We start from the raw sequence: 144,179 nt of genomic DNA on the forward strand, positions 1-144,179 counted from the left end.
GGTGTGTCCAAACTTTTGGTCTGTACTGTATATAGAGGCTGCACAGTAGCTCTGTTGCCTTACAGCAAGAAGGTCCTGGGTTCGATTCCCGGCCCGGGGTCTTACTGCATGGAGTTTGCATGTTCTCCCTGTGCATGGTGGGTTCTCTCCGGGTACTCTGGCTTCCTCCCACAGTCCAAAAACATCACTGTCAGGTAAATTGGTCTCTCTAAATTCTCCCTAGGTGTGAGTGTGTGTGAATGGTTGTAATGTCTGTCTCTGTGTTGCCATGCGACAGACTGGCGACCTGTCCAGGGTGACCCCGCCTCTCGCCCGGAACCTTACCTGGAGATAGACACCAGCACCTCCCGACCCAACTAGGGACAAGGGTGTAAGAAAATGGATGGATGGATGTTTTAAAAGCGGACAGGGAAGGAGACGTAACAAGGAAATTATTCAAATCTGCAGCAAAGATTAGTTTAAATCATATTGTTGCATTAGTCTAAGTCTCAGACCTGAATAGAGTGAGGAATCTTGATCGAGTCTGACTGAGCTGGAGCTCTTTTTTAAGAAAATAGGCAGAAATTTCAGCCTGTAGATGAAAGCTGGTCAGAAATGACTTTCACCTCCAAATGAGAAACGTGTCGTTCAGAGGAGCTGGATAGAAATTAAAAGGCTGGGATTATGTATTTTCCAGGCATATAGAAAAAATTTATAGTACCATCAAGTAACTATGTTAACTTCAGTTGTTATAAAAATGCCAAATATGTGAAGCATGGCTTAAAAGAAATTTTACTTTGTAATTTAACACCTAGAAATTGGGCCTCTGTCTCTTTTAGAAGTTCCTGCTTTTCTCTGAAACGCCACCTTCAGAAAGTCATCACAACATGGCTCCTCTATTAACCCTTTATCAAAGTTTTTCTTTACCAGCTTCACTCTGAGAAGTAGCTCTTACAATGAGCTCACCAGGTGTTTGCTAATTGTTGCTGGCTGGTCTGAAGGAGCTGAATGGGAGGAAGGCTGATCTGTGAGGCGGAAGATTGGAAACTGCAGCTCAGAGGAGGAGCTCCGTCATCAAAGGCGGAGCTAGGTCCTTTCAGGCCTCTTGCACAACTCAATGGTTGCCATGGAGATTAAACAATTTCTCCAACATGCGTGAAAGAATCAAAGCAACACTCCAGGTGGGTTTCTAATGAAGGAATAACATAACATGATGTAAAGCTAAAAAAAATATATAATTTTCCATAACACTGCCCCTTTAATTTCTCACATTTCATTTGGAAAAAAATGTTGTGTTGAACAACACGTAAAATGAATAAAGTTTGTGGCTGTGTTGAAGCAAAACAACAGGACTAGGAGTGCTAATTCTTGCACAAAGACCTGTGAAGAATTTCTTCTCTTGTGCCTTTCTTCCTCTCTCTCCTGAGCGATGCAGAAAAATATGCAGCCGTAAATATGGTTTTCTGAATTGACTTATTGGCTAACTGTGTTCAGGGACTCGTGTCTGATCTGAAGGTGTGACTTCAAGGACAGTGTGGAGATGTGCTGTTTATCAGAAGGGGACGGATGAGGCTGCAGCCAGCCCAGCGGCGGCGGCGGCGGCGGCGTTCCTGGGCCATTTGTTTTCATTACGCAGCCAGAGCGAAGCCACCGCCTGGGCACGGTGCTCACACACAATATGGAGCATCATTTGGCGAAGTCCCCCCACCCCAAAAAAAACCCCGGAGAAAAACAATGCGACTGCCAGAGTTCTGTCCACATTTTTTGTTCCATTTTTTTTATTTTTTTTATTTGCTGCTTGCTGATTCATGTGAACACAATGCCTGAGAGATTCAGTCCTAAATCACTTGTTTCTATGCTCAAACGTAGAAGAAGAATGAATGAATGAAGGACAGATCTCCAGGCCCGCTCCACTCGCAGACAGTCGAGCTTAAAGCAGCTTTTTAATTCCCCAGCTGTCAAGGTTTCTTCAGTTGCTCTGAGACAGCTCGAAGTTAGCAGCGAGCCACCGTCTCTCACCTTGGAGAAATGCAGTTTTTCTCTCTGTGGACAGAGAGACCATGGGGTGGGATTCTTTTTCTTATCCTGAGGCAGAGAACATAAAAAAAACCCCCAAAAAACACATGCTCCATATAAAATGATCCTATTTTTGAAACCCTTTTCACTGAGTTGTATAGGAAGATGTTTTGTTTTGTATTTTTGCTCCGTAGGGAGGAGTTCTTGGATTGAAATGGTGAGTGTGACATACTTTTTCTCCTGCCTGCTCCAAAACACGCCTGGCGTGAGATTAAATGCTGAGACTCCTCGTCAAAGTCGAGTCTGTCTCACATTTCGAACTATGTTACCTTCAGTTGTTACAAAATGCTGCATAAATATGTGTCAAATATGACGTAAAATAAATTGTACTTCCAGAGGCCTTGAAATTGGGCCTCTGTCTCTTTAAAAACTCCTGTTCCCTCTGAAACTCTGCCTTCAGGAAGTCATCCCACCACTCCTGTATTAACCCTTTAGCAACAATCTTAAGCGGCGGGAACTGAGAAGTTCCACCAGGTGTTTGCTAATTGCTGCTGGCTAGTTTGAAGGAGCTGAGTGGGGGAGCTGCTGCTCTGTGAGGGCGATGCTCAGAGGAGGAGCTTCGTCCTTGAAGGCGGAGCTAGGTCCACCCAGGCATTTTGAACAGCGGAATGGTTGCCATAGCGACTGAAGGATTTCTCAAACATTCATGAAGGAGTCAAAGCAACACTCCAGGTTTGTTTTTGCGGCGGGAGCAACATTTTAACATGATGTAAAGCTCAGAAAAGTCAACCTTACATAATACTGCCCCTTTAATTAAATGAGTCACAATGACATTTAATTCCCTTTGGGATCAATAAAGTATTTTTGAACTGAACTGACCACACCCTCATTTGAAAAATTCCGAATTTTTCCCCTTCAATGAATCCATCTGAAGTAACGGCTCAGTCGTCCAGTACAGTAGATTTATTCCCTTGATACACTTGGCCCACATCCTCAAATGGACTCATGAGAATCTTAATATTATCACGACTGGAATAAGAATTAAAGCCAGAGGCTTAACGTGTCGGCCATGCCGTTACGCAGAACCACTGCTGCTGTAGATGTGACTGATCGACTCGGTCTTACCCTTTCAAGTGTCTGAGTGCTTGTGAATCTCCAATATTTGCTCGATTTCATGGATAACCGTTGCTCTGGCTCCACGTCACGCTCACTCCTCTCTTCCTCTTGAGTTGAGCTAGCGCAGCGCCAAAGAACCTCAAGGAGCTGTTGACGAAATTTGATGAAAGAGCAACAAAGAGTTAGTCACACTGCTCCGCATGGGACATGTGGGAAAGTTGATGTGTTCCCCACCCTCGCCCATCTCCCCCTCAGCTCATGCTGTTGGGGTGTGCGTGTGTGTGTGTGAGAGACCCCCCAGATGTCTCATTAGCTATATCATTAGGGAGACAGCTGGAAGGGGCCACAGACAGCTGACATAGGCCTGTAGTGGCAGGATTAGCCACGACTTTAGGACGGCTGAGTGTTTGGAGTCCAGATCCCATGTCCAGTCTTTAAGCGTCTAGAGTCGCCACAAAACTTTTAGTTCAACATGGTTGTTGGACTTTTTAGTTCTTTAAGCGCCAGACATGGAGCATAAGAACATTTTCAGGTAGCACACACATCTCTTCAGAATGGCTCCATGTCCCTTTGCCACGCTGTCATCTTGTCCCCGCCTTCTTCCACTTTGAGAAATTGTAGGTAGAAGCACTTGCTTATTATACCTTCAATTTTTTATATACATACAGCATCAGCAAAATCAACACAGAACAATATTTCCTGTGTATTTTTATATACAAACCAGTACACTACCAGTTTATTTCTGCTTTGAGTTAAGTGTTTACATAAATGATCAACATAGCTGGTCATAATAATATTTAGACATTATCGAACACAGTATTTTTTCTAAAACTGTATATTACAACTCGCCTGGCCCTTCCTCTTGATTCTCATCTCCCTTCTGTCCTCCAGCTGGGACTTCTCCCATTGAGCTGGATTTCTCCGGCTGAATTTCATCTTGGCCAATCAGTGAACAGAAGGAGGAATTGTGAACGATGATGTTGATTTTCAGCAACGGCAGCGGAGGAAGTAGACGAAGGCGCAGAGTCCACGTCGGACACTTTTTAAAATATTGAGCAATTAAAGTTGGAGGAAGAATAACGTTCAGGACATTTTATTGCTAGGAAAGATGTTGTAGACCTATTCCTCATAGGATTATTTACGCAACTGCCAGTAAGCTTCATCAAACTTTCACAATATGTCATGGCCAAACGCTAGCGGTTGGGTAAAATCAGATCGAAATCGTTTCAAACTTCAACAGAGGCCACGCCTCCAGGAAGCAACTGTTTCCTAATATCCAAGGGTCCAGACAAAGATAGCAGACTAAGACTCCCGATGAAACCAAAATGACTATCGGCCATTGTTCTTTCCTCATTGTGTAATCTGTTTTGCAAAGTGCACCAGTCCCTCCTGCAGCACCCACATCATGATGCAGCCTCAGCCTTTTCCCTCCACATGTAAAGCCTTTCTGTGCATTGACAAATTGCAGTCTGGCGTTTGTGTTGCTTTTGGAGCGATGGCTTCCAGCCAGTGTAAGTGCAGAAACTGTGTTGCTGTATATAATGACAGTTTCTTATCAGATTGAGTCAAGCCTTTACAAGGTCTTTCGCTTTAGTTCAGGGGTTTGTACACACACTTTGAGCTGAAACACATCCATCACCGGGACGCAGTCCGGCTCCTTCCAGTAATAACTGGACATTCCCATGACTTTCGTAAATTGCTCGAACATGTGAGCAGCTTCCAACTCCTGGAGCTCGGATGTTTAATACCAGGCAGTGAGGAAAAAAGGGATTACCTGTCTTATTTTACACAATGCATATAAATATCTGGTTTCAGCTGAATTTACCTCTTAACTAATCAATTTCTTAGCGTTTCACAGATCAATAAATCAGTGTGTCTAAGCCTAAACCTGTTCTCTTGTTCACAATGAGAAAGATTATAATCGTTTGAATGTACAACAATACATCAGACTAGACATGAATATTCTTAACAGAGAATTGAACAGTTTTTGGTATTTTTTGTTAGGAGAACCTGAAAATGATACCACACAAAATACATTAGTAATGTGCATAAACTACACCAGTTACACCAGTTAGGTTAGAATACTACATCACACCAATACAAAACTACTTTTAATGAAAAGAATGCTTAATACCTGCTTAACGGTTTATTTCAAAAAGGAACTTTTAATCTGACAAAACAAATTTAACAGGAAGTACCTTCTAATTTATTGAACATAAACCCGGCAATGTCTGGATGCTAGTAGCTAGCATCCAGACAGCTAAGTTTTTCTTTTTAAACTGTTGATTCATTTAGAGAATCAACAGTTGGTTTTCAAGACAAAAAAAAAACAAACAAAAATCTCTTCAAAAAGGATTGTTAAATTTCTATAATATTTATTGGAATTCCTACTTTTCTTCTTTTTCTTTTTTTTTTTTGCAAAAGGTTAGATACATATTTCCAATATCTAAAGGCCATCTGGTAACATAAATTAGAGATTCATTCGTGATGCAGACAAAACATCAGCTTTACGAGTCTAACAAAGAAGAGGAGGAAGAAGAAGACATCATGTTTCATGAGATGATTCGACCAACTTTAAGTTTCTCCTCAGCAACTCCAGAAGAAAAGCCTGTGTGTCATTAAATACTCTAGGAGACACGTTTAATGCTGGCTCTGTATGAGGGGGGCTGCATCTTGCTTTTACTCACGGCCCCCTCCCCCCAGCTCACTCCCCTCCATCGCCGCCGATGTCGTGCCCCATCGGGGGCCGCAACCCGTAGCGGCCGCAGCGGCTGACAGCTGCCACACTGGAAAAACAACGGCTGCCATTTTACTCCATGTGAACTCGTGGAGTAATTCCAGGAATGGCGGTGATTCAACCGTGGCCCTATAATGTTACATAACGAGTGCGCTTCATAAACATAATCTCTGCTTCCCTTTTCCTTCCTCTTCCCCTCAGTGGCACCTTCTCATCTTCAGCCCGGTGTCAGGCCCGCTCCCTGGCCGAGCCGGATCCGTTTCCCACCCCTCTCGGTCTTTTACATATTTCACGTTATGCATTTAGAAGCACGCAGCTGGGCTTCCCACAGCTGCTGCTTAACTGGAGAGGAGTTTTACGTCTGCACACGGCGCTGACTGTTTGTTTTATTCCAACCTCGTTGCACTAGCAAAATAAATAAATAAATTCCACAGGGCCAGTCAGAAGTTTACATCCACTCTACCAAACGTTTTTTTTGATTGCATAATTTATCCATGCTAAAACCAATTTTGACGTGTTTCTGATCACTGTCCTGCTGCAAACTCTAAATATGTCCATGTTTCAGTCATCTGCCTGTTGATGTGGGGTAAAATTAAAGGTCCCATTTTAGTCCCACTTTGTAGCACAATGAAGTCACAATGTTTCCTACAGTTGTTGAAAAATGAGCTGCATATATCAGAAATGGCTTAAAAGATATTGGACTTTTCATCACAGTTGTATCTGACGCCTTGAAATTGGCCTCTGTCTCTTTAAGAAACTCCTAACCTTTCTGACACTCCGCCTTCCCAGGAGATTCAAGGATTTCTCAAACATGCATGAAAGAATCAAAGCAATACTCCAGGTATGATTTGGATGAAAGAATCACATAACAGGATACAAAGCTAAAAAAAAAAAGAGTTAATTTTGTGTAATACCCTCCTCCCCCATTTAAAATACTTTATGTAAGTTACAGATTTGCTCACTTGTCTAACTGGCAGTTTCTTAGCCAGGCATGTTTTATTCTCCGTCTCAAACAAGTCAATTTTGATCTTTAAAGAACTTCCAGGTTGTCCAACCTCATCATTGCTCTTGCTTGATTGCCAAACGGTTCAATCTTTCGTTCGACCGTAAAGCTTCGCTGCAGAAGCATGTGGCTCGTCCATGTAGGCAGCTGCAAATTTCACACATGCTTGAAGGTGTTGACTTTGGAGCGGTGACTTACTTCTTGTTTGGCATCCACTGAGCCTGAGTTTCAGAGACTGGGTCGCTCATGGTCACGTTGGCCAATCTCGTTTCATTCAAGGTGACAGTTTGGGTATTTGGACACAGTTGAATGTTTCAACATGATAATGACTTAAACACATGTCAAAACATTTTGAATTTGAGGATTACACTGCTTATTTTATGAAATCAGTTTGCAACACTGTTGCAGCCTGTTTAGTCCACTTTAATCAAACTATAGTTTGTTTGTCTAGAAAGTCCGGTTTGTTTAGGGGAGGTGTGAACTCATAATTGAACTCTAAAGCAGACCAAATACCAAACTCTGGTCCGTCTACAAACTAGACCTTGGTTTGGTTGAAGTGACGTTCAAACGAATGTGTGAAAGCAAGCGGACCACAGACCGCTCCAAAAGCAGGAAGTGGACTATTGTGCACAGAATTCTGGGTAAATACGACCAAAACACGTGGTCTTTAGCCAAAGTCGAAGGAGAAACCCTACAACTGCTAAAATCTGACATCTTCTTCTTGGGAGCAAACCACGAAGAAGAAGACAACAGAAAGTAGTCGAAGGATGATGTCGCTCTATTTTTGTTTACATTTTGTTAAGAAGGAAGTCACGTTCTGTGTCTTCTTCAAAAGTTTTCATATTGTTTCCTTCAGTGGTTCTTGGTGCAGCGCCACCACAGGCAGAGGGGAGGAACAGGATGCTAAAAAGGTTTCACTTGTTTGAGACAGTGCAGTGTGAAAGTGAACTGAAACAGCTCAAAATGTAAAAGTAGTTGCGTTTCCATTGACCACATAGTTGCACAATTTGACATTGAGAAACAGCAATTTCGAAAATAATTTTTTTTTTCAATAAAAGGTTTGAGCTCCAAGATGAGGTGTTTTTTTTTTTTTTTGGCTGTATCAAAATTGATTTATTTCACAAAACTACGAGAGAAGGACTTTTTTTTGCATCACAACAGTCACGTGATCAACAACGGGATGTGGCCACTGACACAAACCACGGAGAAGAAGACAACCGGAAGTAGTTGGAGTACAATGGCGTGTGTTTTATTATCTTATGTGAACAAACTTATTCACGCGTGATTTTAATAGGAGATATCACAACTGTGAAATTGTGTGGTTGTTTTTTTTCAACGTTAGCAGAATGCTGACAGTTGCAACATTTGTAATGGAAATGCAAATGTTGCAACTTTGGTCTCCTATCGAACCGAGTCTACTGGACTACCAAGTGCGAAAACACACTTACTTTAAAATAACAAGTGCGTAACCGGAGGAACCAGCTGTACAAACGTCTTCCACAGAAGAGAGAAATACAGTTTGTGGAAGCACATCAGCTTCCACCTGCCGGGTTGTGTTTACAGTGCACCTGTACTTATCTTTGGCAGGCTCCTTTCCATTGTCTTTGTTTTTTGGGCAGCTGTGCTTCTTGTCAGCTGCGCCCACTCGGCCCCCCGACTGTCCACCTCACAGCGGAAACGTGTGGAACGGCACCAGCGTCTACTGTACGTCTCCAACTAGAAGAGTTTTTCAGTCCTCTCAGGGTGACGCAAGAGTCGGTGAATCCGTGTGAGGCAGCTTGAACCCCTAAAAATACACTTTGACAACTTCCGACTGCTGCTAAGAAATTCCCAAGTAGTCTGAGTGTGATGTAATCTGTGATGAATGTTAATCAGCGGATCAAAAATAAAAAGCTGCCTTCCACATCAGACAGATTAAGCACGATTTAATCCCACCCTGACTTTCTCACCCTGGATGCATTTTGTCACTCGTCCTGCTTTACCCTTGAGATACCCCCACACCCCCCTCACCCTCCCCACCTTCTTTCTTCAGGCTGGAGCAGCAGATGAAAGGAAGTCAGAGTGAGCATTAAAGGCCGTGTCTTGGCAGTCAAGTTGACCTCCAGGCTTCGCTCCTCTGCTGCATTTTAATCCACCTCCTCCGACTACTTACCTGTAAAACCCTCCATGTCTGCCCAACCCGCCGGGTGGAACAGAACAACTTTAAAGGAAGTGTCATCATTCCCTTTTTTGCTGCTCAATACAGACCTTCTTTTGTTTTTCTTTTTTATATATATATTTTGAAATTTTACTTGAAATCTTTTATTATTCTCATAAAAAATGCTGTGCTTTGCGTTCTGTGGCAGTAGCTGATTTCCTTAGCATCGGCGCATGAAAAGGTCAGGGAACGGTAGCTGGAAGGTCGGAGGCTTTTCGGGCTTCACTTGACTTCAAAGGACAGCATGCTGCGTTTAACCATAAAGCTGCACAAATTGAAATTACAAAAAATAAATTTGCTTAACGGAACCATATCCATTTCCGAAAAAACTCGATAAGTTTTTGTGCAATACTGAGGTGTTTTTTTTCACAGCATTGAAATAGATGTACTTTGTAAAAAAAAAAAAAAAAAAAAGAAACACTGAAGAAAAGAACAGGAAGTAGTTGGAGTTTGTTTTTTAGTTTTTCAAAGTGCAGCTGGATCCACCAGAGCTCTCACAGCTTCACACAGTTCATGAAAAGTTGTGTCATTCCAGCATGTTGGATCCACAGCTCCTCTGTAAAATGGCAGACTACAATTTCCCCAAAAGTCTCCATAGCTAGCCGCTCACAATTAGCCGGTGCTACTGAATTAGCCGCCGACATCTCTGATGGCTGGTAGATGATGACCGCAAGCGCTATGACTGAATTGTGAATTTATCTCATGTAACTATTCACATCTGTCGCTGCCATGATTTTTTAATGACTTATCGCGTAAACAAGCTTATTCACGTGATTTTAATTCATTTCTTATTTAACGGAAACACAATTGTGAAATCGTGTTTTTTGGGGTTTTTTTTTGAGTCTTTTCTTCGTTTGTACCTTCAGACCCGGCTCCTTTAACAGGTTAAAGAGGCTCCTTTAACCTCTCAAAAACACGCGCGTTATCGCGTTAATTCGCCGTCAGCGTGAGGAGGTCAGGGGTAAATACATGTTTGCTATTTGTCTCCCGGCCAAGACGCGCAGACAGCTTTCAGGAGTGGAACAAAGATGTCGCTGTACGAGAGCAGCAGATGCCCTTACATGTGTCGGAACAGAAGAACAAGAACAACTGGATGAACTCAACATCTCTTCAAAGCACCTGTCGGGCTCCGCTAGTTGCTAGGCAACAGCTCCCCCCTCCTTCGTCCCACTTCGTTCTCGTAGTTCGTCTTTTCGCTCGTGCTGTGTACGGAGATAAACGCGGGTTTCTGCTGAGTGGAGAGGTTCTTCTCGTCCTCGGGGCGGGCATCATTTCATCACGGTGCGCCTGCTGTTGAGGTGTGGACAGCTTCTGCGCCGGGGCTAACTAGGTGAACTACGTCTGTTGTTGTTTTTTTTTGCCTCCACCCCTCGGTTTTTCTCCCTCCTCTCCTAATGATGAACAGCGAGGCGCTAACAGCCGTAAGAATCCAGGCATGGGATTATTCAAAAAGCAATTTAGTCCCAACAGTGGGAAAGAAATGGAGCCGGTCTGTGACTGAACTGGGGCGCCGGTGGAAAACGCAGAGCTCAGTGATTTTTTTTTTCCTTCAGATCAGATCACACTATTACTGAGTTCACATAAATAAATCAGAATCAACAAACAGAAGGTTATTTAAGTTACTTTAGCTTTTACTTTGTATCTTGACAGTAGTTTTATGTGCTGCTCTGCTGGAATGTCACATTTTTGTGAATTTTTTCCCCTTCTGTTAATGTTTAATTCAATCAATAAAGCTTATCTGTAAAGCACATTTCAGCAACAAGGCAGGTCAAAGGGTTTACATCATAAAAATACAAAGCTGCACAACAAAATAGAAATTGTGTTACTATGACTTTTGTCCGGGCTTGTTTAATTAGTTCAGTTTTTTAAATGATTCTGTTGAGCAATACGTCACAAGCAATGTCCGATTTTCATTGGTTAATATTTAGTAAATGTTTATTTATTATTACTTTTGTCAGTTTCAGGTTATTTCAGAGATTATTTGGGGCTGTTTGGTCATTAACAGAGTGGTGGCAACAATTTTGTCCATTAGTCCAAATCCGTCACAGAACTTGTGAGAAACTAAACTTCTTATGAGATTTTTTAAAATCGTGGCTTTCTTCTTCCTTCTCTTTCATAAGGAATTATGAAAGCATTTGCACGGTGCATAAATAATAACAGTCTTGACAACAGATTCTCCCACCCAGGCTGAGGATATCTGCAGAAGCTCCAGATTTACCAAGTGTTGATTGTTGCTCTTTATGCCCAGCTGGTCTGGTGTTTTATAACGTCCCCCACAGCTTTATTCTTGACTGAAACGTTGACTAAAATGAAACCTTTGTACAGATTGGTTGTGCCAAAACCGGTGTCCAACTTTTTCCTGTCGTCAGCTGGCTGTTTTTAACATTCTCAAATGTTTTGTTGTCTGCTGTAGCCAGGAATCAATCAGAACCCAAGGAATGTTGTTTCTTTTTACGACACGTTGCACACAGAGGCACATTCTTTCAGTAGCAACAGAGGATGACGGGAACACAGGAAAATAACCTTTAAGCAGTTCTCGGTCTTGCTAAATTAGCGTGAGGGTAAGCAGTGGGAAGAAAAGAAAAACTCACGCTGGATGTTAGAGATTATTACCCAGAGTGTTCCTGCTCCGCGTTGAAGTTCCAGATGCTCCGTTAACGCTGAACCCGGTCGTCTCCGGTCAGATGAGGGGTTGAGCAGGTGCTTGTTGATGCAGGAGCGACAAAGTCGGGAAGAATGTTCCACATGTGAAAATTGTTCACAGTCGAACAGGGAGTGGGGGGAGTGATGGAAAGGGAGACAAAATAAATAAATAAATAAAAAGATCAGAAAGGAAACCATAGAATATTCTTCTCTGCGCTCACAGCAGAGAGCAAGGGAGTTGAATTTTGTTTGAAACAGGGATAGAATGTGTGTGTGTGTGTGTGTTCCAGATAGTTACAACCCCCTCCAAATCATCAACATTCTCATCACATTCTTTAGTCATTTATCCTCATTTTCCTTTTAATCTCCTGTAGAAACCTTAACAATAAAATACTAATTATTTGTTTGTTTTTTTCAAATTAAAATCTGTACATTTGGGCAGAAACTGCAGAACCATTTTCAATGCAGTCACAGGTGTTTTATGTCTCTACCAGCTTTGCACAGCCACAGATCATGACTCTGCCACTACCATGTCTTACTTTGGTGTGTAAACGGTGATGTGTTGTGTTTACTTCCTGTACTTTGTCTGTAGGCAAAAAAGTTACTATATCTTGTGTGATCAATTGGACATTATTCCTTTTGCTCCTCACAAGAAACCTATTCAAAATTGTTGTTAAAGCAACTTGAATTATGGAAAACTTACTTTTTTTTCAGCTTTAAATCATGTTATAATGTTGTTCCCTCATCAAAAACTGGAGTGTTGCTTTGATTCTTTCATGCACGAGAAACCACTGAATCTCCCATGGCAACCATTAAGCCATGCCTAAACACTTCCTCTTACAAAGCTCCGCCTATTTACCCAAATCTCCACTTTAGAGCTTCAGTCTCCAGCCAAGCAGCTCCTTCAGACTAGACACCAGCAATTAGCAAACACCTGGTGGAACTGCACGTCTGCTGAGCTTAAAATACGAGCTACTTTTCAGTCCAGCACTCTTCAGAATGGCTGTAAACGGCATAATGGAGAAGTGTTGTTGTGGAGACATGTTGAAGGCGGAGTTTAGGAAAGAGCAGGAGCTTCTTAAAGAGAGACGGGCCCAATTTCAAGGCATCAGATACAGCTAGGTGACGTCAGAATTTCTTTTAAATTATGTTTGAGACATATATAGCATTTTCAGAACAACTGAACATAACACTACTTGATTATGCTATAAAATCGCACCATGGGCCTTGAAAATACATAACACCACCTCTTTAAGATGAGAACCAGTTCAGGGTGTATGAATACTTTTGCAATGGTACTAAAAGTAGTAAAGCATGTTTTATGTTTTACCACTTTACAATCCACTCCATAAGCATGCTGTGTAAACAGATTTTACAAAGCTAGGAGCTAAAGAAGCTGTTTACGTAACACTCCAGTACCACACCACATCATTTACCAGACATGGTTAAAGCAAAAAGATCCCATCAGTTTTCTGTGTGTGTTTATTCTGATAGTGAACATGTGTATGAGTGATTCCTGGTCAACATTAACATAACATCGTGAGGGTGTTCGTGTTAACATTTGTCCTTCAAACTGCTTCAGAGTTAAAGTGCTTTTAACTTCTTTGCTGCTTTTTTGCTCTTGCATAACGTTACATGCCTTTGTATCATCCTTGTCCATCTTTTCTTGTTCCTCCTCCTATTTTCTCTGCTGATCTTTCTACTTTGAATTCTCCTTGTCCAGTTTCTCTCTGAATTTCCTTCCTTCATTTTTCTCATTTTGTCCCATTGACATCTCTCCTCCATGTCTTCCTCTCCCTCTCATCCCATCCTTTCTCGTCTCCTCTGTCATTCCTTCTTCCCCCCTTGCCTCCAGGAAGTGTTTTATCAATGGAAACCATTCAGTTTGTGGGACTTTGGCCCAGTAAGGCCCTTCTGGCTTGTCAACAGTTGTCTTGGAGAAGCAATGCACTCGCCAGGGCTGGCCGTCCTCCCACTGTGCTTCTTTGACCCGCCCCGCCCCGGCCCGTTGCTGCTGGGCTGCTTCTTCTGGCCCGAATCGGTCCGTCCAGAGCCAGCTCTGCCGCTTATAGGGTTGTGGGTTTTTGCGTGTGCTCGGGTTTGTGTTAGATGGTCAGTTTGCTGGCTTGGTCACTGCACCTTAGCCGTCTGATGTCACTGATCTGATGTCAAAAAATAAAAAAGTAGGAAAATATAAGACTGTAGAAACATTGCATATTGTTTACATCCGGGAAATTTTGCGAATCTGCACAAAGCTGGAAAGCAAACAGACGACTATTTTGCTTTCCATCCATAGCCTTGCTGCCACAATAGAGCAATCCCGGTATCAAAAGGAAACCCAGAAATGTATGTATTACAAATTTAGTGAACAGGAAAGGAAATAATAATGCAGGAAAACAGTTGAACAACTAAAAACTACTTCTTCTTTTTTTTTTACCCCTCCAGGGGGTCTTTTGTGGGCTCTAGTGTCCCTTATATGAAAGTAGGCTGACAGAAAAGGGGGAAGACACGTGGCAAATATCGTCGAACCCACGACGGCCGCGTCGAGGACTCAAGGCTCCAAACGTAGGTCACACTGTCCCCTACGCCACCATAGCACGCCCCAAAACTACTCATTTTCTTCCTTCTTCTCGCTCTCTGTGTTGGCTACGCCACACACAGACTTGTTGCCTTAGCAACTGACTGACAGCAGCTCCACTAGTGTATCAGGATGCAACACCAAAATACACAAAGATATTTTCCACACAAAAAAAACAGAACATGCAGTCTGTTTATTTGCGATTATTAAGTGATTTCCTGAACACAGCTGCGATTGATTAGCTAATTTAAACACCTGCTCTACTTATGATTCAAAAATACTTTCTTGATCACAAAGGGAACGATCTGACAGCCTGTGGGGCAGCTTTTTTTTCTTTCTTACTGAACTGAAAAACACCAAATTCTGCAGCATGTCTCTGTTAATTGAATGTCATTTGGAGTTAAGTGCTTTGCCCAGGAATACATGAAGAAAACGGGAGAAAGCTGAAATCAACCACTCAACTTTTGGATTTGATGAACCTCTGCTGGTTTTATTGTAACTCTGGCTGAATGTTCAGGGTTGAAGGTTTAACCTCTGCCCTGGTCTTAAGTGCTTTCCTGCCTCAAACCAGGTTGTTGTTTTTTTCCAGTACTATCCAGGTTTCAGCCCAATTAATCTTTAACCAGCTTCCTGCTCTCTGTTACCCACATCATGCTGCTGCTGCTCTGCTACATAAACTCCCAATAAAACTGAAACGTATGGTTACTGATATTTTTTTTCTCAGCCCGTTTAACGTGTAATGTAAATAAAAATGCATAGAAAGCTGCAATCGTCTGAACACCCCTGACTTCTGTACACCTTCCCTCTGTGAATCGGGTGAGGTTGAAAAGACCTCGGTGTATGGATATCATATAATTATGAGCCGCGGCGCATGTTTATAAAAAGAGTACAGTCTGAAATCTGGGACTCGTGTAATTACACATTTGCTTCCAGACAGCTGGGTATCTCTGGTTAGATGCTGGAAATGCTATAGATACTCTAATGTAAGCCACATTTGGTGCCTATGTTGTGGGACTTTTATTTTCTCCGCAAAGGCACAATGGAGGGAAACATTATGCAATTAAATGTGTTCATTCAATACTATATTTATACAATGTGCATGTATAACTGCACTGTAAACTCAGTGTGGTTTTGGTTGAAAAGAGAGCTTGTTGTTGCGAAAAGAGACAAAGATGTAATCTTAGCTGTTAATGGGAATGGAATTGCTTCAGTCTGAGCAGGTCACATATAGCATTGGTGCCTGGTAACACTTAACTGCTACATATATATGTATTTATGCAAAGAGGTCATGGCACAGATCACGCCACCAAGGTTCTCTCAAAGATAAGTAGACCAAACTGGTAACGATGTAGAGCTATCTGGTTTCCACGCGGTTAAACGCCGAGACTGGATGTCAGTTTGTGTTGAATCAGAACCTTCATGCCTCCTTATCCTTCAAGAAGATTCCAAAATAAGATTGCTGGAGGGGAAAATGTCAGGGGGGCTGTGAGAAAGAGAATCACAGGTGTTCTAAAAACAGAACACTATTAGGCATGTCCCAATACCAGACAGAGTTAACGGACACTCGTACTTGGCTTAGGTATTTTGTCAGGGGAAAAAAAGGTACTTGACAATTCCAAATCCCGATATAGAGTAGTTAATAAGTTGGTATTTAGCTAGCCTGGTAAAAACCAGCCCCTTGTTCTAAACTTCACTTCCTACAGAGTGTCTGGACTCTCAGCTACTGAGAAGCGATTGGTTTCTGGAGGCGTAGACGCTGTTGAAGTTTTAAATGTTACTCACTTGCTAAGGTTTGTCTGTGACGTATGCAATGCGCCAGTTCAAAGCTACGAAGCTTACCGGAAATTATGTGCGCTTCAAACAACCATGCTCCACTGTGGAGAGAGAAGAGCCAAACTGAACAAGATGGCTTTTAATGGTAATTGAAGGAATGGCGAAATACTCTTCATTTCCTCTAATGCCATTGCTAAAACTACAGCCAGACTACAGCGCTAAAACAGTGCAGAAAATCAACGTCATCTTTCACAACCTCTCCTTCTGTTCGCCGATTGGCCCAAAATAAATTCTTGTGGAGAAATCCAAGTCAATGAGAGTAAACCCAGACTGAGCAGTAAGCGAGAATTAAATCTAGCAAAATAGCATTGGAAGGCAACGTAGTGCATGTGCAAACAAACCAATAAATGCAAGAACTTTCACATGCTAGTCTTGGAACTTCCATGGGATTGTTTTACATTTCTGCAGGTCAGTTCATTATTGATACTTCTAAAGTTTTGAGAAAGGGTGAATGGCATATTTTTGTATGTACTCACATCAAGGCCCAAACAGTACGCATGGACAGTAACCGGTTTGATTCGCAAGCTGCTGACTCATCTAAAATCTAATCTAAATCACCAGGAGAAATTAGAGGTTGAACTAGAAGTAGAGAAACCGTTCAGTCAGAAAGCCAGCAATTACCATCAGCTGATCGGGTTTAAAAGGAATCCTGCATTTTTTCAGCATGTTGTGTGAACACTTTACACTACATTGCAGGGATGACCTTTTGTGTGTGGGTATGATCACACACTTTGGTCATGCAAACCCTCAATGCTGTCCCCATTAATCTATTTTTCAACGCTTCCAAGAGATGATCTCCATCAGTGTTATGATGTTCTCCACCGCATCCTGGCTTTGTTTTTGTCAGTAATTATAAAAGGCACAAAAAATCTGTCAAACTCCACGATATACAGTACAGACCAAAAGTTTGGACACACCTTTTAATTCAATGAGTTTCCTTTATTTTCATGACTATTGACATTGTAGATTCACACTGAAGGCATCAAAACTATGAATAACACATGTGGAAATATGCACTAAACAAAAAAGTGTAAAACAACTGAAAATAGCCCTTATATTCTAGTTTCTTCAAAGTAGCAACCTTTTGCTGTGATTACTGCTTTGCACACACTGCATTTTCTTGATGAGCTTCTAGAGGTCGTCACCTGAAATGGTTTTCACTTCATAGGTGTGCCCTGTCAGGTTAATAAGTGGGATTTCTTGCCTTATAAATAGTCATGAAAATAAAGAAAACCCATTTTAATTAGAAGGTGTGTCCAAACTTTTGGTCTGTACTGTATACTGATGAGGCATAACATTATGATTACCAGACTAATGGTGTGTTGATCCAGCCATTGCTGCCAAAAAAAAAGTTGGACCTGGTCTCCAACAACTCTCCAGTAGTGGATACATAGGGGTGTGTCAAAAAGAAATTGATAAAGAATCATGATTCTCATTTACTGCGAATCAGAAATGACATAAAATGTCCCAAAATCAACTTTTAAAAATAAATAAAGTCCTCAGGCTGTTGGCCTCCATTTTGTTACCGTGCGGAACGTCCTGGACAAGGTGGAAACGACACCCTCGAAATGCTTTCGAGGGATTCGAAAGCATTTCGACTCAAATTGTTACTTCAGACAAAGCTTCACATGAGCTTCACTGTGTGCGAGGTTCACAAAATGACCGTTGATGACTTCAGGAACACGGTAAATGAACGCCCTACCCTCTAGCATAGAGTTGTATGCTCCATGTTGTGTGTGTGATTGGTCAGAAGTTTGTTGCCGTGTTTTATGCAGAAATGCTTCAACGACTCCACTTCCTGTATGCTGTTTTTGTATTCGTAGGCGACACGAATACTTTGGAGGAATTATGCACAATTCATCAGAAACTACAAAGATTGTCAAATGGCCAAAACCTCCTGGATGGAAAATGAAACATCATGTGGCGCTCTCTCTGTGATAGTGTCGTAAGCAAAACAAATAAAAGGAGTTGAAAAAACACTTTAACGTCTCCATTTCTCATTCTGTCTCGCAAAGCAGACTGGAGTAAATCATGACAACCCTTTGAACACCGAAAGATTGTAGTTGAAATCATCAAAAATATTAGTTTTTGAGTCCAATATCAATTTTTTTATTTAATCGTGGTCCCCCCTCTCAAAATAAAGTATTGAATTGAATGGTGTGATAGTAAAATATTCCCATTGTTAAAGGCAACCTCAATGTGGATGGCAGAACCCAAAGAATCCCTCTTCCAGTCCAACCTGGTGCCACGTGTTCCACACACAAAGCCATTCTTTTGGCCTCTGCTCATATCCCTACCCCTAGTGGTCATAATGCTACGCCTGATCAGTGTATATTCTGACATAAACATGATGGCCTACAGTTTTCGCTTCGCTGCATTCTTGCTGCTGCAGGCGTGAATTCTTCCTTATCCTCCATCGCTCGTAGTTTCTAAATCAAAGCGCTCTACCTTGATGTGCTACCTATCATCATCATTTTAATTACACTTCCTGAAGAGTGCTCAGGGTGCCTCTAAACGCCGTGCTTCCATATTGATCGCGGTGAACAATAGGGAACCTGGAAGGGCTTTTAGTCTAGCTCTTAAAAAAAAGAAAAGAAAAAAGAGAAAAAGTTCCAAAAAGCGGCACGCAGTGCAGAGCTGCCGGACTGAACTGTCACTGCACACTGAGGGGCGTTTAATCTTCACCACGGCTCATCCATCACACGCCGACAGCACAGGGGACGGCAGCCATGTTTACATGCACAGAGTGTTCGATTCTAAGTAGCCCAGTTACCCGACCGTGATCAATTTATTTATTTTTTTATTCTCAGGGAAAAATACTTCAGCAAATATATAAGCTAAAATATGTAATAAAAATAACCAGGCTGGTTTTACTGGGAGACGTTAGAGGTGTTTCTGCCTGCGGGACGTTTCGTTCGGATGCACACACAACCTGCTGGTTTTGATCAGCAAATATAAAAAGCGTGACTTTGAAGGACCTTCACAAGCTTCTGATTTAATTACGGGTCACAGGTAGATTTGAATGTCAATAAAACGACATGGCAATCCGGAGGTACTGACAATCACAGCTGCCATGGGAACTCTCATTTATAGCCCCCCTGGGGGCAGTTAGAGGAATCCTCTCTCTGGCAGCCAAACCCTTTCATATTTTCTGTGGAGCATGCTGAAAGCTGACAGGAATATTCTAATAACTTGGTTTTTTTTGTATACAAGGGAAATTCAATCCCAGATGAGCAAAGGTTCTTGTCGAGGTCCAGCATTTTAACCTAAATAGTGATTTAAGGACCAAAAAAAGTTCAGTGAATTTATGCCTGAAACATGGTTGTCTATATGTGTAGCGTTATATTCTGACATTATGACGGTAAAAAAAAAAAGTTTCCACTGTTATTGCCCAGTTCATGTATTGAAACATGCTAGTAACAGGACAGATGCCAGTGTTTTTATCTAAGCTCAGTGTCAGCAGAAGGCATGGATGGAGTACATTTGCCAGGACGTACGCCAATATCAGCAGCATAAACCAACAGTTCATAATTTTTGTTGAAAAGAATCAGGGTATCTGTGATTAAACCAAAATGAAACTGACTGACTGTGTCCTTTACGCAACGCCTTGGACTGTTTTAATTATTCCTTGTTTTGTGAACAATTAAATCCAACATTAGCATATTAATGAATGTGCTACTGTTACTATCAGTTTTAACTTAGTCACAATAATACAAGGACAGCTCAACTTACACTCTGGAATCCCTAAACACAAACCAGCAAGTCTAAATGTAATAAATGTCACTTTATATAACCATAAATACAGAATATGACAGAAAAAACCAAAGGTACAAAAGTTACAGCTAAACTAGAGCGGCAGCTAGCATGCTGGCGCCGAAACGCTAACACAATGTAACAGTATTTTCCTCTCAAAACAGCGTCTTAAGACTGGTCAATTCAATAACAAATACACTATTTGATGACAACTTTATGAAAATCATATTTTTGGTGCTAGACAGACACTATCAACAAAAATGAGACGGAGTTGCTGGATTGAGCAAAAGATTTACCAACCCGTCATGAGGGAAGCACTGCCACCCTGTGGTGCTCCTTGGTAGAGCACCTCAGCGACGCTGATCAAACATTTGCGTGCATCACAAATTGAAAACCGACATGCCCATGTCTCATATCCTGGTCACACTTAGCACTTTTATCCTCAGCAAGGATGAAAAGTTACAATAAAGTTTCAGACTGTTTGAGCATCAGCTGAATGCAAACTATAATGTAATGGGTTTTTTTTTATGATGTAAAGCACTTCGAACTCCCTTGTTGCTTAAATACGCTACAAAAACAAACTTGGTTGATTGATATAAGAAATAAAATGCCTGCCATCTAGACATATGGAGTTTTAAAAAGCAACTAGTCATTTCATTTCAACCAGGGTTGAAGAGGAAATCTGTTCTAACATCAGGTCACAGCTGTCTCAGATAGAAAACACAAACAGATATTTGGAACAGAAATGACCTTACTTAGCTCAACTGCAAATTGATTTGAACATTTCTTTACCTACATATGTTTGATTTAAAAGGGTGCCAAGGAGGGCTGCATATTGTTGCTATTAGTTATTTCATGTTATGCTGTTGGGCTTTTTTCTGGAGTTTTTGCAGTAGTCCTTCCCTTTAGTAGTTGACTCTCTGGATAACAGCCCACATGGATTCTTCCAAGAGTCAGAAGTTTATATATGAGTTTATTCTGGGATGGATGGGTGGAAAATCTGAACAATGTGTCTGCTTTGCCTTTTAGTTTGTAAATTTTTTGCTTCAAAATAATGTTTGATGGGGGGTTTTTTTCCCTCCAGTTTTTTTGCAATTTGCTGTCAAAAATGAAGCCTGCATGGCAATTTCCAACACGGACCTTGAAGTATTTGACTCTCCGGTGTCATTCTGCGTTTCTGCGTCACGCTTTCTGGAAGCATCCTCCATCGAAGAGCCTGAAATACGTCCAAGCTTCCTGCTCAGGCCTACTACCCGTCACGCTCCCTCTGGTGCTGCGTAAACTGACTTCATGATCTCCGTCTTGACCGGGGGCAGCGAAGTTTAGCGGGACCACTCGAAATTCCACACGGGCAGCATAGAGCCACCTTTGTGTCGTGAGTCAAGCTCATTTCGGAAAAGGAAGAAGTGTTTCTTCGTCCTTGGAGATTAAGAAACATTGTGCAGAAACAAGCAAATATGGGAAACTTGTGGGGGGGATAGGAGGATGCACAGATGGTGCTGTTAGGTCTTTCATTGACGGAACTTTCTAGGTCAGACGTCTGGTGTTGGGGGTGGGTTGGAGGGGATTTGTATTCTCAGCGGGGGCTACCTGCAAACAGCTTAAGGGTCTAAAAATAAAAAGGTAGCAGTAAAAGAATGAGCGATAAGGCTCCCTTTCTTTCTTTCTTGGTTGTTTACCTTGAACATTAGAGGGAAGGTGGTTTCTGCATGTGGAACCATTTTCCCCCAGCCTTAATGACTCCTAATTTCATGGCAAATAAACTAAACAATGATGCCTTTGAGTCTTGCTTCACTTGTAAGCACTGTAAGACAAAATCGCATTCTTTTCCGGTCAAAGTCCAGCTTAAATGTTCCTTTCTTATCTACCAGCCGACCTGTAAATGGACCCCGGAGTGTTTGGATTTAGTTTTTTCAGGCAGTTTGATGCCTGATTCCATCAAACTCTTTAAGACCGCAGTGTTTGACTTTTCATAAAAATTTTTTTTTAAAATGTTTGTTTTTTTAACATATTTGACAAAACTGTCATGTTGTGATAGTATAATATGTGACAGATAATCTACAGGAAAAAAATCTAACTCCTCCTTGTGGTCCTATTGCTGTCTGCAGAAATGCACCGCTCCAAATCAAAAACAACCAATCAGAGCTGGGAGGAGGGTCCTAGTGCTGTCAATCAACCACATGTATATGCTGCTCAACGTGCTAAGTGGATTAGCCATTAGTTAATCTGCTAACAGCAGAAAAGCAATTTATCGTTACAGAAAAACAGTTTATCTGCTGTCATCTGTGGCGAAGCTAACTAGCTTAGCATTCACAACAAGGAAACTAGCTGTAGCTTATATAGGAGAAAAGAAGAGTGTCTGCTTTACTGTGTGCAGTTTCCCCCACTTGAACAGGATGGATGAGTCTACAGTTCTCCACAACTGGATTCCACTCAGAAGACCAAGCACTTATCTTCATTTAGCGCCTATTTATTTATCAGTGTGACGGGAAGTTTTCCTTTACATTTGGTCCTGAAGCAGGTAAAACCCTTTAAACAACTCCAAAAGAAGACAGATATTACTAACCTGTATTATTTAAGTTTACATAAATTAATTTTGCTCAGACTGCAAAGAAAAAAATAAGACTAAGTAGTAAACCACCGTGAATCAGAAAAGTGCGTAAAGTCAAATAAACAACAATAACAAATTTAAGTTTAACTTTAAAAGTTCAACATTTCACATTTACTTATTCATACTGATAATAAATAATTGATTTTATTTTACAAATATATACTTTCAAGTTATTATCTTACCTAATTTAAATTTTTCAATATTTGTCAAATCCATCAGTTAAAAATGATGATGCAAAATTTATTCCAACCATCAAAATCACTCATTAATCATTAATATGCCAAATATTGACAGGATTTCATAACAACAATATAATTAAGTTCAGACAGCATACAGGTGTTAATGAGCAACGTACAGTCTATCCGGTGGCTAAGCGGAAGCTAATCCATCCAACAGTGATTGTTTACAGTAATAATAAAGTCTCTGTTACCGGCTGCTTCTCTGCTTCTTTGTAGCTTTATCCGGCTCTAAAGACCCGCCACACCAACAGACCACTGTTGAAAAGTGACACTAAACTCCCAGTTGCTTCGTGTTACCTTCGTCTGGCACTTCTGATAGTTCCGTCATTGTCCGTGTAGGCGGACCATAAACATGACGGACCACTGGTCCGCCATGTTTTCTTCTGATGGTCCATCACTTAGAGCACCTCAGCTTCCGCGTTTGGGGAAAAGCGGCTCGATCGTTTCCGATCTATTGAAAAAGGCTCTTTCCACTGGGTGTTTGCAGGGCTTGTCCAAGGTAACAATTAATGATGTACATCGATACGAAGCGCCAACAAGTAAGCTGGAGAAAGGTTTTAAGATGTACGCCTCGTTATACGTTCACAGATATGAAGGTGAGTTTTACTTTCTTTAAACTTTGTGGCTAACATTAGCTTTAGCTTATGCTAGTAGGCAATATTCTCAGACATTTTTCTTGTAAAAATGTGCTAAACACTTTTCATCCATTCTAACGGACAATGTTTTTACCTTACTTCCAAGTATATTACGTGCGTTTATTGTCGTTAGTGTCAGAGACCAAGTAACGGGGATTTTAGGGTTCAGACTTTTTGCTTCTGAAGCCTGAGGAACAACAAGCCCATAGCTTAACAGTAGAGCAGCTCTGGTGTCAGAGTTCTAGTTCAGCTGACTGTTCAGGTTCAAAGTTGTTGCTTTTAGAAAAATATGGCCGTGTTCCTTAAGGTCTCCGTGTTATTTCACTTTATTAGTTTTGCATGCTTCTTGTGAAGCAGGACGGTGTTTACAGCAGTGTGTACAGGCGGATCAGTTGCTCGGCTGTCTGGCTCTGGTCTGCTCTCTGGTTCCCATAAACTCTCTTTCAGGCTGAATACAGAAGTGATTCCATGGAAATAACACAGGAGGCTCCTTTACCTTCTTCTTTAGACTGAAGAAGTTGATCCGGAGTGAAGTGAAACCTGTAAACTTTGCTGTGCAGCGTTAACTTTAACTGGTAGCGACGAATATTTACAAGCCACCGACTTCTTAATTCAGGACCGCTTGGAAATCCATGAAAACTTAAAAGCCCATTATATTAGGAAGACAACAAAGTTCATAGTATTGTTTTATTTGCGTCTGAAATACGACTTTGTCTTTTCTAGCTGTCATGGTAACTCAAAGCGGAAAAAAGAGAGCCGCATTTGCGCATGCGGTTGTGACGTCAGCGCGGCAGGTGCAAAGAGTCAGAAAAAGAGTTAGAAAAAAAGGTGAAAAAAATCTAGCATTAACATTTTTGTTGTTTCTACAGCATGTAACTTTTATAAAAATGATTTTCTTTACACATTTGTCAAAACTGTCACCAGGTCCTAACAGTATAATATTAAACAGATAATCTGTCAAATCAGAATTAGATAGAAAAACAGGGAAAGAAAAAAAAGAAGAAAATAAAGTGAAAAGAGGAGAAAAGGGAAAAGACAAAGATTAGCCACTTTATTTTCTTCTTTTTTTTCACCTTTCTTTCTAAAATAGAATTTAAAAAAAAAAATCTATTTTAGGATTATAGCTATGGATAAAAAAAAGTGTTATTTACAAAATGAAATTCTTTTTGTGTCATTCTAGCATAACTGAATAGATAATTTTGGTGTCAGATATAAAGACTGATGATGTTTCAGGAGTTATTAATCCTTTGCACGGCACTGTAACAATGAACTCTGAGGCGTTGCTATAGAAGAAAGTATTACGTGATCATTTCCTCTCTATGCACTATTAGGAATTCATTTTGCATTACCCGTTTCTTTGCAAGCCACCGTGCCCAGTTAATGAGATTCCCCGTCAGAAAGCAACCATGACCTCCTTCCCCTTGAATCGTTCCAGAAATACAATCGAACCCTGAAAGATTTTGACCTACAGAGACATTTTATTTCCTTTCATGATGGTACCTCATAGTGGAACATGTCACAATAGCTCAGGAGCGACTCTCAGCAACCACGGGCTTCCTGTCAACTTCTAATCCAGCAATTAGGGCGGGAGGACCAGAGGAACAGTACAGATGTTCCATAAATGGGAATGGCTGGTGTTGCTGTTCTAATCTGTCCAAGAACAATGACCAAGCAGCCTAAGCTAATTGCTACCATGCTACTGATGCTAATCGTTTGCAGCACCTGGTTTATGGGTCAGGGTTTACCAGGAGGACAGACCTGAATTCTTAGAAAGTGACAATGCTTCAAGTAACAATGCATCTAATAACATTTTAATTATAGTTCAATTTAGTTTATTTATATGGTGGCAATAGTCAACAAATTTTAATCTTGAGGCGCTAAGCAAGGGACACCTAACTTATACACAGAAAATCTACAGTAATGTAAGATAAATTTGACTCGATTGGCAGATTAAGGTTCTTAAACTTAACCTTTAAGCAGATATTAAATAGATAAATGGATAAGATTATTATTCATCTGATGTGATTTTCTAATCTAAATGTCCTGCCTTTCATTAGCTGCAAGCAGAAAATTGGACCTGAGTCACATAAAGACAGTTATAAAGTCGGCCTTCTGTCACCTGAAGAACATTTCCAGGATTAGAGGACTAATGAGAAACTCATCCATGTGTTTTATCATTTGTCTCACTGATTAGTTCAACAGTATCCTCACAGGTCTGCCTAAAAAGAAATAAGAAATCAATCGCTGCTGCTGCTGCCGTTCTGACTAAACCCAGGAAGATAGAGCACATCACCCAGTTCTAAAGTCCTTCCACTGAGAGAATAGACATTAAAATGCTGTTAGTTTATAAATCACTGAGCACCACAACACATTAAAGATCTGCTACTGTTGTATCGACTAGAACCAGAACCAAACATGGAGAAGCAGCATTCAGCTTCGATGCACCGACTTCCAGAAAACCGCAAAACAGCTGAAACACCGAGCTCCTTTAAATCAAAGCTAACAACTCACCTGTTTAGAGCTGCCTTTGATTAGTAGCAACTGGAACATTGATTATATTTGATGTGTATTTGCTTGATGATTTTGATGATGGTATTTGACAAAATGTCATGTTTGTCGCTTCTTTCATAATTGATAAGTGTACGATGTTTTCATGATGTGAAAGCACTTTGAACACGTTGCTGAAATGTGCTACACAAATAAACTTGATTGGACTTTATTTTAGTGAAGTAAGAAGAAGGTTATAATCTGGAGGGATCACTCTACAATCAGAAACCAAGAAAAAGAAAAAAAAGATCTAATGACATTTATCTTCAAACTAATCAGATGTTTTAGAGTCGATTTTCTGGAAACAAACGGATCCAGTTGTGACTGACAGGAGAAGAACCTTGATATTTAGGAGGCCAGTGTAACAAACATACCTCCGCTGGTCTCCAACTATCATCAGGTCTATTCCTGCAGCCGTTCTCCAAGGAGCTCCCAAAACCAGATAGCTTTACACACACTCACACACACACCTGTTCCTGGATGTCACTCCTCCACACGGCTGTCTCAGTGGAGCGCAGTTAATCGCTGATTTGGCACACTTACAGCGACAACATACCGAGGTCCAGTTTCAGCAGCCCAGCGCCGCACACATAAGAAAACACGCTTTCATACTTGTCCTCACTCACACACGGCGGGCACATTTCACTTTACAGACGGACTCGCACACAAACGCTCGCACAAAAAACAGAAATAGCTTCTTTCAGTCGGGCAGCAATCGTGCAATGGCCACATCTGACTCTCATCTGATTCACCCCAAAAAAACCTGCCTTTTCAAAGCCGGCCTGAAATGTACAATTATTGCATGCTGGCGACAGCTTGTGTATGCTGGAGCGCGCCGAGTTTTGTGGCTTTTGCCTAAATGGGAAACAATTAAAGAGGCTTTTGGCAGCGCATGAAGCTAGACAGATCAAAAATGGCTGAGCTTTTCAGAGAGAGAGGGAGAGGCCTGCGTCGAGTCATGGGAATCCGTAAACTTTATACTTCAGCGTTTGATCGGTTTGTATTTGTGTGTAGTTAGAGGTGGAGTTTTTCATGTTGTTTCAACGAGGAGGGCCTTGAAAAACTGTTTATTTCCATTGAACTTGCTCACGTTTCGCCACGTTACGAGAAGGAAACCACCACACGAGCTGAACTGGATTTCAAACTGCTGTCAAAGGAAAGACACGAAAAATCCAGCATAAAACAAAAATGCATTCAAGATTAAATTCATTTTATATACATGAAAATGTGTATTTAAAAAAAGAGAAGTATGAGCATCAATGTCAGGATTACAGTTGTGATCAGTTTTATGACGATTAATCAAACTTTGCTGCTAATTGAGAATCCATATCAACTTCCTAAAATAATGACTTAAGAATTTTTTTTTGCCAAAAATATGAGCAAAAAAATAAATAAATCACCACCCCTTTCTTTCTAAAAGATATTTTAGGCAAAAAAAAAAAAACAACAACAACCTTTGACCATCATCTTAGGATTTGTAAAAATAGTGCTCAGATCTTTTCATTCATTCGTTCGCTGATCATTCATGAACTGGCGGGTCCCAACGCTGAGGGGTCACCCGACCCACCGTAACAGAACCGTGAGGGGTAATGATTACGTAACGAGTCGGACGCGGCGGTGCGATGCAACGTAAAGACAGCTGCAGGCGCAGCAGGAGGCTGCATGGTCCTCCACAGCCAGGAGAGAAGACATGGAGAGGACGACACACTACAAGGATCCTTTATTCAGACAATAAATGGATTTGAACAGACTGCACCCCGTTTCACACAGCTGCCAATGTGTTTCAGGGATTTTAACCGGGTTAAAAACGTGGAATGATTTGCCGAGAACTGAATGCACAATTGCATTGATTAAAAAAAGGCGAAACAAAATGAGAACAGAATAATTTAATAGCAGTCTCCCGTGGCAACCACTCAGCTGCGTAAGATGCCTGGGTGAACCTAGCCCCGCCTTCAAGGACAAAGCGTCTCCTTCAGACTAGCCAGCAGCAATTAGCAAACACCTTGTGGAACTGCACATCAGCTGAGGTTGTCATAGGAGCTACTTCTAAAAGCAACGCTGGTAAAAACTTTGTTAAAGGGTTAATAGAGGAGCCATGTTGAGATGACTTCCTGGAGACGGAGCTTCAGAAAGAGCAGGTGCCTCTTAAAGGGACAGAGACACAATTTCAAGGTGTTTAATCGTGCAGTAACATTTCTTTCAAGTCATATTTGATATAAATACCATTTTACTAACAACTGAAGGTAACATACTTAGCTGATTGTGCTATAAATGGCACTTTGTGCCTGGAAACACATGATACTATCGTTTTAAGTTGCAGAGGGGAGTTGCAACTCAAAGTGCAAAGAAAAGGGTCATGGGTCATGGAGACTCACCTCCTTAAGTAACGCCCATATTTTCTCTCCATCACCTCCATCCTCCTCTTCAGCTGAGAGGAGGCTACAGCAGATAGCCGCAGCTAGCAGAAAGGGAAGTGGGCAGAAGGAGAACAGAGGAGAAAAAGGAGGTATGGCGGAGGGGGTGGAGGTGTGTGTGTGTGGGTGCGTGGGTGGGTGTGTGTGTGTGTGTGTGGAGGGGGGGGGGGGGGGTCTGGGTGTGTGGAAAGCAGCCATTGCAGCAAACACCTCTAAAACAGAAACAGCCATTTAGCGGCAAAAACAAGCTCCCCTCACAAGACGACCATCAATGGGGCACTTCAGCCGGCCGAGGAAGTTCCATCGAGGGGCAGGATGTTCTCCTCAGGACGCTCTTGAGGCGGGACGCGGGCCAAAAGTATGTTTACATAGACCCGTCTCTCTCTCTCTCTCTCTCCTTCTGTCACCGTCCAGCTTTGCCCTCCTTTTCTGGCCGAGTAGAAAAGAAGGAAGAGAGAAAGAGAGAAAAAAGGAGCAAACTCTCCCCTGCCTGCTTTGCCCACTCCATCCCCTCCTACCAGGCATTTACAGAGCCGCAGCCAGCGAGGCGGCGAGGGAGGGCGTGGAGCTGTGCTCAGCAAACAAAGACCGAGAGGCAAAGACTCTCTGTGATTAAAGAGCAGTTAAGAAGCTATGAGAGACTAATTTGTTCTCTGTGTGACTGAAAACAAAACAGAATCTGGGGCTTACGCTTCCTGCACTAGCTTAAAGTGAAATGCTAGCTACTTAGCGCTACAACAAAACTCCTTTCTCTTTCTAAATCCTTTACACACACTGCGATGTGGTAACATTTTCTTTATCTGTTCTACATGCTTTTTAGATTAACACACACACACACACACACACCCACCCACACACACCCCCACACCCACACGCCAAGCTGCTTCTGCTCACCAGCATCATGGAGACCTAAGAGCATCAGGTTGAGTTCATCTGAAGCAGAGCTAGCTTAGGAAATAATATTCAGAGTGGTGAACGCAGGGCCGGCCCAAGGCATAAGCAAACGAAGCAGCCGCTTAGAGGACGCAGCTCCCCTCTGGAGCTGATTTTTCATTTTTTTTAGTAACGATTTCTATGTCATTATAATAACAAAAACACACAATTTCATCATGAAGTGATTTGTTTTTACAATAAGATATATTTGATGATGTACGTCGAAATCTTTATTTTATGGACAAAAAGACAAAAAAAAATTGGGGGCCCCCTGGTGGTCATGGAGGTCATTCACGCTTCGCCGGTCATTTGAGCTGCGTGCGCTGAGCATCCAAACGTCCAAAGCTCTGGTAGAAGATAAGTTAGCAAAACAATGTCAAAAAAGGACTTATCCTTCAGGGAGAAAGAAAAGAGGAAGGATAGAAAAAAGCCAAGATAAAAATATGTTTTAATGTGTCTTGGAAAGGTAATGTTTATAAAAAAGATTTGTGAAGCTGCTAATAGAAAATTAGCTTTATAGCGACCTTGAACGGTTCAGTTCAACAGCCAGACAGTTATGCTAGCGTCTTTGTGTGAAGCCGAGTTTTAACTTGAAATGAGTTGATTCTCCTGCTTGACTCTGTATATTTCTCAGGTTTTTTTAGCTTCAAAACGGAGCGTTTGATAACGTTTCATAAGAATTATTAAAACTTCTCAACATTGTCTAGCAAATAGTTTTACATCAGGCTACATGGCTACATTCATGCATCAATAGCTGCTCTAAGCTGTAGTTGGTGATTTGTTGTTTGCTGCTGAATCATTTATGTGGCTGAAACAAACAATATTTTTACATCAACTCCTAAGTTATGTGAAACTTCAGTTAAAATCATTTGAAGGCTCAGAGTCAACCCGGTACCGGTCCACATTCTCAGGGGAGAAAAACTCACCTGGTGTAAATTAAATTTTTAGCAAATGGAGTAACGCTTAAGAGAAATTAATTTAATCACATAATGTCATGAATATGTGTGTAGAGCTGCACCGATTGCAGTTTTCTGACTAAACCCAGTTACCGATCTTTAAAAAGGCTAACCTGCCAATTTTGATTTTGGCCGACACCAATTTTTTTGTCTGAAATGTTGCTGAATATAGCAAGAAAGTCGCTGAGTTGGCAACAGTGGGGTGAATATAGTTAACTGTAAATGTTCAGACCCGACCTGGTGGGCCGGTCTGTCAGTCAAACCTGTCACTGTGGAGCAGAAGAGGACAGAGGCTGATTGTTAAACCTTTGCTGATGAAGATAAGATCAGGGGATAAGATGGACTTCACATGTAAGTATCGGCCAATCACGATCCCCCAAAATTAAGGAAATCGGCGCCCAGAAATCCACTGGCCAATAAATTTATCCTATATTATATATGCATAGGATATAATGTAAACAGCACCTGAGAGATGCAATAAGTAATAGCAGGTGTGAGAATGATCTAATATTCTAACTGCTCATGTTCTCACTAAAACCAGGAAGATAGAGAACATAACACCAGTTTTAAAGTCCCTCCACTGGCTCCCTGTAGCTCAAAGAATAGACTTTAAAATACTGTTAGTTTATAAATCACTGAACGGTTTAGCACCACAATACATTAAAGATCTGCTGTTGTATCAACCTTCCAGACCTCTCAGGTCTTCCGGTTCTGGTTCTGCTCTGCATCCCCAGAACCAGAACCAAAGGAGGAGAAGCAGCTTTCAGCATCTATGCACCACAAATTTGGAACAAACTTCCAGAAAACTGTAAAACAGCTGAAACACTGACTTCCTTTAAATCTCGACTAAAAACCCACCTGTTTAGGATTGTATTTGAAACGTAATCAATTACAAATTTATTGATGGAACTTGACTTAATGCTGTGTTTTGATTATTGATTCTATGTTGCTTTGTGTTTCTGTGTTTGTAATGATGTAAAGCACTTTGAAATGCCTTGCTGCTGAAATGTGCTATACAAATAAAATTTGATTGATTGATTGATTGTTGATTCCAGCCGGTCCACATTGTTAGCAGAAATAGAGGGCCCCAAAACCCAATGCGGCCCCACGGAGGCTTGGGCCGGCCCTGTGTGAACGTCTCACAGAACTCTGCCTCATCATCTGAGCGTGCTTTAGAACCCCAATTAAGAATTTGTAGAAAAACATCAAAGCTGGTGTTCACAAATAAAGAAAAGATTTGAGACAAAGGTTCACCTTCCCACTGTCTGCCTCCCAAAAATATTTTAGCTGTGATTTTCTTTATTGCCACCATCATGCTGCAGTTTTGACCACCATGATGTCTTCTGTTTGTTCTTCCACCCCGTCTGCGACCTGTTTTCATAGATATGTCTCTTTTTTTTTTTTAAACCCAGCCACTAACAGTTAAACGAGTAAAAATAATAATCTTAATCTAGGAAACATCAAAAATGAGTGCATAGTGGGTAAAATAAGAGCTATGAAACTGTTATTTACTATTACATGTTGAGATATGTCTGCAGTGCAGTCATATTCAATCATTTTAAATATACATCTCAAATTGTCTCTTTTGTCAGAATAAAAGTGCCTTTTGAAAACAATAACCTTAATTATAAAGCAGGTATTACATATATTTTTCATTAAACTCCAATTTCTGTTTGTAATTATAGTTTTTTTTATTGGTTTGATGCAATATTCTCATTTCAAATGTTATGTTTTCATTAGTTATAAGGGGAAAGTCATAATTAAAAAACCCCAAAAAGCCTTCAAACATCCATCTGGGTCTAGTTAATCTATATGATGTGTTTCACTTAGTGATAAAGTTGCTCAAAGAAATTGAATTTTAAATAATGTTCCAATTTATTGAACGGGACAGATATGGAACGTGTTGGATTTAGAAATACTGACACATTTTAGAAATCTCAGCGTTTCAGTAAGGATTTACACTCTTTAGGAACACAGAGAAGAAGCTACTGTTTGTTATGCTAACCATGCTAACTGTGCTAATTGCTAATAAAAGCCTCTAAGAACTGTTTCAAATGTCAATTCTGTATTTATTTAGTCTTTGCTTTAACATAATTATTGATCCTCATCTAAATCATTATTAACCCCTTACCGCAGGAACACTGGAAAGCAATTTTAAGATGTGGTTGTCACATTAGCTTACATGTAAATTCTTAAGCACAAATCAGAACTAGCTAGCATTATTATCAGCAGGACAAATCTTCACAAATAACATCTTCAGTCGCTATAGCAACATGATCCCCCCCTCCCAGAATAATGTTGAATTCATACAAAGGCAAACAGAGTCATCTTCTCCAATCAGGACATAAACATAAAATCCCAAATAAACGAATAAACACATTACATCAGCCCATAAAGTTTAACGTGGAGCGCCTCTGAGTTTACGCTTTTAAGTCTTTTGCAGTTATCTTCTGTTCTCCTCACTGCATCAAAGACTTTGACCAGGAATTTGTCCCATACTTTTGTTCTTTTATTTTTTTCCCATTCATTTTCTTTTTCATTCTGAATGTAAAATCTGAACGCAACAACATATTGTAAATACTCCCCCCCCCCAAAAAAAAAATCCCAAGCCTTGACGCCGTCCGCTTAAACCAAACAGTTTGTGCGGAGCGAAAACAAAGCGAAGTCACGACACTGCCGAGACACAACAAACAGGAACAAACCCACTAACATTTGCTCTCTGCGGTGTTTTGGTTCCAGTTCATTTCAAAATTCTTCCAAACTTCAGGATCGCAAAGTTTGCCAGTTTTTTTCTTTTTGCCAGCAGAGCAGTCAGTGTTTGCTTTTGCAAATCCGCAGTGACAGAAACGGGGCTGACAGAAAGTTCTGTTGTGACGTGTTTATTCAGAACCGGCTTTGACAGCAGAGAAAAAGAGGGAGAGTCAAAGATGTTGTGAAATGGTTCTTTTTTTTTTTGTTGCTCTCCCATGTGGGGGGAAATGTCTGCCCCACAGGGGTTGTTGTTGTGGTGGAATGTTGCATCGTGAGAAAAGGATGAAGACTGAAGCAAACAAGCTGTGAAGGCAGACAGAATAATCCAGTGAGGCCAGTTAGTTTCACCTTTCTGAGTTAGAAATCTGAATACAAGCGGAGAGAAATAATGACAAAAAAAAACAAGACGAGATCAACTGAATCAAAATGACAGAACAGCTCATAGAGGAATGTCTCCTCCTGTACATAAAACCGTGTTTCAAACTACAGACCAACCCAAACCTGACTGCTGAAAACCGCTGAACTCTTTCTACGTCACGCAATCATTCCAGGCGCCATGGTGGATGTCGGAAGTGAGAGACGGTAGAATTGAACAGAGTTACTGAAATTGTTTTCGCCATTTTATTCGTGGCTTCTGCTTGTTCTAGTCCAGTTAACTTGTCTGTGAACGCAGCACCTGGTTGGGCCTCACAGACGGCGGGATTTACACAAACTTTGAAACAGCTGGTTTAGAAACCGAGCCGCACCTCCTCCCTCCTGACATGTTGATTAAATGACCGACTTTACCTGAATTCACACCACATCATCATTTCTATCACTATGTCATAAACGGCGATTCCCCTCAAACCGGAGCAACTTTATAAACATGCAGAAGACGAGTAGCTATGGAGGAATCTGAGTTATGGCAGAAAAAATTCCCCCATAGACGAGACGCTAACCAGTTTTTTCCTACATGCTAGGCTACATGTTGGTAGGGCACTGTTTCCATGGTTACTGATGGTTAGACGCGTACTTTCGCCTTAATGCGACATTTGATATATTTCTACTAACGCTTACTTATAAAGTATATGAAGGTTAATCTTCTTACCGTGTAACAAGTGTTCGCTGCAAATCCGCCATTACACTGAAGGCTGCTAGTCAGAATGATTGACGGCTTCTATCCATCGCCGCCATCTTTCCTCTTTAAAGCTTATTAATAAAATGACACGTTTTATTTCTATTCTTGTCTGTTTGTGCAGCCGACCGCGCAGCAACTTCTGACCGTTTTTAAAGTGAAACGGACCAGACAAAAGCGACATTAGGTCACCGCAGCTGTTGATTTTACAGGAGCGCATAAGGTTGTTGACGTCCGTCATGGCGGAGTCGCGTGCAAAAAGTCAGTATTAAAATAGACAAAGAGCTGCGTGAAAACTGACAATAAACAGTCAAAAAACCAACTTGAAGAACCCGTCTTTCAATTTCCCTCTTCCATCCTCTCCTGGTTATCGTCTGGCTGAACACAACAGAGGATGAAGACATCAGTGAGAACAGAGATCACAGGGCTCTGCTGAAAATCTGGGCTTTGTTTGTCCAAAAGGAATGAAAAGCTGTTGATTTTTTAAAAAGCATTTATAGTAAAAAAAAACAACAAAAAAACCCCAAACAACTCTGCCACATAAGAGGCTCGTGGCAGAAAATGATGTTTTTCACAAAGGGAGTGTTTGTAGTTTGTAAGTGCGGCTCTGTGGAGAAGTTATGAGCAGTGACTGTCTTCCCCGACCTGACCTGACTTTTTTTTTTTTTTAAACAGAAAAATGTGCTGCAGCCTCTTTGATACAGTGGCAAAAAAATAATAATGGAATTACAAGATTATTCCTATTTGTACATCAGAAAAATATTTACCTGTAACCTTCATTAGGTTTCTGTTAAACTCTTACAAAGCACATTTTGGCTCATGTTGTTAGCCGACACATTTAGAGACCGCAGTAGGCGGGAGCTCTTACTTGTGATGCGTTTCATGAGCAGCGGAAAAAGGCAACGTCGAAATAAGACGTCAGTTTATTTATGTAGCACCAATTCACAACACGTCACATCAAGTTGATTCGATCCAATATGACCTGCTGACCAAACTTCCTCATATGAATTCTGGTTTAGGAAAGGATGGAAATGATCTGCTGGACTTCTCCATTTGTAGAAGTGTTTACTGACGTAACACTCATTACAGCAACACACTTGTAAATTGGACTTAATGCTCTTGTGGCGCCCCCTGTTGGAGCAGGGACTGCTGCTTAGTTCACTTGTGCCTCTGGCTGGCTGCAGTTTAGGAAACAGATTTTTTTTAAAAACACTGGAAACAGTCTGACGTGTTTGAGACGTCAAGAGAGTTCATACAGTTAAGATATTTACTGCTGGTAACTCTCAAGATAATCCCTCTTGAAAAAGACTTCAACAATGAAGTTTAAACAATTTTTATTAAATATTTGGCTTTTGATCGGAGCGTTCCTATTTAAAAGGATTAAAGTAATTCTCCAGAATGAATGTTGTGACGACGAGACAGAGGGAAATATTCTTTTAATTTCATTTTAATGCAGAGAAAACAATGTAAGTCACAAAAAGTACCTTTGATATGTAATGAAATGCATGTTTCCAATTCTGCTGCATAAATAAAACTATGTATTTGGAGTCAGTTCTAATGTTAGTAAGCTATGTTAATTCATTTTCATTAAACAAAAAAACAAAACAAAAAATATATTTATATATATATGTGAATATATATATATAAATCACAAAAAAAAATAGGAAGTGAGGCAAGTCTTTAAATTTGCTACCAGAACAGAAAAAAAAAAATCCATTTCAAAAGAGACCTAACAAAGAGAAGAAGGGCATTCAAAGATAAAATGACAATTAAAAAAAACATAAATGAAACTAAACCAGAAGGAAAGCTTTTTAAGGACCAAACAAAGTTCCAACTCTACATCACAATTCTCTTCTTCTGGCTCTTAATAAAAACACTGAGAAGCCAACAGCTCTGAATAAAATACTCTCACCACAGGGAAAGCTTTTACCCAACATGGAAGAATAAATAAGAACAAAACACCACTTGTTTCATTATATCCATCCGTTCTTTACAGAAGTGCTTTTTTTGTCTGTTTGGCTCACTTAATAATATTAATAACATTAGTGAACAAACCAGGTCAATTAGCCCTAGAATGCATCCTTTAAGATCTACATTTTAATAAAAAAAAAACAAAACGCATTTATACATTCATAATGTGATGCAAAAAAAAAATAAAAATCAATCAATCCCCTTTTGCTAAATCATGTAATCGAGGCACGACTGTGATAAGAACACAAAAAGCATCTCCTATAAAAGCTTCCACTGAACTATTTTTTTTTCCTGACAGAATTTTGGTGCCAATAGCAAAAAAAAAATAAAAAAAAATAAAAACAATTTGGACATTGTCGCAAAATTATAGTCCCCAATTTGTATTTTATTTTAAGTCCTTCAAATATAAAAACGACTTAAGGAAGTACTGGCGCTGACTTGTTGGTGAGTCCAGCTGGTTTCTGATTGCACAGTAACACTTTCCCACCAGTTCCACTTAGCAGCGAGTAAATCTGCGAACCCATCAATGCCACGTAAAAGTCCTTTCCCTTCTGTGACTCTGCAAACGTTTCAGACTGAATGCTTTTTAACTTTGAGGGATCAGTTAGAAAAAAAAACTCCAAACAAAACCAAAAGAAAAAAACGAGAGAGAAAGCCTCACTACTAAGAAAACCCATTTTGTAATTCTCTTCCTAATACTTCTGGCCTCCTACATTCACCGGCGCAGGATTTGGTTCAGAGATCGGATAAAGTCGGGCTTTTAAGACTAAATTTGGCACTTTTCGCAACACAATCGAAGGACACACACAAAACATATGTTTGATTTTATTGCTGTGCGGTCCGAGTCACACAACAAGCCTTCATTTCATCCAGTAATAATAAAACTATAGAGAGGCAATAAAATGGGCAGTTTTTGCTCCGTCAACGAGAAAAAATAAAACATTTATTTACCCCTTAAGCTAAACCTTTACTAGTGAGTATTAGCAGCGTTGACCTTATGACCTTTGAATGTTCTGTGATTAAAACCCTGCGAGGCACAATTTCAATTAAAAATAGATTTATGAAATTGCACTCACTGGAACTTGGATGCTTTTATGTAATTGTTAGCTACTGCGAAATATTGAAGGGCTTTGACCGAGTCCTAGCAGGACTACACTGAATGAATGAAAACCTCTTTGAAGAATTGTGAATTACATGAATATTTTCTGGTTATTGCTGTAAAAACTGCAGGAAACAGAATTATGCAACCCATGTCAGTCACTGTATTTGAGTATTTAACACGTCCAATCTGAAGTAAAGAAGTTGTGTGGCCAGAGGTTAGCTGACAGCTAGCCCTGTTAGCTAAACAGGGTTAGCTAAAACCCTTTAGAGGGTTAGCTAAAGAAAGTAGGCTAGCTAACAGATTTAGCTAAACAGGTTTAGCTAACGGGTTAGCCAAACCTATTTAACTAACCCTTAAAAAGGCAAACAAAGTCATTTATTTATTTTAGAGATGCACCGATCATGTAGTGACCGGTACTGGCCGTGTTTTCATCACGTTTTTTTTTTATTCAAAGTGTCGCCTTAGAAAAAGGTTTATGGACCGGCAAAATTCAACAAAAGTGTTTATGCTAGCCTGAGGTGGTTTTTCGCTTTTCTGTAAAAAAGTTAACACAAAAAGGGGAGAGGGAAACACATTTGCCAAATCAGTTCTGAAGCTCATCTGGTCCACTTTTTTTTTTTTTTTTAGTTCTTTTTTAATGCATAACAATCTGTGCTAAACAAGGTCCTCATGTAACAAAAGCCATAAAAACCAATTTTAGACATTAAAACTTCCACTGATAGACCAACTGCACATCATTTTTTGTTTCAGATTTGTTTATAGCTCTTAAATTGTGATTTGGCTACATTCAGCATTGGCAGGTAAGGGTTATAAAACCAAACAGGACTGGAAAGTGGGCCAAAACATTCTGATCGGTGCATCTCTAATTCCTTTGTCCTTTAAAAACAGATTGAGGCTGTCAGAAGGCTCTTGTGTTTCACAGCTTGGAGTAAAAAGAAAGCATGTATGTTGGGTTTTGGGAGAGTTTTTAAGGCCTAGTCCACATGTAGCCAGATATTTTGGAAAACGAATACATTTCCAAAACGTTTTGGACCTTCCATCCACACATAAACTCAGTTTCATGTCACTAAAAACAATTTGAAGAACTCAGACCAGGTCAGATTTGATAAGACAAGAAGTATTTGTGTGCACATATGGGAAAATGGAGATTTGGGGTTCTGTGCGTTACAGACTGCGACAAATAATGTGCTAAAATATCCACATATTTGTTCTGACATGATTCCCAATCGATAACTAATTTAAAACTAGTAAAAGCTACATACCTGGCAACACAAATGAAAGTCCTGATGCCACGTTTAATTCCAGACAGAGATCGTTGTAGTGGTCGTTTTGAAGCAATCTGATCACATCTTTGTTCAATAAATAACTTGATGAAATCTGCAGTGAGCATATTTGCAAGGTCAGATTTACATACTTTTAAAAGTCATATTCATGCTTTAAAACTGTAGGATTGACAGAAGGTGAACGTTATTTTGAGAATGACGGTCTGTGTGAAGCGCTGCTATTTCTTGCACAGCAAGAGTTCATCATTCTTTCCTTAGTGCAAATGCCAACATGTGAAACCAGAAGTAGAACCCGGCAGCCCCTCCGGGTGGCGCTCCGGAGTCACAGGCCAACGTCCGGCCGTCGGACTACACTCGCTCTCAGGAACGTCGTCTCCTGCCATACATTCTCATTTCTCTGTTTCGGACAGTAAACAAGCCAACGGGAAAAAAAAGGTGGATAAAAAAAACCAAAAAAAAACCGTCTGCCAGTTTGTGACAAAATCATTTCTGTTGCAAAATAAGTTACAAAAAGTCAAAATAAAAATCTTTGTGTACAGTACTAAAATACCTAAACCTAGAAGTTTTCAAACTTAAGAACCGCATGTTAAGTCTATAAATACCTTTACAAATATACATGTTAATTATTCAAATAAAACTTTTTTCTGCAACACCCAAAATAAAAGAAATTTAAATGTTTCAAAGCATAGACAGTGTCTTCCATCCTCAAATAAACAGTTTTTTTTAAATGTATTTGTTTTTTCTGTTTTTGTCTTTACACACATGGCTGTGGACAGTGATATGATACATATTTGCATTTATATATTTACAATAAATCACTTTCTAGATATAGAAAAAAACAAAAACGTCCTCCAAGTGGCGCTGTTCTTACTACTGAAATCCGCCTCACGTCACCAGGAATTTTGTTCGGAGAAAAAAAACAAACAACTTTTCTTAGGATGAAGAAAACCCCCAAAAACATGAACACTGAGGAAACCCGCTGCGGCCGGAGGTCTTCGCCTCTCAGAGCTTCTCCTCTGAGTCCTGCTGGAAACTTCTTCCTGGATTCTGTTCATGAGGGAGCATTCCGTTGTGATCTGTGCAGATCTAGAGGAGATAGATCCGCACCACTACTTGGTCGCCTTCAAAATGCCCGTCATGTCCTCCGCGTACGATTTCTGAATTCAGTCCCAGGAGGTTTAAATCCCAGGAGGCACGGAATGGTTTCACCACACCACTGTTTGTAGCAAAAGACTGGCCAGAGTATAAAAATAGAATTTCATTCCTGAAAAGAACGGCAAAAAAAAAACTAACAAAACAAAATCCTTCAATGTTCGAAGTGTCTTTTTAATGGGAGGAAAAAAGCCTGGAGAGTTTAAGACGAGCTGCGGAAGTATTGCGTGAAGTCTTAATTTCCATATCTTGAGGAGTCTTGATTCGATGAGAGGTGGTTATTTGTCACAGAGTGTGAGCGGAGGTCACGACCTCCGCCGCCGGGCTCTTATGTCCGTATGACGGCGTTGCTGGGAGGCTGCTTGGGAAGACAGGGCTCGTCGGGCAGCGGGTCGTGGGCGAACACGGAGTCGTCTCCGGAGGAGCAGGTGCTGTTGGAGTCCTGGCAGGTCGGGGAGTACTGCTCAAACGGCACCGACAGGTCCAGGTACTCCTGTCAGAGGAAGGGTCAAAGGTTACCTGTGGTCAACCGTCTCTTCTGAGACTCGCATAAATACAGGAAAATCACATTCTGTGTGAAGAGAGCCGCTCAGATTTCAACACATCTAAATTCCAATGACACCATAACATTGCTGAAATTGAAATGATGAAAATAAATTGAAAAACGTCAATTTAAAAAAACAAAACCAACAAAAAAACTCATGTTCTGGAATAAGAAACCTGCTAGGATGAAGTGGCTTTTCAGCTGTGTAAAAATAGGTGTATTTTGCAAAAGCTGCAATGTTTTCACATCACATGAGTCACATGATCATCAACCGGAAGTTGCTACTGGAAGAAACAACAAAGACGACGGCAGGAAGAAGCAGGAGGATGATGGTTTGTTTGTGGATTTTCTGGACAATTTTCTATTTTATTTTTTTTAACCAACAGTTTGACACACACACATTTGAAACATTTTTAAGCCAATATAACAACAGAGTACGGGAGACAATTAGGGCCACTAATTCTGTCCTTCATGTCAAAACTTTAATCTAAGAATTCGGATGTTTCTTCTCAGAAATGAATGTATGAAAGAATGTGAAAATCATCTTGTCCCAGAAAGTTAGTTCTACTCCTGCACAACTCCCATCTCTGTACCCAAGGCTGGTTGATCCTAGTTCACCACCTGCTTTAATGCCTGGATTCTGAGATTAGAGATTTAATTCTGTGAAGAAACGGAATACAGAGATGGAAGTCATAATTCTGAGATGACAGAAGATATAATTCTGAGACTAAACCCTTAATTCTGAGAGAAATAAAATCAGAATTCTGGTTTTATTTGGCAGAAATTGAAGAAAAAAAAACAACAACACATGGCAGCCCTAAAACTTTATGACGAAATGTAAATTTGTTTAGCAGAACAATACTGTTCACTTCAAAACCAAGAGCAATCATGGAGCCATTTTTACAGCTGGCTCCTCATGCAGTCAGCATAACCCTCAACATTTACCACCGTTCATCATGAAGAGCCTCAGGCAGCATGAAATAAAACCATCAGTTTGACTCACATCAGTGGAGGTCATGGACAGAATCCGGTCCAGGTCTTCCACCAGCTGTCTGAAGGTGGGCCTCTGAGACGGGATGGCGTGCCAGCACTCCCTCATGATCATGTACCTGAAAGGTCAAAGGTCAAAGCCAGCCCCCACCCTGTTACTCTGCAGCCAATCAATTCAAGTTACCCAAAACGCAAACATCCAGTGGTCTGGACTAAACGGATCCAGCGCGAGGGTGTGACCGTCGTCGGTTCAGACACTTACAGCTCATGCGTGCAGTTGGCAGGTTTGTCCATCCGGTGTCCTTCTTTCAACAGCTTGAAGAGTTCCTCCACTGGGATCCCCGGGTATGGCGACCCTCCCAGGGTGAAGATCTCCCACAACAAAACCCCGTAAGACCACCTGATCAAAAACACACAAACAAAAACAAAACACTGATCAGATCAGAGGGTGTTTATCGGATTATTAAAACAACACAGACAGGCGGAAATGTTTTCTATCAAACTCTCTTCCAGCTGTATAAGTTACAAAGTAATGCCGCACTACCCCTCCCCCACCGGTTGCTGTCAAGCTTCCTCACAGACATGACAAGAATTCAGCTGTTAGGAAATATGTCAGGAAACGCATGAAACACGACAAGCCAAATCACACACACACAAAGGGAAACAAGATAGAAATAAGTACTAGTTATTCATAACTCAGGTTTTACTTATTGGACCAATACCAGCATGTTAAAAATAGATGAACATTGGTAATGATGCACATTGTTAGCGGAAACAGTCAAAGCTCACAAAAAAAATCTGCTTTTCTTTCTCCTTTTGTTTCAGGGAGATGATTAATAATCCTAAATAATCATAACTCAGTTAAATCAGTTTTGTACTCTAGTTAGTTCTGGTAGCATTTGTGAATGCAAAAAAAAAAGCAAGAAAAAAAAATGCAATCAAACAGATCAGAACATAAAACCAAAGATAGTTTGTGTTTGTCCCGTTTTCCAGCCTGAGCCCAACACAGAAACTGCTAGTTACAAAAATAAAATCATCCTCTAGTAAACTGAGAATACAGCAGGTTCAAGAGTTTTTCCTCTAAAGTCTTCTGTATATAAAGTACTAACCTATAAAAACTCATTAAGTCAGTCATCTAGTAGCTGACATTACAGATATCACTCAGTGAAAATGGGTCGTTTTCCAGCTGTGAACTGATCTATATTTCCACCCAGAGTTTTCTGCCATTTTTTAAAATCTTATTCTAAAAGAGAATCAGAGACTTCCTACCAGGAACCAACCCTGACCTGGACTCTACTGTGTATTGACAGCCTGAACATTTCCATCCTAGCTGCAGTCCAAACCAAGCCATCATCTCACTCCCTTTCTCTCTTTGTGGCAGCAGCTTCAGAAAACTGCTGATTCACTCCGAAATGGTTAAACCCCCCCCAAAACAAAACAGGGGACGGGGGGGGGGGGGGGGGGGGGGGGGGGGATCGTCACATAATGGGTAGTCAATTGACCGGGTGTAGCATTGTTGAACGGTTCATCCTGTGAATCACAATAAGACCCCCTCCTCACTTTAATCTAATTATCTACGCTCCGATCTGCAGGGCGGAGAACGGCCGAGCCGACTGGCCCACCACCTGAATGAATAAAACATTCAGAAAACGGCTCCGACTGACCCCATCTGTGGGCCTGACCTCATTCTTCTCTTAATTTTCATTCACCTCTTCAGTTTCAGTTGAATTTTAAAACTGCGGCCATCTTCAAAAAGCTGCAGTGCTTCGTTTTTTATTTTTTATTTTCAATTCGTTCCAGTCGGAAACAGTCAAAGTCGTCACGTCAAGAAGTCGGGACTGGAAACGTTCATCTCCAGATGCAAACATGTTCAACAGCTGCGTTTCGACTGACCATCAATTACCATAAACGGCTATTTAGATGGAAGGTTTTCGAGCTACAATGATTTAGTTTTTCAATTGTATCAAAATTTGTCTATTTCGCCAAAAGTGCAATGGAAACTTTTTTCACATCAAACGAGTCACATGATCAACAGCTGGACGTGACGGCTGGCGGAAACGTCGAAGAAGACGACAGGATGATGACGCGTCATGTTTTTCAATTATTGTGTAAAAAAACAAAACATATTCTGGTGTTATTTTAATTGTGCGTCTTATTTGAGGAAAATGCAGCAGTTTGCGAAATTGTGTGTTTTTGCCATTAAAATATTGACAAAGTTTTGTAATGTAGGTACAAACATCCACAGGAAAAGAGGATTAAATGTTTACAAATAGATCGTGATTATTTTAATGGTGTCAAAAAAAGTTTGCCAATTTTCTTTTTTTTAAAATGAATTTTAAGAAATGCTTTCAGTCAGCGGTTTAAAACCAATAACAATGCAGGCATAAAATCACGGACCTCCTTTAGAAATATGTGGATGCTGGGGACGTCTGCGCTAGCTGCTACATGTTAGCATTGAGATGCTATTTTAGCCTTGGATAGCTTCACTGATAGGCTAACTTCTTTTAGCCTATCAGCAACTTGAACATGACCATAGTTCAGCATCCAATCAGATTATTTTTTGAAGAAGAAATTAAATGAATCCCAATGGGCAAAGAAAATCAGCTTTGCTGTCCATCGCTGTTAGCTGAAGTCGCTCGTGTGTCAGATTTACAACCGTACCAGAAACGCAAGAATAGAGAAGTTCCGCTTTGAACCTTTGTACGTACAAAACAAGAAAAAGCAAGTAATTACATTTAAATTTGTTTATAATGAATTGAAATCAATGAGATAAAGTCTTGATTGTACTTTCTGGAAATCAGCAGGTGGAAGATTCACAAAAACTGGAGATCAGCCACAAATCTAAAACTGACGGATCTCTGAGTAAAATAATTACTTTCATGGGACTAATAGTGGGAAGAGCTTCCCAAGGATTAAGCATCTTTATCTTGACTTAAAGTCTTACATTTATTCAAGCTCATATAAAACATCCTGCAGAGACTGCACTGCAGTAAAAACTGAAACATGACTAAACATTTTGCAACTGTGATCATGCCGATCATTTGTTCTTTACAGTTTGGAGTTTTTGACAGCTTAATTTGAATGTTTAGAACCGTCGCCCTAGCAGACCGAAAGCCAAACAGTGGAAGGCCCTCCGCGGTGTGAAGGGGATAAACTGGCTCAGAGTGACTACTGTATAAAGGCAGGCGAAGATTTGGAGTCTGTAATCCAGACCTGCTGAAATAACAGAGCAGGCCGGTTCTCCCCTCGGCCCGTTCCCAGTCTGCAGTGATCAGACGGCCCGGCAGCGCTGACAGGGGCCCCTGTTTGGCTTGGACGGCTGTGCTGGGGACACAGCGTCTGGCTGTGGCTGGCTGGGGGAAAGGCTGCTGGAGCTACTGCAAGATGCATCACCTTGGTGATCTCCCCGTCTGACGGGGCCGCCGGCGCAAACACAGCCGGACGGGGAGAAAGGCGTGCATGTCTCAGAGAAACACAACCTGAGGGAACACCTCGGCTTTCTTATCTCGATGTTTTGGATTGAGCCTCATAAAATAACATTAATTTATGAGAATAGAATTGCACAACTTGAAAATGCAAAAGTAAATTTGCTTAATGGAAATACAGCAATTTGTTTTTTTGCGCTAGGATGAGGTGGTTTTTCATCCGTATTGAAATGGATGCATTTTGCAAAACTGCAATGAAAAAACGTTATTCACGTCACACGATCAACAACCGGATGTTGCTACTGGAGGAAATGAGGAAGACGACGACAGAAAGTAGTTGGAGGATGATGGCACACCAAGTGACTTATCGCCTGAACCAACTAATACACGTGAGATTTTAATAGTGTTTCTTATTTAATGGAAACACCGCATTGCAAATTTGTGTGTCACGAGTCACATGATCAACAGCCGGATGTGACTACTGGTGGAAATGACAAAGAAGACGACAGGAAGTGGTAGGAGGATGATGGTTTGTTTTTGATTTTTTCAGACAAAGTGCAGCTGGCTCCACCAGAGTTCTCACATCCTCACAGTTCATAAAAGTTGTGTGTTAGTCCAACATGTTTAATCCATAACACTTCTGGAAAATCAGTGGCTACAATTTGCCCAAAACTATTTCCCCAATAGCCTCTTCTAAATATAAGGAGCTTGTTGCTTCAATCTGTTTACATCTGTCGCTGCCATGATTGTTAATGATTTATTGTGTGAACAAGCTTATTCACGTGCAATTTTAATTTAATTTGTTATTTAGTAGAAACATCGTAATTGCAAAATTGTGTTTTTTTGAGATAAACAGCACATCAACTAAGATTTGCACACATGGACATGGAGCTAACAAGATGCTGGGACTCCAGTGTCGCATTGGGGAGTTAGGAACAAACTCCACCAGAAAAGATTCCCAATTGAGGGCCGGTTGACAGCATACTGGAGATATTTGGCGCGGGAACCCATCGGTTTAAGTCCTGCGCTTGACACTAACGAGCTCAGTCACCACATTTCAACAGCCGCATTCCTCCGCTGTACACATCAGCGGACAGCCGGCATGAGACGGTCAGCTTGCGGAAACTCACACGTCGCTCTGGTGCGTGTAGACCCGGTCGAACAGAGCCTCCGGAGCCATCCATTTCACGGGCAGACGACCCTGGAGCAAAACAAGTACAACAGAACCGCTTTGGTCAGCAGAACTTTTCTGTATGGATCAGACAGGACAAAACTCAACGCCGTCACACAATGTTTAACTGTCTCCTGCCTCCGCTACGCGCTCCATCACAGTCAAAGCAGCACAGTGGAGACATTCAGCAGCATATATTTAGGTTCAGATTGTAGTGATTTACTGGGTTTCAAAAAATGTTATTTCAATTCTTCATCTTAAAATGATTTTTTTAATATATATGATCACAAAGCCTCATAAATACTGTTAGGATTGTTTGTGGCAGACCAACACAAAGTAGTGCATAATATTGTGAATGCACCAATTGCAGTTTTCTGGACGATCACCAATCTTTACAAAGCATGACCTGCTGATTTTGGCTGACACCAATTTTTTCTTTGTCTGAAAATGTTGCTAAGTTGCAACAGTAGGGCAACTATTGTCAATAAGATCGATGGATAAGATCAGTTTAACATGAAACTATTGGACAATCTGGTCCAATTTATTGGTGTCCCCTACATTATAGTAAAGTAGCGGAAGGAATATGTTTTTTTTCTACAAATAGAAAAAAACATACTGTTCTTGTATTATAAATACAAAAACAGTGTAGAAATGCATATAAGCTACTAAATGAAATGAGACCAAACATGAAATATCTAGGATTTATTGCTGCGATTAAATAAAAAAGCAAACACGTAACATAAATGCACATTTTCCTTACTGTCCTGAGTTTTTCCCTGACATTTCAGACAAAGCACCGATGTCATGAAACTCACATTCGTGGTTTTTTTGTAGTAGTCTATGTTGTGCACGTCTCTGGCGAGTCCGAAGTCGGCTATTTTCATGACGTTGTCCTCCGTCACCAGAACGTTTCTGGCTGCCAGATCTCTGTGGATACACTGCAGGGGGAAAATATGACGAACTCAGGTTAGTTTTACATACAGGAATGTGGATAACAAAAAGATTTTTGTTGAAAGTTGACCAAGCAGTACGAATTTAAATGGAGAAGAAATAAGTTTTTCATGTCCTGAAAAATGAAGGTTTTGGGAATATGAGATTTCTGTTTGACAGCAAAAACTTTTGAGTTTTCCACTCTGGTCTGTCATGAAGAGATTGGAGTTAATCTTAGAGTTAAGGTAAAGATCAACATGTGCAAATTGCTAATATGAGGCAACGTTCAACGTAGCGTTAAGCAGGTCTCGACGCTAAGCTTGGATCTTTTTGTTGAAATCCGATGTTTTTGCCTAATTGTTCATGCTACTAATTCAATGTGACTGCAGTCAGATTTCTGTGTGGACGGTTTACGACCCAAATGCGTAGAAGAACGTAGACATCACATAGCAGAGCGTTATTTACAGGGTTAATAAAGACACAAACGTCTTTCAAGTTCGTAATTCTAATTTTCAGCCATTGTTTATGTCTGGATTGGCCGCTTCTGGCTTCTTCTGGTGCAGAATTTTGACGCATGTCTCACATCAATGACATAACGGTCGGATAAAATGCGACGTGATTGTCCTAACTGCAGAAAACTATCAGATAAGTATCCAAATTAGTATGAAAGTGGGACAATCTGGATTATTTCATGGTGAAAGAGATCAGCATCAGGTCATTCAGTCTGCCGTACTGACTGAATACGCTGTGTGAACCAAGTCTAAGATAATGAAAACTGTTTAAAAACTTCAAGTCAAAATCATTCCACCTTCATTTTTAGTAACACAATGTTTTAAAGCCAAACCAGAAAAGGGCATATTTTGTTTTTTTTAAAAATGCAAAGAAATTGATGCCGATAGTTAAAATCTTGGTTACAAATCTTTGATCGGTGCATCTTTACATCCTGCCTTTAAGAGAAAATATTAAATCGTTAGAAGTCTAAAAATTTTCCTAGTAATTATCTAAAACAATTTAAATTCTAATCCCCTCATTCCTATAAAACAAAAACTTGTACATTTACAAAAGAAGATATAGAATGTATCTTTTTATCTGTCTGTCTGTATCGTTGTATATTTAGGCTTTAGGAGATGTGACCTTCTGTGAAGCCAGGTACTCCATGCCTCGGGCGACCTGATAGGCGCAGGACACCAGGTCTTTAAAGGTGAGCTGCTCGTCAGGGATTTTGCAGGTGTCAAAGGAATAATCCATGCCTGGAGGACGGCGCGCCCTGAGGTACTCCCTCAGGTTCCCTTTGGAGGCGTACTCCACCAGGACGTACAGAGGACCTGGTGAGACAGAGAACATCGCTTTAAAGATTCGTCTTGGTTCTCCTTTAATCGTCTCTTCCCCCTTCTCTGAGGCTCACCGTCCTGAGTGCACGCTCCCAGCAGGTTGATGATGTTTTTGTGTTTGCCTATCATCTTCATCATCTCCATCTCTGACACCAAGTCTGACAGATCTTTATCTGTTGCATCGTCTGGGGGGGAAAAAGGCAAAGCTAAATCAGAAACGGTGCTGATTTCTTTGAGATTATTAAAAGAGGGAGAATGTAATTTTATAACCTTTCAGCATCTTCACAGCGACGGTGAGAGGCTTGTTGGGCTTCTCCTTGTCAATGCCGACTGCCTCCGCCATGACCACCTGACCGAAGCAGCCCTCCCCCAGAGGTTTACCCAGGGTCAACCTGAAAACAAAAACACTTTTAATCTTTAGACTCTCCACTGGGGCGGGTTTTAGGAAAACTGATATTGAGGTTGTAACGCGACAAAATATCAAGAAGTTCAAGAGGTCTGAATATTCTGACGGTCACAGTTTGTGCGGACTGCTCCTCTCTTACCTTGTGCGAGGAAACTCCCATTTGGGGTCAGAGGGCAGCTCCAGCTCTGAGACGTTGGCCAGCATGGGCCCGTCGCTGGACGACAGCCGAGCGATCCGAACCAGAGGCGTGTTGGAGTTCATGGAGGAGTTAGAATCCAAGGAAACCTGCTTGGGTGCAAAAAAAAAAAAATTATCTGTTATAGACTCTGAAAACAACATGGTGAAATCTGTTTAACAAGGACATAGACGGAAAGGAGAAATATTATACAGTTCACTTTGGATCAAACTAGATTTATTAAAGAAACAGAAATGATTAATCTCATAATCCAATGACATGACAGCTGAGACTACAAATATAATCCTCAGAGGCGTAATACTGCCCCTTTAAACTTTAGATACTTGAGTATTGTCTATATTAAAAAGAATCCCTAAACTTTGAATTCAGTGAATTAGATATAGGTCTTTACGTTTTGTGCAATGCAAAACACATATTAATAAAAAAAAAAGAAGAAAGTCTGGGCTTTCCAAACAAATTGGCGCCCTGGGCTACTGCCCCGATCAGCACATTCTAAAGTCTGGCCCAGACTGCTGGACACGACTTTTGCAGCCTGAGGCTGTGTGCAGGATGAAGCCGTGGCTGAAAGGGTTTCAAGCCTGGACATCCATCCATCAGTGACCTCCAGCTCCAGGTCCGTGGTTCTGCCTCTGAGTGAGGGGACTGCGGGGGGCTGAAGGGGGCTCCACATCCTACCACCATCTATCTACCCGCAGGGCGGAGCCCGGGGCCCACTCCTGCTTTTTTTGATGGATATCTTGGTGTCAGTCTGCCGATTCTGACCCTCTAGGCCTGCAACACCAAGTCTACTTACAACAAGTCATGACTGTAAGAAAATGAGGAGTATGATGTTAAGCAAAAAAAAAAAAAAATCTCCAACCCCAATTTGAAAAGCATACAAGTAATATCTGACACAACATGCCTGGGGGTTTACAGGAGATTTACTTTGAGTTATGAAAGAGAGAGGAGAAAACTGGGAGATTAGCCTCCCAAAATTGAAGCAGAGATTATAGAAAAATGCAATAAGAACTTTCCCTCCGCTACCTTATAAGACCATGAAGGTGGAAAAAATTAGAGCAGAATTACAGGCTGCTGTATGAGCATCTACTGGACTCAAGCAAGACTTCATTATGTCCCAAAAAGACAATGGCTACAGCTAAACACTCTTTGTTGTTTTCCACGAACTGATTTGTGACGTCCAAGCTTGTGCTCCTAGAAGTATGCAACCTTTCAATTACAAAGCTGGAAGGCTGGAATTGGATCAAAACAGCCTCAGAGTCGCTTTTGCCAGCAAACAGAGTCCAGAAGATAAACGAAGCAGTCGGATTGGGTGTTTATATGAGTGGAAACGTTCGGATTTTAAAGGTTCTCTTGCCTTCATGAATAGAGAATAAACCACAAAGTTAAATCTGAAAAAAAAATGACAGAAATAACTTCAAGGCTACTCTTTGTTCCACCTTGTTTTTGAGCCAGTTACTCTCGTAGCAACCAAAATGTTAAGAATTGCTGTAAATTTGAACTCCATCTTTTTTTCTAAGCAACTCCAGCAAAAAAAGGCAAAAAAAGAGAGAAAAGGCTCGTCCAACTGCAGGTTGTGGTGAAGCAGCTGCTCCACTTCGTGTTTCTCTAAACAGTTGGGCGTGAGAGGGAGAGTGTGTGTTGTTACACTCACAGTGAAATCTAAAACTGACACTGACAGTCGGAGGAGGGCATAAATATCCCTGCGCTGAATCTGCTCCAAGATAAATGTGAACACATGTCAGCAGAGTGATGCCTTACAGTATCCCAGCAGGACAAGGGGAAGATCCATGACAGACAGGTGTGTGATGCCCCTCTCACTTCATTTGTGCCGCATGTAGCATTTTGTACTTTGACTTTTTCACATTTTGTCATTTGCGATGAACCGATGTGAAAATTTGTGATGACATCATTCGATACTGTCATTAATATCGGACCAGTTGTATTTGTTGCACCGACACTGATGCGTTAAAAACTGACTAATAACGGCCGATGCTAATGTCGTTGCTGATGTATTGTGCTGCAAGACGATGCATAATCACAGTACAAACCTAAGCTTCAATTTACTAATTTGGGTTTTTATGCGAAAGACCAAAACAAAGCAAAATAGAGCATCCATCTAATTGTTTGGCGCCCAAACCGACAAGAGAGAAAAGGAAGAGAAAGCACTGTGCAAATCTTGTATCTACTTTCTGTTACCTGTCTCTTGAGGGGGAACTTCGACAGTTTCTGCACAGGCGGCGTGGGGAGAGTCTTCTGCGTGGTCATTCGCATGCGGCAGAGGAAGACGATGACCACGGCGAAGACGAAGAGCACGCAGCCCGTCAGGTAGATGAGGATGTCGGCGTAGTAGTCGTCTTTGCCCGAGTTCACTGCTTTCGAAGGGAGGAGGCCGAGAAACATCAAAGGCACAGTTTAGCTTTTTATCAGCGGCACAAACACACCAGAAACTTATTTCGGCGCAATAAAGACACATGCATCACTTTAATTTCAGAGCTGCGGCAAGTAATTGTAGCCGTTTCCAAAAATGGAGGCAATTATTGACATCAAGCGTAAGGGATGTTTTACACTGTCTCTTAGCCTTAAGATGCCTGAACAGATGATTGAAAGTGATCAAAGAGCAGCAGAAGCGTTTAATTTCATGCCTCGTCTTTTCAAATGATGACATAATAACACATGCTAAACATATTCAAATTGTTGGTAATAATCCACTAAAATACACTGTAATCAGATTTACAGACACTGCACCGTATGAATACTCCTGTAAACATTTGCATGAGAGGAAGATGAAAGAGACAAACAAGAATCAACAAGAGAGCCTGTGTGGTGAAGAGGAATATACCTGGAAGCACCGTCAGCCAAGCGGAGTGGTAAGCAAAGCCGATAGAGTTCCCCGCCAGACAAGTGTACTCGCCCGCATCCTCAAAAGTTACATTGGTCAAGAAGAGAACCTCTAGCTCCTTATCTGTTGTGTTAATACCGGCCGTCTGTGGGGGAAGGAGGGGGAGTAGAGATGGAGCAGAAGGATGTAGAGAGGAGATTCCATGAGCCCAAAAGGTTTTATTAAAATAAACACCAAACACCGCCCTGAAGAAGAGGAGAGGGCCGAGCAGTCGGCTTTGCCACCACCAACAGCTGAAAATACCAAAGCACCATTACCCAGCTGTGCTTATCTCAACAGAATGAAATTTTTCTTTAACGTGTGTGCGTGTGTAGGGGTGTGGGGGTGTGTGTGTGTGTTGGGGGGGGGGGGTGATGCTAACTTTAAATTAGAAAGTCATTTGACGAAATGTACATTTCACAGCAGCATTTATTTCTATAAGGCAGTGGTGGGAACACTTCCACTAATGTGCTAGTAACAGAGCTAATTTTCCGTTTAGTGCTTTAGCTAAATTTGAAAACAATTAGTGCCCTTAGCATTCCTTAAATTAAAGTGCTAATTTGCTTGGCTGTTTAGTAAAGATTTAGTTGAATAAAGTTTGACATTTGTGTTGAAGTTTTGGTCATTGGCACACATTGTGAGTATCAACATGGTTGAATGTAGCTCATTAGCATTAGTTTCCGCTACGTAGTGTTGGTTCAGCACTTTAGTGCTAGCAGAACTAATAATTATGATTAGTGTTTCAGGGTTAGCACAACCAACTTTTTAATTTGAGCTGCCCACTGCTGGTGTAAGGTAAAGGTGCAAGTATCTGTGACCAGCTGACGACAGAAAGTAATATATTTAACAAGACAAAGTTGTAATAGCGGCTTGTGATTGTAAACTGAGCCACTAAAAATGCTCTCATTGTCCATTCCCCATTCTGCCAGGACTATGGCTGCATAGAAATCCCCAAATTTGCAACCACATTTCATTGATGTATATAAAATATATTTAATAATATTGTTGAATTTGAAGCAATTATAACAATCATCACTAAAAGGACAGTCCAAGTTTTCCAAAGTGCACAAAGGTTATACATCTTACCTGCTGTGAGATAACTTTTGTTGTTTTCATTTGGTACAAAGTTAGACACAATTTCTGAACCTTTAAAAGTGTGTTTTGAACAGATGTTTACATGTAACCTAATGTTTATTTACTGGAAATAGAAACAAGAGGAGGTTTGCCACCATTTATCTGACTTGTAACTTAATACACCATTTCTATGGTGACATATGGTGGTGGCAGCATCATTCTGTGGGGATAAAGCCAACTTGTCTATTAAGTAAGAACTACAGGCAGAAAATGCTGTGTTTTACACAGAAAGATAATACCGCTACTGTTTTACTGCCTCAATTTATGTTCAGATATGTATAAGAAAAGCAATTTTGTGTTTTTTTAAAATAAAACTTCTCTTCAATAATCTTGAAAATTTAGGTTGATACACTGCACTTTAATCAAACTGCATTATGAATACATAAATAAATAAAAGAACACTTCAATTATGATTTTTCCTACTTTGACTAATGCTACAGCAACAAGGAGCAGTCAAAGTGCCTCAGTAATGAGCGCCGCTATCACAGCCCCGTGCCGCATACTCTGATATGAAAGGCCATTAATATTGCGGGAGAATGCCCTCCATGGGAAATCAATAGCAATCTGTGTGTTTGAGGGAGGCTTGGTCAGTGAGCTTTTAGATTTATGGCATATTTGTGTGCGAGAGTGAGACTTCTGAAGCCATGGCAGCAATTAAGAACGCAATGTTGTGTCTGCTATTGATCAGGGTCAACATGGCGCTCTGAGTTAAAATGAATGATAGCTACTCACTAGCAAGATGTGATTACTTGAACCCAGTAGAGGAATGTGGGTGTGTTTGTGTGTGTGTTTGTCCTATTAGCAAGTCAAGCAGATCCACAACCAAGAGGAACCCTGCAGGCAGCGGAGAGCGTCAAATGCGGTGAAGGCGGTTCCTGCTAGCAGCTCAGTATTTACCTGGTTTGTGTACCATTAGCCAGAAAGCTTTTTCCGACATGCCTACAAAGTTTGAGGCACGACACCAGTACTTCCCGGCGTCTTTCTCTGTCACGTTGGACAGTTTCAGAATACTGCGAGCCACGGTGTGTTTACTGACATTACTCTGCGAAGGGAAAATTGAGAGGCACGGTGAGGCCTTGGAAAGTCTTGCAAGAACACAGTAGCTGCGTTTTCATTGACCATATAATTATGCAACTGGACATGTCGAAAATAAATTCGCTGGGTGGAAACAGGTTAATTTGGGGGGAAAAAAACAACTATTTCTTCAATAAAATGTTTTGGTGGAAGGATGAGGTGGTTATTTATTTCACAAAACACTTTTTCTCCATCACACGAGTCACAATAACTGAAAGTTGCCACTGGCGCAAACTACAAAGAAGCAGAAGATAGGAGGAAGTAGTTGGTTTTTAATGTTTTTATGAACTGCGATTTTAAAAGACTAATCTTATTCACTAAGATTATTCAACTAACTTATTCACATGTGAGTTCCATAGCATTTCTTATTGAATGGAAACACTGCAATTATGAAATAGTATTTTTTCGAAGTCAGTAGCTGCCTTTGCCTCAACCACAAAATTACACAAACTGAAATTATGAAAATGAATTTAGTTAGTGGAAACGCCGCAAATTAGAAAAAGAAACTCGTTTTTCAATAAAAAGTTTTGGCAAACGGTGAGATGGTTTTCAGTCAAAATTGGTTTACTTAGCAAAAATGCAATGGAAACACTTTTTTCCTGCATCACACGAGTCACATAATGAACAACTGGATGTTGCCACTGGTAAAAACCACGAAGAAGAAGACGACAGGAAACAGTTGGAGGATGATGGTGCTGAATGTTTTTCAATTTATTTCAACTTATTCACATGTGATTTTAATTGTGCGTCTTACTTAATGATAACACCACACTTGCAAAATTGTGTTGTTTTTTTTTTGACAAAGTTTTGCACACATTTTTAATGGAAACAAAGCTTCTGTAAAAAAAAACCCCCAACAAAAAACAGAAGCAGCTTAAGAAAACCTAGTCTTTTTTATTCATATGTGAGCTGAGTTGACTGAACAGTAGAAATAAAAGTGAATTTCACTCGCAGTCTTAAGAACTGACGTGTGAACATCTCTGGTGTTAAATCTCTTATGCATCTGTGAATGCATACCAACTACTAGCTGCCCTAGATGGGCTTAAATTATTAAACAGCACATAAAAAGGAAAGCAAATCAGATTTTAATGTAGCTAAATGAACATCCAGTGTTTGACTCTTCTTCTTCGCCTCGACTTTAAGTCTTTTTCCAGGCACCAAAGATCCCCCACCCCTCAAAAAACAACAACAAAAAAAAAAACAGAGAGAAAGAGAGACACTCCTCCCACCCCGAGCTGTGTTTAAATGCCACACATGAGAGAGAGCATATCATGACTGAATGAGCTGTGGTGAGTCCTCATAGAGAGGCACACACAAGTTTCTGTAAATACTGTTTCAATTATGCGGCGGTCGAAAATAGAGCCTGGAGCCTCAGTCTGGGCCGACGGAGCCGTTCCCCCCCACTCCTCCTCTTCCTCCCCTTCACACTCCGTCTCTCTGCCCATTCATCTCTCCATTTCAGCTTGTTTTTTTTTTTTTTTTAAATTAAAGTCATCGGTTTTTCACACACTCTTCCCGAGTCTGCAGGATGATTTATATACTAACATGTCTTACACTGGATTTTTTTTCTATTAAAATTTAATACAATTAAGTTGCTGTGCTAAAACGGACGGTGAAAGAATGACCAGCTGCAATCATGGTTGAATAAAGGGAGCATAAAAAGGCCAGGTGGGACAAGCAGCTTACTAAATAAATGCAGGATGCCAAGTGCTTAAAAACTATTAGTGGATATTTATTATATGTATTTGTTTTCGTACCAAAATCAAAATAGCATTAAGACATAAAACCCTCCTAATTGTAATAAATAATTTTAGCTGCTTTAGGAATAATTGGTGCTGTTCTGTTTTAAGTGATGGCAATAAAATCATGGTGCAAGTTTTTGCTTAAAATTATAAACATTTGTGTTAATACCATGAAAGAACATCATTTTAAACCAATTTCATCCCGTGAAAACACGTAAAATGCAAAAACAAAGCATTTTCAATAGTAATAAAAAGTTTAACGATTGCATTTTTCTGGCCGATCCCCATTAACGAGCTTTCAAAAATTTGACCTCTAAAGACCAATATTGGCCGATTTTTTTGTCTGAAATGTTGCTAAATATAACAAGAAAGTTGCTGAGCTGGCAACAGCGGGTTGACTGTTGTTAATTGTGAACCTGGTGGGCCGGTCTGTCAGTCAAACCTCTCACAGCAGAGCAGAAGAGGACAGTGGTTGATAAAATGTCATCCTGTCTTGTAAAAAATCCCCCCAAAAATAGTGTTTTGGCGACCTGATGTGCTGCAATGACAAATTCCTTAGAGGAATCGTAGGTGAGACAATTTTTTTGACACATAAGCAGGATAATAGATGACTGCAGCCGAAGAAAGTCTTTCCGTCTTTAACGTTGCTGTTTTTCTTTTTTCGTGTCGTTGCAGAAAGATGTATGAAGACAGATCCAGGGAAAACAGCCCCATGACCTTCCTTCCCTCTTATTCCTTCCTTCCATTCTCTCCGTTTCTATCTCCAACTCTTTGGTCTTAATATCCATTTTCTGCCTCCTTTTCTTTTTTTTTTCTCACACAAGCCTTCATCTAACCCCGACACACGTTCTCTCTCTCTCCCTGCTGACTTTGCCCTTCCTTCGGTTCCCTCACTCATTTTTTCCATGGCTTTTTTTGGGTGCCTCTTTGCTCTCTCATTCCCTCCTCCTCCTCCTCAAACCACGCGACGCAGCACATCTGACGGCAGCGGCGGTTAGCTGAGCCCGTCTCCCTCCCTGCGTTTGCCGCCACCACAGCAGTTAACTTAGTCCAAACCAGATGTTTGTTTTTATTCCTTCTCTCCAGAGGGACAAGAAAAGAAAAAAAAAAAAAAAAAAAAAAAAAGCTCGAGGGTGCAAAAGCCCTGTTGGTTTGCAACGGGAGTCTTCCCCTCATCAACCAGAAAACATAAAAAAAACCCAACAATGTTTATGGTGGATTCCAGGTGAAGTTGCTTCTTTCAGTAGCTGTGTTTTCATTAAGCATAAAATTGTGCAACTTTAAAGTGGGAAATCAAATTTGCTTAATGGAAACATGCCAATTTCAAAAAAACGTATGTTTTTGCTAAAACAAAAAAGTGACACTATGACGAAGTGTTTTTTTTTTTTGTAGCCTTATCAAAATTGGGTTGGAAAACTGCAATGGAAACACTTTTTTCAGATGTTACACCTGGTGGAAACGTTGAAGAAAACATCAGGAAGTAGCAGGAGGATGATGGTTTGTTTTTGTTTTTTGTTTTTCTCACAGCATCACAGTCCATAAAAAGTTGTGTGTCATTCCAAATTGGGCTGATTTATTGGCGCTGGTTTCCTTAATTATGGGAGATCGGTGATCGGGTTACATGCTTACGATCTTATCCACTGATTTTATCAGTTAACAATAGTCACTCCACTGTTATCAACTCAGCAACTTTCATGCTATATTTAGCAACATTCAGACAAAAAAACATGGATAAACATGGTGTCGGCCATTGGCAGGTCAGGCTTTTTAAAGATCGGTAATTGGCGATTGGTCAGAAAACTGCAATCGGTGCACCCCTAATTCCAACGTGTTGAGTCCATAGCTCTTCTGTAAAATGGCCTACAACAATTTCCCCAAAACGCTGCATATGTAGCCGCTCCCAAGTATAAGGGGCTTGTCACTGCAACACCTGAATGAGACTCCAACATCTCTTCTGATGGCTGAATGATGAGCATCTCATGTAACTGCCATAATTTGTAATTAAATTTATTCACATGATTTTAATTTAATTCCTTATTAATGGAATCACTGCAATTGCAAAATTGTTTTGTTTTTCAACAGCAGAATATAGACAAGGATTTGCGCACATTTGTAATGGAGACGCAGCTAGTGATGAATTTATTTCATGGGTGGAAAAGTCTTCCAAAATAGCAACAAGATGCTTCATCACACGCCACACTCGCTGTAAGAGCAGAAATCTGCTTTGATTTACAGTGATATCATTAGCTTAATGGCTCTACACTTCCACACGCTCCAGTGTGTTGTAACGATGCTTCACCGTTCGAGCAATGAGCTCTTCAATTAAAAGCGGTGAAGGAAGCCCCGTGGCCCCCGCCGGCCCCCCTTCTGCAAAGGCTCATTAAACACGACATTTAGGAAAGATTAACAACGTGTAAAATTATCTCGCGCCGAGCCTGGCTCCAGGCTGGCTCATTAAGACGTAAACCCACCACGGTGTGTGGCTCCAAACCCACCTTCAGGACGTTGACGTAGGGGGCGCCGTCAGGGCCGTAGCGGCTGCCGTTCACCTCGATGTGTTTGAGCCACTGGATGTGCGGCTGGGCGTCGCTGTAAACCTTACAGTGAAACTCCACGTCGTTGCCCACCACCACTGTCTGATTGGCTGGCAGGCCCGCCTGGAGGATCGGCCGGTGGGGCGAGCGCTCTGAGGGAAGCATAGACCGTAAGGTTTTTTTTAAACCAGATGAGACAGATAAATTATTCCCTGAATATTTATGTGAGATGCCGCAATTAAAAATGAATTCGGAGCGTAACAGGAAAGCAGTGAAACGCAGACGAAGCAGGAGTCGAGTGAGCTCTCTTGTTAGAACTAGCTCATAACCTGGCCGCAGAATTTTAAAGGACTTATAAATGTTTAAGCGAAAGCTTTGTTTAGGCCAGTAAACAAGACTGTAAGCATGAAAAAAAACATGAGCAATTTTGTACAGTTTAATAGACAGCAAAACAAGTCTGAGTTTAGTAACATTCCTCACACTGTAAACAAATGTCAACAAAGTAAGATGAATTTTACAAGTTCCAAAAACTGAACATGTTGGACAGACAGATGATATACAAGCTTATGGAGAGTTAAACAGGACAAAATTTAATAAAAAAAAAAACTTTATTAAATGTAAAATGAAATAAATAAAGGTTTAACTAAATATTTTAATCATTTATTTAATGTAAAATGTATTTATGAAATATGTCATTAAATTATTAAACCTAAAGTCTAGGAAAAAATTGTTTGCATAAAAAAAAATTATAGGAACAATAAAATAAAACATGCAAACTTATACCTATCTAATTAGATAATTAAATTATTTCATTGTTCCTGTTCCTGCAGAGTTACCGTGAAGTCATTTTATCTGTGAAACTCCACCATAGAAATCAAGGGGCGGTGCAGTGGGCGGGGCCAACACTGATCTGTTGAACTCCGCTAGCTTAGTTTAATTTTAATGGAGGATTTTCATGAGCTTTTCTGTGACATTTTACAGTTAGCAGGAGACATAGAAGCAGGAGATGGAGATTCAGACTACCTGGAGGATAACATGTAAGAAGTTCTACTCACTCAACATCAACGTGAAATCATACAGTCATTTCTACTCCCTCTGTTACAAGAGCCGCCAAGATTTTCAAAAAACCATGCTAAGCTAGCGGCGTTCAACAGGTCAGTGTAAGCCCCGCCCCTCAGTTTCGACGGGCAAACTGAGGGGCGATAATTAATTAATTAGGAATTAAATAATGGCACACATATTTAATTATTTGTCTGCATCAGCTATAATAAGTGAATATTTTAATGATTTAATTACATATTTAATAAATTAATTCATATTACTTAAATCGAATATTTAATTAAACATTTATTTACTTCACATTACTTTACTTAATAATGTACTTATTGATTTTATATTGCTGCTAATGTTTTAGTGATACATTTTTATTTTTTTAATTTGCCCCTTTCAACTCTCCGTGTCTGCTTCGTTCATATTGTTGTAGGTGGAGCTACGATCTCTGTTTCAGTTTTACTGCAACTTTAAACACAAGAGGCTCACTTTTCAAACTGGTGTTGCTTACAAACACGCTCAGCTGAATATCATCGCCATAAAACGTAATAAAAAGACTGAATAACGGGAGCTGAAAGTGCGCAACAGAAGGATAACCTTTAGCTTTTATGAGTTAAAGTGAAAGTAAACGCTTACCTAAAACGTCCAGCTGGTAGGTGTGACTGATGGTGCCGTACTTGTTCTGCACCACGCAGGTGTAGTTTCCCCGGTCCGACGGCACGGCGCTTTCCATCACCAAACTCCACTGCTGGTGTCTCAGCTGAAGATAGAAGGAATGCGTCGTTACTACCAGGACTGTCATGATAACAAATATTGCTGGACGATACAGGATATTGGCAATAAATACTGGCGATATCCTGTATCGCCAGTATTTATTACGATACAAGATAATATAGTTTTGAGGTCATTTTCAAAGATAAAGATGTGATAATGCAAGTTTGCCCTCCCAAAGACAGATAAACTCTAATTTTGTAAAGAACACTTCACACTGGAACTGGAAGATATTTTAATTACCCAGAAATAAAACCAAAAACAATAAATAAAACAGAAATGAAAACCATCAAATTAATAAAATGGATTATTAAGACTCTGTAAACAAAATTTTCCTTAAAAAAATATTAATCTGAATGGAGATCATCCAGCTCATTTAATTTATCATCCAATTAACTGACTAACTGTGACAGGCTTAATTACGACATGTTTAAGTTAGAGAACCAAAGTCCATTTGAAAACATCTAAGGAGATATTGTGATGATTTTAAGAAGCAATAATAAAACAAGCAGGTGCGAGCGTTACAAACTGAACTCTACAATGCCAGAATTTGTTTGACGGTATACACGTTCAGCAGAATATCGTCTGCATAAATCCTAATCAAATCACTGAATAACACCAGCTAAGGAACATGAACAGAAAAATATGCGCTAGATTTTTCACTTTACTGTGGATCACTAATTCTCAACTTGATAACAAAGCTAAAATTCATAAACAATGATGGTTAAATTATCATCTTTCATCAACAGAAGCCATTTTCACACTGGGTTACTTTCACAGGTGTTCAGCAAAGCAAATGTCTGTGAGGGCTGACAGACTTTTTCTTCTTTTTGCACCTCTGAAATTAGTTCCACTGTACCACTCAAGAGAAATGCATCGCCGGAGACTCGAAAGCTAAATTTTGCGCGGTAATTCAAACCAGGTGCGGCTGGAAGGCATGGAAGACAGATACTGAGTTGACAGGCTCAGAAGGCAAAGGGATGTGGAGGGAGTTAGCAGAGGAGCGGGTACGCGTCGACAGGCGGCGTCTCCACGGGCCGGCGGGGGCAACCCGCGCCGTTTAACGGGGGGAAACGGGCGTCGCAGGGTGAACTTCACTTGAAGAGGTCAGAGTTTCTAATGAGTGATGTCGACAAGGTGTCTTTTCGGGGTGGAACACTTCACCTCACCTGCGTAAGAAAAAGTTGTTCACAAACACGCTTTATGGGGGGAACTAAACAGATATTAGCGTCGCATTTGTAGGCAACAAATCTCTCCCACCACCCTTTCTTCTTCTTCTTCTTCCCTCTGGAGCACACACTTCTTCACCCTCTCTCTTGGAGGTGCATTCGGAAAATAAAGCAACAGTGTAAATATTATGCCTGAGTGTGCTTTTTTTCATCTTCTTCTTCTTCTCGCAGTTGCGTGGTAACATAAACCAGGCCGCCCGCTCGGCGTTGGCAAATGGTTTTTCTGTGGAATGGCTGGCTCCACCCCGTCTATCCCCTCTCTGAGATGAGGAGTCAAACTCAAGTCAATGGCTGCTCTCATGAGCAGATGAGTGACGCCTTGTGCTGTGGTCGCTGAGGGGAGGGAAAAAAAAAGTTGGTGCATGAGAAGGGAGGAGGCTAAAATGTGGTAAAATATGAGCTGGAGCTGATATTCAGTGAAAGCCAGGACCACCAACAGAACCAGGGAGACTATAATCACAGCTATGCCATACATTTACCACTGTCTCTCTACTGCTGGGACTTTGATGTGCAAACGTTTCATTTCAGATGTTACGTGTTTGACGGACTTTGTAAAAAATCTGAACTCATGTTTTGTTTTTAAATGTGGCATTTCATGATGCGTAAAGACCTGCAAAAGCATCTACACCTCGGTAGCTTTTTGCACATTTTGTGTACTTTGTTGAGATTGTAAGTGATAGAGCAACATAGATTAGTTCATACTGGGCAGTGGTAGGACACAGTGGGAGGATTTGTTCAAAAATGTTTACAAATAAAAACCTGAAAAGTGTTACTTCCATTTCTATACTCCCCTCTTAAGTAAAACCACCCTGTTACATTCACAAGTTCCAGTGGGAACCTTTTTGTCTGCGTGTTTCTGGTAGGCCTGTAAATCTGACGTACAAGCAATATCCGCAACGATGGACAACAAAGTCACTTCTCTTCATCCACTGCGGGTTCATTTCTCCTTCAAAAATTGTTCTGATTGGACACTGGAAAAGACAATTGTTGTGTTCAAGTTGTGCTAAAAGCAGTTAGCCTATCAGCAAAGCCATTCAAGCTTAAAATAGCATCTCAATGCCAGACATGTAGCAGCAGCACAGACGTCCCCAGGGCTAATGTCAGCGTCCACATTCCACATTTCTATAGAAATCAATCATCAATGATCAGGAGTTTCTGAAACATTGGAAAGATTGAGTAGAATAACACTTGGCGCCAACCTGATGGTTGAATAACCTAAATAACGACAAATATCTGTCTTGTTGAGCTCAAATATCAATTTACTCAATAATCGGATTGATGGATCTCTAGTAATGACTCAAGTGAATGCCACACTTTTCAGATATTCATTTGTAAAAAAAAAATTCTAACTATCCTTGTCCTGGTGTATGACATAAAATTCCCCCCAGAAATGCTAAGAAAGTTTGCCATGGCGAGACACTGTATCCAGTTCTCGCTTTCTGAAATTGAATTTCTGCTGTTGATTAAATATGAACTCTCAGTGACTTTGAGCGTTAACATTCCTCCGCCTTTCATTGGTCACTTTAATTATTTTCTACACGCGGGCCGTTGGCTTTTATTAACATGTTACACTGGCTAACCCCTGGTGAACCTGTAGCATTAGTCCCCAAACGTGATAATCCCATCCATTTCAATCATGCCAGATTCCAAGCAGAATTAAATTATTAAGCAGCTTATGTTCCAGTCATACCAGGCTTTAAAGGTTTTAGGGGCTTTTGCCGCGGCTGTACAGAGCAGCGCTAGCCATGGGAATGGATGAGGGGGTTCACACCGCAAGGAACCGCCTGCATTGAAAGAAGACAAAACTAGAGATGCACCGATCCCACATTAACACCTATACCAGTACCGATACTGGAACAAAATTCTAGATCGGGTATCTGTAACTGTGCAAAATCCATAAGGGCAGATCTATTCTAATTCTATGCTTTGTGCTCTGAGCAACGTCCTGGTTTATTATTTATGTTGTTTTTAGAATTCCTAATTGCACTTTCTGAACAATTTGAAAGAATGTTTGTTGCAGCTTAATTTTTACCTGTTTGACCAAACTAGTCAACTTATTATTTTAATCAGTTTCAGTTTCTTTATTATTTATTTTCCATTGGCTATTCTACTCCTAATTACACTGACTGAACAAATTAAAGTTGTTTTTTCCATGTTTGACGAAGATACATGGAAAAGCTATTGGTGTATTTCAATGAGCTGTACTGGTGTAGAGTTACAAGATACATTTGTAATCCAGTACATTAACGTCTCTCTTTAAAAAAAAAGAAACATTTGTAATCAGTTCAGTTGAGCTGTTTTCCTGTATGTGATTGGCCGACACTAAACCTCAAATAGGTATCGGTATCAGAAGTGGAAAGAAGTGAATTTGTGCATCCTGAGACAAAGATATTGTTGTTTCCGGTACAGAGGGAAGACACAGAAGTACACTTTGTTTAGCTCATCGCAGCAGCTGGCTATTTCATGTACATCAACAGACAAAGTGAATTATCCTTGATGGACGTTCAAATAGAAAACAAATTGAGAAATAGAAATTTTTTGGTGATGCAGTAGTTGTGTGAGAAAACACAGGAAGCGCCGTTCCCCTTTATAGTCCAAACCCTCTGTCTTCACCTCGCAAAATAGCCCTGTCAGAACAAGTGGGGGCCAGTTAGCAGAATTTATGAGTGTGTCAGAGCGGACCAGCGGCCCGGATCCGCGCTACCGTCTAATTTGACCCGCAGAGAGGGCGGAAGCAGGAAGACGCGGCCCTTCAGGGCTCGCTATTAAAACCGGGAAAGTTTTGTTCGTCTGATGCCTGACTTTGGCTCAGCTTGACACTTGCATCAACGAGGATGAGGTCGTAAAACGGGATGTGTGAAAGCGACACAATCAAACCCCGCTAACGGCGAGTCCTGCCTTTCAAAGCCATAGAATGTTTTAATAAAAAAAAAAAAACAGGTGAGGAGAGTGAGCGTTGTGGCTACGGGAGGTCTAAAATTAGATGAGGAGTTGAGGGGGAAAGAAAACAGGGGTCTAAAAATAATCTCACAAGCGTAGAAATTCTAGTGGAGGCTGTGCTAAAAACTGTAGTGGAAACGGGAGGATTTTGAAGTGCTTAAAGTCTTAAAAAGTAACAGTGGAGGCAGATTAAAAGCCCCTGCTTTGGAAAGCTGTCAAAACAGAGGGTGAAAATTCTGGATGGAAGAAGAAGAAAAAAAAACAACACAATGAAACCCCCGCTTCTGCCAAACAACAGCTTTATGTGTTGGAAGAGAAAAGGTGGCTGAATGGGCTGATGGCACGCCTATCTCCTGCCATGTCCATCTGACAGCTCAATAGAGGGTTAAACTTTGACCTTCAGGCCCTGGCCTTGGAGAGCTCCACAGTTGTCTGGGAAGCAGAAAGGAGATGGAATCTGAGTTTTAATAAATGACGTACACATCTTATTAACAACTTTATGTAATTTACCGTTTAGTTTTCTATAGTCCCTGAAAGTGCCTGAAATTCACTTAGATGTCTCAAAAGAGTGGGAGACGCTGAGAGTGGGAGACAAATAATAAGATGTATGCTTCAGAGCAAAACGTGGACCTGTTGGATGAGAAACAACTGATTATTCTGAAGTTATACTTGCTTATTAAACCGGAAAATAACCATTTGACAACAACATTGTCAGCATTTTTCTAAAAAAAAATGTATAGCTTCCAGCTGATCTGTCCAACTTCACCCATAAAGGCTTTGTCAGCAGCTTTTTAACCATCTCCTGTTTTTGTCTTTGAACATTGCAGCTGAAAAAACATAGTCTGGGTACGAAGTTTCTACGTTTTCTGTTTTTTTTTTTTTTTGTTTAGATGTTGTTTTCATTGACTAAACTTTCCCAATATTTCTTAAAGTACATTTTCTTTTCAAATATTTTCAAATTCAAAAATACTTTGATCACAAAGGGAAGTTAAATGTTGTTGTAACTCATATTAATTCAAATTTCTTTAAATAGTAATTGTAGATGGCTTCTTTTCAAGAGGTGCTGTTATTGCTGTGCCATGCATTCACAGCCATTTAGTCTCACAATGAAGCTGACAATCTGGCAGTGAGCGAGCCGCTATCTGACTGAAATTATGCCTGCTAGATAACCGTCTGATGGACTCGCATCAAAAAAGTTAGATTGTTCAAAGCAGGCCCAACCGCCTGATGGAGCTAGAAATAAGTCAAATAGAACTGGGACAATGATTAGAACTACGCCACGGGTCGGTTAGCTGCTCCTTAAACACGCGCCTCACGTGAAGAGCAAAGCGATCCTCAAAACCAGCATGGCTGAGATTCATTCAGCTAAAATTACACATGGCTGTCAGTACCAAGATGATGTTGTCAAGTCAGAATGGAGGCAGCAGGAAGATGGCTTCACCCTCAGGACCCTGATGGGAATAGAGTCTTTAGAATGTCATTGTTGGGATGACAGAGCTGAGGCCCCGCCCCCCACATGAACCCATCACCTCCACATGGAAGACGGGGTGATACGGGGTGACGGAACGTTGTCCGCATCTGTCCATCGCTCACGCTGACGTGGAGACAATTCAATCTGGAGCCGATTTGTTTGAAATATTTCATGTGTTTATTTCTGTGTTTATTCATTCCATTTCCGTAATTGAAAGCTATGGAAGCGTCTAGCTGGCAGAGCTCAGAAAGAAATTCAAGAGAATTTCTTGAGTCAAAGAGAGAAAACGTTCTCGTTATGACGATATGCAAAGCTCATCGTTATAATGAGAAACTTTCTCGTTTTTACCAGGTATTTAAAAAACAGGCTCTTCTGACAGACGGCGACTTGTTAAAAGGTAAAAGACACCTGGTTTCCTCGAGACGGCTTCTAAAAATCCCAAGAAGTGTTAATGTTTTAATGGTAACGATCTTTCATATTTAAAAGGGAAGATATTTTGATTTTAACGAGATATGAATCTCTGTATAATGTGTTTTGCATCTCATTATGACAAGAAAGTTTTCTCTTTTAAATGAGGGACTGCTCCCGAATTTATTTCCAAACTCTGGCAGTTAAATGCTTCCGTAGAAATCAAATTACACACAGATTGATAATATTTACTAATTAGGTGACTTCTGAATATAATTGGTGGTTTTTATTTAGAAGTACTACAGTAAATTGGGGGAGGAGGGACTGAATCAGGATTTGTTTTTGTAAAAATATGGTTTCACTGATAATTATTGAAACAATTTTTAATCAGCATAAATTTATATTTAAAAAAGTTTCGAAAAGAAATATTTTTGGACTTTTTGGTTAACAACTTTGATTTGTAAAAGGCTGGAAGATTAAACAAAAAATAAATAATGTTAACCAACCATTTTTTATTTCAATTTCTTTGAATTAGACTTTAGGTCTAGAGACAACAGACGAGATGTTTGTTTAAATATTACGTCACAGTATAATGAGCTGTGCAGTAGAAACATGAAAAAAATAACATTTTGGATGACAAGAAAAATCAAGTGCTGTTAATATCAAAGACACTAAAATTCAGAGAAAATAAAGATATTAATGAGGCGGTGATGTGGTCAGAGGTCTGAAATTTGGATGGGTTAAAGCTGTTACGCCTGACGACCCCGAAGCCTGACCGTGTCACACTGGTATGTCACCCAGTGCCATGACCTCTCCCTTCACTTCTGCGAGGGCAAACACTGCCTGCATGGTGATCACTAACTGGATCCTAAAACAGTTCTGGGACAGAAGGGAGGGGTGGGGCACGTGAATATTACTCAATAAAGACACATGGGAGAACGTCTTCATTAACCAACACAGACATAAAGGAAGATGCTCCACTTTTTCTGCCATGTTCAATAAGAGAGGAGCATCTTAATAAGGCATCAATCACCCCTCAAGATCTACATTTTAATTACGGCTAAGGAGAAGTAAAGCAGCTTTAATATACCAGATAGAATAGTAGGTAAGTCAGTAATTAAATGTGTTAATATGCTAATGTTAGCAAGAGAAAAAAAAAAAAGCATAAGGTGCAATTTCTTTTGGAAAAATCTTTAGACTAGAACCGTTTAGGCTTTTCAGAATCAAACTAGAATTTGGATGTCATTTCCAAGTTATCACCACCTGTTGGAGCAGGGGAGGTATTACAAGGTTGTTACTAAAAAAAAAAAAAAAAAAAAGGTAATTAATGCAAATTGTTCTTAATTCACAAGAAATACTCAAATATTTTTTTTAAGTAGAACTGATGTAAATTCTTCCCAAAGAAGGACTTTCACAGGAGTTTAATGAAGAAGTTGAAGATCGGACAAACAGGTGGAATAAATATGTTGTTCTCTGAGCAGTCAGTTGGGGATTAATCTGCTGCTAACAACGTGGAACCAACCATATCATCAGCAAATCATCATGTACACTACAGACGCTAAAAGCTGCTGTCGGGGAGCCACTTCAGTCCAAGTTAGGGTGTCCTGAGGGCTGCTGACAGGTGTGTGTGAATCTGTGCGGGTTGGTGGGGGGGGGATAGATAGACAGAAGAACAGAGAGTGGGGACAGAGCGAGAGAGACAACTGCTGTTGGTCTGCTGGGAGCAGATGTTGGAAATCTCTGTAAACTGTTAATAGCTGCAGGATCTCATTACATTTAACTCTTTAAAGGCCAAAGTTCCACTTGGGAAGAAATATGTTTCAGTGCTTCTCTGCTGAGACATTAGAAGACGCTAATCTACAACCACAAAGTGATGTTTTAGTGCCAGTTTTCCTATGATATTCTTCAAAATACAGAATTATTTGGTGTAAAACAAGATAAAAAAAGATCCTATTACAGTATTATTTTCACAGGTGATCAAATAATGTCTCCAACGATCACAATCTGCTGTAAAGATTATTCAATACAGAGCAAGGTAAGAGTAACTCTGACCAATTGAATATGTCTGGCAGGACTTTTCAAACTGAATACCAGTGAGTTCCAATATTACCGTACATATTTGGTTATTAGTTATTAGCTAAACAAACCTAAGGCTGTGACAGAGAGCTCAGCTTCAAGTGAGTCTGATGACAAAAGTGAACACAGCAGCTGTTTGCTGCAGCGCTTCACCATCAGCGCTGGACTATCATGCGAGCATGCATGTGTCTGGTTTCAGGACTGCAGTTAGACCCCCCACCACCACCACTATTAAACTTATTTTGGTCGTTAGTTGGTAGAGTATGCCTCCGTGGCGTCTTTCACGACATTTATACACCGTGAGAAGATCCGCCGGGCACGGCATTCTTTCACCACTCAAGGTTTACGCTCCTTTAATTAGGGAAACTCACGTCAAGGACCAATCCCGGCACTAACCCTATGGATGGATGGACAGCGGCGGAGCTATCCTCCCAGGGGGATTAACATGCCTTGCTACGGGACACTCTGGCAGCACCTTAAGGGGTGGAGATTGCGACCTCCGGCTGGCAGAGTTCTGAGTGTGAAGGTTTGAATCTAAAAATCTCCTGAACTCCTCTACCCTTTTAGGTGTCAACATGCTCTTCCTCTCACCTTGATGCCTCCCATTCTCTGCTCGCCCTTGAACTCCTTGCCGTTCTTGAGCCAGTGGATGGTTGGCATCGGGATTCCGGCGGCGGCGCAGCGGAACTTGACGGTGTTGGCTGCGGGGACGGCCAGGAGCTTCTTGTCCATCCGTTCGGGCTTGGTCCAAAAAGGAGCTTCTGTGGGTCCAAACACAAAATCTTGTTACAGACAATAAAGGAATTCCCACAGAGCTGAAAGGACTTAAGAGAAAAATGCTAAACGGGCCCAGTGGTCATTTTCTGCTCCTGTTTTCTTTAGGATTCTTAGATCATGTAACATTTTGAGGAAAGACCCTTTGGGAATGTACACATACATGTTACTATAATTGCAAAAAGATGGTGCAGAGGGGAAAGCTTGCTCTCCTGCCCTGTTCTGAAAGTGATGCAGCTTGGATGAGTTATGCACTCTGCCAGAAACAAATGGGAGATTCTGGATTCCAAAAGATCCTCCGACACAACAATGTAAAGAGCAGGAAACATGAGTTGGCACTTCTAAGTTTCGGCTTTACTTTTGCAAATGTGGACACATATTTGTGCAAAAGTAGTCACACATAGCCTAGGGGAAACCAGTCAATTGTTCTGAGCGTCGCTTCGTCCAGAGAAACTGGACCATCGGCTATTGAGAAACGATTGTTTCCTGGAGGCGTGGATTCTGTCAAAGTCTGCAACGATTTTACTCAATCACCAACGTTTAGTCGTGACATATGTAATACGCCAACTTGATGAAGTTTACTGGCAATTGTGTGCGCTGTAAACAACTTAGAGATGGGAATCCAGCGGAATTGTGTAGGATGACAATGGCCAAACATACAAATACAAACTTCAAAGTATTTTATTGGGATTTAATGTGATAGAGCAAACGCTCTACCTTCCAATATGACTGACCTGTGGCTCAGTATGGAAAACGGTCATATGTTACTGTTGGAAGCTTACAGGCACCTGCGGAGCCTTTGGTCCGCAGGTGTTCAAAACAGGATTGAGTTCTAACTCAATCTTGTTTTCATCCAATTTCAAGCCCCGCTTGGTTTACAAAGCGATGTTGTTCAGTTCATAACAGCGTCGCAGAGAAAAACACGGCTTGACAGAAATTGAAAAAGCATTAGAAGCGGCGCCTGAAGCTCTCCGACGGTCCGAACAAAACTTATCATCTCCTTCGCCTCCGAAACAATGCAAGGGTTCATCTGAATTGCACGATCTTGGGAGTTTGAAAACCTGTCAGGGTCGATTTATTGAGTTGTATTGAGGAGACGCTGGACAAAGGGAGTGCAGCCAGTCAGACGAGCTCTTTGTCCCATCTGTGAGGATGAGGAGGGTGAGAGCACTGAGGCATGGTACGCTCACTCTCTTTAGTGGTCTCTGTGTGTGCGTTTCCCTGGACAAAAGCTGGGGAGGTGGCTGACCGGTCATCAGATGTCTCTTTTACTTTTCCAAACTCCGGAGGAGAGAGAGGAGCTAATTATCATCTGAATGCCAGGACTTCTGTCCGTGTGTGTGCTCCATCAGGCATGGATGAGATAATAATTAAAAAGTAATCCGAACCCCCCAGCCCTCCACCCTGCAACAGCTGAAGTAATGCTTTCTTACTTCAGGTGGGACGTCAATCACTGCCGAATTACAATCTCGGCGTCAGATCTGCTACATGTGCTTTTATCACGATGCCTGCGGTGTTCTGATGCATTTCTGACACACAGTGTTTTGGCTCCTGCTTTCAAACACTGGCATCGGCTTCACAGAGTAATTGCAACCAGACTGAGGGAGATATTCAGTGCTGAGAGACGCAGACGTATCCTCTGAGAAAGCAAACAGAAGGTTCCTAAAAACCTATCAGACAGACAGTAATTGAGCGGGTGTGCGTGGAGCGCAGACTTCCACCGTCCTCAGCTTGCAAAGACAAACACTCTCCCCACATTCAAGCACTTGCACACAATCTTCACCTCCAAATGAAGAAACTCTGAAACTTCCTGACTCCCCCGCTCGCCCCCCGATCTCCCTGTAGCGTTAGCGACTCGTCACTCCCTCTCGGGGTGGGACAACCCTCTAAGGAGTCTGAACACATTGTTTTCTTGGCATTGCAGTAAGCCACACACACACACTCAGTCCAAAAAAAGAAAAGTAACACACACACACGCACACCCCCACACACAGGTTTTTAAACAGTCGCTTTCCCAATGTGTGGTCCTTCTGCTTCTGAACTCATCCGAGCCTGAAAACACTTTCCTGCTGTTGGTCCCTCAGCCACAATGATGTCTCCAACCCCAGAATAGACGGGGACTCAATAAGTTGGAGGAGTCACCATGGTTTCCTACCCAAGTTTGGTGGTTTTTTCTCTTCTAACATCTTGTTCAGTCATTGAGATGTCCCTTATTGTAATCGAATTCCAGTCCAAATACAACATCTGCGAGGATTCTTCCCAAACAATATCTTGCTCTGATATACAGACAATAAAAACTGTAGAGGTGGACCAAGAATTTGACCGGTGTTACCTCAACTGTCAGATTTCCAGCTTGAGCAGGCCTCGATGACCGATAAATGGAAGTCTTAAAACAGATCTTTTTCAGTTCATTGAACACACCATCACAAAGAGCTTCCAGGTCACGTTGACAGCAACATCAATTGGTGCTTATGATGGTACTGAGCACAGAAACTTCAAAGCTACCTCTTATGTTTTTAGCTTACTATTTCCTGTAAAAGTTTGACCTGCTGGTTGTGATTGTGATCAATCTTGGACTAATGCATACAAAAATGTGCGGTCAGATCTAATAGGTGATAGTTTTGACAAGGTGGTCCTTATTTTTGCATTAAATGCATACATTCGTAGGATTTATTTAATTTTTAATAAAGTTAATAAAATGCATCAAAGAAGCTGATGCATTTTTAGAGTTCTTTGTCTTTTACTTCTTATTTTTGATGCATTTAATAAAATTGAGAGGGTAGAATCTGATTTTTCAATATTTGAGAAGTGAATTATCTGATTTGAATCTCTTTCCGACTGATTGGTGCCTCTTTGAACAGTTCACTCTAAATGAACTGTTCATTTAGAGTGAACGAGAGAGCAAAAGTTTCACCTGATAAAAGGAAAGCGGTTCTCTGTTATCCTGAAATGCTTCCAACCTCTGAGTGTCACCGAACAGTCCAGGACTGATGATTAAGGGTTCTCTAGAAAATCCAGCTCGTTTCGGGAAGTGTGAACCTGTAATCGAACTCTGATGTGGACCAAAAAAGCAAACTCTGGTTTGCCTACAAACCTAGGTCTTGGTTCATCTCTGCTGCCGATATAAATAATTAATGACAAATGCCGGGAGGCAAGAAAACAAATTTCTGTGATTCTTATATTTTTCTGATTGTGTTTAATTCAGAATCGGATGAAATCGGCAAAGACTAAACATGAGAAATTGGTCACAGCATAGTGATTACGGCATCTATACATGAAAGAAGCAAAAATATAAAAATAAAAGTGAACAGAAGAGACGACAGTTGGAGCTATAAATCCTATCACTACACCAATATAGTATACGGTAATTTCTCTGAACTTAGATTCATTCCAAAAACATAAAGCCTTCCTTCACTTTAAAAGCAGCAGGCAGTATCTGTTCTGATTGCAATATGACTTTTCTTTCAAACTGCAGTCCAGCTCCATGTGCTCTGCCACACACAGGAATTCTATCCCATGTCTAATTGGCAGGATGGTATTTCCTCAGCAGAGGCGGGATTTTCATAGGGGGGTGGCACCTCCAAAGAGGCACATGGTCCACAGAACCCTTTCCTGCCTGGATATTTGCTGTAGTGGAAACTCTTCCACTGCAACAGAATGATTCAGCCATGCCACTGCAGAGATGTGTCCACTTGACAGCTGCGGAGTGGGGAAAAGGCTCCCAGTGCCTAAAACTACACTACTGGCTTCCAGCGTGTTTGATAACTTATTCCAAAGCGTGATGGAGGAAGTCACTGAACACAGAAGGAAGAAAGGCCAGTCAGTGGGAGGAGCAAGGAGTTACTGCTCCATTACAGGGCCATATTGCTCTGATTTGACAGGAAAGTTCAGAAATATTTCAGTTTCTTCTGTATAAAAATACATGATCAAAACACTGCTTTTAAAACAATGGTAAACTCCCTGTGTTGAAAAATAAGGATGGCAGAATCATTATGTGGGGACAAATAGCAACGTAAAAAAAAAAAAGAAAAGCTATACATCTTTTTCCTCCCGAATTTGTGCTTGAGTTTCTGTTGGTTTATCAAATAAAATGTAAATAAAAACGTCCATGTTTGTGAGGGATGCATCGATTCACTTTTCTCACTTCTGATACCGACGCAGATATCTAAGGTTTAGTATCGGCCGATACAATTTGATACAGAAAAACAGCTGGATAGATTTAAAACATTTCTTTTTTCAGATGCAAACATAAATGCGCTGAATTACAAGTGTATTTGCCAACTCTGCCCCAGAACAACACACTTTACTACCAGCAGCTTCACTAGCTTGGTCAAACATGGAAAAACAACTTTCATTTGTTCAGTCAGTGTAATCAGGAGTAAAACAGCTGATGGAAAATAAATAATAAATTGACAAAAACAACAGATTGACTATTTTGGTCAATTATATTAAAATAAACTGTAACAAACCCTCTTTCAAATAGTTCAAAAAGTGCAAATATTGCTTTCATAATGTATAAAATGTAATAGAATTACATTTTATAATATAAAATATAATGTAATATATACAGTATATATATATATATATATAAAACGCATGACATCACTCAGAGCACAACGCATAGTATTAGACTAAACAGATCTGCCCTTATATACTGGGAACATTGTCACCGATACCTGATCTAAAATTCTTTTCAATATTGGGACTGATACAGATATTAATATGTAATTTGAACGACATCAAAAGGCGTGAAGAGGTTAGTTAGAACCGATCTTTTGTTTTTTCTTCTAATGCTGCTCCACGTGCAGATGAGCCGTTTTTACATGAGTAGAAATAAACTACAGAGGTTAGTGGAGTGTACAGCCCCAGCAGGGTTATGCTCTCTGTGGCCGTTTTCCTTTAAGCCCTGCTGTTCCCACTGCTCTACCCTCTCCAACCCCAAACCCCTGCTTCCGTGTCTTCACATTCCCTCTGTCTTCTGGCTCTGTGCTGCGTGACTGCATTACTTCTGTCTACCAGGCTTGAGCGTGGCGGCAATTAGACGGGGCAGGATGTGGAGGGTGGCCGGCGGCCGGGGCGCGAGGCCCGCCGGTGCTGACACGCCGCACCGGGTGAAGTCGAAGAGGGTGTTTTAATTGCGTAATTGTATAATTTGCCCTCGCTGACGCCTGTGAGCACACAGGCAGATTTCATTACAGATTACACTGGGGCCCTTTGAAGGTGCACTGCGCCGGAGGGTCTGTGGGGACCGAAGGAAAACAGAGCTGGAAGAATGGCGGCTGTGGAGCCGCGTTGAGTGGCCCGGGGTCCGGCTCTCTGCTCTCCTGCCAGGGTAAATACGGAGGCTGCATGGCTCCGGAGCACAGATTAGGCTCTGTTAACATTCCACCCTCCAACACACACAAACGTACATCCCACTTTTTACTCACCACAAGCTAAGAGAGTGGGCACTGCTTGTCCACTCAAGAAAAAAAAACTCACTTTCAGATGTCCTGTTCACTGTGAGAGACTGGAAGATAACTGAACGCTTACATTAGTCACTTTGAGATGCGTCAACCACTGAGGCATTTCACGGCTTCAAAGGGTGGAAGAAGAACCAGTACATATGGAAACATTGAGTCTTAATCTGCTAAGTAAAGCTGAAACGATTAATCAAATTAATCGTGATTAATCGTGATTAATCGATCATTGAAATAATCTGCAACTAATTTAGTAATTGATTCACTGTTATCTGAAGTATACAGACTATATAAAAAGGTAATTTCCTGAAAGAAAGAGGTAGAGATAACTGAGCTTCTCAACTCATGGGACAGCCCAGACACCCTATGGAGGAAACTCATTTTACACGCTTGTGTACGTAATCTCGTTCTTTCGGTCACTACCTGGAGCTTGTGACCATAGAAGAGGGTCGGATCGTAGACCGACCAGTAAGTCCAGAGCTTTGCCTTTCAATTCAGCTTGCACAAATTTGTCTGTTGTCTTCCCACTCATTTGTGAACAAGAACCCCGAGATACTTGCCCTCCTCCACTTGGGATACGACTTCATCTGCAACCCAGAGATGGTACTGTACCCTCTTATAGCTTAAGAATCGGAGGTGCCAATTTTCATCCCAGGCCGCTTCACGTTCGGCTGTGAACCGATTCAATGAAGGCAGGAGATCACGGTTTGATGAAGCCAACAGAACCGCATCGTCTGCACTGAGCAGACAGCCGATCCCGAGACCATCAAAACAGATCATCTAACCACGGTGGTCTCATACTCCAGTCCCCAAGGGCCAGTGTCCTGCAACTTTTAGATGTCTCTCTGATTCATCTCATCTGGATCCAATATTAGTCTGTTAGCAGAGCTCGACTGCATGCTAGTGAGGCAGTTTAGCCATTCAACTAAAGTGTGTTGGATGAGGGACACATCTAAAAGTTGCAGGACTCTGGCCCTCGAGGATTGCAGTTTGAAACCACTGCCTTAACAATTTTTCATTGACTAGAAATTCTTTCCATGAAATTCTGTTCATTTGGATTGTTTACTTTTTTAAAATTATTTGATTAATTTACATTTTTGATCTGCATGAGTGAAAATCCCCCTGAAACCACCCAACCAGTTCGACCAAGCAATACTTCCAACTCGTATTTTCTTCCTCGACAATTCTGCATGACTGGGTTACGTCATTACAAAATGTTCACAATAAAAACACATTGACATTTGTGTTTTCAGCTCGATACATTTTAACTTGAACTCATGCCAGCCTATATTTGCACTCCATTTGCACTAAGAAATGTTGACTCTTGTGCTTTTCGCTCATAACCATTTGCTGCTTCTTTTTTTCTCTTGTGCTTCCAAGGTAAAGAGTCTTTTGTTCACTCTGCTCCCTCTTCCTGGAACTTGCTACAAGAAACTCTGAGACTGACTGAATTCATCTCATTTAGTCATTCTGCATCCAAACTAATGACATGTACCGGTTTTTATAGCTTGACATTTTCTTTTAACTGTGTCATTTTTTGAGTTGCATTTGTTGCTGCCTCTTGGCCGGGACTCCCTTGAAAAAAAGGTTTCTAATATCAATGGTAAAATAAAAGCAATAGGGGGTATGAATAAGTTTGGAGGCCGCTGCTGTTGTTAACCTCAGTTCCTTATCGGTTTCTTTTTAGCTGTATTTTCTGATGCAGCGACCTCCTCATTTGGTTGAAGACATTCACACGGAACTAAGTTTACAAAGTCAAATCTTCAGAATGTCTTCCTACAAATTCTTCCACCAGGTGTGTTAATGAGTCACATCCCTAGTAGAGTCCTCTCTGTGTGTGGATGTTCTTCCACTCACCATTAGGGACTCTCCGGCTGGCCGTGTGGCTCGTCACATGGCTCCTTCCTGCTGCAGCCCTGCTAATTAGCAGTGGCTTAACGGACATTAAGCTGTGATAGGGGTTTAATGTTTCTGAGTTAATCCCTCTCCTTTTGGCCGGGAAATTGGAGCCTCGTATGTCATGAGGTAGACTTACACCCAGAGATTAAGTCTGGCAGTCAGAGGGTATTTACCGGAGTGCAGGATGTCTGCCGAAAGCTGTTGCCTTTGCTGCCACTTATGTCCGCTTGGAACACGGTCCAGGCTTTTCCTGCTAAGCAAAGGCTGTGCATTCAACATGTTCAGGTTTAACACTGAAGGTGTTCCTCTTATCCAGTCAGACATGTGGCAGAGAGACAATGACAGGAGGGTTTCTGCAGGGCTTTGGGGATAAAGGCTTCTGGTTCAGTGAGATCAGACTGAAAAGATGAAATATTTTCACCCAGACGCTGCATGTTGACGGACTGTCCTGTCTTCATAAAATGAGAGCACCTAAACAAATTCAGCTTTTTAAATTAAAGTCTGAACAAAGAAAGTGTTTGACACATTTTGGGGTTGATCAGCAGGTTGTCAACATAATAAGCTGATAACGCACTTTGGAGTGGAATTGGTGACTGAATGACAAACATTGAATGTACAAAAACAGAGCAAACATGTTGAGACTAGGGCTGAACGATATGGCTGAAAAAATGTGCCAGGATATATATAAGCTTTTCTTATCTGTCGATTTTGATCATTCTTGATTAGTTTTTTGTTTTAAAAATATGTGAAATTTCTCTCATTTTTCTCCACACCATTACTTCTTATTTTTCAGTAGTTAGGAGGCACAGCGGCAAAACCTGAAACTCAACAAGTGGTTGCTAAGTAACAAAAGAGTGAGTGAATGAGTTGATGCCACCAAGCTTGCTTGACTGGCCTTGAGAGGGTGAGGGGCTAAAGTCTTTCCTCTGCCTACATCCCCCAGAATGCAGTACGGTTCTGAATCAGAGTTCAATGAATAGTCCATATATTGAACATCATCTTTTGATAGTGTTATATATCAATATTGCGATATATGTTATGATTTATTGTCCTGCTGTAGCTGAGATATGGCTGAGTTTGGTTCAGGCTGCATGAGAGCAAGACTTCAAATATTTTGTTGTTCTTACATTGTCTTGATTTTTAAAGAAAAATTTCAATCAGCTATAATTGGAATAGCCAAAGAAAACTATACCTATCATGTAGAATTACAGCATCTACTGTATAATTCTACATGGCAATGCTCCATCTTTCCAGAAACAATGAAATGTTAAGACTTTTTCTAACAGAAGCTTCCCTTGCTCCATCAACATCTGTCTCTCCCCATATAATGATTATAATTAAAAGACGATAGGTTGTATAAATCATTAATGACGACCATGAGGCACACAGGCTTTTCTTAACGTCACAGTCTTGCTGTTTTAGTTTGATTCGTGTGTGACGGTGTCGTCAGGAGGTCTGAAAGGCCTGGAATGGAAATCTGATTTCAGATCGCTGTCTGCCTTTTGCTCTGTCATCAGAACAGTTCCATGTTTTCGCTTCTAGCATCAATCTCATTCATTTTTCAAGCAGTGGGTTGTTTTCCAGTTGTTATTCAGTATGAAAAGGTCAGATAAAATATTCCCATTTTGACCTACACCCACGGTCAACAATGCACCGATCCACTCATGTCTTACTTTTGCCTGCTGTCTCTCTCCTTCCTACTTCCTGTCTCTCTTTATTTCTCTGTCTGCCTCTGATCCTTCACAGTATTTCCATAAAGTCAATTCCCTCTTCTGAGTCCCCTACACCTGTCTGCGCCTCACCTTCCCGCTGTCTCCCTCCATATGGTACGATAAAGGCAGCGCAGTGTGTCGCCTGGCTGGTAGAGGGCTGTCAGAGCGGGGGAGACGCTCTCAGTCTCTCTGCAGCCATGCTGGCTGACAGAACAGAGCGTGTGAAGTCTGCGAAGTCGGCACAAGCCGTCCTTCATTGTTCTTTGTTACCCTACACCTGAACCCGGCGTGCTCCTGAATGCCAAATCAGCTCTCGTCCCGGCAGAGCACTTAGAGGGCTGTTACCTGCTGGAAAACCTCGGAGCTTTTTGATCTGTGCGCCGGTGGTATTTAGCTAAGTGCTGTGGGCTAAAGGTTTATATGAGCCCAGCAAGATAGTTAGAGATTATTAAAGCCACATAATGATAAAACTCAACTAACAGACAAGTCATGGACCAGAAAAAAACTTTCACTATACACGACCTTGCTCCCGCACAAAAGAAACTAATTAGGTATGTAGGTCCTGAAATACTGTATAATGGAATAAACAAATAATAAGTAAAGATGTAAGTCTTAATAGCTGCATTTCCATAAGAAATGAGCGCAAATCTGTGTGTCTATTTGGCTAATGTAAGAAACAACACCACAATTTTGTAACTGCGGTGTTTCCATTAAGAAAAACAGACGAAATTCAAATCACATGTGAATAAGCTTGTTCACATAAATCATTAAAAATTATGGCAGCGACTGATGTAAACAGTTGCATGAGATATAATTCATAATTCAGCCAAGGCTAACTATGCACGTCTTTTTTTAAATGGTAGTCAGTGATTTTACATAAGAGCTGTGAATTCAACACGTTGGAATGACACACAACTTTTTATGAAATCTTGGGTGAAATCTTAGGAGCGGTAAAAACGTACAACTTGAATGTATTTAAAAACCAATTTTGAGCATTTGGAGTCGATTCAGAATTCCCAGCACTAAATAGATCCCAGGAATTTTTCTAGAGAAACATTATTTTTCCTGCACCTCTGATAATACGAACAGCTATTTAAACAGAACTGACACATTACAATTTGTTTTGAAAGAGATCAAATAATGGAACGTTTTCAGTTTGTCACCATTATTTAGATTCTGCCTGGACAAGAAATACATTCACAATTGTGAACCCGAATTATCAAAACTTCTTTAACGGTTATTTCACGTCAAACAAAAAAAAAAAAAAAAAGAGTCTTCTCAAACCCAAAATGTTTGACATTTGTGACCATAAAAAACATCTACACTACACCAGCTATTGCTACAAATGTATTAAACAGAAGAGTAGAAAATAATTCACCATTTCCATTACCTGCATCTTCTGGATCTTCATCATAGTCTTCATCATCACCAGATGACAGAGAATCTGAAAAATCAGAAACACGGGAGCTTCAGAATGACACGGATTACATAAACCTTTGACTCAACAATTCCTACGTGCTTTGGACCGTTACCTAAACACACAAACAATTCACCGATCACGTCTACACCCCAGAAATGTGTGTGAATTGGAGATTAAATGGTGTGTGGCCATAAACACGTACGATGGTGCAAATGTTCCTAAATCCAGATCCAGAGATGCATGAATGCACGCTGCAGCTGGCTGCTCATTGAGAAAGTTCTGAATGAGGCTACAGTTCTGCTGATATTACAACCTAAACATTTCCGTAGACGATAGGAATCCGGGGGTCGTTAGTGCTGCAGTCCCACGCTTCTACGAGTGGATCCACACACACACTTCTCTAGCCATGGTTGCAACATACACTTTCTGCTACAAACTCTCCCTGTCAGACTAATTATTTTGCAGCCATAGATTCTGTTTAGATTTGCTGTGCCTTTTTTTTTTTAAACTTTATTATTTTTTGCCAACAGCATGGTTACTATTTTCCATGTGACCTTGGATTTTTCCAGTTCAGATCCTCAGATCTGGTTAATGAGAGCCAGCTGTTACCTCGACGGCCCCGGTGAGCTAAAACTGCTCCTCAAACTCCTGACTAGCAGGTTTTTGTTTCTATTATTTGACACCTGAGCCCAACGACTCCGCACTGCTGCGGTACGACTCAGCAGATAGAAGGCGTCCTAAAAATACTCACCGAGGAGTAGCAGCAAAAAGATGGGGATTATAGCTGAAAACAAGTTAATCATATTCCAAATGGCATAATGTATGTGAGCAGACATGAAAAGGTTTAGTAAAGGAAACATGGCGAATAATCTGTGGGATGTGTGTGTGCTTGATAGACGTAGCAAGCATTGGGTATGTTGAGGGAAAAAACAACCCCCCCCCAAAAAAAACTAGCATACTCATCCGAAAAACCTTTCAATCGGCAGTTTTCAGACTTCTGTCTAAGAAATGTGTAACATGGTCAAATATTTTGTTTTTTTTAACTGCTTCAATGTGTCTGGTGGCAAATTTGATCAATCAAAAATTGTAAACATCACTTTCCACAAAAAAGTCACTTTAAGGCAAGTTTTTGACATCTTTTTTTTTTCCCAACTTTCTTTATTGAATTTTACAGCTTGACATACAGTACAGACCAAAAGTTTGGACACAACTGTGTGTCCAAACTTTTGGTCTGTACTGTACATCAAACATTTGTACAATGAAAACACGGTAGTTATAGATAGAGAGAAGAGGAAGTTCAAGCTGATTTCTCCCAGAACCCAACCCACCCCGTCCAGGTCTAAGCACAAGACAAACAGTCAGCAGAGATCCAGTCCCTGCAACAGCTTCTAGCAACACGACATACACACACACACCCACGCACACACACACACACATCCATCCATACACTTTCCAAAGGAGGCAGAAAAAGAAATAAAGAAAAAATAATACTAAGTAAATAAATGTATATTTATACGTTCGTACTAGTAAATTACACAAATATACAAATAAAGAGAAAAATAAAATAAAAATAAATAAATAAATTATAAGACAAAGAATACCTATCAGTTAAAAACAAAAGAATTGGATATCGATGAGAAGGCCTACAGATAATTTAATTTCCTTCTGAATCAGGTAGCAAAGTCATGGTACCCCCTACAGATAGGAAAGGTCTCCGAGTCTCCATAAATTTACTGGTGGAACCCTTAAGTGAAAATCTGAGTTTTTCCAGTTTCAGGTTGTAAAGAACTTCTCTGGCCCAGTGGTCATGAGACGGGGGGACGTTTAGTTTCCATCTAAGTAGAATAAGTCTTCGAGCCAGAAGGGTGGTGAAGGCTAGGGCCTGTTTCGAAGAACGTGAAAGGCCCAGGTCTGGAGGGATGCCAAATATAGCCGATAATGGATTGGGGAAAATTGTCTGATGATATGCTTGACTTAGTGTTTTAAAAATGTTTTTGACGTCTTTCACACCAGCCGAGGTAGTCACACACATCCTCCGTGAATAATGGGAAAGACTTAAGGTTGACAGATGGAGTCAGTGACCAGTCTCAGGATATAACAAGGTATTAATAAGTTGCAAAAGCCTAAAATTGCTAAGATTTTCTGTCATGTCGTTCCAATAGTTTGAAGTCCTTTGAACGCGATGCCAAAGAAAGTTCTGTAGTGACAGAAGTTTAGTAGACCTCTTGCCGAACAAAACTGCTAGTCAGTGTCAGTGCTAATCAGCTAGTCACCGTCTGGGGAAAACATGTTAAGTAAAAGTGTGAAAACTAACTATCTCTATAATCACTGATAATTAGAGATTTTTGAATGTATATTCTGTTTTTACTAATTTCCTTACCTGTATTGGAAAATAATGTAATGTTAGCATACATTTCAGAGCTTAATATTGATGCTAAACTAAGAACTATGTCTAGTTTTTTTTTAAAGAGTTTGAACAAAAATTAAAAATAACATGACTTGTTAAACATATACTGGGTTATTCCTAACCGAATTGAAGATTGTTATACAACTGCTCGTGACTTTTAAGACCAAAAGATGCTGATTTCTAGCATGTTTTTATACCTGATAGTTCAGTAGAATTGGTTCCACTGCGAACCGAAATTGAATATTTAGTTACATTTTCCTTTTCACACTGCACTGTGTTAAACCAAACAAATATTTGAAAAACCTGTTCCCCTCCTTGCACCAGAAACCACTGAGACCAACACGAAAACCCCCGAAGAAGATACCAAGCTCAACTTCTACCTTCACGAAATGGCAGCAGAAATGGAGTGGCATCAGATTTTAGAGGTTGTAGGATTTCTCTTTTGTCTTTGGTAAATAGCCACGTGCCCTTTCTCCCACTAGCAAACTTTTGTTTTGGTCGTACTTACCCAGAATGTCCTGTGCTGTAGTCTGCTTCCTACTCTTGAAGCCATCTACCGAGGAACCGCAACAGAGTTCACTTCAATCAAAGCGAGAACTAGGTTTTTAGATGGACCAGAGTTCACTTTTTTGGTCCACTTCAGAGTTTGATTGAACATTCACACCTCCACAAACAAACAAACTCCACAAACGGACTTCCTGGGCAAAAGAACTAGAGTTCGATTGAAGCGGATTTAAACAGGGCTGGTGTGAATGCGCTCAGTTTTCTCAAAAAGTCTGCTAACGTCTGATCTTATTTCCATGAACCCAACACTGTTTATCTTTTCTCATAGGCAGAAGGTAGCAGTGCACTCCTAGCTCTTAGCTATCTGCACCTAACTCAAATATTTGAGGACCAACACAATAGTACAATGTGTGTTTTCAGATAAACCAAAGGCGCAGTGTTTAAAGTAGAGGGAGGAGAACCACCTGCACTGCAGGGGAAAACAGGATATTGTCGCCTCATGCTGTTCAATGTCAAACTTCTAAGGTGGTTTGTGCAGGCACAGGAGCGTTAAAATTATTCACTTCATTAAAGAATGCAATAAAATTGCATCAACTATGATCTTAATCCCTGAAGCATGCTGAGCGGAGCTGGAAGCAAATGTGCTTATTTTATTTTACTTGAGAAATTTAGTTAAGGAAAAAAATATTATGCCAGACACTCTAGCTCAGACATCAGTGATGAGGACAGTGGTGCATATTCAGAGTCTGGAACAGATACTTTGGACATAAAGGAGAAGTTATCCACCTCCGATTAGCGCTGGAATTGATTGCATCCTCTCCAGTTTGTAACCAAACACACCCGGGTGTGTGTGTGTGTGTGAGTGCTTGTGAGGAGGTAGGAGGGAGAAGTGAGAGAGAGGAAACTCACGCATTTATTGCCAACCCATCTGTTTTCAATGCTGAAATGTTTCAAGTTAATTGCTTTCTAATTAGTTGTCAATAACAGACTCAGCTGGTGTCCCGGGTTTTACGGTGAAACGCCTCCTGACTTTTAAGCTGCTGCTCGCTAGCCTCCTGACCCCCACCGCCGCCGCCCACGGCCCCACCCTCACTTCCTCTTGGTCTTGCGCTCTTATTAGCGCTATGCTTTCACCACAGAGCCACGATAATGAAATTCACCTTTGACTGTGTGGCTGAGAGTCTGTGTGAGGCGTGTGCACAGAACATGCTCTAGTGTATCTGCGTAGAGGTCTAAACCTCGGCTGCTAGCATGGAGCATTACTGGATGTTTGGTAGGAAGTTACTACAGTTTGCTGGACAAACAAACAGAAAAGCAGAACACATGTGAGTTTTCAGAACACCCTCCTATATCTCACCTGTCACCCTGATGGTGTAGTTGTTGAGCAGGGTGTTGGTATGGGCAAGTCGGCACGTGTAGATGCCCGAGTCTTCGTACGACACGTTGATGATGCGTAACATCCCTTGGCCGACTCGCGTCCGGTTGCCTGACAAGAGTCCAATGCCGTCTTTGAACCAGATGACGGGCTCTAAGGAGTCCTTCTGGTTGCACGACATGTCCAGGGTGTCCCCCATGCCCAAGATAAAGTCCTCCAGGAAAGCAGTTTCACTGGACACAGAGTCTGCAAACAGACATGAACAAAGAAGAGCAGTTTAAATTAAAGCTGCGAGCAGCCTCGTGCGGCCCTCGCAGCCAAGCGCAGCTCTGGCCTATTGGCCACCGCGGGGGTTCCAGCCACCGCAGAAGCTCTCGCACAGTTTCCAGAGCCGCAGCCCGCTCGCCACTGCAGAAGCTATCGACCGTTCACAGTAAAATATGACACTTCCTGTTCTCAGGGGGCGTGGCCTAAGTGATGTCATCATTTGACCATAAGGTATTGTAGGACACCCAATGACGATCAATCACTGAAAGTTTAGTGCCTCTGTGTGTTTCTGTGTAGGATATGTAACAGTTTCGTGTTTCATGGCGAGTAGGTGAACAACGACCTTAAAATACGTAAATTTGAAACTCGCTGTATGCATCCACCAAGTTTGGTGAGTTTTTGAATATGATAAAGCCTCCAAAAAGGCGCCTCTTTGGGGTGGCAGAAAAAGAAGAAACAGTACAGATACAATAGGCCTTCGCAGCGCTTTGCTGCTCGGGCCTAATTACAAAGTCAGCTAATCTGGATTAGCTAACCTTAACCCTAACCCATTTGCCGAATAAGTTCCGATGTAGTGTACTTCCTATATACTGGTGGCTCTATGCCTTACCAGAGGCACAAAACTCTGAAAATATCAAACCTTCAGCATGGGGGTGTACTCTCCAAGGTGTGGTCTATGCTAGTTTCCAAACTTTTCTTCCTGTTCATGTCAGGATTCAGGTTGGAGTGAGGGTTCTTTTCAGAGACGAGCTACGCGGAGGAGTTTGACAGCCTGATGCACCTGCAGCGGATTCCGGTAACCGGCGGCAGGCTTCTTAAGAAGCGGTGGAACCACCAGTCATCGCTCGATGGTTACCACTTGTTGGTCAGACTCAGCCTTAAGATCTCTCATAGTCAATGTCAATTATTGTCAAGCCATTTTGTCCTTTTCTCTCTGTTACCTCACAGACCTTGATCATGTTTCCCGGAGCCAAGCCTGGAACTTCGCTGGTCGAGCGCGTCTCGCAAGCCGTTCCGATCCGCTGCTGTCCCGGACCCCCCGAACCTACCTGGACCCTTGTTCCCCTTCTGACGTCCTCTCTTCTCGATTCCTGAACAATCGTTAAACTGATTAAAGACAAACCCTCCTAACAGTAAAGTCTGTTCTTCTGTGCGCACCTGCATGTGGGCAAGGAAACTAAAATCCAACATGACAGTTCAGTAACGTCAACATCTGATGACATTATGCTTTGCGCAGCCCAGTTGATTCACTCCAAACCAGTAGATAAAAGCACGCCTAATTTGAATTGTGATTTTTTCTTCTTTCTTGCAATATTTCAAAAGTATGCTTTAAATTTGACTGACGATTGCATGGAAAAATAGCTCGTATTTCGCAATTTAAAGTCCATCTAATAAAATGCCACCGTCAGTTTCTCATATCTACAATAATATTAATTACACTTTCGCAGCAGTATTTAATTTAATTTTTGAATTTAAAAAAATTTAATCACCTTAAACATTCAGCTTCTATGCACCGCAAATCTAGAACAAACTTCCAGAAAACTGCAAAACAACCAAAACACCGAGTTCCTTTAAATCAAGACTAAAAACCTGTTCAGATTTGCTTCTGAACAGAACATTGACCAACATATTTGATGTGTATTGATGATTTTAATAATGACATTTGACAAAATGTAATATCTGTTATTGGTTTTCACAAGTGTCGACTGATATATATACAGTACAGACCAAAAGTTTGGACACACCTTCTCATTGAATTCAATGAGTGTGTCCAAACCTTTGGTCTGTACTGTATATATTTTTTTAAAATGTTTTCACAATGTAAAGCACTTTGAACTGCCATGTTGCTGAAATGTGCTACACAAATAAACTTGATTGATTTTTGTAAAAGACGAAATTTTTTTTTTGGTGTTGAATCTTAAATATGGCTTTCAGACAGAAGGCATATTCAAATGCAAAGTACCTGATTAACTCAAATCCTGTGACCTCTTGCTGAACTTCCATGTGTGATTATGTCAGCCACACCCACAGTTTGCTTCACCAATGCAGCCTCAGTTGGGTTTTCCACTTGTTAACAATCATAGTTTATTTTCTGGAGCACAGCTAGTAGAACTGCATTACAGGCCTGGCAAATTCTTCTGTTGATCTAATAAATCTGGGGTTTCCCTCCGACAAAGTGTATTTCACCCCATATAATGATGTTTCACGCTCTGTGTCTGTGGATGTGACCTTGTAGAAAGGTCTAAAAGAAATATGGTGAGCACTGTGCCTACGTCTTCTGTTCCCCGGCTCTCAAACAGAAATGTGCCAGAGTCTGGACTGGAAAGTCACAGAAATCATCCACAGCAGTCTGACAGCCTGCACATCTCCAGGTGATTTCAACAGACACAAACACAACACAAACGTAAACCACACGCATCTATTTAGCATAAGTTTCAGACATTGCCAAATGCTCACTCCTAAATTATTCGCATTGGTATGAAGAACGGAACTATCCCGACTCCCACATTCCTGTTATTATTTTTTTTTACATACTAATTTGCGTAAATCCCTCACTTTCCTTTTTATCCAAACCCTGTTTAAGAAAGAAACGTAGTCATGGTGTTTGGCTACAAACAGGAAAAGCTGCTGTCAGCCCATCAGGCAGAGCGCAGACAGATGTGAACTGTGAGGAAAGCCTCATTTATTCCTGCTTGGAAAAACCAACATGTTTACCGACTTCGCTGAGGATGCCGACTAGAGGAAACGGAGCCGCTTGGATGCGACACTGAGGCGCTTTGTTCATTCATCAGAGGTGTGTCCTCTTATTCATATTTCAAATACACAATACGGCGACCATAAATAATCAACGTGGCTTAATGGCAACAATTGAGCTGAATGTTCTGTCGTACACAAAGGCCACTTGTAAGGCAGCTAATGCATGCATACTTCCACATGTCTTCGACAGCTTCTGTAACAAATTACTCAACATGCACCTGTTTGCACACAAAACACTGAACCCATCGAGCCCCCTCAACCCCCAATGCCTCATCACCCCCTACCAGTACTGAATATGGTAAATGTGTGATTTATGTTGGCAAAGACACCCACTCCCAAAAATGGGAGAAAGGACAAAAACATCCTTGAGCAGCCACTACCAAAAGACAGTAAGTGTTAGGCAAGCATAAAGTATTGCACAGTTGCAAAGTGGAAGAAAATAAATGTAAAATCTTTTCAGTTATTTTTACAAATACACCGTGTTCCAAATTATTATGCAAGTGATATTTTCTCAGATTTTCTTAAATGGCCAATGCAAATGATGGTCAGTATAATTTTCAAGTCAAACTATTACAGTATAAATCAAAATTTACTGAACAAAGCTCTCCATGAGAACAGTATTTTTTTCAAAAATAAAAAACTCAAAATGCACTGTTCCAAATTATTATGCACAGCAGATTTTCTAAACATTTTATGGATTATAAAGAACTGCAAACGGTCATTCTTTGAATGTGCAGCATTAAATGGTCACATGTACTAAAATCAAAAGCTATTTCAATCAAAACATGCAGGATGTCAGAAAACCTTCCCAGAGCTGCTGTTCTGATATGAACTGCTTTCCACCCTCAGATCTTCTGCTTGAGGAAACTCCAAAGGTTCTCAATAGGGTTGAGGTCAGAGGTCAGAGGAGGATGGTGACCACACCATGAGTTTCTCCCCTTTTATGCCTATAGCAGCCAATGACACAGTGGTATTCCTTACAGCATTCATTGTCATGCATGAAGATGATTTTGCTACTGAAGTTACGGCTCTTTTTTTTGAACCATGAAAGAAAGTGATCAGTCAGAAAGTCCATATTCTTTGCTGAGGTCATTTTCACACCTTCAGGGACTCTGAAGGGTTCGACCAATGATTCTCTCCTCATGATTTCGGCCCAAAGCATGACTCCACCACCTCCTTGCTGACGTCACAGCCGTGTTGTGATGTGGTGGCCATCCACCACCAATCCACTACTGCGTCCATCTGGACCATCCAGGGTTGCACAGCAGTCATCAGTGAACAAGTCTGTTTGAAAGTTAATCTTCATGTCAGGCTGGGCCCACTGAGACCGTTTCTGCTTGTGAGCTCTGGTTAGGGGCCCAATAGTAGCTTCATGCACCTCAAGCCTCTGGAGGATCCTCCACCTTGAGGTTCCAGAGGCTCCAGCAGCTTCAAATAACTGTTTGCTGCTTTGTAAGGGCATTTTAACAGCTGCTCTCTTAATCCGATGAATTTGTCTAACAGAAACCTTCCTCATTTTGCCTTTATCTGTAGAAACCCATCTTTGTTCTGAATAAGCCACAAATCTCTTCACAGTACGATAATGCTTCAGTTTTCCTTAAATATCTAATGTTTTCATACCTTGTCATATGGCACTACACTATCTGATGATTTCTGATGATAGCTATCGTTTGTGGGTGTTACAGATTTTCAGGCGTACCAGAAACACAATACAGAGGTTCTGGCTTTGGACTTTTACAGGTAAAAAAACCCCCAAAAAGCAATTAATTGCATTAAAATTTAATGGGCAAAAACAGATGGAATTAATTCATCAAAATTAGAATGGTAAAGTCCTGGCTCTACTTAATATGCATTAATATGCACAGTTGAACACCTACGGTCTTCCTTATTTCCACTCTTTGGGGTACAGAAATAAATGCCACTCATGGATCAGAAAAAAAATCTGTAATTGTGAATTTTTCATTAACAACTTGGAGTTACATTCTACAGAAAAATCAGCAAGTGTGTGAATAATGAACTGCAAACAGGCGAGGTTACACTGGAGAGGAATGCTGTTCAGCAATGAAGTAAATGGTGGAGGTACGTAAGTACACAATACTTTCATAAAAAGTTTAATTCCTTTCCACTTTATAATTACAGGTCCGTTTGAAATGAACCATCATGTAAAGTCCCAATAAATCCCAAGTAGGAGGTTGCTTGGAAATAGATAAAATGTGAAAAAGTTCAAGAGGCACGAATACTTTGGAGTTGTACACAATAAGTCATAGAGGAATTAACTCAGTTAATATTTACCCAATCTCAAAATGTTTCTTCAAAGCGCTTAAAGGATTAAAAAAACTTCTTTTTCTTTAGCCATGCTAGAGATGCTAGGTCAATAATAAACCAACGGGGCTGTTCAGTGGCCTCCGGCTTCGACAAGCAGATTTACAACACGTCTTTTTGTTAAAACAAAAAGCTCCATTCAGGAGGAGAAAAACCAGTGAGGCAACAGCGCACAGCACATAAATTCAAGCCCAGCATGAATGACTCTCTACCTTTGTGTACGTCTGAGAAAGAAACCTGAGAAAAAAGGGCTGCAGAGTATTTTCAGGTCTTAAACTTGGAGAAGTGGGCTCTGTGAGGTAGATATAAAATTCTCCAGAGAGTCAGCGCTGGTAGTGGACTTACCGGAGTGAAACCCCTCTGAGTAGATAGCAGCATTCTTTGTATTCATCATGCGTTTTCTTTATAAAACGCATTTTCCTGGAAAAGACTTTCCAATCGTGACAGCGTTAGGAGCAGAATATATCCAATTAGCATTTGTTTGCAGCGAGGCGGGACGCTGAAATGCATCTGTGCATCTTTTGCTTTGATCTTGGGGAAAACATATATGAAGAATATTCATTCACAACTTTGATGTTTACACGCTGCCAGAAGCTGAACAAATGCAGCAAAACAAAGCTACACCCAACACGTTCTAAAGAATCCCAACTTCTCAGGTGTAGCACAGAAATGCGTCTTTGCTGAAATGTCCGTCGTCCAAATTTGGAAATGCAGGTTACTAAAGCTGCTGTGCATTAAACGTGTTTTTGGTTTTGACGGGCCCACACATTTTGCGAGCGCTCGACTGCTCCGTGGCAGATCTACAACTCGCGGAGCGTTGGGCCAGATGGCCTCATGGTGAAAATCCGGTAGCGTGAGGCCGCAGGGTTGAAACCCAGCCGCTGCTCTTTGAGAAACAATGCAATGCGCTGCTCTGTCCGGGGAAAATATGCATAAAGGAATTCCTAATTAGCATCTGGGCACTTTCAGTCCCTGTAGGAACGAGAAAAAAAAAACAACAAAAAAAACCCTAACTGCAGCTGTGTGGCCAGCTGGGCCCATCTGTGTTTGTACTGAGGAGATCCAAGGTGGGAATACATTAGAATCGGACGCTCTTGTGTGGCTAAATGCAATACAATACACTTTAAAAGTTTAAAATCAAACTGTACATCTAAAATTGATGCCTCAGATTTTCTGATGTAAGGTCTTTTTCAGGGATGAACCCAGCCACTGTTTTCACTTCCGCTACCAAAACAGATATCTGAGGTTTAGGACATTTATGTACTTAATTACAAATTTATTTGCTAACTCTGCACCAGTACAACTCACTGAAATACACCAGCAGCTTCAGTAGCTTGGTCATACTTGGAAAACAACTTTAATTTGTTCAGTCAGTGTAATTATTAGTAGAACAGCCAATGGAAACTAAACAAAAGAAACTGAAGCTGACAAAAATAAACTGCAACAAACGTTCTTTAAAAGGATTCAGAAAATGCAATTAGGAATTGTCAATATAATGTAAGATAATATAATAAAGCATAACGTTCAGAGCACAAAGCATAAAATTACACTGAATAGATCTGCCTTTACGGATCGTGCATATTGTCACCATACCCAATCTAGAAATTTTTTTTTTTCAATATCAGGACTGATTCAGATATTAATATCGGGTCGATGAAACTCCAGTCTTATATGTTTAGGTTGTTGGTTCATTCTTTTCTCTTTAATTTTCTACAAACTCACCAGAAAATGATGAAATTAGAAAGCTCACTTCAAAAAAAAAAAAAAAAATCGGAACTATCCCTTTTACGTCTCTCTGAGCCCAAAGTCCCCCGACAAACACTGGATCTGCTACTTATGCCTGTGCTGAAAACGCAGCTTCAGCCCATTAGCAGTGTTTAGACTGTAAATGGCCGATGCCAAAGATGTCTGATAGAGAAACAAAGGTGAACAAAGCCTAAGCGAAGCTTCCCGTTCTGCCTTTGTGGTGACATCCAGCTTCATATCGACATCTCCACATTCCCGCTGCTCTGCCGTCCGGCGCAGCATGTGTAAGCTGTTTGAGCAGAGCGGCTGCGGCACTATCGCCGGAACCCGACGCCAGCTGGAAGCAATGTGTGAGATCTGACTTTTCAGTGTGTGTGTGTGTGTGCTGTCGTGGATGTAGGTTCAGATAAGTGTGTGTACGTACGATTGTAAACGAGGTACTTCTGTGTTTTGTATGCGCGGCTCCACGGCCCCGGCCGGACAGTCACTCCATAAATCAAGGGGGCCCATGCCCTTCTGGCCCCTCTGGCCCTTTCAGAGCAATATCATAACAAACAGCCCTTCAGAATAGTACAGCGTCTGTCTCTGAGATACTGGGGTGTGTTTGTCTGTTAAAGTGCAGCTCAGAGCCTCCGTCTTTTCTGTGTGTCTGAAGAGGTTTATTTATCCTCTACAAACTTCTCCAGGGGCCAGTGGGCAGGCCACAGCCCTGGGGATAAATAGCCCTCTTTATGTGGGAAGTCTTTCCAAACTTATCCCTCTTATGCATACACACCCTCTTACACACGCACTGAAGGATTGTGTAAAAAAAGTTTCTGGAGGAACAGGAAGAAGCATAGACTCCGTCATGTCAGGTCAAGTTAACAACTTATGGTTGTTAGCATATTTAATTGAGCCGATACTTTATCACATTAATTTCAATTAATTAATGACAGATTTAAACATGTTAAAAATGTTGACCCAATTAATCACTTTTTTTTCTATTTTAAAGTTCAAGCTTTTGCATTGTGCTTCTTTGGGGCTGTGCTGCTGTATGCAAATCTGAAGATTTACATACAGCAGTGGTTGATAAAGACGCTCCTCGTAGCCCACTGGGGGTTAATTTCCACTTCAAAAACTGATCTGATTGGACACCGGAAAAGACTGTTGTTGTGCTTAAATTGTGCTAAAAGGAGTTAGCCTGTCAGAGAAGCTATTCAAGCCTAAAATAATGTGTAACTTGACAAACTGTAAAGTTTACTGGCTGACTGTATGGTTATTATGATTTAATATTTTTGTGTTTTTATGATGTAAAGCACCTTGAACTGCCTTGTTGCTGAATTGTGCTATACAAATAAACATGTAGCAGCCAATACAAACGTCCCAATGTGAATGTCAGCATCTCCAGTCCACATTTCTAAAGAAGTTCCAGGAATGATCAGGAAGGAAACACTGGAAAGCTGAATGGGTAAAATAACACTTTGCACCAATGGTTGAATAACCTAATTAGACATTTAAAACAGCAAGTATTTTCCTTGTTGAGCTCATGTCTATTTATTCAATAATTTAGCAACAAAAAGAAATTCTGAAATGAAAATTGTTGTTTATTTCCACAACATTGTAGGATGTACAGTGCTCTGCACATGCTTCCACAGCAGCTACCAACACATTCACCACGCAGGCAGAGCTTTTAACACAAACGTAGCCCAGAGGCCCATGCCAACTCATTCTGCCTACAAATGTGTTCCTTATGGAAAAGTGGTAAGAAGAAAGCTGTTGTTAAAAGACATCAATAAGCACTAATTATTGTTTTTGAAGAACACTGATGCAGCATCATGATGGGAAGATGGATGGAGCTGGTAGAGACCGTTGTAATGTGACATAATGTCTCGTGAGATAGCTCTATAAACTATTGATTAAGGTTGGCAGAGGAGTCAATACAAACGAAGAGTATACTTTTCAGATTTTTATTTGTAACAAATATAGAAAATTATGCCTAATTTTCATTTCCTGTTGATCTATCAAATAGAATCCCAATAGGATACATTGAAGTTCGAGGTTTTACCTTGACAGAGCATGACACTTTAAATCATTTTGCTAGCTTTGATGTTTATTAATGACATCTGCGTTAGGTTAAAAACTCTCTTTGTAACCGTTTTAGATTTAGACGTGTGTATGAGGGGTACTGATGTGCTTCTTCCTCTCCTTTCCTAACAGGTACTTTGAGTGAGCCGGGGAGAAAAGCAGGAGCACATGCCTTATTTAAAGCCATATCAGGGATTAAGCTGCTTTGAAAGTGATGGATTCCAGATGCTCCGGAGAGACATTTATCTTTATCAGGCTACCCCCCCCTCTTTTTTTCCCCTCCTCCTCACTACATTTAACTAATCATACGACAAGGCCGTGTTTCCCACATGTGCGGAGCAGGCTGCTCCCAAAGCAGCGGCAGACAATTCACCAACAAATGGCCTGTTGCAGGTAATTAGTTTGCTTCCACTACTGTAAAAGGTTGGATTCCCTGTATCTCAGCCATCACTCGTGGCTCCGGGTGTGTGCGGCGGTGGCACTGGGGATGATATGCTCAGTGCAGATGAATCTGATTTGCGTGTATTGAGTCATTAATTCTTGCCGAGCTTCAAATATTTCACCTCTTACGGAACAGACATGGGATGTTCTGCAAATATCCGAATTGAAGCTGATCGGCTAGCGCTGTTTGGCATAGAGAGGTTCCCAATAGGGCTGTCATAATTCCTTTACATTACGTTTCATATAACATAGATGGATGAAATGACTTCAATCAAAGCATAATTATGCGTTTGAATCTCCTGATCAAAGTCCAGATCTGAATGCAATTAAGAATCTGTGGCAGGAGGTGAGAATTGATCTTCAAAGAAGTGCTAAATTCAATCTGATAACAGCTTGAGGTTTTTTTGTTTTTTTTTGCTGATAAGAATGGGCAAAACTGTTAGTTCCTGGATCAGGGGTCTCTGACTCTATACTCTCTACGCCAGGGGTGTCCAAACGCTTTAGTCATGCTGTGGGCCAAAAGTGTTGAGTCAAAAGTCCTCACAGGCTAAGAAAATATTATTAATAAAAAAACTCAAATCAAGCAAATACAGTAGTCAGATTTTTTTGTTTGTAGGTGAGCTGGATCATAGATCCAAAACATAAAAGTGGTTTTGCACGTTTGCTGTATTAAAAGAAAAGCATCTAGTTTTTGATTTCGTTTGGTCTCGACTGAATAAATTTATTTTCAGTTATGAGAACCAAATTTGGGTCAAAATACTGGCAATATCTAGCCAAGTTTAACACATTAAATAGAAGCTGATTTTTCTACAGTGAAGTCATCTCTTCGGTAAAGTCTCTGGAAGATGCGGTTCTACTGATTACAAAAGCTTGATGAAAACTGAAGCTTGAAGACGAATACTTTGTGTCCTACTTCCAGTTTTCCATTGATCAGATTTTCATTTTTAAGATAAAATTTCAGATTTATCATTGAAACAAACTTCCAGAAGACTGCAAAACATCTGAGACAAGTTCCTTTAAAAACCCACCTGTTTAGAGTTGCTTTGATTAACAAAACCTAGAATATTATATATATATATACTGTATATATATACACAGTATATACAGTACAGACCAAAAGTTTGGACACACCTTTCTAATTCAATGGGTTTTCTTTATTTTCATGACTATTTATAAGGCAATAAATCCCACTTATTAACCTGACAGGGCAGGTTGACCTATGAAGTGAAAACCATTTCAGGTGACTACCTCTTGAAGCTCATCAAGAAAATGCAGAGTGTGTGCAAAGCAGTAATCACAGCAAAAGGTTGCTACTTTGAAGAAACTAGAATATAAGGGCTATTTTCAGGTGTTTTACACTTTTTTGTTTAGTGCATATTTCCACATGTGTTATTCATAGTTTTGATGCCTTCAGTGTGAATCTACAATGTCAATAATCATGAAAATAAAGGAAACTCATTGAATTAAAAGGTGTGTCCAAACTTTTGGTCTGTACTGTATATGAAATCAATATATCTGATTTATATTTGCTTGATGATTTTGATGATGGCATTTGACAATATGTAATGTTTGAGGTTTCACAATCGGTTACTGTATTATGTTTTCATAATGTAAAACACGTTGAACTTTCTTGATGCTGAAAGGTGCTAAACAAATAGACTTAATTTGACTTGAGTTGACGATGCACTTCTTTGTGACAAAGCAGAAAACTCCAAAATGAGAAAATGTAAATCTGCTCAAGCAGTGTGAATACATTTGCCAGTCTTTGTGTGCATCTTATTTTTGCTTTATATGTCTAAAAGACACCATAATTCACTACAAATATGTTCCAAGGTGCGTCAGCCTCATAGACGGACTGGGACGTCCTCAGCAGCAGCGGCTCGTCTGCTCACTGCTCCCGCCAACAGATTCTTTAGCCTCTACTTCCTCTGCTGAAAAGCGGCACCGGCTGCCAACCGTTTGGCAAGCTCAGCAACCCATCAGACTAGCCAGTATCACATGACCTTCAAACAGGATCTGTAGAGCCAACCCTCACCCTCACCCCCACCCTCACCCTCACCACCCACCAACAACATCAATCTCCTCCCCGCCATCAATAAAGAGCACATTTTTCTTCCTCCGTTTCAAAAACTACTCAAATTGTAAATCTTGCTCGTCTCTGGAAAGTTTCCCAATTCTTTCACTCCTTCCTCTATTCTCCTCTCCTTTCTCGAATGTGCAGTGAAAATCCCTAATCTCTGTTTAATATGGTTTGGCCGGATGTAAATACCTTTGGACAATGCCTTTAATCTGGGCCAGCCCGACAACCTCACACCGACCTAGAGAAGACTGCCAAGACGAGAGGGGCTGTTGGGGGAGAGATGAGGGATGGAGATCAAGGAGGAGAGAAGAAGGGTGATGGAAGGAGGAAAGGGGGGAGGGTCTCTCCACCAAGCTGTGGCGCTTCATCAAAAGAACCCCCAAAAATCAAGTTAAAGATAGACATTGCCTCTAAACATCCCGCCCTGGCCTGTGCCAGCATCAACCCCCCCTCAGTCCTGCCTCCACTCCCGCTCAGGCCTGGACTTCTGCTCAGCTGCACTAACGAGCATCGGAAGCGACTGTACGTCCAGAGTTTCTTGGCAGAGACCGGCCATCTTCGCTCCTTTCAGACCCTCGTCGTCGCCCATCGTCTCTCCCCACCCGCCTCGGAACGGGGCGCGGGTCTGGCCCATGGTAATTGTCATTCCGAAGACGAAATGGCCTAGTTTCAATTCAGCAGACAAAGTGGAAGAAGAAGCCCACCCCCCATAAAAGCCAAGATGTCAGTGGAGAGAGTGTGGGGCGGGGGCTGCCGAACAACATAATCACACAACAACACGGAGGTACCAATCTGATTATAAGGTGACTTTTACTAGACACGACTGCGGAGCCTCTTGTTTAGGCAACGGGATAGCTTCGTGTTCTGGGAGTAGAGGTGGTTTTATGGCATGCCGTCAGTGATTTGCGCAAGCGTCACAAACAAAAGTCAAGACGACCTGGAAATGTCAACAGCAGAGTCGTATGACTTACAGCTTCAGACGATGGAAGGAAAAAAGAACCTGATAGCGACTCGCAACCTTGACCGAATCTATGTGACAACTTTTGGAAAACTGTCCAACGGTCATAAAAGTGAGCTCTAAAAAGTTCCCGGCGTAGAATTTGCGCTCTGGGTGATCTGAACTGTTCAGAAAGAAACGAACTTCTCAAAGTTCAAAGCACAATTCAAAGGCCTCTTATCTGGAACTCCAGAGATGAGAAGCATCTGATGGAAACCATGTTCAAACACACTGACACAGCATGAGGAGATGGCTGATTGAAATGTTCAACTCTGACCTCTGGTGACCTCAAGTACAACCCTGCCCTGACCTCCCAGGGTGCCAAGTGTGACCCCCACCCCCTCACAGATGCACAGAGACCTTCTAAAGTACCCATAGATAATGCCAGAGATAGCGGTGTGAGTCTGTGTGGAAGGTGAAAGAGATCACGGGTTTATGAAGTCTGATCATTGGCCAGAAGAGCTCGTACGTAGAACACACACTCACACACAACTAAAATCTGAAAGCTAGAGTGGAGTTGGCACTGTCTACACTCTAACAATGACTCTGTCTTTCAGAGATCTTGGCAACAAGACCGAAGTTAAGCCTCAGCAGCCTTTAGTTAATTAATCTGTCAGGAACAACAGATTTTATTGACCTGTCACCTGCTTTTTATCAATCTGAATAAAAGCTAAAAGCATCTAAAAATACTGCTGGATGTTCTCATTTATATTAAGCCTAGTGTTTCATCTCTGTTGGGGAACAATGTGGTTACCGTTAGAAATCCACAACTTCTCCATATTTAGGTTACATATTCATAAACTGTAAAATAAATATGAAGCACACTTTATTGACAGAACAAATGTAGTAAAAAAAAATTCTTTTAGCTTGTTTTGAAAACATGTTTGTGCATGATACTGTATGTCTTTGACAGAAGTCTCTAAGGGCCTTAATATCCTCCAAGTCACTGACCAAAAGAGACAACAAAATCAAAAGGAGCAAAAGAAACCTGGCGAACATCTTGTTGGAAACTCAAAAATCTCATCCTTTCGTCAACCAGGCAATGCATAATAAGTAAAGGCTATCATGTCACGATCAAAACAATACTGCTGTTGGCAGATGTTAACTGAGTGAAGAAATGTGTAAGGTGCAGAAACAATTTTCTATGAGGTGTTGACGTTTGTATTCAGATTGAGCAAAAAATGAAAACGACAGTAGGAAGGCTATACAACTAAAAGAAAATTTGTTGTTTCTTCCATCTAGAAATATTGTCGTATTTGAAAATGTTGGCAGTGTGTTGAAACTCTTAAGACTCCCACACACTCGGGCGTAGTGTGCCTACTCTCTGAGCCACGTGGACTCCGCTTTCACTGTCCGTAGACAGTTTAGATTCCATAGTTGAGCACACTGATTACCTACATTTCTTGTGACAAATCCCTTCATTTCCCACAGTCCAAATAGATACTAGTAAGCTTGACAAGCTAGTTGGGTGCCTAGCCCCACTTCTTCTCCAGCAGGTCAGCCACAGCACACCTTTCACTGAAGCACAAGTACCAGTCAGGATTAGCAGTTGGAACTGGTTGGACAGACTCTCAAGCTTATTGGTTCAGTGTCGCATACAAAATATTCTGATGTTAATACCGTTTCCCACCTAACAGTTTGTGTGACACAAAGTGCACAGACGCAACAATTTACCCTTGTGCCGACGTGTCCAACAGACATCCACTTCGAGTCCACTCCAGTACGTAAGGACATGCGCAGACAGAAGTACGTCCAAATATATCGAAGCCTTAGCTAATAATCTACATTTACAACAGGGTACACACTAACCGCTAATATGATATGCTTAATAAAGTTCAAAACATGAACTCTTATTTGTCTCTGTTTAAAAATAAATACAAACAAATAATAAAATAGAAAGTCTTTCAAATGTTTCCAGACCTAAATCCAATTTGGATTATGTGGAAGAGCTAGAAATATCCTTCATGCAGCCTCACTAAACTTGAGCTATTATACTAAGAGGAATAATGGCGACCACCATTGCTTCCGTAAACAGAGCGCTGCTGTGTGACGTCAACATTCTGCACGTTGTCGCTTTGGGGTCGTAAACCGTTCACACAGAAATCGGTTAATTGGTAGTATGTGTGACAATGCAAAGAAAAAGAAAATTGGATTTTAAGCATCAAGACCTGCAGTGTGAACGTAGCATTAGCGCTCTCTGGTTTCATGGTTCTTGTCAGTTGGAGCCCACTTTATCAGCAGAGTGCCAGACTACCAAACCAGCTCTATCACAGATGTTTAAGTTGCTCCTTCCAGATAAACACCAGAATTGGCCTTTATCTTAAGAGCCCTGAGTGCTTCTCCAATCTGAAGCAAGCTTCGTGAATTAGATAAACCTCTTAGCTCGTTCTGATTTTGTTTTTCAGCGATACACACCAAACAGAACGCTGCATGGGGAGAAATCTGTCACATTAGGAAAAAATGTAGCCCATTACCAAATGCCGCATTCAACAATAACAGTTCTCAAATATATATATATGAAAAAACAAGAAAAAAAAAGGAAGAAAAAAATCCTGTCAGCTCTACTGTCACTGCGCCGCTGTCAGCCAGCACAACTCCACGTCTCTCTCTTCTTTCCAGGGTGAAGAAGGCTTCCATTACACTCTGCAGACGGTACAAGGGTTTATTATTTTAGCTCTCCTGGCAAAATAACATAAGGGAATACTGAGGGGGGAGGCCGAGGGAGGGAATTTGGTTTCAATATTAGATGTGTCAGCTGTTGCTGGATGTGGGGGAGCGTTAAACAGAAGCACACATGAGGGTGAGAGCACAGGCCTCTGGATTGTTTCAGCTGTGAACAAAGATAGATGGATGAAGCGCCGCAAAAAGAAAAGGGGGCTGGGAGCAGAGAAAGGAAATAAAGATGGAGAGAGAAGTAGGTGACCTAATTAGACTGTATTAAGGGGAAGGGTGAAGGCACAGGGAGCAGATGTGTGAGAGTGGAAAGAGGAGACAAAGAGAAGGATGGGAAAGAGGAAGGAAGAAGAAGCAGAGTTGAGGGAGGATGAATATGAAAGAGAGCGGCCACACATCCACGCTAGGGAGAAGATGAACGTCGCTGCCTCGCTGCAATAAGTAAGTAGGAATCATGGCAGTGACAGATGTAAAAATTAACATGAGACATATTCATAATTCAGCCATGGTGCTAGCGTTCATCACCTATCAGCCAATCAGACTTTGCGTCTCATTCAGGCACTGGAGTGACATGCTCCGCCCATTTGGGAGTGGCTACATATGCGTCGTTTTGGGGAAATTGTAGTTGGCGATTTTACAGAAGAGCTATGGATTAACACACAGCCATACATTGTCCAAAGAAGACAAACATTTCAGACAAACAACACAAAAAAGTTGAAAATATTCAACTTTTGTAGTTGACTTCAACCTCGTCTTGTGTGTTCAGTTCACCTGGAATGGAGGAAAACTGCGGGGGAACTGCTGCAGTTGGCATATTTCAATAAGCTGGAATTCAGCAATTAGTGCAATAAATCTGAGGTTGTCCAACAATTTAAGTCAAGCCAAGTGCCAGTAAGTGGGTTTGTGTCATCACATAAAAATCATGGTTTAGTTGGAATAAAACAATAACAAAACAACTTAAAAATGCTCATTGTTTCATATAAAACGCCGCAGACATTTGAGAATTTAAACCAATTTGGAGGGAGCTTCCTTTATTTTACAATCAAAAGTATAAAATGTTTATACTAAATTTAAGAGCACAGGTGTTGGAGAATCCCATCTGGTCAGAGGAAGTCCTCACAACAGCACGAGTCGGTTACAGTATCTCCTATGCTGTGCAGCGTTTTGGACTGATAAAACGCCCCACAGAGCTGGATTTGTCTCCAGTGACGTTTACGTTCTGATCGACCACGTTTCAGGTGAGTAATTCAGCTCAGTGCAGAGAGAGCTGCATACCGCATTGCTGCTGAAAGATGCGTACACTGACATAAATGGTTTTGGTTTCGTGCAACATTCTTCCTCTCATGTAACTGCATGACAAAACCTAATGTTCTCAAATGGCAGAGTTTTGTGAGAGCTGGAAATCCTCTTTGTCTTGGAATGACCTTTTAAAGTTGAGGTACAGAACGTTGCATTGTACGGAGCCCTTCTGGCGACATGAGAAATGACTTAATGACTCATGGGAACGACTCGTTCAATTTGTGGGAACGACTTAATAATGCGCAATAATAACTCTTATTTTGTGGGAACGACTTAATTATAACAATTCTTGGTCACAAATTAAACAGGCTGTGGCCAAGAGTTATCAAGTCGTGGGCGCAGTTGGTTTTTTTCCCTTTTTGTTCCATGTCACCGGCGGACTTTGTAGTATTGAGTATTTAGTCCCACTCATAATGATTTTGCATGCGCTAAACTAAAAAACAATGCCGCAATTATTTGGTAAATGTGCACACTGAACCAACAGCAACGTACAAATATTAGCACCATTACATTTCTACTAATAAAACGTTGAGCCTGTTGGATAGAGTCCCACTGCACCAGATGCAGTGGGACTTATCGTAGTTTATCATTCATCGTGATAAATTTGTTATAAGAATTTGGAGTTATGGTTGTCAACATGAATTCCAATTAATGGTGTTTAAATCCCCTAAAGCTGTCTGTATTGTCGGGATTGATCATTTTTCTTCACCGTTTGTTCAATGAAGACAAATCAATGAAAAACAAATATTTCAAAAATACTCTGTGCGGTTTATTTATACAAATCACATTTCTTTAAGAAGCGGATTACAAATAGCAACGTTTTTCAGGAGCACTTTTGTGTTTGTGGGGCAATAATTGCTGTGACACACAGTCACAGTCATACAGTTACCTCAAAATGAAAAATAAAATAGTTCTTATGGTCATTGTTACCGTTAGCACAATAGCATATAGCAAAATATTGTTTTAAAACTAAGTCCATATCGCCCACCTTTCATGGGAGACAGAACTGCCACTGACAGTGTTAACGAGAAAAACGAGTGTGAGGAAAATGTAGATTTTACCCAAAATTGACTAAAATTGTGCAACCCAAATGGACAACACATATTAATACAGCAAAGGGAACTGGTAAGCGGGTTGACACAAAAACGTGACACGCTATGAATCTGAAAATGAAACACTTTTCTACTCAATGTAGGAGGAAGCATGGAAACGTTTGGTGTGCAGCAGGTTTGAACACGCATAAGGTATACTAGCTGCATTTTGCAACTGCAAATCCATTCCGTAGTCTATTGAAGAACATGCAGCTCAATAAACGGTGGCAGTAAATCTAGATGACAGAGGGACAGATGAAAATAAAGATAAAAAGAGGGTGGAAAGATGGATAACTTTTAATAGGAGGCAAAGCTGAAAGAGCCACATTTACCTAGTTTCAGTTGCTAAAAAAAAGTGCAGATTTTCAAATAGCAGTCCGATACGACACAACGAGGCCTTCTGTTCCCCCGTGTTGTCTGCTTGATCTGTTAAGTATCTCAACAATTGCCTTAAGGGGGAGCTTTGTAATTAAAAACCCGCCGTATGTCAACACCGCTGTCAGCCTGTGGGCCGAGAACTGCCCTGAACCACAGCCAGGGGTAGAACAGAGGGCATGTACAGGTGTGTATGAAACAGAGAAGAGTGTGTATATGCCTCAGAGACATCATTACGATGTAACACGGTACATGCAGCTACGAGAGGGCCTTGAAAGCTGATGGAAACTTCAAAACATCTCAAAAAAAAGAGAGAAAAAGAAAAGAGGGAGTAAGCAGATTCCTGCAAAGATCTAGGGCTTACAATGCGATTCTTATTTAATATCCCTGCATATACTGTATGTGCTGAGAACGTAGAGAGAAACACACCGCAACATGAAGATGGCGGGGGCCAGACACACAGACCTGTCTTTTCATCCATAATTCATGCAATTCTTCTCACAGAGGATTTCAAAGGGCATTAATGAGGTATAATAATAATCGTCAGACAGGTGACAGCAGCGACAGGGTCGGTGTGAGTCCTGCTGGGTGACAGTGACCTGCTGATCTGCAGCTGACAGCTCCCTTTTCAGAAAGTTTTGCCTAAGTGGACATTTAAAAGCAGGTGATTTAGACTTTACAAAACTAAAGGTGTTTTCACACCTGATAGTCAGGTAGAGTCAGATCAACTGGGGACCAAAACTGCAACATTTGTTCCATTTTCAGCTGGTGTTGTTCTCTTTCATACTGCACTGAGCGAAAAAAATAAACCAAACCATTTCAAAACCTGTTCCCCTCCCCGCCTGTGTTGGCGCTGCAGCAGAATTCACTGAAGGAAACAACATGAATACCTCAAAATCGATTTATCACCCAGCGCTACTAGAAAGCTGCATTTTGTATTTGCTCAGGAGATTTTTCTGTCATATTTCAAGTTATCTGATGGATGTAAAACTAAACTGTATTTGCACCCTTATTTGTAAGGGTGCAAATATTTTTCAAAAAATCTTAAAAAAAGATTTACTCCATAACTATATGCTATCACAAGAACTTCTGTGCTGCTGTACTAAACGGAAGCAGTGTTCAGCCTTTAATTCCTTTACAAGAAAAAAAGAGTCTTCGGTGTCTACTGGATTATTTGCATCACAGAGTCGACACAAAGCAGCCATTGTTGCAGAAATCAGCGCTCTCTCTAAAGCTTGTTTGACCTGTATGCTTCCCACGCTTGCCAAAAGATTTCCTGATAACGTTGCCAGGGAAATGTGCATCATCGTGTCTCTGCTGAAGAGGAGGAACCGCTTGCAGCGCCATCAAGCCCGGGTTGTGATGAACGGCCCGGTTCCTCATGGCTCTTGTTGAGCCCACACATGGGCTCAACATATAATGGGACGATTACAGGTCAGTGAGGTCGGGCGCTCCACCGTACGGACACGCGTGATGATATTCTGGAAAATAACCCGACACATGCAAACTGGAAGGGAGAAAGGAGTCCCTCTAACCCCCCCCAAAAAATGAACAGATATTCCTTGTCATCTTTTCATTTTTGTTTCATTGAAGAGGGCTGAACAGCTGCACACTGCTGGTCAGCTGGCTTAAAAAATACCAAACAAACAAAAAAAGATTTGTTGGTTTTGTTTCTGGTCAAACTTGCTATACCTAATTTACTCATGACGAGTTTTGATGTGAAAACTAAATGAGTGGAATATTGAAGCTGTGGTTTGTAGCTTTTGATTATGTTTTATTGTTAAAACATAAGTAAAAAAAATTTGTTCTTTTATGTATTTGTTAAAACTGTCAATATGTATTGACAGTTTGTTATGAGACTGATAATCTATGAAAATCAAAGGCTCCTCTGCCTTTTCCCAGTGCTATTATTGTCGTCTGAAGAAATCTGGTCAGACACAACCAATCAGAGCCAGGAGGAGGGTCTTATCGCTGTTAGTCACCTCATGTATGCACTGCTCACCCCCCTCGCTACGCTACAGCGTCTCTCCACAGCGGAGCCTGTCATGAATGCTAAAGCTAGTTAGCATGGCCACCGATGTCGGCAGATAGACAGTTTTCCTGTAAAGGCTCTGGTTGGTTGTTTTTGACTGGGAGCGGTGCATTTATTCATATTGCTAAAGTATGTCAGAAAGGAGCTTGACTTATTTCACATCGACAGTGATGATTTTAAGAAATATGTCAAAAAAAACATTTAAAAAATAAAAAGAGCTTCATAATGCAGCTTTCAGTCTATGTAAATGCCATAATGCTGAGGTGTTTCTCCTCAGGTTTACTCGGTATGTCTCAGAACAAGATGATGGGAAAATACATCAAATCTTTCTTATTGTGAGCTAAAGGGCAGAATCATGTCTTCACTGAAGTTCTTCAGAAAAACTGCTTTCTGCATAAGCTGTCGGCTATTCTGAGACGCACACACACAATCATACTTACAAAAACAAGCATGCACACACACGGTACCTTCAAGAAAACACTGTGATCATCAAAGACTTTGCGAGCGTAGGAGAAGCTTTCAACCGGTAAGATCGTGCATGTGCTGGACAGAGGAGAGTAAGATATGCAGCCAAAATGAAATTTGACAGAGAAGAAGAAGAAAAAAGGGGAATGATTGTGCGTATCCTGGTCCAGTAGACGGAAAGACGTCCAACTCGCATTTTCCCATTCTTTTTATCTCTATTTTGCAACATTTCAAAAGTTCGCAATGTATTTGCGTGATAATTGGATGGAAACAAAGCCAGAGAAAACATGGTAGTGGCACCATGATGCCAGGGGGGATGATTTTATTCAGAACACCTGAGAATATCTGGGAAAGACAAGAGACTCAGTGGAGACTCTTCTACAAAGAAGAAGGAAGACGTATTACACACAAAATGCAAATGGAATACATCATGGTTTGCGATCTTAATGTGACAAAATCTCACATGACAAACCACAAAAGGCCACCAGCAGGAGGTGTGTGTGCATGTGTGTGTGGTCAGTGACTAAAGGTGGGAGAATGACCCACACAGACATTCACCCTCTGCTCTTCGACATTAATCTCCAGCATCAATTCACGCGGCTTTCCAAAACTCTACTTTCTCCTTCTTTTCCAACATTTGGGAATGCCACCAGCCTTTGGAGAAATAAACAACGGCACAGACTTAATGGAAACAAGGGGACTGCACGTCACACTCACTCGCAGACAGACCACAGAACCGCCTCGCTTTACTAATGCACACATAAAAAGCAGGGAATAGGTCTGGAAATGACTCTAGAAGCCTTTTTAAAGCTCGTTTCATGATTATTTTTTAATGGGTAGTTCTGTTCTTTGGGTGAGTTTTTTTCTCTTTTTTTATAAATGAAATTATATGCTTTCAGGGCCTTCAGTGGAATAAACCCTCCATTGAAATAATTACAGGTTTTATATTTAAAATCTTCCATAAGTGAAAGGCGACCATTAGGGGTTTTTTTTTTAAGTAGAAATAGCAGGGAGAGATTTGTTTTCCAGTCAAAAACATTCATCACCCACAGTCAGTGGTCAAATGCATAAACAACACAAAACGTGGGCAAATTCATAAGACAGCATTAATACAGCTGCAGTGCAGGTAGCTAGCAGCCTCACACCTTTAGGTTCATTATTATAACCTGTAAGCTTTCAACAACATTTCAGCGCCTTCGGATTGCAATTCATCACACACACACGCACACCCCGATATCCATCTACCATTCACCTCCTCACACACACACAGTCACAGAATGTTAGCATAAAGCTAAAGGAACTTCCCAGCTCAAGGCTGTAGTGGTTGAGGGGAAAGTCATGCCATCTGCCAGTAAATGACAGTCGTTTTGCCCCCACTGCTGGTCCATCTGTGGACTCGGGGAACTCTGTGGGAGGACAAAAGGCCGACAGGGAGACGGGCCGCAGGCCGGACATGCCTACTGGGCAGGGAAGGGGAACCCCAGCCTCTCAATGACACGCAGAAAGGTGTAGCAATGTTGCAGCTGGATGATTCACTTCAAATAGCCACAAAGTGTAGTTTTAAAGTAAAGGGAATCAAGGCTGAAACAATTTATTGAATTAAACACAATTGTGATTAATCAGGTTTAATTGTGATTTATGGCGACTAATCGATTACTGAAATTGTTTTGCAAAGTGTGTTTTCCAGCTTCTACTTATTTGGATCTTAAATTCAAGTCAATTCATAGAAGGGATATTTTCTATCATTTGTAATTTCTTTCTAAGAAAAGGGAATCGGACATTTCTCTTAGTGTGAAAGAAATCAGAGATTTTATTTTTAAGCCATGTCGCCTAGCCCTACTTGAGGCCTCCTCTACAAACACTTAGCTGCCTATTTTAACAGCGCACACACAGTATACCTTAATACTAGGGATGCAAGTTATCGATTAATGAGTTAATCTACAGTTGACTGATCTTATCAATTGGCTTACGATTAATCGATAAGCTGCAATTTTCTCAAAAACCTGAGTTTTGTCTTGTATCGCGAGGGACAGCTGTCTTTTTATAACCCGACAGGCAACATTTTTCATAATCCTGAAAAAAAAACAACATTTTATTGTTTTGTGTAAGCTGTATTAAATACTGACTGAATAAACAATAAATTGTGTTTTTTCCCCACATTATTAAACTTAAGACAAAACAGGAACGTCTTTGGTTACTGAATAGAAAAAGAAAGAATAACTTGTTTAGTGTTTATATTTTAAAACAGAACACAAAGCGTACTTAGCATCCCAAACGGGACTTTGTTTGGGCTGTTACTTTCCTGTTCTGGTATGGCACCGCCATCTTTATTTCTGTATCAACTGGTTCCGCTTGAGGATGACCAACGGCGACCTCTTCTGGATGGCCACAAAACAATGTTAAAATAACGTCTAAACAGACGTTATTAGTTAATCAGTTGGAACTAATTATAATCAAATAAGCCTTTAATAAACATTAAATCGTAAGTCAATTAACTGTTTGCCTCTTTCTTAATACACATTACTACACTCAGTGGAAATTGTCTTGGCAATTCAGCAAAAGCTAACATCCTAAGTCTTCCTTGTCTCTGCTCCTGGAGGCACGGCCAATCAGTGGCGAGGAAAATGAATGGCGCTCCTGGATTGGCTCCTTTACAAACGGCAGCCTGTGGTGTATTAAGGTGTGCTGCCTTTAGGTTTCTCAGCTTCTCAAGCTTTCTTTCAAACATTTAACATATGCTCTATGAAGAAATTCACAGTTAGGCAAATGTTTTAATGAATAGATTTGGAGTCACAAAAAAGGCAAAGTATTATTGTAAAAGTTGCTTATTTCTGTACTTTCATCTCTAAGCTGAAACTTTATTGCCACACTGCAATATCTCTAAAAGGGCCCCTTTATGTTCCATTGCTTGTGTACAGTTGTCTGCCTGGTTTACAGTATCCATGAGATAACATCTTCGATGCAGGCCGTGTCTTTCATTACAACCAAATTGAAAGTAACCAACAATAGAGACACTGATAGTGAGATAAAGTCCCATCATTTCATCAGAAAACACACTTTCATCCATATCAGGTCAACTGAACCATCACACATCATGTGTCGAACCAGCAGCAACGTGAAACTACTTCCCAGAGTCTCTGCTGCATTTCTGCAAAAATATGAAGCAGTTAAAAAAAGAAAAAAAGAAAAAGCAGAAACAAGACCACGCCCAACGTGATTTACCAGCAGATGCACAGAATCACAGCAGCTCTGTCGTATCATTGGGGCTGATCATGAGGTCAGAGGCCCCAAGCAGCTTTTTACTCGTTTCATTTGTAGTGATGAAATTCCTCAGATGACATCATATTTCTAAAGCTCGCTCTGTCAGGATTTTCACTCCGCAATCACACACACACACACACACACACACACATTATGAAAGCATATTAGATGCAACCCACGTCCCCTCCTGTGAGCCGCGTTATCTGGAAGATAGCCCCGACGTGTTCCTACACACACGTGAACAAAGTGGGAAAGACAAATCTGGATCCTCTCCAGAAAACACACAAGCCCTCATCTTTCTAAATGCAACTGCAGCATGTGAAGAGTGTCAAAAGATTGCTTCAAATGGCTTTTGACTTAAAGAGAAGAAAATAAAGAGAAGAGAGAATGAGAGAGAAGGGGTAAGGGGTGCGGGAAGGAGGGAAAAAATAACTCTTGGCTAATGCCTCAGGAAAAAAAAGAGAAAAGATTACAGCGCTCTGTTTGGGGCTTTTTTGCGCAATATGGAGAGATTAAAGAAAACACAGTTGACGTTTACTTTGGATTGATCTCTGGGCAATGTCTGCGCCTCGAGAACAAAGAGGAAAAAAAAAAAAAGAAGAAGAAAGAAATCACACTGAGCTCAGCAAACCAAAAACAGTCCAATTAAATCCCGCTGGGGGAATCAAAAAGAAGAACACATTTACATAAACAATAAATGTCTTCTGAAACATTTTTGTTTATTTGAAGTTGGCGCAGCGCTGAGATGTGACGGGGATGAAGAAGCTGCTCAGTGTGAAGTGTCCAAAAACTTAACATTCAGAATGGCTGCAAAGTATTCACACCTCTGTGAGTGTCCCCCTTTTGTCACATTAAACAATCAAAAAACGTGTTACAAGAATGCACTAATGACTGCAACTAACCATTATTTATTTCATTAACATAATCAATAGAATATTAGATTTTTATCATGATTAATCAATTAATCAGGTTAAAAAAAATCACATCATGCATATTTTTTCATTTAACCATTTAAACTTTTTTATGAAATGTTAGAAATACATTGAAAGATGTGAATAAACAAATAACTATTAATTTCTTAAAAATAAAAAAATACAAATTTAATTGCCTAAAATGTTTGTACAGTTTTGACTTGTTTGCTGCTCAGAGTGTGTTGTTCTTAAAGCAAATTGACTTTCTTTGAGCCCGTATACTCCAGTTAACAATAAATCGACTTCTAAACTAGGTGATGATTATTTCAATAACCAATTTATCACGATTAATCTGATTAATCGTTTCAAGCCCTGGAAACCTCTTAAGTTTTAGCCCAATTTGTCAAATTAAATCCGTAGAATTTAAAATCTCCTTAACAGTTTACAAAGCACTTTGTAATAAAAACCCAGACTACATTTCTGATCTTCTTCAACCTTATATACCACTCAGACCTTTAAGATCAACAGAATTAAACCTACTAACTATTCCGAGAGTCAGAACTAAACATGGTGAAGCAGCTTTTAGTTTTTATGCTCCAGCGCTCTGGAATAAACGTCCTGCTCATTGTAAGACTGCCCCTACCTTCAGTTTATGTAAAACAAGCTTAAAAACCTTCTTATTTGAAGTTGCGTGTTCTTAAATTTTTTAATTCTATTCATTGACTATATTTAAAATTTTTAATGTTTACTTTGTCCACTTTTAATCTGCTTGATTTTTTTTATTACTATCTTCTTGTTTTATGTTGTTTTTAACTTTCTTGTACAAGAACTTCGAATTGGCTTGGGCTGAGAGGTGCTGTATAAATAAAGTTGCCTTGCCTTGTGTTACGGATGGAGCGCGTTTCACTTGTCACAGATTCTTAATGAGTTTTACATCTGGACCTTGACAGGCTGTGAAGAAAGTGACAGTTGCTCTCATAGGGCTTCATACTCACAACATGATGCTGCCACCACCATGTTTCACCATGGGGACAAATAAACGACACTGAAATTTGTGGTTGTGATGTGACAAAAAGTCAACAGCTATATGTTTTGCCCAGTGTATTATAAGCCTGGCAGGTCACCAGGCTTTACAAACCCCACCAGGCTAAACACTTGTTTATTTGAAAAGTTTTTTAAGATTTTATTTACGTACCAGTAACCAGTAACAAGAATAAAAGCCTCAGCGCTTGCTTGGCTCGCTCAACGCAAACCTGTAAAAGTGCAACTTATAGAGGTTTGCCCTGAGAGCGCAGTGAGACTGATGAGAGAGCATATATGTTTCCAGCCAACTTTTAATATTAACACAACAACATGTGGGTGGGCCACTGGTGACCAGGCTTAGCAAGTTTTCTGGGGGAAACCCTGACCTCCAATGTTAGCAATTCAGACAAGCCACTCATCTTAGCAAAAGCAGCAACTAAAATGTAGATTTGTGTTTTTCTGCTTGTTTTCTAAACAGCTCCATCAGTGGTACCAGAGATAACAGAGGGCGGGGCCCCGTATCCTACCTGTGGGCTGAGCGGTGGGCAGCCTGGCCGGTGAGACGCAGAGCGGCAGCAGGAGGGAGAGCCAGAGTGAGCACCACACAGCCGTCATTCCTCTGGACGGAGGGGCCCGACGCAGAGCAGCACGGACCGACTCCAACTCAGGGCCCATCCTCCACCATCCGCATGCTGTCTCGCTGAACGCCGGCCGCAGACAAAAGAGGGTCCGACCACTTCCCGCCTCCGACCTTTAAAAAAAAAAGAGAGAGAAAAAGGAAAACGACAAACATGGAGTCAGAAAATCAAGCCGTTCAGACGTCTGGGTGTTCGTTGCGAGAGAAATCAACATCACGTCGAACCAAAAGCTGGAGAAACGCCGCGGGCTCTGTACGCGCCATCCAATATTTTGACATAACATTCTGTACAGATTTTCAAGATTAGAGTGGAAATCCCTCCTCGCTGTTTTGCTCTTGCGGCACTTCTGACTGCTGAGGTGGGTTAGCAAAGATTCGACTCAGACAAAAAAAACACCCCCAAAAAAACTTACAAAACGGGTTTATTAAGTCATCTTCAAAACTGCGCTAAGAGAGCGGATTTGTGTATTTTTGAAGCTAAATAACCATTCGCAGGACTCCGCTCCTGCTTGGGGGAAATTCCTCTCCGTTGTCTGGCAGCTGATTGATAAGAATCTGTGGCTCGTCCAGCATTAATACCCAAGTTTAGAAGTCAGTGTGAGTTAAGTGTGATAAGCAGGAGGGAGGCAGAGACACGGCAGGTACAGAGCGGGATGATGAAGAGCTCTGCCCTCTGTTTGTCTAAGCGGGGAGAGGCTGGAATGTACCGAACGCTCTGAGTGAAGTGCCCAAAAAAAGCAAAGTACAAACCGCCCAGTCCGAGCAGTCTTACTACCACCGGTAGCTTTAACCTTAGCTGGTCTCCCTCCATGCTTAGAATGCTCTAGACTACTGGTTCTCACATGTTTTATGACAAGACTGCAAGTACAGAACAGAGAGGTGCAACAGAGATGTTTTAGTCTGTTGTGTTAAAAATTAGAAAACATTTATTTTCTGTGTGATTTAAATATGTGTTGCATTTTCATTCAAGACGGTTTCCAAGTTAACAGCTAAATATTTCGCTAGGCTAGGCTGTTTCCTCACCTCACACTCCGGTAGACTCTGTTTGACTGGGGGCCATTTTTCACACTGTACTGTGTCAAACAAACCAAACCTTTTAAAAAACCTGTTCCCCTCCTCGCCTGTGGTGGTGCTGCAGCAAGAACAACTGGAGGAAACAACATGAATACCTCAGAAACAGACATGAGCGCAACTTCCTTCTTCGCAAAATGTTAATGAAAGTAAAGTGGCGTCAGATTTGAGCAATTTTAGGTTTTCTCTTATGACTTTGGTAAAAAAACAATAGACATTCCTCCCGCTAGCGCTAAACTTGCGCGTTTGTTTTCGTTTTATTGACCAAACCGAAGCCCCCTGACCAATCCCTTCTGCTCCTCCTCCGGAAATACAAACAGCCACAAGATATTAATAAATATGGGTTATTAATATCAGTCCAGTTTTACTTATCAAACTGATACCAATGTATTAAAAAAAAATCCCCCCAAAAGAAATCAGCCAATACCAATACTAATATTGTGCATTCCTAATTTCGTTTTATATTTATCAGTTCTACATCATTGTTTAAGTGTTTTGCAAACATATTCATTTAAAGTTTTCCACATCGTGAAGAATAGCAAAAAGAAATCTGCTTTTAAAGGAAAGAATGAAGGAGTACTATTTAAAGGTCTCTTTAAATAGGAAATGAAATCGTTCCCTTTAAACAGGAAACTTTTTAAAGCAGAAAGTTTCCTTTTTGCTATGTAGAAGAACAAGCAGACGCATGAAAGAAAGTGGTCTGCTCCGACTGAATCCAAATATTACTCTTTGGCTTATGAAAATGCTGTGTTTGAGCGCACTGTGAAACATGGTGGCGGCAACATAATGCTGTGGGGATGCTGGGCTTCCACCACAAAAGCTGAATGGAGGAAAACCTACAAAAAACTGAGACCAGGAGGAAGTTCACCTTCCAGCCAGAGTTAAACTGGACTTAATGTTTTGGATTGAAACATGTGAACGGTTCAGAATGGCTCAGTCAAAGTCCAGAGCTAAATTGCAATTGAGAATTGAGCAAGACTTGGTAATTGATGTTTACAGACACAGAAGAAAACCCTGAATTGTTTTCCTCCCACTTCACAATTATGAGCAACAGTGGAGAAGGTCCAGAGGTGTGAATACGTTTTACAAGGTGCTGGAATTGCTTTTGTATTTCCCTTGTTAAAAACGGACACCAACCTTTCTACTGAGCATCACTTGAATCAGCAAAGAAAAGCCACAAAGTCTCATAAAGACACACCAACACTTTGGTGCGCACACGCAGGAGTGTTTTCTACACACACACACACAGTCCAGAAAAAAGCTTGTGTTGTCTTTCCTCCTAAGCGCGCTGTTTTTCTTTCCCTGCAGAGGAACACATTCCTTATTCAGCACAAACTGTGAGACTTTGGTTGAATTTTATCAGTTTTCTGCACAGAAAACACCAACTTAGACCACTTAACAAGACACACACCGAACACCCACACACACACACCGTCCTAATCTAAGCACTACACCTTTCATGCTTGCACATCCCGCAGCCTTTCATATTCTCCACACCTCTCCTTCTCCCCTCAAAGCCCATCGTCGGTTTGTGATAAGACCCCGCGTGCGCCACTAAACGCCGCTGCTTTTGTTCGCTTTGGCAAGCACAGAAACATCCACGCTGCAATAATAAAAATTGAATAATCTTAGCTTTTCTTTACATATACATTCGCCGTGACTTCAGAGATCTGTTTGGACAAGTTGCGTGGCAGCCTCTCAGCCATGTGAGGCAGTAACAGCTCTGATTGAGCTCTGATTAACGGAGGTAGTTTAGATGAAGACGTGGAGGAGAAAGCAAGTGTTGCGCGTGACAGATGGCGTTAAGTTGAGACAAATCCTTGTTCCCTGGAAGAGGAGCGTCTGCTTTAAGTCTTCTTTTGACTACAGAGGAACTTCTCACCAACCGTTACGAGACAAACAGAGACGCAACAACCGGACAGGGAGCTGGCTTTTTCTTTCTCAGCTCTGAACGTTGACCGGCAGGTCAAATGTAAAAAAAAAAGAAGTTGTTTTCTTTCCCCTATTTAATAAATCAATCCTCTTTTAAAAGAAAGTGCAGCATGTGAAACATGGTAGAAAACCCCCTAAAACTTTGAAAAAATAAAAAAATCGGAAATCCATACCGGCCTGATTGGTGCATCTTTACTGATAAACTCATCAACTTCTATTGAAACTAGATCTCAGCGAGGAGTTCAAAAGGAGTTGTTACGCTAATATTGTCTTAAAGCGTGGAAAGACAAACAGAACCAGAGCGGTGAATAAAACATGAACATTAATCGTGCAGAACTATTTTCACTGTTAAAGCTCAGGGGCAGAAAAGGGGCTTTGAGAACTGTTCAGAACTCCGTCACTACTACCCACCACCGCCTCCTCCACCTCTTTAATGCGAATCAATTCAACAGAGTCACACTTCTCCAGAGCAGGAGGAAAACCCAATAGTTGGGCAGGAGTCATCAGCTGAAGAGGCGTTTGGAGTGAAAATGAAGCTTCAAGGTTCCAAAAAGACCAGAATCAGCCTCACATCAGAACTGCTTTGTGTCATGAACACTCGCCTTCCTGACCTGTCGCTTCTCCAACCACTCAGACAGCTCCACATCAGAGCGCCAGGCTTCAGCGACAAGAGATATTGATCAGCTGAGAGGCAGGGGGAGTGTGTGCGTGTGTGTGTGCTTTCTGCTTCAGGCTGCACAGAGACCTCCGACTGAGGAGATTCAGGCTCACCTCAGGCTGACACACACCTACATGTTCACCCCCCCCCACACACACACACACACACACACACCCACACCCACACACAACGAAGAATGAACAGGACGTCAACTAACTAAATCACAGCGGCTCAATAAACACTCCTATAAACTATGCTGCCTCACACACACACACACACACCCCACGCCAGCACACACACACACACCCCGTCATGTTGTCACTAAAATAATGTTCCAAGCCGCTTTTTTTTTTTTTGCCAAAAGTTTTTTGTTTTTTTTTGCAAAAAACGTCATTCGTTTAGCAACGAATGACTCAGCCCATTACTTTAGGAAAGTGACCATATTTATATTTTTCATGAATATGAATTTAGTTGCAAAACTCAAGTGATGGAAAACGCACCCTGAAACTATACTGAGAAATGGTAGTGGCAGTACCATGCCGTGGGGCTGATTTGTTTCAGCTGATCAGAAGAAGAACAGAGCTGAACACTGACCAATCCCAGGAGATTTAAACAGACATGTTTACAACGGCCTAATCAAAGTCCGAACCTAACACCTATCGACAACCTGTGACAAGAATCAGAAACTGGTGCTTACAGAAGCTATTCATGAACTTGAGCTACTTTGCAAAGGCTGCACAAGAATGCAAATGCACTACACACTTTTCAGATTTTCTTTTTTTTTTTTAATTTGGATTTTATTTTCCTTCTATTTCACAGCTATTTACCGCTTTGCGATGCTCTGCCACGTAGAATCCAGATGAAAAATACATTGAATTTGTAGCTGTAATATATATAAAAAATGCATGCATATATATTATAAGGTGTCAGTTCAATAAAATTGCTGAAATTCTGTCACAGCTCTTGGTTTTAGTGTGCAAACGCGACAGATACCAGCCGTTTTCCTTATAATAAGAAACATTGAAGCCATCTAATTCATAAATAGAAAGCAAGAAACGATGAAGCGCCATTACCACGAGCTAAATGAGTGACTGAAAGCAATCCCGGCAACAAAAAGAGGCAATAAGTTTCACATTTGGAAGCGAAATGTGCCTGAGTAAACCGGTGGGCGGCATTCCTCGGGTCGATACGTGAAATTCATTTACACAATCAGTTAATCAGTCATTATCCGTTCCAGCTGCAGCATCCAGGTTTGTTATGGAGTCCAGTCATTTTCTGGGCTTTGCCAGGACCGTGAGCCAGACCGAGTGGTCAGAACCATCCAGTCCAGAAGCCTGCACTATAAAATCTGATTTTTTGAAGCCACTGAATTTTAGTTTGTAAATATAACGCTCAGTAGGGGCTGAGGTTTATTTAGACAAGAAATCCTGATCAGGATTCCAGTCGAATTCAGTCAAGTTCAGTCCGCTCACGTTGGGTTGCAAGTATTAACTTTGGAAAAGTTGGCTTACGATTGAGAAGGTTTTGTGCTGAAGCACGAATCTCAGCTTGCATCCAGCTTTTTAAGTCAAACTCTTAAGTCAAACTGAACCGTTGCCAATAAACGGCACAGTTTAGCTGCGACTGACACAGATTTAATACGTTCACCATTGTTTCAGTAACATTTGATTCCCTAATGACCAACACATTCTTCTTAAACATGCCATTAAAAACCAGACAGGAAGAGCGATCAAAAACGGTCAGAATTTAACTCATCTGCACAGGAAGGAAGCTTTTTAGAAATTGGTTGTACCCTCGTTTAAGCACTTCTTCTTCTTCTTCTTTTTTTTTTGCTGTTAAACTTACAAACTCTACCCAGAAATGTTGACATAAACTTATTTAAATGCAAACTGCAGCACAACTAATACTGCTTTAGTTACATTTTAGACCTCTTATCGAAACCAGTGCCCATTTTTTATCTCTTTTTTAACATTTTTAAAAACATTTTTAACATAAGGAGCTCAGGTTCTTGTTGGTCCTTATTGAGGCTCCAGCAGGAGTCAGTGTGAAACCAGGGATTCTGAGCATCCAGATAACTTTGCTGTGCGCAGTCATTTCTGCAGCTGTGAAACTTGTTGATTGATCCGAGCTCGTAATGTCTGAAAAACACGTCGAGGAAGATGATTCTGTACATAAAAAAAGAGTTAAATATAGGCTGTCAAACTGTTGATTCAGCAGGCTTTCTGCTTCCAGTTGAATATTAAAACATAACGTGACAAATACTGTTTACTGTTCTTTTTTCCACCTTCCCACACACGTTTAAGTCTGTAAAGAAGAAACAATTAGAACTTTGGAGAAATAAATTAATTCAGTTGATTACAATTTTTTTTTTTAAATAGCCAGAATTTAACTCTTCTATCTGAACGTTTGGAAAACTAGAGCAATTTTAAATGTAATTTAGCTGCTAAGTTAAAAAAAACAACAAACAAACAAAAAAAACATATCGCCTAAAATCTACCAGAATTAAATAAGAGCAAACAGTTACAGCAGAGTTGTTGGTGAAATTCTAACAAATAGTTTTATTAGTGTTTGTGTTGCTGTCGGGGGGGGGGGGGGGGGGGGGGGAAAGAAACCTTACATGTAAGAGATGGAAAAACGGGGGGGCGGGGGGGAATTGCAGCTTTCTGGAGAAACTTGGATCAAGGAAAATCGGAGAATATGAAAGAGGAGGGGGGCCCGGGAAGACGTCACCGCTGCAGAGAGGAGACAGCTTCACCCACCCAGTGGAGGATGCCATGGCGCTGTACACTTTCTGAAAACAATCACTATAATTTTCTATTTCACAAATGCATGATTTATTTATCACAAACAGAAGCTGAACCAATCTTTTAACGCACACATAAAGATAATTAAAGACGTCTCCTAATTGGAGTCTATACCTGCATAATTAAACTTCAGCCACATTCCCCATATATTCGCGGTTCGTGCGTTTTCCCTAAAAGAAACGCTTTAGCTCAACCCGATCAACATAAACGAGACAATGCATTCGAATGTGTGTTATTTTCGAAACCCCGGGTCAATTTTTCCTGGAAACATAAACCACCATCAGAAGGGTGTCCGAATCTCGTCCACCGAACCAAGCGGACATGAGAATATAATGACGCACAAAATGCGCACGGACTGCGATAAGATTGAGCCGCAGCCTCTGCGCCGTTTGTGCAGCTTTGATCCCGTAAATTCAAGTTGGAATCGGAATAGCGCAGTGAAACACTAAGAGCTCCAACCTGTCACAAACCCAACACAGAGAGGCGAAGCAGTGTTCAGCTAGTCTACCTGTAAATAATAACAGCATACTCCTACTAATAATAACAACCGTAACAAATCTTACCTAAACGAGTCAGTTTTGACAGAAACTCAGCCTTCAGGTTCCAGATGTCCCGCAGCGTTCATGAGAAGAAAACCAACCTCTACTGACCAGGAAACTTTAGGAAAATCCACCCAACTGTTGTCAGTTTCTGTCGTTTTCAAAATACACACAAAACCCGCCACGGAGCCGTCCGAAACACTCCTCGCGACTTGACTGAAAGTGCAGCTCGCGCTGCGCCGCTGCCACAGCCAGCAGCTTGTCCTCCACTACATCCAGCTCGGCTCCACGCGCTGCTGCTTCTCACACAGTCCAAACGGTCCAAAATACGCTCATCTCCTCCCGCGCGTGCAACGGACTGGAAGACTGGGAAAGCGCGCTCGAGGAGAGTTGAACGCGACTCCTCCGCTTCTCTTCAGACAGAATGACTCTCGCGCGCTCCGTCGCCACTGAACACTCAACTCCCGACTGGCGAGTCTCCGCCGCCTGCTCCTCTGTCAAGTAGTGGGGAGTTTGCAAGGTGTTGCTGTAAAGCCGGCTCGGTTCAGACACGTGCGGCACTTCCGTTGGGTACTTTCAAAATAAATTAGTTTCGCTAAATATCTTGGCTCGATTTTTTCCCCCCGACTGAAGTGTTAAACGAAATTCAGAGTCCAGGTATAGTAAAACAAACAAACAAAAAAGGTTTCGGCTGCTTCTAGAAAATCGTCCGCCCAAAGGACAATGTTTTATCGCGTATTTCTGGTTTTCAGGGAGATTTTTCTCCATTGGACATAGTGAAATTATACTTATCCATTCATATATGTTGTCCCACTTATTTCGCGGTTTCTTTTAGATAGCTTTATTTTATTTTATGGAGCAAAATTCCAGAAAAAAACATGGAAGAAAACCTGTTAAAGGCGATAAGTAAACTAAACACACAACCAGACCAACGGTGGTTTACAACAGAGTCTATTCAGGTGCTTGAATAGATCGGAACATGCGTATAGTTACGTATATTTCCATATTGTTCCATAATAGCTATACCTTATACATTAACACTCAAAACATTTTGTTGTACTCTTTAAATAATTACATTTTTAATGTTAACTATGCAATATTTTTGTTGCTCTACCTAGTGCGATATGTTTCTGATTGAAAGAATCTCTGTATATAAAAAAATGTGAAACTACTCTTAAGATAAATAAATAAATAAATAAATAAATAAATAAATAAATAATGAAGTCATCTATAGAATCCCTTTTCAGGGTGTCAAGATGGGCAATTATTTATTCCCTTTAACTTTGAAAAGGGAACAGGTCGATGTCGGCGTGTGCTTGCGGGTTTTGACGATTCTCGCGCTCGCGACGCCTCTCGCTTTCAGCGGGACGCACGTGCATACGCCGGAGGGCAGGACCGTTAAAAAGAGTTGGGTTGTCCGCCTCGGACCCCCTCGCGGCTCCGCTGAGGGCATGAAGTGATGAAGAGGTCTGAGGGATGAAGCGCCTCCCACGCTCTTCTTCTTTCACTCAAGAAACTTTCCCTCCAAGCCTCAGAGCCCCGAGCTGTTATCTGCCGCATATCATGCCTGGCTCTGGCTGGGGGGCTGCTGGTTGTTTTGGGTTTGATCCAACAAAACAACCCGTTTATCTGCTTAGAAATATTTCTAAAGGTTAAAAAAAGGAGCAAATTAAATTTGTGAAAGCTGGAAAAATACTTTACAGAATAATGGCTGAAAACCATTACATATGTTTCATTTTACTGTTATAATAATGACATTATCTAAGGATATTTAACTCATGATGAAATAAAACAACAAAAAAAATCATTTTTTTATTTTTTTTCTTTATTTCTTTTCCTTTTAAAACCACAGAATTTATTGTAATTTTTCGTGATTTTACATCACTGACAACACATTGCGAACAATAAATCTCAAAACCTGTGACATCTATTTGTACTCATCTCCATTTTCTCTGACACCCTTTAATAAAATACAGCACCTTCAAGACTCGCCTAAAAGTAAATACATCTTATTTAAAGCTGCAGTGTAAAACTTTTATATATAAGTATATATAAAAAGTTCTTTGTTTTCATATTTGTTAAAACTGTCGCTATATAGTGACAGTGTAATATGAGACTTTGTTCAAGTGTTGTTGATGGAAGCATCATAAAGTGGACCAGTCAGTCTGGTCCCAGCTGATATGAGAGTGAATGGTCCTAATTAAAGTCCAATCCTCATAGAAAACCTCTTAGAGGCCTGTGACTGTATGAGAGGTTCAACCTGATCATAAACATCCAACATGTTTACGTACTAGAACTGGCCTAGTGAAAGTCCAAACCTAAATCCAGCTGGGAATTTGTGGCAAGACGTTTTCTCTGGATCATCCAATCTGGTCAAATTTCACCACAACACAAACAGGAAGCAGTTCAAGCTCCACGTCACCGATTCAGTGCACCAAGGGGAAATTAGTCGGTTTTATTTACCGACTGCCCTCAGCTGGTCCCTTCGCACACCAACAGCGTCTCCAGTCTGTTTGTTTTTGCTGCCATCCTTACAACTCTCCACTTCTTTAAGCAATTACGCAGAATTGCCTTTAAAACCCATTTAATCTGCAGCGTAGTGCAGCCGCCGGGCTAATCGCTGCCATCAGGGCCGACGCGACAGCACCCAACAAACCTTTAGGCAGCACACTAATTACTGTCGTCTCATAAAACATCACGGCGTACTCAAAGTGTTTTGAGTACGCTGCTTTATGGCGCCATAAAGCGAAGCAGCCCACTACTAAGTGACCATCAGGAGGCTGAGGAGTGTGCCGCTGTCGCCCAGGTTGTGGCGCTGCCTCCTGTCAGGCGATTTATGGCAACCTCTGTCAACGCATCATGAATTAGGCAGAAGAAGATTGGCATCTGCATCACTATGTCAATGTTGACTCATCAATGCCTACTTGAGAAGAGCGAGTTTCTCCTCTGTGCCTAAACTGATGTTGAGTCAAAAACATCCACATGAAGTTTGGAATCGATCAAATTAAAAAATAGCATCAACACTTCCTGCTAACTGGGCACCAGTGGTGCTTCTCTAAATAAGTCATTTTTTGATTCAAAGAATAGCAAATGTCAATAAAGAAAGTAAAATTCTAAAGCATCGTAGCTGCAGTCCAATTGGGGGCATCGTGTTAGTTTTGATGTGGTGCAAACGAGGCAGTTCTGGTATCAGGAAAAGCTCCGAATTCTGTTGAAGTACTGTGAAAAGCTGACTTCTAATCTCTGTCTTTGTTTAGTATAAATCCAGATCAGATTGACCCCAGAGACACGGACATGTCCATCCAACTAACCCGACAGGTAAGAAAGGAGAGGGTTGAGCTTTTTTTGTCATCATATAAAATGTTATGTGTGATGAAAAGCTAACATTCCACATCACCCTGAACGCATCATCAGGTCAGCCATATGGTGGTGGATGGAAGCCGTGCATTTCTCCAGGTCGGCTCAAGTACTTGCACAGGGAGATCTTTGACCTATTTTCTGCTTAATGTCTGAAAAGTGATCAACTTCGGTCTTAAAGGAGCAGTGTTATGTAAAGATTTTTGAGCTTTACATCATGTTATAATGTTATTTTCCTCATCAAAAACATACCTGGAAGTGTTGAATTTGATTGGTTCATGCATGTTTGAGGAACACTTGAATCTCCTGTGGCAACCTTTCATTGGTGGCCTAAGCGCTTGATAAAAGCCCCGCCTATTTCCCCAAAGCTCCTCCTCCAATCCGAACTTCCACTCCGGTCCTTCCCCCCAACTCAGATCCTCCAGACTAGCGGCAGCATCAGTTAGCAAACACCTGGTGGAACCACGTGTCTGCTGAGCTGCTCAAAGGAACTACTTCGATTGCAAACGGCATCATGGAGGAGCATTGTTGTGATGGCTTCCTGAAGGCGGAGCATCAGAAGGAGCAGGATCTTATTAAAGAGACAGAGGCTAATTTTAAGGCGTCAGATTGTAAAGTCTAATTTTTTTAAGTCATGTTTGATATATATTTATAATTTTTTAAAATAAAAACTAAAGTTAACATAGTTACTAGATTTCGCTAAAAAATGGTGACTGGAAATTACATGATACTGCCCCTTTAAATAGCCACTCAATGTAAACGCTCCAGAATTGCATTTATATGAACTTCGAACAATCCAAAAGACTTAATACTGAACTCTAAGCTTTATCTCAAATTACCTCTTGAAATGAGCTGGATTTATCTGTGGGGATTCATTCTGGTGCCCCATGCCTTCTAAGTCCAGGCATACTGCATCAGTGCTCAGCATCATGGGAAAGTGTTAGGGAGGAAAAACAAAAAAAACAAGCTGTACAAAGAGGAGAGCGGGGCGATGAAGACCGGGCTCGGCGACCCTTTGGACAACGTGAGAGATGTTAGTGGGAGGGGAGCCGAGGCCAGGAACAAAAGCCGGCCGGTCAGGAGGAGAGGTCATACAGATGGTGAGAATGCTCACTCAGACAGCTCGAGTACTGATGGGCAAACTGACCAAATGACCCCTACACACACACAAACACACACACACAACTGCTCATGTTAATAGGAAAAACAAAACTCTTCCCAACACCCCCTGCAACACCCTAACTTCTAATGAATTCTCACAGCACAGACAAACACACGCACACACACACACACCACTCCTCTCACCCTTCTCTTGCATTCCTCCTCCCGCCCCCTCAAGCCCCCCAGGGAAGTGATCAGCAGGAGATGAAAGGTGAAGCTTTTTCATTTAAAATGGAGTTAAAAATTAAACACGAAGAAGAAAGGCGCAGAGTTTAGTTTGATTATCTGGGCCTGAGATGTCCAGAGAAAAAGAAACTGCGAGAAAACGTGTGAGAACCTCAGTAAGGCCGTTGGTGCTGAGGCAGGTTGAATGGCGGCGGACACCACGGTCCACGTTAAGCCCACAGAGCCGCCGGCGTGGAGCGTTTTCCCCCTCCAGCTCTCCTGTGTGGTGTGGGCAGCTGCCCACCAACTGCGGAGCGGGGAGGACAAGAAAAGCACAGGAGCTAATCATTAACACCAGGCAAAGATGCAGCACAAAGAAGAGAGAGATGCTGGCTGAGGGAACTTTGCACCCGGCCGCATGTGGCTCTCTCCTCTAGCAGCGGCTAACGTCCACTCGTCAGCAGACCAGCATGATGCAGGAGTTCATCTCAAATACATCCAAGTCATTCTAAAAACCCTCACATGTACCGCATGAAACATTTAAAAACATTTCTTATAGCAAGTCGTAGAGGTGTTCTGTTGACCATACATTTGCACAATTAGACATGTAGAAAATAATTTTGTTTAATGGAAACATGGCAATTTTGAAAAAACTCTTATTTTTGCTAAACTGTTTTGTTGCTAGGATGGGGTGGTTTTTTTTTGGCCATATTGAAATCGCTTTATTTTGGAAAACTGTAATGTACTTTTTTTTGCATCACACCAGTCACGTGATCAACAACTGGATATTGCCACTGGAAAAAAAGCTGAAGAAGACGACGACAGGAAGTAGTTGGAGGATGATGAGGCGTCATGTTTTTTTTAATAACACATTAACAAACTTATTCACATGTGATTTTAATTGCCTTTTTTATTTAATGGAAACACTGCAATTGCAAAATTGCAATTTTTTTGACATTAGTGGAATATTGTTTGTTCTCATTTGTACTGCAAATTCAGCAACTGTTATGATACTCTAGTGTTTTACTTTTACTTTCATCTATGTCTACAGTTGCATTCCTATTACAAATGTGTGCAAATCTTTGTTAATATTCTACTAATGTCAAAAAAAAATAAATTCAGAAATTGCAGTGTTCCCATAAAATACGAAATGAAATTAAAATCACATGTGAATAAGCTAGTTCACATGATAAGTCATTAAAAATCATGGGAGCGACAGATGACAATAGTTACATGAGATTTATTCATAATTCAGTCATGGAGCTAGCGCTCATCAATCTATCAGCCAATCACAGGAAATGTCTGCGTCTCATTCATGAGTTGTAGCGACAAGCCCCGCCTACTTGCGAGCGGCTATGTATGCAGCGTTTTGGGGAAAAGATGGAAAAATATTGTTTCCATTTCAATTTAGTGAAATACGTCTGTTTCGATATGGTCAATAAGACCTCCTCATTCTAGTGCAAATAACGTTTTATCAAAAAAACGTGAGGTTTTTTCAAAATGGTTTTGTTTCCATTAAGCAAATTTATTTGCGTAATTTCAATTTGTGTAGCTTTACGGTCAACGGAAACACATTTGAGACCTTCACGTCACATGCCCAGCCTACTGGAACAAACGGCAACAATATTAAAAATAAATATGGGTTCTGTATAAAAGAACCTACTTTAATTTATTATAACAGTCCTCATATGTAAAAAAAAAAAAAAAAAGATCAACATCGGCCGCCTCAGATGTTGGTGCCGATATATTGTGCATGGTCGCCATCAATGCTGTTCCAAAAAAAAATAAAACCCGTTGTCAGCTTTATCAGTTTCAGCAAGATCATTGTGTTGTTGGAATCGTTCTGTTGTGAAATGCGTTATTACAACTCCCATCAAAACAGTCCCACATCATGATGCCACCAACACTGTGCTCAACAGCTGATACAGTGTTTGGTTCCAGCTAGGGATGCATGATATTGGATTTTTTTTTCGATATGCCGATATACTAAAACTCATTTGGCCGATAACCGATACCAATGCCAGTATTTTTTTTCCTATACCCACTGACTGAAACTGTATGGCTTTCTCTACTGTTGAATTAAAATGCTGCATTATCTTCTTCAATTTAGCCTGCTGCCAAATGCAAATGCTAAAAAGGAGGCTGAAAATGATGCATCACTTTCAACTTGTATTTATTCATAACGTCTGCTTTTTCTAAGTCAATGACAACATTCAGACGGTGCAAATTTGACGTTGAGCTGCAGGCATCATTTTCACTGGTTTATCACATATTTATATCGGTGAGTTATTTTGACGGAATGGCCGATGTCCAATAATAAGTTTTGCTGGTAATATCGGCCGATACCGACACCATGCAGATAATATCACGCATTCCTAGTTTGAACACTTTATTTTGTCGTGTTTTGTCTTATCAGTTCATACCAACGGGGATGGAGGGCGGTGGGGGTGGGGGTTCTTTCTGCTCTTTTTCCAGGTAATGGCAGGCTTGACTAATTTCCTTTTATCCGAGGACAACAGAGTGGGTCATGTGGTTAATGTTTGGACAAGACTGGGAGTCATGTTGCTATGAGAACCTGTTCACAACCCACAACTTAATTTTGATCTTAACTGCCATACACATAAAAGAATAATATGATAAAAATCAGGCCGTTTTAACATGATAAAATGGCGTTAGATGCTTAGGTGTAGCATCCAGCACATCAAATGCAGTGGAGCTGGTGATTTCTATCTCCTTTTTCGTCAAACTTTCTCTCGTGTTCCTCCCTGGTTCTCCACAGAATGACGTACAGTTGACTTTCGTTTGTGAAAAACTGCACCGAGCGAGCCGGACGGCGCTGAGGTTGTGGAAGGTTCCGGCCCACGTAGAGAGAGCTCAGGGACCCAGGCGGTGGGAAGGTGTCTGCAGACAAGTCAGCCAGTTCACCTGCACAGTCACTTTCATTTTACCTCTTCTGAAAAATCAGTGAACCGCAAGACATTTTCGCTTCGCAGCTGCGAGTGGGCACAGGTAGTCGGCGATGTGACAAAACACTTTAATAACTTGACTCTGAGATCGGCGCCGTTTGACGAGATGGGAGAAAGAAAGTCGAGGCAGGAAATGGTAAGGAGACGCAGTGCGTCACTCTGCCTTCAAAAGTAACAGGAACGTATTATAGTTGACTCAAACTAACAAAAACTGAAATAGAGGAAACAAATAAACTAACTGACAGCTACATGGAATTATATTGTGTGTTTATAAATCTAAAACATTCTGGGATTATATAATATCCTTCATTTTTGTGTTTTTGAATCTATATATTAACCTTTCAAACTGATGTGAAATATTTATGTTTCTTTTTGGACAAAACACCAGAGTCAGTTGGTCGTTCAATAATAACTGAATACACTTTTTGAAAAATATTATCTTCTGTTGAGTGTTCATTACCCAATCAGTGAATACATAATCACAATAAAATAATTTGACCTGTTTAAATTCTGCACCGGAAAATGAACCAAAGTATATAAAAAAAACTAAAACTACTACTATAACTAATAAAAACTAAACTAAAACTATACCTTCAACTAATAATAACTAATAGAAACCAGCAAACACACTCTAAAAACTAACTAAAGCTAACTGAATGAGACAAACAAAAAGTCACAAAATAAAACTAAACTATAATGAAAAAATCTAAACTATTAGAAACAATCAGGACACTGTGACCCGAGGAGGGAGGAACTGTACAGGAAAGATAATTTTTATTTTTTCTATTGGATGATAAGATGACAGGAAGAAGAGGGAACAGGAAGTTATGTAGCAAATGGCCCATGACGGGTATCTAAACCCAGGAGAGCTGAATGGACGACTGTAGCCTCTGCACACGTTGCACCTGCTCTACCCACTGAGCTGCCCGGCACCTACCATAAATCATTCTAGAAACAAGAACTGGGTCTACGGATTGGACGACATGGTGGATTTAGGTGAGAGGTGGTATACGCCACAGACAAGCTGGTAAGATGCTCCACAAATCTTCACGAATCTTCATAAAAACGATTCGTGTCTGCGGAATCATTTTCCTTGCAATGTCAAAGCGGTTCATTTCAGATGAACCTGAAGACTTTGAAAGCATGACTCTCTTATCATTCAATCCACTTTGCGGAGTGGCAGTGAAACAGACAGTCAGGCTAATGCTGCCTTCACCGTGCTTGATAGCTGACATGATGATCTGTATTTCTTGTTATTGAATCAGAACTGAAAAACTCTCAGAGTTTTTTCTCCTGAAGGAACTCTGCTTGTCCATATGGGCAGGAAGAGTTATGATTCTTAAGGAAGGCACTCCCTCTCATTTCTCGGTGTGTAACCTTTATAAAATATTTTACATGTCGCAACATTGTGTTATGAGACAGATAATCTGTAAAAAGATGCAACTCCTCCCTGAGCTAGGATTGCCGCCTGAAGAAGAGTAAAAACAACCAATTAGAGCCAGGAGGAGGGGCTTAGAGCTGTCAATTAATCTTGTGTACTCACTGCTAAATGTGCCAATAGTGGAGAAACAACATACTGTTACCGGAAAACTGTTTATCTGCTGTCATTGGTGGCCATGCTAATTAGCCTTAGCATTAATTACAGGCTATGCTAACCTGTAAGCGTAGTTCCATCTTTTCACAGACTAGAGCAAAGGGGGGAGGAGTGTGACAAGCTCATAAAGAAAGATGATTGGCAGCATTAAGGCCCTCCTCCTGGCTCTGATTGGCTGTTTCTGACAGTGGTGTTTTCTTTAGCTACCACTGGGAGCACTCAATTTTTTTCCCACAAATTATCTGTGTCATACTGTACTTTCAGGACATAGTGACAGTTTTAAATATGCGAAAAACATTTCTTTTGATAAAAGTTACATACCACAGCTTTCAATATCGCCCCAAAAGGTTTTGGACAGCTACAAAAAGTGAGTCTGGGGACATTTCTCCAAACGTTAGCTCCGTTTCCAGTTCGATTTATATACGCTGCACCAATTCACAAAGCAAATAAATAAACTGGCTACATAAAAACAACGCCTTTTTAAACCTACAGTACATGTGTATCTCACAGCCTGTTAAAGAAAACAATTAATACATTCAAACCATCTTCTTTAACCGATTCACAGAGGTTAGTTGAAGTTGCGTAAAGATTTCACAATGAAATAGCAGCGATTCAAATGCATCATTGAACCTAGAACTCATGCGCAAAGGTGTGTATGAACATCTGTAGTCTCTACAGGATATTGGCTCCATGTGTGAATCTGCAGCAGATTTACAGACAGGATGAGGATGATCCAGGTGCCGTTCAGAAACAGGCTGGAAGAACACATCCAAGCTGTTTGGCAGAGAAGCAGACGGACCTCAGATCTTCTCTCCTTTGTGCCCCCACACAGTGGCTGGTTGTTCCATGTCTCGGCCTTGGCACTGTGTGTGTGTGTGAACGTGTGTGTCTTTTCTAACTTTGCCTTTACCTCCCATCTGCTCTGATTACAAGCTGAGGAAAGAAAGCAGGGAGTAAACACAGGGAACCCTCCCACCCCCCCTCACACACACAAAAGAAAACCCCAGCTGCATTTGCGTTGGAACTTGATCAAAAATATAACTAAGACAATTCTGCTAATCAATAAAGAGTTTCATTAAGCTCCCCTTAATTCTGTCAGGAATAATTGGTGCTTAAAAGGAAATTAAAAGAAGCAGCAGCAGAACTGCTGCCGCGTGTTCAGATGACACGCGGCAGCGTCTTCGATATTTCAAACCGTTTGATTATAAAATCCGATCAAATGAAATGAGAAATGATGTAAAAATGTAACGTGTTCAAAGAGTCTGCAGCCATTCATCAGGTCAGAGTGGTCAGTCTGCCGGTTGCCTTCAGAATCACGCATAGGAAGAACTAACTTTGTAATTATGCAAATTAACACTTTTGTTTCATTATTTACAGTTACTGTAATTTATACATTAAGCTGATTAAATGAAAACAATTCTCAAAAGCACTGATGGAAAAAAAACAGAAAAAGCAGAACCAGGCAAGGAGAAGCAGCATTCAGCGTCAATGCACCACAAATCTGGAACAAACTTCCAGAAAACAGCAACACAGCCAAAAACTCTGAGCTCCTTCAAATCTAGACTAATAGCATATTGATGATTTTGGTGCTGATGTTCATCAAAATGTAACGTCACTCACTTGTTTCTCAATTGTTGTATGATGTGAAGCCCTTTGAACTGCCTTGTTGCTGAAATGTTTCATACAAATAAACTTTACTTTATTATATTAGTTCCACTAACAGGTTTTTCACGTATAACATGGGAACAATGATTTGTTTTAAGTGAAACAGGTCTGCCAATGAAACAAGCGGAACACAATCTGCTTCACTTGGGTCCCGTTGAGGTTCTCAGGCATCGTTTGGGTTCTGTGTGGTCGACTTTGTGCCAAAGAAAGAAGAAAGGAAAAGTGCGAGCCACGCCACAAAGACAGATGAACGGCTATTTTCTGCCTCCGTCTCATCCCACGTCTATTTTTAGCCTGATATTTTATTCATAACCCCTCCCTCAGTGGCTGACATCAAAAACCTGCTGCTGCAGCCAAGAGTTTTGGAGACCAATAAATTTATGAGTTACAGAGGATGTGCTTTTAGGTGTGTGCGGGTGCGGGCGTGTGTGTGTGGACACTAACCCAGCTGCGCTGCAGCTCACAGGTGAGCAAACGGGAGGGTGGGGGAGCTGGGTGGGCGCAGGTCAGTGTGTTTCACTTCATATATGTGTGTAGAGACATAGGAGAGGTTAATGAGGATGAGTTCGGTTCCACAGAGCTGCACCTTTGTCCCATAATGCAGTGGGGCGCCCCTTTTAACTACTGCCAGTTCTTATCGCAGCAACACATCAGAGGGTATGCTGCCTTCATCTGACAAGAGTGAGATATTTTATCCTCTCTCTCTCTCTCTGCCTGCATGAGGCGCTTTTAATGACTGTGTGGGAGGGCAGAGAGGCACCACTCTCAACTTTTTCTTTTTTTTTTTTAACAGAGAACCACGGGGTTTGGCCGGCAGACTGCAGCAGCGTAGGTGGAGGGGAAACTCACGCTGCCGGTCAGACCTGTTGGTAAAGCCCAGGTCAAAGCAGTGCATGGAGCGCGGCGGTGACAAACTACGTGATTTACTGTCTCATGTGCAGCGAAGGTGTGTTTGAGTCACTTTGATTCCTTGAACGTACGACCCAACTTTACCGAACTGTTCGCTCCGGTGAAAAGCAGTTCTATATGTTTTGTTTTGTTGTTTTCAATCACTCTTTTCGAAGTTCTGAATATTTAGAGGGCATATTTAGGGAAGCTTCAAGAAAGTTTATAAAGGTGTCCATATTGGAAGCGACTAATAATCTTTGAGTGACACGCCAAAGCAGAATTTTAGGTGTTTATTGGATATGTTGCTCTGGCAGAACTGATAAATGATCAATTATTTGTTGCTTTGAAGTGCCAGAGTCGTACTCGGTGAATTAGAAAAACTGTTCTGATGAGGTGTACACATTTTCAAAAGTACTTTTAAAATATTTTTCAACATTTATACATTAAAAATGTTCTCATTACTGGTCTAATTCTAGTTAAAAAATGCCATGTCTTCCTAATTTTGAGCAGAAAATAATCATAGTTAACATAAATAACTATTGTAAATAACTACTATACTATGGCTAGTTAATCTATATACTGTACTTAATATTGTAAGCTGAGTTACTGAATTAAATGACCTTTTCAGTAAGTGAATGGGTCAGTGAAAACGCCTTTCATACTCAATGAGGCCGAGCATCTCTAATTGTGAAATAGTCTGTTATTATTATTTTACCATTATATTATTGTCATTGTTTGATGCCAAACAACGACGATTAAATCCAAATTGAGAATCCGTGGTAAGATTTGAAAACTGACGTTCAAAAAGTGTCTCCATGCTTTCTGTCTGGGCTTTCATAATATTTCGTAAACATGATTTCCAGAATGTGTATGAATTTCTGTCTGTAGATAATCAAAGCTGTTAGAAACATACCTCAGACTAGCAGTAGGTGTAGCTGCAACAAATGGTGGTTCCAAAAAAGTGTTGACTCCGGGGTTGAGAATTCAAATACATGAGTTGATTTTCAGACTTTTACTGCTAAAATATCTAAAAAAAAACATCGAAGTTTACGGTTGTGATTTGACAAAATAAGAAAACAAGTCTTTCCTTGTTAATAGACGTGAAAAGGTAGAAAGGACCTTCTTGACCAATGTGCAAGGAAAAGATACATGAACAAAATGGCTGCTGTTGGGATCGACCTGTATGATGAGACTGACAAGGAAAATATGTCAGACAAGCTGCCTCCGATCTCCTATCTCAATATAGTTAACTGCCAAGTGAACACTTAGAGTGTGTACTGTACACCATGGAGGAGCTTTGCAACCTGAGATCCATAGACGGATACAATCAACGTTTAAAACAACCTGCAGTGGTCTCAGCGTGATCTCACGAGTGTTAGTCCACAGTACGATACGCAATCAGTTCAAAGTTTCATAAGAGCATCCCAGATAGCGTCGGGTCACACTCGACGACGTCTGATTGACTTTGTCAATGTATTGTTTGCCGTTCAAACAAACCCGGTACGCTGCAAATCTCGTTGCTGACGCAGACGTGTAAACAACGGTACAGGTAAAGATCCAAGCGCCCTTTCTGCCCCGACAACCTCTGAACGGATAAACTCTGGTGTTTGCATGAGGGACGACAGGCAGTAGATGGTTTGAGCCGCCTGCTGTTAGCAGCCTACAGGCCTGTGAAGAGAGCGGAGTTGGCAGACTGCAGGTATGTCACAGCACTCTTCAGTCATCGCTGCTCTTCAGACAGAGCAGCGATGACTCCCATCCGCCATAAAAACAGAGAGAGAAATTCCTGTTGCGGAATTTCAGCCAGTCGAGTCGACGCGTTCGTGTTTGACAAGCTGCGCTTACGAAATAGTGAGTGCTACCTAGAGTAAGCGTTTTGAGAATTCAGACAGGTTGTTTGTTTTTTGTTTGTTTTTTGTTCAGGTGGTGATGTATGCTCAGCCATAAAAGTGAGGAAAGCTGGGTTTGACTGATGATGTTGAGTTGCAACAATGTTTCTAAGCAAAATATCTCATTTCTAAAACCTGCTTGGAATGTACTGAGCAGTAGAGCTGACTTTGAGGGTTTTGCCAAATTCTTTCTCTCAATACCAGACAGCTTTTGGTGGAGGTAGTGTGATGGTGTGGGGGAGGTTGGCACATTATTACCTCTGAGCTGCTTCTGGCCAGTCAAAAACCGAAAGCAGAGACAGGACGGCCGCAAGCCCTGAGAAATGAGTTGCTTGGTGAGTCAGGGGTTGACTTCAACCCCCTGAAGAGACGGACACAAGTCGCCTAGATCCCTCCTTATGGTGCACTGCATTTGAAGTCGAAACTTGGAAATTCCGACTTTTCAGTCAGAAAAATCAACTGGAGAGCCCCCCGAAGTTGGACTTCCCATCACCTATTCTATTACCCCCAGTTACAATTTGTAAAGTCAGCTTTGCATTTCAACATGGCCGCTACTCGTATTAACAGGGCTGAACTGTAGTGGAAACATATTATTTTACAAGACAATATTGTAAGAATGCTGTGTTTCCATTGACCGTATAATTGCGCAATTTGACATTTTGAAAATAAATTTTCTTCATGGAAACAGGCTAATTAAAAAAAAAAAAAAACTCGTTTTTTGATAGAAAGTTTTGTTGTTGGGATGAAGTGTTTTTTTGTCGGTACTGAAATTGGTTTATTTCGCAAAACTGCAATAGAAACACTTTTTTTTTTGCATCACACATGTCACATGATCAACAACTGGATGTTGCCACTGGCAGAAACCACAAAGAAGACGATGACAGGAAGTAGTTGGAGGATGATGATGGTGCGGCATATTTTATAATGACTTTTCTTATTTAATGGAAACACTGAAATTGGGAAATTGTGTTTTTTCAACATTAACAGAATACAGACAAGGTTTGGAGCAAATTTGTAACAGAAACACAGCTGGTGATACATGCGACTATAAGCTGACCGAAATAAAAGTGGTGGTTGTTTATGCCTAATTGCATTTTGACCTACAAACAATGTCTAACTAGGCGTCGCCATGTTGAAATAACACATTATGTTGTACAATAAGAAGTCATCGCAATAATCAATAACGTTGAGACGATTTTCAAGTAATAAAATACTAACACAGGAACTGAAGAGATTTTAAATATCCAAAATAAATAAGCAAAACAACCCAAACAACAAATAAAATGAATTAAATGAAGTAAATTCTTCAGAAAGGGGCTGGTTGAGACCAAAGCACCAAACTGAAGTGTTTGGTGGGAAGAGAGAGAAAGAGAGAAAAGAGAAAAACAATTGAGCTTATTTTAATTTATTGCTTATTGTGGCAGGCCGATTTCACAAGACAAATCAAGATTCACATTAACCTACGCGAACAATGCACCAAGATACTGAAATTCAGCTGACAGAATAAAAAAAGCCCATCACACAACTCTCTATCTGTGGGGTCAAACACAGCGCGAAGGTTTAACTAAACAGAGACAATAGGAATCTACAGTATATGTGAGTTTTCAAAGTTTGCAGAGCAGGAAAAGTAATGAGTGAAACAACAGGGTGTTTACTGATTGCTTAGAGACTCGCCATCTTTCTTTATCGCTACACGGCCACAAATGATAAACAACTCTTATCTGCCTCGCGGGTGAGCGACAAAATCACATTCTGCACATCTGCCTGCCTGCACTCACACACACACACACACGCACACACACCCCCACAGGCTCAGCAGCTCACTCTGTCACTTAGTGACATAGAGAAGTCATGCTGATTATGATCTCGACTCTCTGACGGGGGATTGCTTCCCTGAGGCCACCGAGCCAAAAGCTCAGGCTCTTGCAAAAGTATTGGAACCCTTTGAACTTTTTCACATTACAGCCTCGAATCTTATTAGGATTTGACGTAACTGACTAGTAACAAGAGGTGCTAAAGGAAAACGATGCAGACTGCGGATTTAAAATTTCTTTACAAATAAAATTGGGGAACTTTGCTCCAGTTTCAAGTCTGCTGACAAATCTTCCAGGGTTAGAATTAAGCTCTGAAGATGTTCCTAGTTGACCTGTTTGAAATTTTTAAATTAAGTCCCACCACTAATTATTTTAAGCCAAAATTGCAATTACTCAAGAACTTATTCTTCTTGAGTAATTGTATCTGGTTTGCCCCCTAAAACATGTCAGGAGGTATTTTACTTGTTTAAGGTTGTGTTTCTACGGCTCTGAAAGAAGCAAACAAAGCTGTGTAGTGATGGGTTTGTTTCATTCTGACCAGCCTGCTGCTGGGTTGCCTTCACGCTGGCCACTGAGGAGCACGTTTGATTCAGCTGCTCCTTAAATCTGTGAATGGACTGGGAGAAGTTGGGAACTGAAGCTCTTAGCTCACCCCTCTTTCTACCTGTCACACTTTGGTGACTTTATTTGGACCCGACTGAACCCCCGCCGCCCACAGCCTGGAGGTATCTGCTCCATCTTAAGCTAAACGACTCCAGCGCATGTCGCAGCCCCTCCTCCCCCCTTCGACCTCTCGGCACCGTGGCCTGCCTGAGGAGCAGAGGTCTGGTTCAGGGCGAGGTGAGGCGGAGCGGAGCGGCCTCGGGAAGAACCGGAGACCGGCTCAAATACGCTCGGTCATGCAGAAAACTGTGGGAGGCGAGGTGACGACGAATACACATACACACACACCCCTCCGTTCACTGATAAAAAGATGTGTTTTGTTCACACGTTTTTCTTTACTTTAAAGGGGCAGTATTATGTATTTTGCAGGCACATAACGCTGCACATTTCATGATTAACGCCTTGAAATTGGGCCTCTGTCTCTTTAAGAAGCTCTTGCTCTTTCTGAAACTCTGCTTCCAGGAAGTGATCACAACATGGCTCCTCTATTAACCCTTTAACAACGTTTTTACCAGCAGTGCACTGAGAAGAAGCTCCGGTAATGAGCTCAGCAGATTTCATCAGGTGGTTGCTAATTGCTGCTGGCTAGTCTGAAGGAGCCGAGTGGGGGAAGGCTGCTCTGTGAGGCGGAAGCTCAGAGGTTTGTAAACTGCAGTACAGAGGAGGAGCTGCGCCGTTGAAGGCGGGGCTAGCTCCATCATGGCGTTTTACAAAACTGAGTGGTTACCATGGAGATGAAAGCATTTCTCAAACATCCATGAAAGTGTCAAAGCAACACTCCAGGTTTGTTTTTGAGGAAACAAACTATAACATTTTTACATAATACTGCCCTTTTCACAATGTTTCCATCTCAGATGCTTTTTTTATTTAACATCTTTCACTTTCCCTGTTACACACACACACACACACGCCCACGCACGCACACACACAGTAGCAGCTGCAACAAGGCTCGCTGCTGGATAATCCAGCCTTTGTTGGCAAAATACAAATTACAAGTCTTTTAGTGCTGGCTCCTCCTTCCCCCGTCTGTGTGATGTGGCTGAGAAAAAGAAAAATGTGTGTGTATCTACATCTGGGAGTGTGTGTGCGTCTCTCTTCGATATGAGGTGAAACATGCAGAGGGCTGAATGTGGGTGTTTGTGTGCTTGTCATGCCATGCGCAGGCAAGCGAAGCAGAATGTGTGTATGTGAATGCGAGTTCACGACGGAGTGTGTGTGTGTGTGGAGTCCCGGTTACAGAGAAAGCAGGCGGAACGGGGAGGAGCGTGTCCAACCCAACCGTGCCGAGGGCCGGGGAGGGGCCAAACGTCAATTAGAGACGTCTCTCTTTAAACCGCGTCTCTGCTGAGGCGGCACTTCGTCTCTTTCATTAGAGTTCGGAGTCTTTACGGTCTTTGGAAGGCAACTCATGCAGCTTGCACTCTGCTCTGAGACTGAATGGCTGAAAGCTACTTCTCTGCAGTTAGAGTTGGTTCCAGTCTGAACCAATAGCAGCATCCGACCCGTCAGTGATGTCACGTTTGATTGGTGCTCAGGTCGAGGCCACTGGTCTGTCCATCAGTCCAGACTTCACTGGTTTGCTGCAGGTTCAGGTTTTACCTGATTTCACTTTGGAGGCTTAAGGATGCAGAACCAAAGTATTGTTGCGCACTTAAATATTAATTGCGATAATAAAGTTATTCAATAAACTATGAGTTCAAAAGAAGCTCATTTGTCAGATTGAAAGTATCTTTTGAAAACCAATCATCTTAAAAGATGCAGCATGTAACTTTTATATAAAAAAAGTTTTTCACATTTTGTTAAAGTTATCATCATGTGACAGAAAATAAGACAGATAAAATGTGAAAAACTACTTCTCTCAGTGTTAACTGAAGAAATACACAGTCAGAAGCGACCAATCAGAGCCAGGAGGAGGGCCTTAGCGCTGTCAATCACTCTCACCTCTTCCTGTTTGCTACACTACAGCTGACTCACCACAACACAGCCTGCCAAGAATGCTAAGGCTAGTTAGTATAGTCACCAACGACGATGGCTAAGCTATTTTCCTGTAACAGTAAGTTGTTTTCCCCATTAGCACCTTTAGCAGTACGTGAGTTTGATTGACAGTGCTAAGACCCGCCTCCTGGCTCTGATTGGTTGTTTTTGACAGGACAAGGTGTATGTTTGCAAAAGCATCACTGAGAGGAGGAAGAGGAGCTCCATTCTTTTCATATATTATCTGTCTCTTCTCACACTGTCACGACATTGTGACACTTCTAATAAATATGGAATAAAAACATATTTTTGTAAAACTTACATACTGCAGCTTTAAACGTTAGACATTCTTTTCATGAAGGCTACATTTCTGTATTAAAACAGTTTTCTATGGATCTGATGTAAATTTAAATCTCAAGTGGGAAATCATGATAGTTAAATTAAATAAGGGCTTTCAAACACCCACCAGGGTGTAATTCTCCCCCACTCTGCCTTACATTAATAACTATTTAAAAGCAAAGTCAAAACGTCTCGATTATTACTTTTTTCTCTTGATTTTATCTTCATCTTGCCTGTGTGTTTTTTAAGTTTCTACTTGTGTAATCCATCTAAACAATGTGTTTCACTTAGTGATAATGTTCCTGAAAGAAATGGATGTTTTTCAATAATAATCTGACTTCATGAAGCCTAAAAATATATGCTTCAAATAAATGTTTTTAGAGCGGACAGCTTCCTAGATGCTATAAATTGAGCCTGTTGCAGGAGGTCTGCTGCAGAGTGAGCAATCTGCATGCAGAGTTTCTATGAGATAGACGTTTATCGTGGTTATTAAGGGAAAAGGATGAAGCTACATTTTTCTGCCTGCGTTCCCTGAACAATGTAGCTCCTTATCTTGACGCTGACATCTCTAAAACGACTGCCAGCATTTTCAAATCCGTCAAGTTGCGCGGCCGACAGACGGAAAGCCCGAAAGGGTAAACCACGGCAACTTTGTTGTTGTCTGCTCGGCGTTACGCTTATCTGCTCAAAGTTTGCTTTCCCTCATTGCCTTAAAAGCGTAGTGAAATGCAGACATGTCTCCACGTACAGCCATATTTAATAAATTAGAAAACGAGGCTCATTTTGTCAGATACCAAGGATTTTCAAAGCAGAGCTCCACATTTTTTCAGAAATGCCTATTTGGTGGTTAGGCGTGCTTCTGGTAGGTAAACATCTGTGAGATGGTAGCAGCTACAATCAGTTTAGCAATAAGGTCAGCCATGCCAATATTTTCCCGGATCTGCCCAACGTTGTCTCCTTTATTTACCTTCCAGCTGCCTTTTTTTTTTTTTGGAATAACCTTTCACTGAGATCCGGATCACCTAAGCCGCTGACCATGTGTCATAACAGTGGACAGGATTAGGCACATTCTCAGCTTTATGGGTTACGTTGTGGGAAAGTGTGCTTAGCAAAAGAACGACCGGCATCACTCAGAGAAGGTCCAGCTGAAACGGACGAAGGAGACGAAAATTTGATTCAAACGTTTCTCCAAACACAGCATTAGAAATAAGAGTTGAAAGCAAAAGATGACTTGAGAAAATATCACAAAGCGGGATCAGCGATGTCAGCAAAATCTTGTCTGGTTCTTTATCTTAGCAAATAAACTTCGAAGGACGATTTTCATGCGTCTGCCAGAGTAAACACGCGTCATGCAGTCTCCGGTATTAATAATGCGCTGATGCGTCTACATAATTATCCTGGTAATTCATTGAGTGAAACTTTTGTGTATTCCTGTTTGGTTTCCATCTTTGTTGCTAAGAGCTAATCCCTGTTTCTGTGCTTTATTAAGACATCAGTCACACAGACCAGGTGCTTTAGCAAAGTCCGACCGTTCTGCTCTTACATAAAGCAAACACTTCTTCTCTAAAGCAACCATTACTTTTTTTTTCCTCTGCAAAGTTTACAAAGAGTGTTTTAATCACGGGCCATAAACGGCCACTTTGACTCTGATAATCGCAGTGTTTGTGACGCCTGTTGGCAAAGAAAAATGGTTTAATGGATTGACTGGAATGAAATAAAAATCAGGGTTATGGAGTGTGAAAGAAAAAACAAACTGTTAAAGCTGCCTTGACCTTGACACTGTTGATATGCATAATGCTACTCGCTGTAGTCGCCTAAAAATAATACTTACGTTGAGATTCCTCTTTCTGGCAATATAAACTGTACAATTAGTCAAAGGGCCAACAAAGAAACACTATGATGAGCCCATGGCTAAGGTTTATTTAAGAATTATTTAGAAATGTGTGGTAAGAAGCTGGAGCATCTGGAGAAAAACTAACATATACACAGAATGAAGATCAAACTACCAACAGAGTTTTAGAGATTTAAACTCCTTTAGTAATATTTTGAGCAGTAGTGATATTCTTAAAAAAAAAAAGAAAGTTGACATAATAAAATCTAGAAACTAGGGGAGCAGCGATTAGTTTCCTGGCCTATCACTGATCTTCATACTTTAAAGGGGCAGTATCATGTATTTTCCATTTTAAACAGAATCTAATAACTATGTTACCTTTAATTGTTATAAAAATGCTATATATATATACTATATATATATATGTGTGTGACTTAAAAGAAATTTGACTTTGTAATTTAGCACCTTGAAATTGGGCCTCTGTCTCTTTAAGAAGCTCCTGCTCATTCTGAAACTGCCTTCAGGAAGTCTTCACAACATGGCGCCTCTATTAACCCTTTAACAACGTTTTTACCAGCGTTGCTCTCAGTAGTAGCTCCTATAATGAGATCAGGAGATGCATAGTTCCACCAGGTGTTTGCTAATTGCTGCTGGCTAGTCTGAAGGAGTGGAGGAGCTGCTCTATGTGGCAGAAGCTCGGAAACATCAGCTCTGAGGAGGAGCTGCATCTCGAAGGCGGGGCTAGGTCCACCCAGGCGTTTTTGCACAGCTGAATGGTTGCCATGGAGATTAAAGAATTTCTCAAACATGCATGAAATAATCAAAGCAACACTCCAGGTATGCTTTTGATGAGGGAATAACGTTACAACACGACCTCGTGCGGGTTTTGTGCAAATCATAAAACATTAAGAAGTTTCCACACTCCATGGCACAAATGTTTTGAACTGTAAGAAACATTTTGTGTGAAAATGTGACTTCTAATTGATTGGTTCGGGGTTATCACAACATAAAGAACATAGAATATCACGTCAAATAGAACATAAATAAACAAACAAGCCTCCCATGCTGAGCTCTAACATCAGAGGCGTCACACTATAGATTCCAGGACCTTCTGTCAGCCTGAAAAGAGTTAAACCAGATATGTGACAGTCCTTAGATTCTTTCTTTCCCTAGGGAACAAACTGCTGTCTGGAGCCATGTGATCACTCAGAAAGAGAAAAGTTTACAGCTCTGAACATGGAGGAGAATCACTCTCTGGCTAATGTGGTCATTTTTCCTCAGACATTTCTTGCCAGCACACCTGGAAACATTATGTGCTTCTAAAAGCTTTTACCACTCATTGGCAGCGTTTACATAATAATGTATTATTTTGTATAACTGGAATGCTTCCGCAAACAGCCATCTTAAGCTGATAGCACATCTGATTAAACCAAAATCACAGCAACAATAATCACAATCAGCTCCACAGCCTCCCACAGGGGGCATGGTGTGATTAACGCTGGATTTTCCTTAAGTGGAAATCCATATGAAAGATGTATGCTTATATTGCATTGTTTCAGAGCTTTAGTTGGATGGCAGCTCCTGGTTACCTTGGAAACAGAAGGATTGGTCCTTTAAAATAGGCTGGAAATTGGACTTTAATGTGCCTGGAGGCAAAGAAAATACATAAGCATATCAAAAAAGGTTAGATCTGTTTTTAAAAGGTAATAAATTACATACACCTCCTAATGGATGAATAGCTCTTGAGCTTTTGACAACTTACAATTTGTCACTTTGCAAGGACCAGGGCCGGTCCAAGCCTTTTTGGGACCCTGGGCAGATTTTCATTTGTTGGGCCTCCCCATACCAACAGGCCAGCACCAGATGATTTATCATTCCTAAAATACATCATTTGTAATTAGATTACATCATACCAGTGTTTTTATGGCTGCTAATTTTAAACTTACAGAAATAGGAAGTTAAAAATATATTTGGATTTTGCAAACACAGAGTGGGATTTCAGTGTGCCACATTATTTTAACTGTTTGAAAGTAACACAGCTAATAAACACTGATAACAGCAGGAAGAAATCAACCTATTTTATGTGCAACAACTATAAAAATCATGATAGTTTGGTGCTCTTGAGGTCCCTCTGGTGCTGTGGAGGCACCAGAGGTGTAATCCCACTAGCCAGGTTTAGTCCACTTTAATCAGACTCTCATTCGTTTGAATAGAAAGTCCAGTTCATTTGGGGAAGTATGAATACATAATCGAACAAAAAAAGCAAACTTTAGTCAGCCTACACACCTAGGTCTCAGTTTGGTTGAAGCGTACTGTAGCGCAGGGCATTCTGGGTAAATACAACCAAAACGAGCATGTGAGTGGAGTGACAGCAGGAGAAATGACTTGTGGTCTTTTGCCAAAGGCAAAAGAGAAATCCTAAAACCGCTAAAATCTCATGCTACTCCATATTTGTCTACATTTTGTGAAAAAAGGAAGTTGCGCTCAGTGTCTTCATAGACTTTTGTGTCATTTCCTTCACTGGTTATTGGTGCAGCGCCACCACAGGCCAGGGCGGGAGAACAAGGTTTTAAAAACTGAAAATGCAACAAATGTTGCAGTTTTTGGTCCCCAATCAGTCTGGACTATAGGTTTGAAAACTTATATTCCACTATTATAATATGAACTATTATAATATGGAAAGGTAAAAGTAATTTGGAAACAGTATGACTAGTTCTGTTTGTGTTGACTCAATAGTTCAGAATTAAATTTAGTAAATTCCATTGAGTTTTTTTGGGTTTGTTTTTGGCTTATGAACTTTGCTTATGAATTTTAGACTTCTACTAGATGTTTTATTTTTTTCAGAAACTTTGACTTACCAGAATAAACAGCATGATGATAGTTTGTTCAGTGACCTGTAAGCTTTTCATAACGGAAGGAATACTTTTTTGTAAAAGTCAACAGCAAAATCCCAGTAGAAAGCAGGCGCAATTTTATTCAACGAGAAGAAATGGAATGCTAAAATGCTTCCAACATTCAGGCTAATTACTTTTTCCCTTGCTGTAATGTGGAAGCTGTTGAATTGTTTTGAATTTCAATCTAGAGATGCAAACTGATGCTTCATTTAAATTTTTTGTGGGTTAATACACATTTTTGCTTGCCCACAGATAGCGCGGCTCTGCTGAGTAGAAGCTGGGACACAGCTAGCATGTTTTCAGCATCACCTACCATCAGCTAACAGGCGGGAATCTGCCCTGACAAAGTAACAACACCTCAGTGGACTCTGCCTGATGGAGCACAGACAACAGGATACGGCTTAAAGGGAACTAGTGCCGTGTTAGCTTCCGTTAGCTAACGTTAGCTCCAGTTAGCTGCATCCTTTCGCCGCTGTCTGTTTCTCATTCTGACCGTGTGTCTTCTCCTCTCTGCCTGATTTTTATGTCTCGCTGCCTTTCGGGGGGGATTTTTATTTTTTTGCCGCCGATGTCTGCCCGTCTGCCGTTGGACATCTAAAAAGTGATAAACAATGTTCAAAAGCGTTCTTTGAGGGCGAGTTCAAAGTCAAGTCTCCTTTTTCTTCCCCTGCCTCTCCACATGCAGCTTATATATCAATATATTTATCTCCTCGCCGCTTCTCTTTTTATTGTCTCTCCAGAGTTTATGGTAGTCTATTTCATGCTCCTTCCTGCTGTCAGCGGTGGCATACTGCAGCCCCGGCCAGCTGCTCCGTTTAAACACGGCTTCGCTGCGTCTGCTTAGCGGTTTTGTTCAGTGTGACCACCTCTGCTGTCCTCCTGGAGCCAAAACATTTTGTGTTATGACAGCTAAAAGTAAGGGAGCATAATTATGGCAGCATAGTAACCTGAGTGTTTCTGTGTGGGCAATGGCAAACACACACGTGCGCACACCCCCATTTAAATAGACTGCATCCAAAATAGAAGACCACAAATAACACACAGTAGTAGAAAGAGCTTTGTGAGCACTTCTGGGCAAACGACTCTCTTTGAAGGATTTGAGAAACTGAGCGAAAAGTGATTTGAAAGCCTTTGTTTTTCTTTAGACTCTGTACAACAATCAGGCTTTTGACAAACACTTTTTAGCTGCTGCAGCCTGTCTGAAGACCCTCTTCGGACAGACTACGACTGTTTGGAAGGAAGAACAGTGAACAGCTGCATTAAAATATGCCTCCTCACACATCTAACGCTCAAATAAACGAAGCTGGTATTAATATAAATCTGATTTGAAACACCACGGGACACACCATTTTTTATTTATTTATTTTGTTAATACAGTCAAATGTTAAAATCCAAGTCCTGTTAAGAAAAGGTATAAAGGCTTTCCATTTGTATCAGTTACATGGTACCTAACCCTTTCTTTGTTCCTACTCCTGTTTACAGCCGTCAGCAAACACCCAAGTAAAAACTAGAGATGCACCGATCTGGTATTAATATCTGAATCGTTACCGATATTGGGAAAAAAACGTCTTGATTGGGTATTGGTGTCGATGTCTCCGATCCGTAAGAGCAGATCCATTCATTCAACCTAATTCTATGTTTTGTACTCCAGCAGCATCATGTTTTATTATTAATTTACATTATATTTAGAATTCATAATCGCAATTCCTGAAACATTTGAAAGATTTGTTGCAGTTTATTTTTTTTCTAAATAAAACAACAATAGGTTGACCAACGTATGATAAACTGAATAACGTTTCAGTTTATTATTTATTTAACACAACTTGTTTCACTCCTAATTGCACTGACTGAACAAATTAAAGTTATTTTTACGTGTTTGACCAAGCGACTGAAGATGTTGGTGTGTTTCAGTGTGCTGTTCTGGCTTAAACTGCATTACCCATTCCAGGGAGTTTTACTCAATTCGAACTAAACTGATCTTATATCATCATTTCTCTCTCTTTTAGAGCTGGGCCTTCCATTCTCACGATAGTCTGTTTGGACAGGATTTCCATACTCCACACCTAAACCTCTAAAGGCGCCGGGTCTTACTTTCGATGGTCCGCTAAGCCCTGGACCATAATCTTCTTCAATATCAACTCCCTCATTTTCACTCTCACTCCTATCTATCTCTGCCTCAGTCTCATCCAGACCCCGACTGAAAAAACCCCAGAGTGAGATCACTGGCACCCGGGTCTGTGTGTTTTCACAAGTGCGTAGCTGAGCGCTCGGCGCAGCCTCTTCTCTCCGTTCTGTCCGCCACAGCATGTGTAAAACAAAAAGCAACTTTGAAGACGGGGCGTTAAAGTCCGTCGGGCCGACCATCTTCAAAGCCGTGGTGGTATTACGTTTGAATCCTGGGGGATTTAGCAGGTCCTGCTTGACTACTGTTGTTCAAAGACGAACTCCAATCTGCCTAACAAGTGTCTCTCCATTTCGGCCTGCCTCTTCCCATCTTTGCCTTTATTTAGTTATAATTTGCTCAAGCTGGGCGTGCTCTTTCAATAAAACATTTCACTTAAAATGTCTCGACAAAGCATCTGTTTTTGAAACCCCAATTACAGATCAGAGATTCCAGTGTTTTTGTTTTATTCGAGTCCAGACGATTCATCTTGTAGTCTAGAAGAAAAAAACCCAACTATTTGATACAGTGTCTTGCAGAAGTATTCACACAAATTGATTTTTTTCCTACATTTTGTCTTGATTATACCATAAACTGCAACGTATTTGTAATTATTGTTGTCCCGGACCGATATTGATACCAGAAATCAGACTGATATCAGCCAGAAAACAAGTATCGGATTATAACGACCTCATCTAAAACAATATCGCAGCTTCAGCTACATTCAGACATTTTAGCAAGCTGTTCATAAAATCTCCGACGCCTCATATTTTCTTGCTTTATTTGACTTTGTATGACAACACATTCTTGCCACCATCTCTTTACTGTTAGTTCATACTATCATTTTCATTTTTTTGATGGACTGCAGTGTGTTCAGCAACGCTTAGGGTACCATAAACACAAAACAGTTTATGTCAGTTGATAATCTTGTCACAACTCATCCTACGACTGAAAGCCACAGAACGAGGAAGTTGTTCCTCCTCTGACGATAAGCCCTGAAAGCATACTGAAGCTGTGCTGCCACAAGCCTTTCACACGATACTCCCAGTAATTTAATTGGTTGATGAGACATATCCTACTGCATAATGTGAACCTCACAGAAACGTGTAAAATAATGCATGCTCTGGTCAGATGAGACCAGAATTAAACTTCCTAGTTTGTGTGGAGGCAAATTAGCAAGGCACACAACCCTGAACACACGATGTCCACCGTTAAACATGGTCCTCCTGTGGGGAGTACAATAATGAGGTTGATAAAGTTCAACACAAAGTTTAACTTTATCTAAGACGCCGCAAAGGCCTTGAATCTTGGGAAGATGTTCACCTTCTAGCACAACACCATCTGTGTTTCCATTGATCATGTAATTGTGCAATTTGACATTTATTGAATTATTTTGGCCGAATCAAAGTTGGATTATTTCGCCAAACTGCAATGGAAACAGTTCTACCCATTCAGCTAGTGAGGGATAGAAGCAGTCAGTTGTAAGGGCCGGAAAACTCTTGTTGACTTCGCCAATTTGCAGCAAACGCTTTTTATAAGGCAAGAAGATTAATGTTCATAAGTAAGCAGAATTTGTAAAATGCAATCTAATGTTGCTTAGTGGAGAAGGTACGCGTCTAATCATCAGCAACCATTGAGAAAACATCAGGTAGCCTACCATGTACGAAAAAAATTGGTCAGTATCTAGACATCTGTACATTATTAAAAATAATAGTGGATAAATGCAGCAGGTATGGAAAACCACAAATGCAAAAATTCAATCATACGCAAATCTATTGTTAATCTCCTCATGTTAAAAAAAAAAAATTACTTATTATTTAAATATTTAGTCGTTATTTCAGTTTGAGCCATGCAGAACTGATCTGATCGTTTCCATAGCAACGATCAGAAGCTATGGATCGTTGAATGTTTTGATAAGAGTGTCAGAAGAGGATGTACTGACACCAGCAGGTGCTGTACC

At 40.9% G+C, this 144,179-nt stretch overlaps 1 protein-coding gene and 1 long non-coding RNA gene across 14 annotated transcripts; one reads left to right on the forward strand and one right to left on the reverse strand.

The window, feature by feature from the left end:
- Nucleotides 1-35,474: 35,474 nt before the first annotated feature.
- fgfr3 (fibroblast growth factor receptor 3) lies at nt 35,475-117,354 on the reverse strand. 13 transcript variants are annotated; one of them, XM_032546976.1, is made up of 18 exons: nt 116,883-117,354; nt 109,745-109,968; nt 83,396-83,659; nt 79,098-79,151; nt 68,455-68,624; nt 59,605-59,728; nt 57,880-58,070; nt 51,396-51,540; nt 50,753-50,928; nt 48,500-48,648; nt 48,225-48,346; nt 48,029-48,139; nt 47,758-47,948; nt 46,509-46,631; nt 45,653-45,723; nt 41,360-41,497; nt 41,111-41,216; nt 35,475-40,056 (listed from the first exon to the last, which is right to left on the reverse strand). In XM_032546976.1, the coding sequence occupies exons 2-18, from the start codon at nt 109,890-109,892 to the stop codon at nt 39,892-39,894; spliced, it is 2,448 nt and encodes an 815-aa protein (XP_032402867.1). In that variant the 5' UTR covers nt 109,893-109,968; nt 116,883-117,354; the 3' UTR covers nt 35,475-39,891. The 13 variants fall into 13 exon arrangements, with proteins under 13 accessions (XP_032402867.1, XP_032402866.1, XP_032402865.1 ...); XM_032546975.1 differs by lacking the exon at nt 51,396-51,540 and adding an exon at nt 53,466-53,610; XM_032546974.1 differs by lacking the exon at nt 51,396-51,540 and adding an exon at nt 53,466-53,610 and having other exon boundaries at nt 48,500-48,645; nt 50,747-50,928.
- A 10,786-nt stretch (nt 117,355-128,140) lies between these two features.
- Nucleotides 128,141-129,584, forward strand: LOC116709468 (uncharacterized). Its single transcript, XR_004336877.1, has 3 exons — nt 128,141-128,232; nt 128,345-128,447; nt 128,560-129,584. It is a non-coding gene; the product is annotated as an uncharacterized LOC116709468 (long non-coding RNA).
- Nucleotides 129,585-144,179: the final 14,595 nt, after the last annotated feature.

The sequence above is a fragment of the Xiphophorus hellerii genome, chromosome 19 (genome assembly GCF_003331165.1).
Source record: "Xiphophorus hellerii strain 12219 chromosome 19, Xiphophorus_hellerii-4.1, whole genome shotgun sequence".
Classification (NCBI taxonomy): Eukaryota; Metazoa; Chordata; class Actinopteri; order Cyprinodontiformes; family Poeciliidae; genus Xiphophorus; species Xiphophorus hellerii.

Bases quoted from the DNA above. Each gene is read 5' to 3' on its own strand.
- fgfr3 (XM_032546967.1), bottom strand. From the start codon at position 109,892: ATGGGCCCTGAGTTGGAGTCGGTCCGTGCTGCTCTGCGTCGGGCCCCT. The intron at 68,625-79,085 runs GTGAATTATTTT...TTGGACCCACAG, and splicing joins AGATGCAGGTAATGGAAATG to AAGCTCCTTTTTGGACCAAG. The intron at 45,724-46,508 runs GTGAGTTTCATG...GTTTTGCTCCAG, and splicing joins ACTACAAAAAAACCACGAAT to GGTCGTCTGCCCGTGAAATG.